Source organism: Engystomops pustulosus, chromosome 10, assembly GCF_040894005.1.
Source record: "Engystomops pustulosus chromosome 10, aEngPut4.maternal, whole genome shotgun sequence".
In the NCBI taxonomy this organism is placed as follows: domain Eukaryota; kingdom Metazoa; phylum Chordata; class Amphibia; order Anura; family Leptodactylidae; genus Engystomops; species Engystomops pustulosus.
Window position 1 is genome coordinate 5,693,318 of NC_092420.1, and position 144,179 is coordinate 5,837,496.

At 46.0% G+C, this 144,179-nt stretch overlaps 3 protein-coding genes across 3 annotated transcripts; 2 read left to right on the forward strand and 1 right to left on the reverse strand.

Annotated features, from left to right (window-relative positions):
* The first annotated feature begins 36,864 nt into the window (after positions 1–36,864).
* On the forward strand, positions 36,865–59,979 carry LOC140104702 (protein SSUH2 homolog). The gene is made up of 11 exons (XM_072128346.1): positions 36,865–37,003; positions 38,201–38,243; positions 46,184–46,313; positions 49,441–49,501; positions 54,431–54,555; positions 55,502–55,564; positions 57,465–57,544; positions 58,109–58,201; positions 58,497–58,605; positions 58,882–58,986; positions 59,541–59,979. Exons 1-11 carry the CDS (start codon positions 36,865–36,867, stop codon positions 59,679–59,681), a joined length of 1,089 nt encoding a protein of 362 aa, XP_071984447.1. The 3' UTR covers positions 59,682–59,979.
* Positions 59,980–90,702: 30,723 nt separating this feature from the next.
* Positions 90,703–94,968, forward strand: CAV3 (caveolin 3). Its single transcript, XM_072127316.1, has 2 exons — positions 90,703–90,921; positions 94,142–94,968. Exons 1-2 carry the CDS (start codon positions 90,811–90,813, stop codon positions 94,481–94,483), a joined length of 453 nt encoding a protein of 150 aa, XP_071983417.1. The 5' UTR covers positions 90,703–90,810; the 3' UTR covers positions 94,484–94,968.
* Positions 94,969–103,062: 8,094 nt separating this feature from the next.
* On the reverse strand, positions 103,063–140,070 carry OXTR (oxytocin receptor). The gene is made up of 2 exons (XM_072128081.1): positions 138,585–140,070; positions 103,063–105,832 (listed from the first exon to the last, which is right to left on the reverse strand). The coding sequence occupies exons 1-2, from the start codon at positions 139,501–139,503 to the stop codon at positions 105,582–105,584; spliced, it is 1,170 nt and encodes a 389-aa protein (XP_071984182.1). The 5' UTR covers positions 139,504–140,070; the 3' UTR covers positions 103,063–105,581.
* Between the last annotated feature and the right edge of the window lie 4,109 nt (positions 140,071–144,179).

Sequence of the window (144,179 nt, forward strand, 5' to 3'; positions counted from 1 at the left end):
TGAGAGTCAGGAACACTAATGGTGAGCACAGGCTCCACTGCTGTCTATGAGAGTCAGAAATACTAATGGTGAGCACAGGCTTCACTGCTGTCTATGAGAGTCAGAAACACTAATGGTGAGCACAGGCTCCGCTGCTGTCTATGAGAGTCAGAAACACTAATGGCGAGCACAAGCTCCGCTGCTGTCTATGAGAGTCAGGAACACTGATGGTGAGCACAGGCTCCGCTGCTGTCTATGAGAGTCAGGAACACTAATGGTGAGCACAGGCTCCGCTGCTGTCTATGAGAGTCAGGAACACTGATGGTGAGCACAGGCTCCACTGCTGTCTATGAGAGTCAGAAACACTGATGGTGAGAACAGGCTCCACTGCTGTCTATGAGAGTCAGAAACACTAATGGTGAGAACAGGCTCCACTGCTGTCTATGAGAGTCAGAAACACTAATGGTGAGCACAGGCTCCGCTACTGCCTATGAGAGTCAGGAGCAGTAATGGTGAGCACAAGCTCCGCTGCTGTCTATGAGAGTCAGAAACACTGATGGTGAGCACAGGCTCCACTGCTGTCTATGAGAGTCAGGAACAGTAATGGTGAGCACAGGCTCCGCTGCTGTCTATGAGAGTCAGGAACACTAATGGTGAGCACAGGCTCCACTGCTGTCTATGAGAGTCAGGAACACTGATGGTGAGCACAGGCTCCGCTGCTGTCTATGAGAGTCAGGAACACTAATGGTGAGCACAGGCTCCGCTGCTGTCTATGAGAGTCAGAAACACTAATGGTGAGCACAGGCTCCACTGCTGTCTATGAGAGTCAGGAACACTAATGGTGAGCACAGGCTCCGCTGCTGTCTATGAGAGTCAGAAACACTAATGGTGAGCACAGGCTCCGCTGCTGTCTATGAGTGTCAGGAACACTAATGGTGAGCACAGGCTCCACTGCTGTCTATGAGAGTCAGGAACACTAATGGTGAGCACAGGCTCCACTGCTGTCTATGAGAGTCAGGAACACTGATGGTGAGCACAGGCTTCGCTGCTGTCTATGAGAGTCAGGAACACTAATGGTGAGCACAGGCTCCGCTGCTGTCTATGAGAATCAGGAACACTAATGGTGAGCACAGGCTCCGCTGCTGTCTATGAGAGTCAGAAACACTAATGGTGAGCACAGGCTCCACTGCTGTCTATGAGAGTCAGAAACACTAATGGTGAGCACAGGCTCCGCTGCTGTCTATGAGAGTCAGAAACACTAATGGTGAGCACAGGCTCCGCTGCTTTCTATGAGTGTTAGGAACACTAATGGTGAACACAGGCTCCACTGCTGTCTATGAGAGTCAGGAACACTGATGGTGAGCACAGGCTCCACTGCTGTCTATGAGAGTCAGGAACACTGATGGTGAGCACAGGCTCCGCTGCTGTCTATGAGAGTCAGGAACACTAATGGTGAGCACAGGCTCCGCTGCTGTCTATGAGAGTTAGAAACACTAATGGTGAGCACAGGCTCCACTGCTGTCTATGAGAGTCAGAAACACTAATGGTGAGCACAGGCTCCGCTGCTGTCTATGAGAGTCAGAAACACTAATGGTGAGCACAGGCTCCGCTGCTGTCTATGAGTGTCAGGAACACTAATGGTGAGCACAGGCTCCACTGCTGTCTATGAGAGTCAGAAACACTAATAGTGAGCACAGGCTCCGCTGCTGTCTATGAATGTCAGGAACACTAATGGTGAGCACAGGCTCCACTGCTGTCTATGAGAGTCAGAAATACTAATGGTGAGCACAGGCTCCACTGCTGTCTATGAGAGTCAGAAACACTAATGGTGAGCACAGGCTCCACTGCTGTCTATGAGAGTCAGAAACACTAATGGTGAGCACAGGCTCCGCTGCTGTCTATGAATGTCAGGAACACTAATGGTGAGCACAGGCTCCACTGCTGTCTATGAGAGTCAGAAATACTAATGGTGAGCACAGGCTCCACTGCTGTCTATGAGAGTCAGAAACACTAATAATGAGCACAGGCTTCACTGCTGTCTATGAGAGTCAGAAACACTAATGTGAGCACAGGCTTCGCTGCTGTCTATGAGAGTCAGAAACAGTAATGGTGAGCAAAGGCTCCGCTGCTGTCTATGAGTGTCAGGAACACTAATGGTGAGCACAGGCTCCACTGCTGTCTATGAGAGTCAGGAACACTAATGGTGAGCACAGGCTCCACTGCTGTCTATGAGAGTCAGGAACACTGATGGTGAGCACAGGCTCCGCTGCTGTCTATGAGAGTCAGAAACACTAATGGTGAGCACAGGCTTCACTGCTGTCTATGAGAGTCAGAAACTCTAATGGTGAGCACAGGCTCCGCTGCTGTCTATGAGAGTCAGAAACACTAATGGTGAGCACAGGCTCCGCTGCTGTCTATGAGAGTCAGGAACACTGATGGTGAGCACAGGCTCCGCTGCTGTCTATGAGAGTCAGGAACACTAATGGTGAGCACAGGCTCCGCTGCTGTCTATGAGAGTCAGGAACACTGATGGTGAGCACAGGCTCCACTGCTGTCTATGAGAGTCAGAAACTCTAATGGTGAGCACAGGCTTCACTGCTGTCTATGAGAGTCAGGAACACTGATGGTGAGCACAGGCTCCACTGCTGTCTATGAGAGTCAGGAACACTAATGGTGAGCACAGGCTCCGCTGCTGTCTATGAGAGTCAGGAACACTGATGGTGAGCACAGGCTCCACTGCTGTCTATGAGAGTCAGAAACTCTAATGGTGAGCACAGGCTCCACTGCTGTCTATGAGAGTCAGAAACTCTAATGGTGAGCATAGGCTCCACTGCTGTCTATGAGAGTCAGAAACTCTAATGGTGAGCACAGGCTCCGCTGCTGTCTATGAGTGTTAGGAACACTAATGGTGAGCACAGGCTCCACTGCTGTCTATGAGAGTCAGGAACACTGATGGTGAGCACAGGCTCCACTGCTGTCTATGAGAGTCAGAAACTCTAATGGTGAGCACAGGCTCCGCTGCTGTCTATAAGAGTCAGGAACACTAATGGTGAGCACAGGCTCCGCTGCTGTCTATGAGAGTCAGGAACACTGATGGTGAGCACAGGCTCCACTGCTGTCTATGAGAGTCAGAAACTCTAATGGTGAGCACAGGCTCCACTGCTGTCTATGAGAGTCAGAAACTCTAATGGTGAGCACAGGCTCCGCTGCTGTCTATGAGTGTTAGGAACACTAATGGTGAGCACAGGCTCCACTGCTGTCTATGAGAGTCAGGAACACTGATGGTGAGCACAGGCTCCACTGCTGTCTATGAGAGTCAGGAACACTGATGGTGAGCACAGGCTCCGCTGCTGTCTATGAGAGTCAGGAACACTAATGGTGAACACAGGCTCCGCTGCTGTCTATGAGAGTCAGAAACACTAATGGTGAGCACAGGCTCCACTGCTGTCTATGAGAGTCAGAAACACTAATGGTGAGCACAGGCTCCGCTGCTGTCTATGAGAGTCAGAAACACTAATGGTGAGCACAGGCTCCGCTGCTGTCTATGAGTGTCAGGAACACTAATGGTGAGCACAGGCTCCACTGCTGTCTATGAGAGTCAGAAACACTAATGGTGAGCACAGACTCCGCTGCTGTCTATGAATGTCAGGAACACTAATGGTGAGCACAGGCTCCACTGCTGTCTATGAGAGTCAGAAATACTAATGGTGAGCACAGGCTCCACTGCTGTCTACGAGAGTCAGGAACACTAATGGTGAGCACAGGCTCCACTGCTGTCTATGAGAGTCAGGAACACTAATGGTGAGCACAGGCTCCGCTGCTGTCTATGAGAGTCAGAAACACTAATGGTGAGCACAGGCTTCACTGCTGTCTATGAGAGTCAGAAACACTAATGGTGAGCACAGGCTCCGCTGCTGTCTATGAGAGTCAGAAACACTAATGGTGAGCACAGGCTCTGCTGCTGTCTATGAGAGTCAGGAACACTGATGGTGAGCACAGGCTCCGCTGCTGTCTATGAGAGTCAGGAACACTAATGGTGAGCACAGGCTCCGCTGCTGTCTATGAGAGTCAGGAACACTGATGGTGAGCACAGGCTCCACTGCTGTCTATGAGAGTCAGAAACTCTAATGGTGAGCACAGGCTCCGCTGCTGTCTATGAGAGTCAGGAACACTAATGGTGAGCACAGGCTCCTCTGCTGTCTATGAGAGTCAGGAACACTAATGGTGAGCACAGGCTCCGCTGCTGTCTATAAGAGTCAGGAACACTGATGGTGAGCACAGGCTCCACTGCTGTCTATGAGAGTCAGAAACTCTAATGGTGAGCACAGGCTCCGCTGCTGTCTATGAGAGTCAGGAACACTAATGGTGAGCACAGGCTCCGCTGCTGTCTATGAGAGTCAGGAACACTAATGGTAAGCACAGGCTCCGCTGCTGTCTATGAGAGTCAGAAACTCTAATGGTGAGCACAGGCTCCGCTGCTGTCTATGAGAGTCAGGAACACTAATGGTGAGCACAGGCTCCGCTGCTGTCTATGAGAGTCAGGAACACTGATGGTGAGCACAGGCTCCACTGCTGTCTATGAGAGTCAGAAACTCTAATGGTGAGCACAGGCTCCACTGCTGTCTATGAGAGTCAGAAACTCTAATGGTGAGCACAGGCTCCGCTGCTGTCTATGAGTGTTAGGAACACTAATGGTGAGCACAGGCTCCACTGCTGTCTATGAGAGTCAGGAACACTGATGGTGAGCACAGGCTCCACTGCTGTCTATGAGAGTCAGGAACACTGATGGTGAGCACAGGCTCCGCTGCTGTCTATGAGAGTCAGGAACACTAATGGTGAACACAGGCTCCGCTGCTGTCTATGAGAGTCAGAAACACTAATGGTGAGCACAGGCTCCACTGCTGTCTATGAGAGTCAGAAACACTAATGGTGAGCACAGGCTCCGCTGCTGTCTATGAGAGTCAGAAACACTAATGGTGAGCATAGGCTCCGCTGCTGTCTATGAGTGTCAGGAACACTAATGGTGAGCACAGGCTCCACTGCTGTCTATGAGAGTCAGAAACACTAATGGTGAGCACAGACTCCGCTGCTGTCTATGAATGTCAGGAACACTAATGGTGAGCACAGGCTCCACTGCTGTCTATGAGAGTCAGAAATACTAATGGTGAGCACAGGCTCCACTGCTGTCTATGAGAGTCAGGAACACTAATGGTGAGCACAGGCTCCACTGCTGTCTATGAGAGTCAGGAACACTAATGGTGAGCACAGGCTCCGCTGCTGTCTATGAGAGTCAGAAACACTAATGGTGAGCACAGGCTTCACTGCTGTCTATGAGAGTCAGAAACACTAATGGTGAGCACAGGCTCCGCTGCTGTCTATGAGAGTCAGAAACACTAATGGTGAGCACAGGCTCTGCTGCTGTCTATGAGAGTCAGGAACACTGATGGTGAGCACAGGCTCCGCTGCTGTCTATGAGAGTCAGGAACACTAATGGTGAGCACAGGCTCCGCTGCTGTCTATGAGAGTCAGGAACACTGATGGTGAGCACAGGCTCCACTGCTGTCTATGAGAGTCAGAAACTCTAATGGTGAGCACAGGCTCCGCTGCTGTCTATGAGAGTCAGGAACACTAATGGTGAGCACAGGCTCCTCTGCTGTCTATGAGAGTCAGGAACACTAATGGTGAGCACAGGCTCCGCTGCTGTCTATGAGAGTCAGGAACACTGATGGTGAGCACAGGCTCCACTGCTGTCTATGAGAGTCAGAAACTCTAATGGTGAGCACAGGCTCCGCTGCTGTCTATGAGAGTCAGAAATACTAATGGTGAGCACAGGCTCCACTGCTGTCTATGAGAGTCAGGAACACTAATGGTGAGCACAGGCTCCACTGCTGTCTATGAGAGTCAGGAACACTGATGGTGAGCACAGGCTCCACTGCTGTCTATGAGAGTCAGGAACACTGATGGTGAGCACAGGCTCCACTGCTGTCTATGAGAGTCAGGAACACTAATGGTGAGCACAGGCTCCACTGCTGTCTATGAGAGTCAGAAACACTAATGGTGAGCACAGGCTCCACTGCTGTCTATGAGAGTCAGAAACACTGATGGTGAGCACAGGCTCCACTGCTGTCTATGAGAGTCAGGAACACTAATGGTGAGCACAGGCTCCACTGCTGTCTATGAGAGTCATAAACTCTAATGGTGAGCACAGGCTCCGCTGCTGTCTATGAGAGTCAGGAACACTAATGGTGAGCACAGGCTTCGCTGCTGTCTATGAGAGTCAGGAACACTAATGGTGAGCACAGGCTCCGCTGCTGTCTATGAGAGTCAGGAACACTAATGGTGAGCACAGGCTCCACTGCTGTCTATGAGAGTCAGAAACACTAATGGTGAGCACAGGCTCCACTGCTGTCTATGAGAGTCAGGAACACTGATGGTGAGCACAGGCTCCACTGCATCACGGTGGATGCATGCCTGCCCGGCTGTAGCCATGCGTGCTTACATCAGTGTAAATGCAGCCTAAGTATGCACCATCTTTATCATCCGGCATCAGTCACTGTGATACATCTGCAGACAGGGCTTAATTATAGGGGTGGGGGGTGTCGAGGGTGCACGCCCCAGGACCCCCACCACTTTCCCTTTAAAGGGGCCCTCACCAAATGTGGGTGATTCAGGCGCATGACCTGCCGAAAAGCCCACAGGACATATAGAGTATTCGCGCAGAGTGTGACGTCACTGTGCCGCCAGAATACCTCCAGATACTACATCCACATTTATTACTGACTGCATCACATTTATTACTGACTGCACCACATTTATTACTGACTGCATCACATTTATTACTGACTGCACCACATTTATTACTGACTACATCACATTTATTACTGACTGCACCACATTTATTACTGACTGCATCACATTTATTACTGACTGCACCACATTTATCACTGACTGCATCACATTTATTACTGACTGCATCACATTTATTACTGACTACATCACATTTATTACTGACTGCACCACATTTATTACTGACTGCACCACATTTATTACTGACTACATCACATTTATTACTGACTGCATCACATTTATTACTGACTGCACCACATTTATTACTGACTGCATCACATTTATTACTGACTGTATCACATTTATTACTGACTGCATCACATTTATTACTGACTGCACCACATTTATCACTGACTGCATCACATTTATTACTGACTACTCCACATTTATTACTGACTGCATCACATTTATTACTGACTGCATCACATTTATTACTGACTACATCACATTTATTACTGACTGCACCACATTTATTACTGACTGCACCACATTTATTACTGACTGCATCACATTTATTACTGACTGTATCACATTTATTACTGACTGCACCACATTTATTACTGACTGCATCACATTTATTACTGACTGCATCACATTTATTACTGACTGCACCACATTTATTACTGACTGCATCACATTTATTACTGACTGCATCACATTTATTACTGACTGCACCACATTTATTACTGACTGCACCACATTTATTACTGACTACATCACATTTATTACTGACTGCACCACATTTATTACTGACTGTATCACATTTATTACTGACTGCTCCACATTTATTACTGACTGCTCCACATTTATTACTGACTGCATCACATTTATTACTGACTGCATCACATTTATTACTGACTGCTCCACATTTATTACTGACTGCTCCACATTTATTACTGACTGCATCACATTTATTACTGACTGCACCACATTTATTACTGACTACATCACATTTATTACTGACTGCTCCACATTTATTACTGACTGTATCACATTTATTACTGACTGCATCACATTTATCACTGACTGCATCACATTTATTACTGACTGCTCCACATTTATTACTGACTGCATCACATTTATTACTGACTGCACCACATTTATTACCGACTGTATCACATTTATAACTGACTGCACCACATTTATTACTGACTGCATCACATTTATTACTGACTGCACCACATTTATTAACGACTGTATCACATTTATTACTGACTGCACCACATTTATTACTGACTGCTCCACATTTATTACTGACTGCATCACATTTATTACTGACTGCACCACATTTATTAACGACTGTATCACATTTATTACTGACTGCATCACATTTATTACTGACTGCTCCACATTTATTACTGACTGCTCCACATTTATTACTGACTGTATCACATTTATTACTGACTGCATCACATTTATTACTGACTGCTCCACATTTATCACTGACTGTATCACATTTATTACTGACTGTATCACATTTATTACTGACTGCACCACATTTATTACTCACTGCATCACATTTATTACTGACTGTATCGCATTTATTACTGACTACATCACATTTATTACTGACTGTATCACATTTATTACTGACTACATCACATTTATTACTGACTGTATCACATTTATTACTGACTGCATCACATTTATTACTGACTGTATCACATTTATTACTGACCGCATTACATTTATTACTGACTGCACCACATTTATTACTGACTGTATCACATTTATTACTGACTGTATCACATTTATTACTGACTGCTCCACATTTATTACTGACTACATCACATTTATTACTGACTGCTCCACATTTATTACTGACTGCTCCACATTTATTACTGACTACATCACATTTATTACTGACTGCATCACATTTATTACTGACTGCTCCACATTTATTACTGACTACATCACATTTAATACTGACTGCATCACATTTATCACTGACTGCATCACATTTATTACTGACTGCACCACATTTATTACTGACTGCATCACATTTATCACTGACTGCATCACATTTATTACTGACTGCTCCACATTTATTACTGACTGCATCACATTTATTACTGACTGCTCCACATTTATTACTGACTGCTCCACATTTATTACTGACTGCTCCACATTTATTACTGACTGCTCCACATTTATTACTGATTGCATCACATTTATTACTGACTGCACCACATTTATTACTGACCGCTCCACATTTATTACTGACTGCACCACATTTATTACTGACTGCACCACATTTATTACTGACTGCATCACATTTATTACTGACTGCATCACATTTATTACTGACTGCACCACATTTATTACTGACTGTATCACATTTATTACTGACTGCACCACATTTATTACTGACTGCATCACATTTATTACTGACTGCTCCACATTTATTACTGACTGCTCCACATTTATTACTGACTGTATCACATTTATTACTGACTACATAACATTTATTACTGACTGCACCACATTTATTACTGACTGCACCACATTTATTACTGACTGCATCACATTTATTACTGACTGCTCCACATTTATTACTGACTGCACCACATTTATTACTGACTGCATCACATTTATTACTGACTGCACCACATTTATTACTGACTGCTCCACATTTATTACTGACTGCATCACATTTATTACTGACTGCTCCACATTTATTACTGACTACATCACATTTATTACTGACTGTATCACATTTATTACTGACTGCATCACATTTATTACTGACTGTACCACATTTATTACTGACTACATCACATTTATTACTGACTGTATCACATTTATTACTGACTGCACCACATTTATTACTGACTGCAACATTTATTACTGACTGCTCCACATTTATTACTGACTGCACCACATTTATTACTGACTGCATCACATTTATCACTGACTGCTCCACATTTATTACTGACTGCATCACATTTATTACTGACTACATCACATTTTTTACTGACTGCACCACATTTATTACTGACTGCTCCACATTTATAACTGATTGCTCTACATTTATTACTGACTACATCACATTTATTACTGACTGTACCACATTTATTACTGACTGCATCACATTTATTACTGACTGCTCCACATTTATTACTGACTGCTCCACATTTATTACTGACTGCTCCACATTTATTACTGACTACATCACATTTATTACTGACTGTATCACATTTATTACTGACTGCATCACATTTATTACTGACTACATCACATTTATTACTGACTACATCACATTTATTACTGACTGTATCACATTTATTACTGACTGCTCCACATTTATTACTGACTACATCACATTTATTACTGACTGCACCATATTTATTACTGACTGTATCACATTTATTACTGACTGCATCACATTTATTACTGACTACATCACATTTAATACTGACTGCTCCACATTTATTACTGACTGCATCACATTTATTACTGACTGCACCACATTTATTACTGACTGCATCACATTTATCACTGACTGCATCACATTTATTACTGACTGCTCCACATTTATTACTGACTGCATCACATTTATTACTGACTGCATCACATTTATTACTGACTGCATCACATTTATTACTGACTGCACCACATTTATTACTGACTGCACCACATTTATTACCGACTGTATCACATTTATTACTGACTGCACCACATTTATTACTGACTGCACCACATTTATTACTGACTGTATCACATTTATTACTGACTGCATCACATTTATTACTGACTGCATCACATTTATTACTGACTGCATCACATTTATTACTGACTGCACCACATTTATTACTGACTGCATCACATTTATTACTGACTGCATCACATTTATTACTGACTGCATCACATTTATTACTGACTGCATCACATTTATTACTGACTGCACCACATTTATTACTGACTGCATCACATTTATTACTGACTGCATCACATTTATTACTGACTGCACCACATTTATTACTGACTGCTCCACATTTATTACTGACTGCATCACATTTATTACTGACTGCACCACATTTATTACTGACTGCACCACATTTATTACTGACTGCATCACATTTATTACTGACTGCACCACATTTATTACTGACTGCACCACATTTATTACTGACTGTATCACATTTATTACTGACTGCTCCACATTTATTACTGACTGCTCCACATTTATTACTGACTGCATCACATTTATTACTGACTGCATCACATTTATTACTGACTGCACCACATTTATTACCGACTGTATCACATTTATTACTGACTGCATCACATTTATTACTGACTGCTCCACATTTATTACTGACTGCTCCACATTTATTACTGACTGCTCCACATTTATTACTGACTGCTCCACATTTATTACTGACTGCTCCACATTTATCACTGACTGTATCACATTTATTACTGACTGCTCCACATTTATCACTGACTGTATCACATTTATTACTGACTGCTCCACATTTATTACTGACTGCTCCACATTTATTACTGACTGTACCACATTTATCACTGACCGCATCACATTTATTACTGACTGCTCCACATTTATCACTGACTGTATCACATTTATTACTGACTGCTCCACATTTATTACTGACTGCATCACATTTATTACTGACTGCTCCACATTTATAACTGACTGTTTCACATTTATTACTGACTGCTCCACATTTATAACTGACTGTTTCACATTTATTACTGACTGCTCCACATTTATTACTGACTGCATCACATTTATTACTGACTGCTCCACATTTATTACTGACTACATCACATTTATTACTGACTACATCACATTTATTACTGACTGCACCACATTTATTACTGACTGCATCACATTTATTACTGACTGCATCACATTTATTACTGACTGCACCACATTTATTACTGACTGCATCACATTTATTACTGACTGCATCACATTTATTACTGACTGTACCACATTTATTACTGACTGTATCATATTTATCACTGACTGCACCACATTTATTACTGACTGCATCACATTTATCACTGACTGCATCACATTTATTACTGACTGCTCCACATTTATTACTGACTGTATCACATTTATTACTGACTGCTCCACATTTATTACTGACTGCATCACATTTATTACTGACTGCTCCACATTTATTACTGACTGCTCCACATTTATTACTGACTGCACCACATTTATTACTGACTGCATCACATTTATCACTGACTGCATCACATTTATTACTGACTGCTCCACATTTATTACTGACTGCATCACATTTATTACTGACTGCTCCACATTTATTACTGACTGCTCCACATTTATTACTGACTGCATCACATTTATTACTGACTGCATCACATTTATTACTGACTGCACCACATTTATTACCGACTGTATCACATTTATTACTGACTGCACCACATTTATTACTGACTGCATCACATTTATTACTGACTGCTCCACATTTATTACTGACTGCTCCACATTTATTACTGACTGTATCACATTTATTACTGACTACATCACATTTATTACTGACTGCACCACATTTATTACTGACTGCACCACATTTATTACTGACTGCATCACATTTATTACTGACTGTATCGCATTTATTACTGACTGCATCACATTTATTACTGACTGCTCCACATTTATTACTGACTGCATCACATTTATTACTGACTGTATCACATTTATTACTGACTGCACCACATTTATTACTGACTGCATCACATTTATTACTGACTGCTCCACATTTATTACTGACTGCACCACATTTATTACTGACTGCTCCACATTTATTACTGACTGCTCCACATTTATTACTGACTGCATCACATTTATTACTGACTGCTCCACATTTATTACTGACTGTATCACATTTATTACTGACCTCATCACATTTATTACTGACTACATCACATTTATTACTGACTGCTCCACATTTATTACTGACTGTATCACATTTATTACTGACTGTATCACATTTATTACTGACTGCTCCACATTTATCTCTGACTGCACCACATTTATTACTGACTGCACCACATTTATTACTGACTGTATCACATTTATTACTGACTGCTCCACATTTATCTCTGACTACATCACATTTATTACTGACTGCACCACATTTATTACTGACTGCACCACATTTATTACTGACTGCTCCACATTTATTACTGACTACATCACATGTATTACTGACTGTATCACATTTATTACTGACTGTATCACATTTATTACTGACTGCTCCACATTTATTACTGACTGCACCACATTTATTACTGACTGCACCACATTTATTACTGACTGTATCACATTTATTACTGACTGCATCACATTTATTACTGACTACATCACATTTATTACTGACTGCATCACATTTATTACTGACTGCACCACATTTATTACTAACTGCACCACATTTATTACTGACTGCTCCACATTTATTACTGACTGCATCACATTTATTACTGACTGCATCACATTTATTACTGACTGCTCCACATTTATTACTGACTGCATCACATTTATTACTGATTGTATCACATTTATTACTGACTGTATCACATTTATTACTGACTACATCACATTTATTACTGACTGCACCACATTTATTACTGACTGCATCACATTTATTACTGACTGCACCACATTTATTACTGACTGCATCACATTTATTACTGACTACATCACATTTATTACTGACTGCATCACATTTATTACTGACTGCACTACATTTATTACTGACTACATCACATTTATTACTGACTGCTCCACATTTATTACTGACTGTATCACATTTATTACTGACTGCACCACATTTATTACTGACTGCACCACATTTATTACTGACTGCATCACATTTATTACTGACTGCATCACATTTATTACTGACTGTATCACATTTATTACTGACTACATCACATTTATTACTGACTGCACCACATTTATTACTGACTGTATCACATTTATTACTGACTGCTCCACATTTATTACTGACTGCTCCACATTTATTACTGACTACATCACATTTATTACTGACTGTATCACATTTATTACTGACTGCTCCACATTTATTACTGACTGCATCACATTTATTACTGACTGCATCACATTTATTACTGACTGCACCACATTTATTACTGACTGCATCACATTTATTACTGACTGTATCACATTTATTACTGACTGCTCCACATTTATTACTGACTGCATCACATTTATTACTGACTGCATCACATTTATTACTGACTGCATCACATTTATTACTATCTGCATCACATTTATTACTGACTACATCACATTTATTACTGACTGCACCACATTTATTACTGACTGCTCCACATTTATTACTGACTACATCACATTTTTTACTGACTGCACCACATTTATTACTGACTGCACCACATTTATTACTGACTGCATCACATTTATTACTGACTGCATCACATTTATTACTGACTGCTCCACATTTATTACTGACTACATCACATTTATTACTGACTGCACCACATTTATTACTGACTGTACCACATTTATTACTGACTGCATCACATTTATTACTGACTGCTCCACATTTATTACTGACTGCTCCACATTTATTACTGACTACATCACATTTATTACTGACTGCTCCACATTTATTACTGACTGCATCACATTTATTACTGACTGCATCACATTTATTACTGACTGCACCACATTTATTACTGACTGCATCACATTTATTACTGACTGCATCACATTTATTACTGACTGCACCACATTTATTACTGACTACATCACATTTATTACTGACTGTATCACATTTATTACTGACTACATCACATTTATTACTGACTGTATCACATTTATTACTGACTGCACCACATTTATTACTGACTACATCACATTTATTACTGACTGTATCACATTTATTACTGACTACATCACATTTATTACTGACTGTATCACATTTATTACTGACTGTATCACATTTATTACTGACTGTATCACATTTATTACTGACTGCTCCACATTTATTACTGACTGTATCACATTTATTACTGACTACATCACATTTATTACTGACTACTCCACATTTATTACTGACTGCTCCACATTTATTACTGACTGCTCCACATTTATTACTGACTGCACCACATTTATTACTGACTGCATCACATTTATTACTGACTGCATCACATTTATTACTGACTGCACCACATTTATTACTGACTGTATCACATTTATTACTGACTACATCACATTTATTACTGACTGTATCACATTTATTACTGACTGTATCACATTTATTACTGACTGCTCCACATTTATTACTGACTGTATCACATTTATTACTGACTACATCACATTTATTACTGACTACTCCACATTTATTACTGACTGCTCCACATTTATTACTGACTGCTCCACATTTATTACTGACTGCTCCACATTTATTACTGACTGCACCACATTTATTACTGACTGCATCACATTTATTACTGACTGCTCCACATTTATTACTGACTGTATCACATTTATTACTGACTACATCACATTTATTACTGACTGCTCCACATTTATTACTGACTGCTCCACATTTATTACTGACTGCATCACATTTATTACTGACTGTATCACATTTATTACTGACTGCATCACATTTATTACTGACTACATCACATTTATTACTGACTGTATCACATTTATTACTGACTACACCACATTTATTACTGACTGCATCACATTTATTACTGACTGCATCACATTTATTACTGACTGTATCACATTTATTACTGACTGCTCCACATTTATTACTGACTGCTCCACATTTATTACTGACTGCATCACATTTATTACTGACTGCATCACATTTATTACTGACTGCATCACATTTATTACTGACTGTATCACATTTATTACTGACTGTATCACATTTATTACTGACTACATCACATTTATTACTGACTGCTCCACATTTATTACTGACTGCTCCACATTTATTACTGACTGCATCACATTTATTACTGACTGTATCACATTTATTACTGACTGCATCACATTTATTACTGACTGCTCCACATTTATTACTGACTGCATCACATTTATTACTGACTGCATCACATTTATTACTGACTGCTCCACATTTATTACTGACTACATCACATTTATTACTGACTGCTCCACATTTATTACTGACTGCATCACATTTATTACTGACTGTATCACATTTATTACTGACTGCATCACATTTATTACTGACTGCATCACATTTATTACTGACTGCATCACATTTATTACTGGCTGTATCACATTTATTACTGACTGCTCCACATTTATTACTGACTGTATCACATTTATTACTGACTGCATCACATTTATTACTGACTGCTCCACATTTATTACTGACTGCACCACATTTATTACTGACTGCATCACATTTATTACTGACTGCATCACATTTATTACTGACTGCACCACATTTATTACTGACTGCACCACATTTATTACTGACTACATCACATTTATTACTGACTGCACCACATTTATTACTGACTGTATCACATTTATTACTGACTGCTCCACATTTATTACTGACTGCTCCACATTTATTACTGACTGCATCACATTTATTACTGACTGCATCACATTTATTACTGACTGCTCCACATTTATTACTGACTGCTCCACATTTATTACTGACTGCATCACATTTATTACTGACTGCACCACATTTATTACTGACTACATCACATTTATTACTGACTGCTCCACATTTATTACTGACTGTATCACATTTATTACTGACTGCATCACATTTATCACTGACTGCATCACATTTATTACTGACTGCTCCACATTTATTACTGACTGCATCACATTTATTACTGACTGCACCACATTTATTACCGACTGTATCACATTTATAACTGACTGCACCACATTTATTACTGACTGCATCACATTTATTACTGACTGCACCACATTTATTAACGACTGTATCACATTTATTACTGACTGCACCACATTTATTACTGACTGCTCCACATTTATTACTGACTGCATCACATTTATTACTGACTGCACCACATTTATTAACGACTGTATCACATTTATTACTGACTGCATCACATTTATTACTGACTGCTCCACATTTATTACTGACTGCTCCACATTTATTACTGACTGTATCACATTTATTACTGACTGCATCACATTTATTACTGACTGCTCCACATTTATCACTGACTGCACCACATTTATTACTGACTGCTCCACATTTATTACTGACTGCTCCACATTTATTACTGACTGCATCACATTTATTACTGACTGTATCACATTTATTACTGACTGTATCACATTTATTACTGACTGCACCACATTTATTACTGACTGCACCACATTTATTACTCACTGCATCACATTTATTACTGACTGTATCGCATTTATTACTGACTACATCACATTTATTACTGACTGTATCACATTTATTACTGACTACATCACATTTATTACTGACTGTATCACATTTATTACTGACTGCATCACATTTATTACTGACTGTATCACATTTATTACTGACCGCATTACATTTATTACTGACTGCACCACATTTATTACTGACTGTATCACATTTATTACTGACTGTATCACATTTATTACTGACTGCTCCACATTTATTACTGACTACATCACATTTATTACTGACTGCTCCACATTTATTACTGACTGCTCCACATTTATTACTGACTACATCACATTTATTACTGACTGCATCACATTTATTACTGACTGCTCCACATTTATTACTGACTACATCACATTTAATACTGACTGCATCACATTTATCACTGACTGCATCACATTTATTACTGACTGCACCACATTTATTACTGACTGCATCACATTTATCACTGACTGCATCACATTTATTACTGACTGCTCCACATTTATTACTGACTGCATCACATTTATTACTGACTGCTCCACATTTATTACTGACTGCTCCACATTTATTACTGACTGCTCCACGTTTATTACTGATTGCATCACATTTATTACTGACTGCACCACATTTATTACTGACCGCTCCACATTTATTACTGACTGCACCACATTTATTACTGACTGCACCACATTTATTACTGACTGCATCACATTTATTACTGACTGCATCACATTTATTACTGACTGCACCACATTTATTACTGACTGTATCACATTTATTACTGACTGCACCACATTTATTACTGACTGCATCACATTTATTACTGACTGCTCCACATTTATTACTGACTGCTCCACATTTATTACTGACTGTATCACATTTATTACTGACTACATAACATTTATTACTGACTGCACCACATTTATTACTGACTGCACCACATTTATTACTGACTGCATCACATTTATTACTGACTGCTCCACATTTATTACTGACTGCACCACATTTATTACTGACTGCATCACATTTATTACTGACTGCACCACATTTATTACTGACTGCTCCACATTTATTACTGACTGCATCACATTTATTACTGACTGCTCCACATTTATTACTGACTACATCACATTTATTACTGACTGTATCACATTTATTACTGACTGCATCACATTTATTACTGACTGTACCACATTTATTACTGACTACATCACATTTATTACTGACTGTATCACATTTATTACTGACTGCACCACATTTATTACTGACTGCAACATTTATTACTGACTGCTCCACATTTATTACTGACTGCACCACATTTATTACTGACTGCATCACATTTATCACTGACTGCTCCACATTTATTACTGACTGCATCACATTTATTACTGACTACATCACATTTTTTACTGACTGCACCACATTTATTACTGACTGCTCCACATTTATAACTGATTGCTCCACATTTATTACTGACTACATCACATTTATTACTGACTGTACCACATTTATTACTGACTGCATCACATTTATTACTGACTGCTCCACATTTATTACTGACTGCTCCACATTTATTACTGACTGCTCCACATTTATTACTGACTACATCACATTTATTACTGACTGTATCACATTTATTACTGACTGCATCACATTTATTACTGACTACATCACATTTATTACTGACTACATCACATTTATTACTGACTGTATCACATTTATTACTGACTGCTCCACATTTATTACTGACTACATCACATTTATTACTGACTGCACCATATTTATTACTGACTGTATCACATTTATTACTGACTGCATCACATTTATTACTGACTACATCACATTTAATACTGACTGCTCCACATTTATTACTGACTGCATCACATTTATTACTGACTGCACCACATTTATTACTGACTGCATCACATTTATCACTGACTGCATCACATTTATTACTGACTGCTCCACATTTATTACTGACTGCATCACATTTATTACTGACTGCATCACATTTATTACTGACTGCACCACATTTATTACTGACTGCACCACATTTATTACCGACTGTATCACATTTATTACTGACTGCACCACATTTATTACTGACTGCACCACATTTATTACTGACTGCATCACATTTATTACTGACTGTATCACATTTATTACTGACTGCATCACATTTATTACTGACTGCATCACATTTATTACTGACTGCATCACATTTATTACTGACTGCACCACATTTATTACTGACTGCATCACATTTATTACTGACTGCATCACATTTATTACTGACTGCATCACATTTATTACTGACTGCATCACATTTATTACTGACTGCACCACATTTATTACTGACTGCATCACATTTATTACTGACTGCATCACATTTATTACTGACTGCACCACATTTATTACTGACTGCTCCACATTTATTACTGACTGCATCACATTTATTACTGACTGCACCACATTTATTACTGACTGCATCACATTTATTACTGACTGCATCACATTTATTACTGACTGCACCACATTTATTACCGACTGTATCACATTTATTACTGACTGCATCACATTTATTACTGACTGCTCCACATTTATTACTGACTGCTCCACATTTATTACTGACTGTATCACATTTATTACTGACTGCATCACATTTATTACTGACTGCTCCACATTTATCACTGACTGTATCACATTTATTACTGACTGCTCCACATTTATCACTGACTGTATCACATTTATTACTGACTGCTCCACATTTATTACTGACTGCTCCACATTTATTACTGACTGTACCACATTTATCACTGACCGCATCACATTTATTACTGACTGCATCACATTTATTACTGACTGCTCCACATTTATTACTGACTGCTCCACATTTATTACTGACTGTACCACATTTATCACTGACCGCATCACATTTATTACTGACTGCATCACATTTATTACTGACTGCTCCACATTTATCACTGACTGTATCACATTTATTACTGACTGCTCCACATTTATCACTGACTGTATCACATTTATTACTGACTGCATCACATTTATTACTGACTGCTCCACATTTATAACTGACTGTTTCACATTTATTACTGACTGCTCCACATTTATAACTGACTGTTTCACATTTATTACTGACTGCTCCACATTTATTACTGACTGCATCACATTTATTACTGACTGCTCCACATTTATTACTGACTACATCACATTTATTACTGACTACATCACATTTATTACTGACTGCACCACATTTATTACTGACTGCATCACATTTATTACTGACTGCATCACATTTATTACTGACTGCACCACATTTATTACTGACTGCATCACATTTATTACTGACTGCATCACATTTATTACTGACTGTACCACATTTATTACTGACTGTATCATATTTATCACTGACTGCACCACATTTATTACTGACTGCATCACATTTATCACTGACTGCATCACATTTATTACTGACTGCTCCACATTTATTACTGACTGCTCCACATTTATTACTGACTGCACCACATTTATTACTGACTGCATCACATTTATCACTGACTGCATCACATTTATTACTGACTGCTCCACATTTATTACTGACTGCATCACATTTATTACTGACTGCTCCACATTTATTACTGACTGCTCCACATTTATTACTGACTGCATCACATTTATTACTGACTGCATCACATTTATTACTGACTGCACCACATTTATTACCGACTGTATCACATTTATTACTGACTGCACCACATTTATTACTGACTGCATCACATTTATTACTGACTGCTCCACATTTATTACTGACTGCTCCACATTTATTACTGACTGTATCACATTTATTACTGACTACATCACATTTATTACTGACTGCACCACATTTATTACTGACTGCACCACATTTATTACTGACTGCATCACATTTATTACTGACTGTATCGCATTTATTACTGACTGCATCACATTTATTACTGACTGCTCCACATTTATTACTGACTGCATCACATTTATTACTGACTGTATCACATTTATTACTGACTGCACCACATTTATTACTGACTGCATCACATTTATTACTGACTGCTCCACATTTATTACTGACTGCACCACATTTATTACTGACTGCTCCACATTTATTACTGACTGCTCCACATTTATTACTGACTGCATCACATTTATTACTGACTGCTCCACATTTATTACTGACTGTATCACATTTATTACTGACCTCATCACATTTATTACTGACTACATCACATTTATTACTGACTGCTCCACATTTATTACTGACTGTATCACATTTATTACTGACTGTATCACATTTATTACTGACTGCTCCACATTTATCTCTGACTGCACCACATTTATTACTGACTGCACCACATTTATTACTGACTGTATCACATTTATTACTGACTGCTCCACATTTATCTCTGACTACATCACATTTATTACTGACTGCACCACATTTATTACTGACTGCACCACATTTATTACTGACTGCTCCACATTTATTACTGACTACATCACATTTATTACTGACTGTATCACATTTATTACTGACTGTATCACATTTATTACTGACTGCTCCACATTTATTACTGACTGCACCACATTTATTACTGACTGCACCACATTTATTACTGACTGTATCACATTTATTACTGACTGCATCACATTTATTACTGACTACATCACATTTATTACTGACTGCATCACATTTATTACTGACTGCACCACATTTATTACTAACTGCACCACATTTATTACTGACTGCTCCACATTTATTACTGACTGCATCACATTTATTACTGACTGCATCACATTTATTACTGACTGCTCCACATTTATTACTGACTGCATCACATTTATTACTGATTGTATCACATTTATTACTGACTGTATCACATTTATTACTGACTACATCACATTTATTACTGACTGCACCACATTTATTACTGACTGCATCACATTTATTACTGACTGCACCACATTTATTACTGACTGCATCACATTTATTACTGACTACATCACATTTATTACTGACTGCATCACATTTATTACTGACTGCACTACATTTATTACTGACTACATCACATTTATTACTGACTGCTCCACATTTATTACTGACTGCATCACATTTATTACTGACTGCTCCACATTTATTACTGACTGTATCACATTTATTACTGACTACATCACATTTATTACTGACTGTATCACATTTATTACTGACTGCACCACATTTATTACTGACTGCACCACATTTATTACTGACTGCATCACATTTATTACTGACTGCATCACATTTATTACTGACTGTATCACATTTATTACTGACTACATCACATTTATTACTGACTGCACCACATTTATTACTGACTGTATCACATTTATTACTGACTGCATCACATTTATTACTGACTGTATCACATTTATTACTGACTGCTCCACATTTATTACTGACTGCATCACATTTATTACTGACTGCATCACATTTATTACTGACTGCACCACATTTATTACTGACTGCATCACATTTATTACTGACTGTATCACATTTATTACTGACTGCTCCACATTTATTACTGACTGCATCACATTTATTACTGACTGCATCACATTTATTACTGACTGCATCACATTTATTACTATCTGCATCACATTTATTACTGACTACATCACATTTATTACTGACTGCACTACATTTATTACTGACTGCTCCACATTTATTACTGACTACATCACATTTATTACTGACTGCACCACATTTATTACTGACTGCTCCACATTTATTACTGACTACATCACATTTTTTACTGACTGCACCACATTTATTACTGACTGCACCACATTTATTACTGACTGCATCACATTTATTACTGACTGCATCACATTTATTACTGACTGCTCCACATTTATTACTGACTACATCACATTTATTACTGACTGCACCACATTTATTACTGACTGTATCACATTTATTACTGACTGTATCACATTTATTACCGACTACATCACATTTATTACTGACTGTACCACATTTATTACTGACTGCATCACATTTATTACTGACTGCTCCACATTTATTACTGACTGCTCCACATTTATTACTGACTACATCACATTTATTACTGACTGCTCCACATTTATTACTGACTGCATCACATTTATTACTGACTGCATCACATTTATTACTGACTGCACCACATTTATTACTGACTGCATCACATTTATTACTGACTGCATCACATTTATTACTGACTGCACCACATTTATTACTGACTGTATCACATTTATTACTGACTACATCACATTTATTACTGACTGTATCACATTTATTACTGACTGTATCACATTTATTACTGACTGTATCACATTTATTACTGACTGCTCCACATTTATTACTGACTGTATCACATTTATTACTGACTACATCACATTTATTACTGACTACTCCACATTTATTACTGACTGCTCCACATTTATTACTGACTGCTCCACATTTATTACTGACTGCACCACATTTATTACTGACTGCATCACATTTATTACTGACTGCATCACATTTATTACTGACTGCACCACATTTATTACTGACTGTATCACATTTATTACTGACTACATCACATTTATTACTGACTGTATCACATTTATTACTGACTGTATCACATTTATTACTGACTGTATCACATTTATTACTGACTGCTCCACATTTATTACTGACTGTATCACATTTATTACTGACTACATCACATTTATTACTGACTACTCCACATTTATTACTGACTGCTCCACATTTATTACTGACTGCTCCACATTTATTACTGACTGCTCCACATTTATTACTGACTGCACCACATTTATTACTGACTGCATCACATTTATTACTGACTGCTCCACATTTATTACTGACTGTATCACATTTATTACTGACTACATCACATTTATTACTGACTGCTCCACATTTATTACTGACTGCTCCACATTTATTACTGACTGCATCACATTTATTACTGACTGTATCACATTTATTACTGACTGCATCACATTTATTACTGACTACATCACATTTATTACTGACTGTATCACATTTATTACTGACTACACCACATTTATTACTGACTGCATCACATTTATTACTGACTGCATCACATTTATTACTGACTGTATCACATTTATTACTGACTGCTCCACATTTATTACTGACTGCTCCACATTTATTACTGACTGCATCACATTTATTACTGACTGCATCACATTTATTACTGACTGCACCACATTTATTACTGACTGCATCACATTTATTACTGACTGTATCACATTTATTACTGACTGTATCACATTTATTACTGACTACATCACATTTATTACTGACTGCTCCACATTTATTACTGACTGCTCCACATTTATTACTGACTGCATCACATTTATTACTGACTGTATCACATTTATTACTGACTGCATCACATTTATTACTGACTGCTCCACATTTATTACTGACTGCATCACATTTATTACTGACTGCATCACATTTATTACTGACTGCTCCACATTTATTACTGACTACATCACATTTATTACTGACTGCTCCACATTTATTACTGACTGCATCACATTTATTACTGACTGTATCACATTTATTACTGACTGCATCACATTTATTACTGACTGCATCACATTTATTACTGACTGTATCACATTTATTACTGACTGCATCACATTTATTACTGACTGTATCACATTTATTACTGACTGCATCACATTTATTACTGACTGCACCACATTTATTACTGACTGCATCACATTTATTACTGACTGCACCACATTTATTACTGACTGCATCACATTTATTACTGACTGCATCACATTTATTACTGATTGTATCACATTTATTACTGACTGCATCACATTTATTACTGACTGCACCACATTTATTACTGACTGCATCACATTTATTACTGACTGCATCACATTTATTACTGATTGTATCACATTTATTACTGACTGCACCACATTTATTACTGACTGCACCACATTTATTACTGACTACATCACATTTATTACTGACTGTATCACATTTATTACTGACTGCATCACATTTATTACTGACTGCACCACATTTATTACTGACTACATCACATTTATTACTGACTGCATCACATTTATTACTGACTGCTCCACATTTATTACTGACTGCATCACATTTATTACTGACTGCACCACATTTATTACTGACTGCACCACATTTATTACTGACTGCATCACATTGATTACTGACTGCTCCACATTGATTACTGACTGCTCCACATTTATTACTGACTGTATCACATTTATTACTGACTGCTCCACATTGATTACTGACTGCTCCACATTGATTACTGACTGCTCCACATTGATTACTGACTGCACCACATTTATTACTGACGGCATCACATTTATTACTGACTGCTCCACATTTATTACTGACGGCATCACATTTATTACTGACTGCTCCACATTTATTACTGACTGCATCACATTTATTACTGACTGCACCACATTTATTACTGACTACATCACATTTATTACTGACTGCATGACATTTATTACTGACTGCACCACATTTATTACTGACTGTATCACATTTATTACTGACTGCATCACATTTATTACTGACTGCACCACATTTATTACTGACTACATCACATTTATTACTGACTGCATCACATTTATTACTGACTGCTCCACATTTATTACTGACTGCATCACATTTATTACTGACTGCACCACATTTATTACTGACTGCACCACATTTATTACTGACTGCATCACATTTATTACTGACTGTATCATATTTATTACTGACTGCATCACATTTATTACTGACTGCTCCACATTTATTACTGACTGCTCCACATTTATTACTGACTGCTCCACATTTATTACTGACTGCTCTACATTTATTACTGACTGTATCACATTTATTACTGACTGCACCACATTTATTACTGACTGCTCCACATTTATTACTGACTGCTCCACATTTATTACTGACTGCTCCACATTTATTACTGACTGCTCTACATTTATTACTGACTATATCACATTTATTACTGACTACATCACATTTATTACTGACTGCTCCACATTGATTACTGACTGCTCCACATTTATTACTGACTGTATCACATTTATTACTGACTGCTCCACATTGATTACTGACTGCTCCACATTGATTACTGACTGCTCCACATTGATTACTGACTGCTCCACATTGATTACTGACTGCACCACATTTATTACTGACGGCATCACATTTATTACTGACTGCTCCACATTTATTACTGACGGCATCACATTTATTACTGACTGCTCCACATTTATTACTGACTGCATCACATTTATTACTGACTGCATCACATTTATTACTGACTGCATCACATTTATTACTGACTACATCACATTTATTACTGACTGCACCACATTTATTACTGACTACATCACATCTATTACTGACTGTATCACATTTATTACTGACTGCTCCACATTTATTACTGACTGCATCACATTTATTACTGACTGCACCACATTTATTACTGACTACATCACATTTATTACTGACTGCACCACATTTATTACTGACTACATCACATTTATTACTGACTGCACCACATTTATTACTGACTACATCACATTTATTACTGACTGCATGACATTTATTACTGACTGCATGACATTTATTACTGACTGCACCACATTTATTACTGACTGCACCACATTTATTACTGACTGCATCACATTTATTACTGACTGCATCACATTTATTACTGACTGCATCACATTTATTACTGACTGTATCACATTTATTACTGACTGCACCACATTTATTACTGACTGCTCCACATTTATTACTGACTGCTCCACATTTATTACTGACTGCATCACATTTATTACTGACTGCTCCACATTTATTACTGACTGCACCACATTTATTACTGACTGCATCACATTTATTACTGACTGTATCACATTTATTACTGACTACATCACATTTATTACTGACTGCATCACATTTATTACTGACTGTACCACATTTATTACTGACTGCATCACATTTATTACTGACTGTATCACATTTATTACTGACTACATCACATTTATTACTGACTGCATGACATTTATTACTGACTGCACCACATTTATTACTGACTGTATCACATTTATTACTGACTGCATCACATTTATTACTGACTGCACCACATTTATTACTGACTACATCACATTTATTACTGACTGCATCACATTTATTACTGACTGCTCCACATTTATTACTGACTGCATCACATTTATTACTGACTGCACCACATTTATTACTGACTGCACCACATTTATTACTGACTGCATCACATTTATTACTGACTGCTCCACATTTATTACTGACTGCTCCACATTTATTACTGACTGCTCCACATTTATTACTGACTGCTCTACATTTATTACTGACTGTATCACATTTATTACTGACTGCACCACATTTATTACTGACTGCTCCACATTTATTACTGACTGCTCCACATTTATTACTGACTGCTCCACATTTATTACTGACTGCTCTACATTTATTACTGACTATATCACATTTATTACTGACTACATCACATTTATTACTGACTGCTCCACATTGATTACTGACTGCTCCACATTTATTACTGACTGTATCACATTTATTACTGACTGCTCCACATTGATTACTGACTGCTCCACATTGATTACTGACTGCTCCACATTGATTACTGACTGCTCCACATTGATTACTGACTGCACCACATTTATTACTGACGGCATCACATTTATTACTGACTGCTCCACATTTATTACTGACGGCATCACATTTATTACTGACTGCTCCACATTTATTACTGACTGCATCACATTTATTACTGACTGCATCACATTTATTACTGACTGCATCACATTTATTACTGACTACATCACATTTATTACTGACTGCACCACATTTATTACTGACTACATCACATCTATTACTGACTGTATCACATTTATTACTGACTGCTCCACATTTATTACTGACTGCATCACATTTATTACTGACTGCATCACATTTATTACTGACTGCTCCACATTTATTACTGACTGCTCCACATTTATTACTGACTGCTCCACATTTATTACTGACTGCATCACATTTATTACTGACTGCATCACATTTATTACTGACTGTATCACATTTATTACTGACTGCACCACATTTATTACTGACTACATCACATTTATTACTGACTGCATGACATTTATTACTGACTGCATGACATTTATTACTGACTGCACCACATTTATTACTGACTGCACCACATTTATTACTGACTGCATCACATTTATTACTGACTGCATCACATTTATTACTGACTGCATCACATTTATTACTGACTGTATCACATTTATTACTGACTGCACCACATTTATTACTGACTGCACCACATTTATTACTGACTGCTCCACATTTATTACTGACTGCTCCACATTTATTACTGACTGCATCACATTTATTACTGACTGCACCACATTTATTACTGACTGTATCACATTTATTACTGACTGCACCACATTTATTACTGACTGCACCACATTTATTACTGACTGCTCCACATTTATTACTGACTGCTCCACATTTATTACTGACTGCATCACATTTATTACTGACTGCACCACATTTATTACTGACTGCATCACATTTATTACTGACTGTATCACATTTATTACTGACTGCATCACATTTATTACTGACTACATCACATTTATTACTGACTGCACCACATTTATTACTGACTGCTCCACAGTTAATACATTGTAGTCGTTAGTGTGTGCAGTGTACTGTGGAGTCTGCAGGGGGCGGCAGATTCATCCAAACTTGCGCCCAGTCTTCATGAATCTGGCGCCCCCTGTGCAGCTTCGGAAGTTGGTGACATTTTTTTCGGTGCACTTTGTTTGTGCTGCAGTATTGTGGTGCACACATTTTTACTGTCTTGTTGGACACAGAGCTGCTGCGAAACTGGCGAAGACACTTTGTAAATATATGTAAAAGAAGTTTCCACGTTCTTTTCAGTACAAATTCAGAAAACGGGTGCAAACACTTTAATAAATGTGGCCAATCGGTTAGTAAATGCATCCTATGTCTATAAGGGCAGCTCGGTGGCTGAGTGGGTAGCACTTCTGCCTTGCAGTGCTGGAGTCCTGCCCACCGAGGTTAACATCTACAAAGAGTTTTATGTTCTCTCCATGTTTGCATGGGTTTCCTCTGGTTCCTCAAGTTTCCTCCCACACTCCAAAACATACTGGTAGGTTGACTAGACTGTGAGCCCCATGGGGACAGGGACCAATTCGGCAAAAGTCTGTGCAGCGCTGCGTAATCTGTGTCCGCTATATAAATAAAGAATTATTATAAGCATAAGCTGTGTCTCCCCCTTGTGGCTGAACACCATAATAACAACCAGGAACATCTGTGACAGCAGTGACTGTGTGACAAGGCAATATCTGGTGATGCAGCCAGTGTAACTGTGTGTCCTCCATACTGAGCGCATGGAGATGATAGATGATGGATGAGGGGTCCACTGGAACAATATTGGCCATATAAGTTTGCATCTGGCCCAAAACACAACAGTACCAGGTCCCCAGTTCTGTCTGTAAAAGCAGCTGAAATTCTCCTTCCAAGCAAGAGAAGAGAGTAATGTATATGTTACATAATCTTTTACATATAGTAAATGTTTATTTGGGAAGGAATTGTTTTATCTTGTGACCAGAAAAGTAGAGAAGTTGTTGTTAAATTCTTGTTCCTTCCACGGCCGTCCACGAGCCACAATCTGCGCCCACATACGATCCGGCAGTGAAATCAATACTAGGAGTGTACAGACTATGATGAGCAATGTGTGAGGTTTTATAATACTTGTGAGCCAGGAGGGGGCGCTCCATGATCTGGTGCAGGTGCTGCTGCGGGTCCATTGTGTGCAGTCGCTGCGGAGGATGAGCTTAGTTTTATTACTTTTCCAGCTTCTGTACAGGAAAAACTGCTGAATATAAACCGAAGTGATGGTAATAGATGTGCAAAGACTGAGAGACGCTGACACCAGATAGCACCCGGGACACTACAGCCAGATAGCACCCAGGACTCTGCGACCAGATAGCACACGGGACACTGCAGCCAGATAGCACCCGGGACACTGCAGCCAGATAGCACCCGGGACACTGCAGCCAGATAGCACCCAGGACTCTGCGACCAGATAGCACCCGGGACACTAAGACCAGATAGCACCCAGGACACTGCGACCAGATAGCACCCGGGATACTGCGACCAGATAGCACCCGGGACACTGCGACCAGATAGCACCCGGGACACTGCGACCACATAGCACCCGGGACACTGCGACCACATAGCACCCGGGACACTGCGACCACATAGCACCCGGGACTCTGCGACCAGATAGCACCCAGGACTCTGCGACCAGATAGCACCCAGGACTCTGCGACCAGATAGCACCCAGGACACTGCGACCAGATAGCACCCGGGACACTGCAACCAGATAGCACTCGGGACGCTGTGACCAGATAGCACCCAGGACACTGCGACCAGCTAGCAGCGGGGACACTCCGACCAGATAACACCCGGGACACTGCGACCAGATAGCACCCGGGACGCTGCGACCAGATAGCACCCGGGACGCTGCGACCAGATAGCACCCAGGACACAGCGACCAGCTAGCACCCAGGACACTGCAACCAGATAGCACCCAGGACACTACGACCAGATAGCATCCGTGACACTGCGACCAGATAGCACCCGGGACACTGCAAGCAGATAGCACCCGGGACCCTGCACTGGCACCACTGAGCTCGTCATCTGACAACCTACAGATATCTGGGACTTACCTCTACCATGGAGCAGTCGGGCAGCCAGGAGGATGTATCCGACCAGTGTAACTATCAGATACTTATCTATAATCTCTACAACCTGCATAATAATCATCTGCTCCAGATCCTTCTCTGCTGATCTGCTAAACTTTCTAAATAATTTTCTAATGAAGATTAAATATATATATATATATTCATACTAATATTTATACAAATATATATTGTATATATATTATAACCCTGGAAATGATAGATTGTTTCAGTCTCATATAAATGAATCCAGTTACATTATTTCTATTTATCTCTTTCTATATTTCCGCCCATTTGCATCAAACTCTTTGCTAATGGTGTGAATATAGTTATATGGGATTGTGGGGGGAGGAGGGAGGGGGGAGAAGTGATAGGGATGAAAGAAGAGGACATTGGGGGGGATTTACTAATTCTGGCGCAAGCACCACTGTCGGCATGGGAGATCAGTCTTTGCAATGCACAGCTGTATTAAAGTGGCGCCCGGCTGTAAGTAATTAATGGGTAGATGGAAATAATCAGTCATGCTCCATAAATATGCCGACATCAATGAGATGTGCACCAAAATCTTACATGGACTGCGGCCAGTCATGCTTGCGCCAGAATTGGTAAATCCCCCCCCCCCCATTATGTTACCAAATAACCAAAAAATGTCCGGTGATTGGCTTCTTCTGGTTTGATACACACGTTTTTAGGCGCCTTGCTCAGATCTCTACTGTTTCTTGTAGTTTCCCGCATCCAAATCAATTATAAGGGGTGAGGAATTGGGTACAGGGGTGCAGGGAGTTATAGGTTTCCATGGTATCACATGTCTCTCAGTATACGGCAGGCATTGACATATTGGGGGGGATTTACTAATTGTGCCGCAAGGACAACTGTCGGCATCGGAGATCAGTCTCCGGAAAGCACAGCCCGATGTATTAAAGTGGTGCATGGCTGTAAGTGAATAATGGGTAGACCAGTTGTGCGCCAGAAAAATGCTTTACATGGACTGCGCCTTAATTTTGCTCTCAGACCAATTTTTTCCTGGTCTATTGTGCGCCTAAATTTGCGCCTAAAAATGCCGGCAAAATACACATAAATGTGACAGATAGACGGAAACATCTGTTCTTTCTGGCACAAACTCATTATAAATGATTCACAACAATTCTGTGCCCAAAAAAACTTAAAATCCCGGCAATAATACATGTGCCCCATTGTGCAGCTATGGCCACTGTGGTCTCCTCTTCCCCAGGGTTGGCGATAGGGCAATGTAAAGTGGGCAATTGTCAGGGCCCCCCCCCCATTCTAAATGGGCTAAATGTCATTTGTGTGGTGGGGGACTCGGGCACCCGTGTGGACACCTACCACTGGCAAGTCCTGGCAGTATGGGCAGAGGCATGTTTATGTGATCCGGCCATGCACACACTATGATTTTTCCACATTATCCGTCACATTTATGTGTATTTTGTCGGCATTTTTACCGTCTACCCGCCGTGCTCCATTTTAAAACATCAGGTTGTGCTTTCCGGAGACTGATCTCCGATGCCGGCAGTCGTGCTTGCACCAGAATTAGTAAATCCCCCCCCCCAGTGAGCGGCTGCTATACAGATGTTTGCGCCTAAAAAGATGCAAAAAAGGCGCAAAAATGCATCTACTCCAAGCAGCTGCACTGGAAAAAAAACTTCACTTTCCATTACTAAACACGAAGGTTTTCGTTTGCCAAATGAAAAATTCCCCCTGTGCAACATGAAAAATCCTTCAGCGCAGTTTTAAAATGTAAAATTTCTCAAGTAACAACTTCATCATTGTCTATGGCAGTGGTGGCGAACCTATGGCACGGGTACCTTTTCTGTGGGCACTCAGACCATCACCCCAGGACAGAGTTCACCAAATAGGACCAAATCCACCAAATCTTTTTTGCAGTCCCAGGCAACTTAAGAGACACTGCGCTCAGCGATGTTTTAAAGCAACATTTCATTGGCTGTTTGGAACTGCAGGAAAGTAAGAAGGTGTTGTCAAAAGTTGCCATTTTGGCACTTCATGGTAAATAAGTGGATTTTGGATGTAGTTTGGGCACTCGGTCTCCAAAAGGTTCGCCATCACTGGTCTATGGGATCATCTCTGGGAGTGATTATTGTCTTATTGTACAGATCTGAGAATATTATCAGACTCCATTCCCTGTACATTATAATAAAAAAGGCAAAGACTCAAGAATTTTTTAGTTGTTTTTTTCGACATCTCTGTAACTTTTAGTCCCTGCAGTTACATCACAATGATAGTTTTTGTGCAGAGATAAAGCCCTGAACGTTCTGTCACATTTTCTCAGTCTCTTTTCATTATTAGTCACAAATGAGATCTAACAATTTGAAACAAATTTGGAGCAAATGAATGGGACATGAGACAATTCCAAAACACATTTACTAAGGCAGAACTAGATCCATCATAGATCAGGAGCAAAAAGAAGAACAAACCAGGCGCAAAAATAGGCGAACCTGAGACCCCCCATGATTAATGTCCCCCATAATGTTGTGTTATCCATAGACCTTTCTATAACTTATGTGATGTCTGAAGACATAATTGATTTTCCTTATATACGGATAATTTCCTGCATTTACATCACTTTACTTCTCCTAGATAACGGCCAAAATAACCCTGGATACGAGGAAGAGTCACCTGAGGGAGATGGAAATGAATATAATGGTAGGAAATATCTATCTCCTATCTATCTCCTATCTATCTATCTATCTATCTCCTATCTATCTCCTATCTATCTATCTATCTATCTCCTATCTATCTCCTATCTATCTATCTATCTATCTCCTATCTATCTCCTATCTATCTATCTATCTATCTCCTATCTATCTCCTATCTATCTATCTATCTATCTATCTATCTCCTATCCATCTATCTATCTATCTATCTCCTATCCATCTATCTATCTATCTATCCATCTCCTATCTATCTATCTATCTATCGATCTCCTATATATCTATCTATCTCCTATCCATCTATCTATCTATCTATCTATCTATCGATCTCTTATCTATCTAACATTTTGCACTAACCCTTCAGAAATGTTCAGTACATCATGGGCCACATGTATCACTTTTGTGCACCTAAGTGTAGTTGCGCCAGAACTATCACAAGCTACAACCATCTGTGATAAGGTAATTATCTGCCTCTTATTAATCACTTTACTTTAACACAGTTTCGGCGCAATGTTAGATTCAGGCACTTACATGTCATCCTGCTACAAGCTCCTCTCAGCTTCTCTCCCGCACCCCAGCATGAGAATGACCCCCATAGCAGCACCCAGGTGTGTGACACCCTGCACCCAGTGACCTCCTCAGCAGGGGCTTCTCCCTGAGGGAATCCCCCAATGCTGGTCTCCTGCTGCACCCCTGTAATCCTGCGCAGTATCCTCCTCAGACACCAGTGGGATCATCCTGCTACACGGGGGACACTTGTCTGTACTATCTGCAAAATTCTGCAGGATTCTGCAGAATGTTTTGTAAATAGAGGGTGATGAACTGTAAATAGAGTCTGCAGCTCCTGTCTGTAATGTATGTAGTGTCTGTAGTAGCTGTACTAGTGTCTGCAGTGTATGTAGTGTCTGTACTAGTGTCTGCAGTGTATGTAATGTCTGTACTAGTGTATGCAGTGTATGTAATGTCGGTACTAGTGTCTGCAGTGTATGTAGTGTCTGTACTAGTGTCTGCAGTGTATGTAATGTCTGTACTAGTGTCTGCAGTGTATGTAATGTCTGTACTAGTGTCTGCAGTGTATGTAGTGTCTGTACTAGTGTCTGGCTGAGCTCTGCTGCTGGGGATGAGCTACTCTGCACAGTGTCTGTAGTGTCTGCAGTGTCTGTATAATCTGTACTAGTGTCTGCAGTGTATGTAGTGTCTGTACCAGTGTCTGGCTGAGCTCTGCTGCTGGGGATGAGCTGCTCTGCACAGTGTCTGTAGTTTCTGCAGTGTATGTAGTGTCTGTACTAGTGTCTGGCTGAGCTCTGCTGCTGGGGATGAGCTGCTCTGCACAGTGTCTGTAGTGTCTGCAGTGTCTGTATGATCTGTACTAGTGTCTGCAGTGTATGTAGTGTCTGTACTAGTGTCTAGCTGAGCTCTGCTGCTGGGGATGAGCTGCTCTGCACAGTGTCTGTAGTGTCTGCAGTGTCTGTATAATCTGTACTAGTGTCTGCAGTGTATGTAGTGTCTGTACTAGTGTCTGGCTGAGCTCTGCTGCTGGGGACGAGCTGCTCTGCACAGTGTCTGCAGTGTCTGTATGATCTGTACTAGTGTCTGCAGTGTATGTAGTGTCTGTACTAGTGTCTAGCTGAGCTCTGCTGCTGGGGATGAGCTGCTCTGCACAGTGTCTGTAGTGTCTGCAGTGTCTGTATAATCTGTACTAGTGTCTGCAGTGTATGTAGTGTCTGTACTAGTGTCTGGCTGAGCTCTGCTGCTGGGGACGAGCTGCTCTGCACAGTGTCTGCAGTGTCTGTATGATCTGTACTAGTGTCTGCAGTGTATGTAGTGTCTGTACTAGTGTCTGGCTGAGCTCTGCTGTTGGGGATGAGCTGCTCTGCACAGTGTCTGTAGTTTCTGCAGTGTATGTAGTGTCTGTACTAGTGTCTGGCTGAGCTCTGCTGCTGGGGATGAGCTGCTCTGCACAGTGTCTGTAGTGTCTGCAGTGTCTGTATAATCTGTACTAGTGTCTGCAGTGTATGTAGTGTCTGTACTAGTGTCTGGCTGAGCTCTGCTGCTGGGGACGAGCTGCTCTGCACAGTGTCTGCAGTGTCTGTATGATCTGTACTAGTGTCTGCAGTGTATGTAGTGTCTGTACTAGTGTCTAGCTGAGCTCTGCTGCTGGGGATGAGCTGCTCTGCACAGTGTCTGTAGTGTCTGCAGTGTCTGTATAATCTGTACTAGTGTCTGCAGTGTATGTAGTGTCTGTACTAGTGTCTGGCTGAGCTCTGCTGCTGGGGACGAGCTGCTCTGCACAGTGTCTGCAGTGTCTGTATGATCTGTACTAGTGTCTGCAGTGTATGTAGTGTCTGTACTAGTGTCTGGCTGAGCTCTGCTGTTGGGGATGAGCTGCTCTGCACAGTGTCTGTAGTTTCTGCAGTGTATGTAGTGTCTGTACTAGTGTCTGGCTGAGCTCTGCTGCTGGGGATGAGCTGCTCTGCACAGTGTCTGTAGTGTCTGCAGTGTCTGTATGATCTGTACTAGTGTCTGCAGTGTATGTAGTGTCTGTACTAGTGTCTAGCTGAGCTCTGCTGCTGGGGATGAGCTGCTCTGCACAGTGTCTGTAGTGTCTGCAGTGTCTGTATAATCTGTACTAGTGTCTGCAGTGTATGTAGTGTCTGTACTAGTGTCTGGCTGAGCTCTGCTGCTGGGGATGCTCTGCTCTGCACAGGGGCTCAGTGCTTACTTCTCAGTTAACGCCACCTTCGGGCTGGAGTGTTTTTGCTGAATGGCTGAATGAAAACTCGCAAGGGATGAATATCATTAGGCGCAACAAAACATCTGGATTGGTAAAATAGATGAGGGAAAGCTGCTTATTTTTGCTTCACAAAAATTGTGCAAAAACAACAGAAAAAAACTAGTGATACATGTGGCCCAATGTTGTGTTATCCATAGACCTTTCTATATCTTATGTAATGTCTGAAGACATAATTGATTGTCCTTATATACGGATAATTTCCTGCATTTACATCACTTTACTTCTCCTAGATAACGGCCAAAATAACCCTGGATACGAGGAAGAGTCACCTGAGGGAGATGGAAATGAATATACTGGTAGGAAATATCTATCTATCTATCTCCTATCTATCTCCTATCTATCTATCTCCTATCTATCTATCTATCTATCTCCTATCTATCTATCTCCTATCTATCTATCTCCTATCTATCCATCTCCTATCTATCTATCTCCTATCTATCTATCTCCTATCTATCTCCTATCTATCTCTCTCCTATCTATCTATCTATCTATCTATCTATCTATCTATCTATCTATCTCCTATCTATCATCTATCTATCTATCTATCTATCTATCTATCTCCTATCTATCTATCTCCTATCTATCTATCTATCTATCTATCTATCTATCTATCTCCTATCTATCTATCTCCTATGTATCTATCTATCTCCTATCTATCTATCTATCTATCTCCTATCTATAGGAAGGAGATTCAAGGCAGCACAACCTCTGTAGCCGGGTGCAAGATCCGCAATCCGTGGCAAAGGATTCTTAATATATTAAAGCAAAAGCAGCAGCACTCCGGTGATGAATTAAAGCTGGGTGATCTTTATTTCAAGGGTGCAACGTTTCGGTGTGTCCACCTTTTTCAAGCATGCTTGAAAAAGGTGGACACACCGAAACGTTGCACCCTTGAAATAAAGATCACCCAGCTTTAATTCATCACCGGAGTGCTGCTGCTTTTGCTTTAATATCTATCTATCTCCTATCTGTCTCCTATCTATCTATCTATCTCCTATCTATCTATCTATCTATCTCCTATCTATCTATCTATCTCCTATCTATCTATCTATCTCCTATCTCATATCTATCTATCTATCTATCTATCTCCTATCCATCTATCTATCTCCTATCTATCTATCTATCTCCTATCCATCTATCTATCTCCTATCTATCTATCTATCTATCTATCTCCTATCTATCTCCTATCTATCTATCTATCTCCTATCTATCTATCTATCTCCTATCTATCTCCTATCTATCTATCTATCTATCACCTATCTATCTCCTATCTATCTATCTATCTATCTATCTATCTATCTATCTATCTATCTATCTATCTATCTATCTATCTATCTCCTATCTATCTATCTATCTATCTCCTATCTATCTATCTCCTATCTATCTCCTATCTATCTATCTATCTATCTATCTATCTATCTATCTATCTATCTATCTATCTATCTATCACCTATCTATCTTTTTACCTGGACTATATTTCCATTTTATCGCAGGTGAAACTTTTGAGTCTCCCACTGAAGAAGACAATACTATTGGGTAAGTTCTTCTCTTTCCGTGCCAGAAGTATTTCCTATCTTCTCTCCTTATCAATGATTAATTATGAAATAAACCGTTACACTGAATATTAACCGGATTTCTTAGTTACAAGAAAATAATATTTCAACTATTTCCTGATTCCATTCCTGAGGGTTTCCCTGTGACAATTACAGCAAGGTCATAGTTTATATAAAGCCAAGTACTCTGTGACACCACAGTATCACCCAGGATTAGATACACAGCTCAGCAAACAGTATCACCCAGGATTAGATACACAGCTCAGCAGACAGTATCACCAAGGATTAGATACACAGCTCAGCAGAATGTATCACCCAGGATTAGATACACAGCTCAGCAGAATGTATCACCCAGGATTAGATACACAGCTCAGCAAACAGTATCACCCAGGATTAGATACACAGCTCAGCAGACAGTATCACACATGATGGGATTAGATACACAGCTCAGCAGAATGTATCACCCAGGATTAGATACACAGCTCAGCAGACAGTATCACCCAGGATTAGATACACAGCTCAGCAGACAGTATCACACAGGATTAGATACACAGCTCAGCAGACAGTATCACCCAGGATTAGATACACAGCTCAGCAGACAGTATCACCCAGGATTAGATACACAGCTCAGCAGACAGTATCACCCAAGATTAGATACACTGCTCAGCAGACTGTATCACACAGGAGAGGATTAGATACACAGCTCAGTAGTCAGTATCACACAGGGTAGGATTAAATACACGGCTCAGCAGACTGTATCACACAGGATAGGATTAGATACACAGCTCAGCAGACAGTATCACCCAGGGTAGGATTAGATACACAGCTCAGCAGACAGTATCACACATGATAGGATTAGATACACAGCTCAGCAGCCAGTATCACACAGGATAGGATTAGATACACAGCTCAGCAGACAGTATCACACATGATAGGATTAGATACACAGCTCAGCAGACTGCATCACACAGGATAGGATTAGATACACAGCTCAGCAGACAGTATCACACAGGATGGGATTAGATACACAGCTCAGCAGACAGTATCACACAGGATGGGATTAGATACACAGCTCAGCAGACAGTATCACACAGGATGGGATTAGATACACAGCTCAGGTGACTTTATCACACATGATAGGATTAGATACACAGCTCAGCAGACAGTATCACACATGATGGGATTAGATACACAGCTCAGCAGACAGTATCACACAGGATGGGATTAGATACACAGCTCAGCAGACAGTATCACACCTGGTGGGATTAGATACACAGCTCAGCAGACTATCACACAGGATAGGATTAGATACACAGCTCAGCAGGCAGTATCACACATGATAGGATTAGATACACAGCTCAGCAGACAGTATCACACAGGATAGGATTAGATACACAGCTCAACAGACAGCACACAGGATAGGATTAGAAACACAGCTCAGCAGGCAGTATCACACAGGATAGGATTAGATACACAGCTCAGCAGACTGTATCACACAGGATAGGATTAGATACACAGCTCAGCAGACTGTATCACACGTGATGGGATTAGATACACAGCTCAGCAGACAGTATCACACAGGATAGGATTAGATACACAGCTCAGCAGACTGTATCACACGTGATGGGATTAGATACACAGCTCAGCAGTCAGTATCACACAGGATAGGATTAGATACACAGCTCAGCAGTCAGTATCACACATGATAGGATTAGATACACAGCTCAGCAGACAGTATCACACATGATAGGATTAGATACACAGCTCAGCAGACAGTATCACACAGGATGGGATTAGATACACAGCTCAGACAGTATCACACATTATAGGATTAGATACACAGCTCAGCAGACAGTATCACACAGGATAGGATTAGATACACAGCTCAGCAGTCAGTATCACACATGATGGGATTAGATACACAGCTCAGCAGACAGTATCACACATGATAGGATTAGATACACAGCTCAGCAGGCAGTATCACACAGAATAAGATTAGATACACAGCTCAGCAGACAGTATCACACAGGATAGGATTAGATACACAACTCAGCAGACAGTATCACACAGGATAGGATTAGATACACTGCTCAGCAGCCAGTATCACACATGATAGGATTAGATACACAGCTCAGCAGCCAGTATCACACAGGATAGGATTAGATACACAGCTCAGCAGACAGTATCACACATGATAGGATTAGATACACAGCTCAGCAGACTGCATCACACAGGATAGGATTAGATACACAGCTCAGCAGACAGTATCACACAGGATGGGATTAGATACACAGCTCAGCAGACAGTATCACACAGGATGGGATTAGATACACAGCTCAGCAGACAGTATCACACAGGATGGGATTAGATACACAGCTCAGCAGACAGTATCACACCTGGTGGGATTAGATACACAGCTCAGCAGACAGTATCACACATGATGGGATTAGATACACAGCTCAGCAGACAGTATCACACAGGATAGGATTAGATACACAGCTCAGCAGGCAGTATCACACATGATAGGATTAGATACACAGCTCAACAGACAGCACACAGGATAGGATTAGATACACAGCTCAGCAGACAGTATCACACTAGATAGGATTAGAAACACAGCTCAGCAGGCAGTATCACACAGGATAGGATTAGATACACAGCTCAGCAGACTGTATCACACGTGATGGGATTAGATACACAGCTCAGCAGACAGTATCACACAGGATAGGATTAGATACACAGCTCAGCAGACAGTATCACACATGATAGGATTAGATACACAGCTCAGCAGGCAGTATCACACAGAATAAGATTAGATACACAGCTCAGCAGACAGTATCACACAGGATAGGATTAGATACACAACTCAGCAGACAGTATCACACAGGATAGGATTAGATACACTGCTCAGCAGACAGTATCACACATGATAGGATTAGATACACAGCTCAGCAGCCAGTATCACACAGGATAGGATTAGATACACAGCTCAGCAGACAGTATCACACATGATAGGATTAGATACACAGCTCAGCAGACTATCACACAGGATAGGATTAGATACACAGCTCAGCAGGCAGTATCACACATGATAGGATTAGATACACAGCTCAGCAGGCAGTATCACACATGATAGGATTAGATACACAGCTCAACAGACAGTATCACACAGGATGGGATTAGATGCACAGCTCAGCAGGCTGTATCACACAGGAGAGGATTAGATACACAGCTCAGCAGGCTGTATCACACAGGATAGGATTAGAAACACAGCTCAGCAGGCAGTATCACACAGGATAGGATTAGATACACAGCTCAGCAGACTGTATCACACAGGATAGGATTAGATACACAGCTCAGCAGACTGTATCACACGTGATGGGATTAGATACACAGCTCAGCAGACAGTATCACACAGGATAGGATTAGATACACAGCTCAGCAGACTGTATCACACGTGATGGGATTAGATACACAGCTCAGCAGTCAGTATCACACAGGATAGGATTAGATACACAGCTCAGCAGTCAGTATCACACATGATAGGATTAGATACACAGCTCAGCAGACAGTATCACACATGATAGGATTAGATACACAGCTCAGCAGACAGTATCACACAGGATGGGATTAGATACACAGCTCAGACAGTATCACACATTATAGGATTAGATACACAGCTCAGCAGACAGTATCACACAGGATAGGATTAGATACACAGCTCAGCAGTCAGTATCACACATGATGGGATTAGATACACAGCTCAGCAGTCAGTATCACACAGGATAGGATTAGATACACAGCTCAGCAGACAGTATCACACAGGATAGGATTAGATACACAGCTCAGCAGGCAGTATCACACAGGATAGGATTAGATACACAGCTCTGCAGACAGTATCACACATGATAGGATTAGATACACAGCTCAGCAGGCAGTATCACACAGAATAAGATTAGATACACAGCTCAGCAGACAGTATCACACAGGATAGGATTAGATACACAACTCAGCAGACAGTATCACACAGGATAGGATTAGATACACTGCTCAGCAGCCAGTATCACACATGATAGGATTAGATACACAGCTCAGCAGCCAGTATCACACAGGATAGGATTAGATACACAGCTCAGCAGACAGTATCACACATGATAGGATTAGATACACAGCTCAGCAGACTGCATCACACAGGATAGGATTAGATACACAGCTCAGCAGACAGTATCACACAGGATGGGATTAGATACACAGCTCAGCAGACAGTATCACACAGGATGGGATTAGATACACAGCTCAGCAGACAGTATCACACAGGATGGGATTAGATACACAGCTCAGCAGACAGTATCACACCTGGTGGGATTAGATACACAGCTCAGCAGACAGTATCACACATGATGGGATTAGATACACAGCTCAGCAGACAGTATCACACTAGATAGGATTAGAAACACAGCTCAGCAGACTGTATCACACGTGATGGGATTAGATACACAGCTCAGCAGACAGTATCACACAGGATAGGATTAGATACACAGCTCAGCAGACAGTATCACACATGATAGGATTAGATACACAGCTCAGCAGGCAGTATCACACAGAATAAGATTAGATACACAGCTCAGCAGACAGTATCACACAGGATAGGATTAGATACACAACTCAGCAGACAGTATCACACAGGATAGGATTAGATACACTGCTCAGCAGACAGTATCACACATGATAGGATTAGATACACAGCTCAGCAGCCAGTATCACACAGGATAGGATTAGATACACAGCTCAGCAGACAGTATCACACATGATAGGATTAGATACACAGCTCAGCAGACTGCATCACACAGGATAGGATTAGATACACAGCTCAGCAGACAGTATCACACAGGATGGGATTAGATACACAGCTCAGCAGACAGTATCACACAGGATGGGATTAGATACACAGCTCAGCAGACAGTATCACACAGGATGGGATTAGATACACAGCTCAGGTGACTTTATCACACATGATAGGATTAGATACACAGCTCAGCAGACAGTATCACACATGATGGGATTAGATACACAGCTCAGCAGACAGTATCACACAGGATGGGATTAGATACACAGCTCAGCAGACAGTATCACACCTGGTGGGATTAGATACACAGCTCAGCAGACTATCACACAGGATAGGATTAGATACACAGCTCAGCAGGCAGTATCACACATGATAGGATTAGATACACAGCTCAGCAGGCAGTATCACACATGATAGGATTAGATACACAGCTCAACAGACAGCACACCGGATAGGATTAGATACACAGCTCAGCAGACAGTATCACACTAGATAGGATTAGAAACACAGCTCAGCAGGCAGTATCACACAGGATAGGATTAGATACACAGCTCAGCAGACTGTATCACACGTGATGGGATTAGATACACAGCTCAGCAGACAGTATCACACAGGATAGGATTAGATACACAGCTCAGCAGACTGTATCACACGTGATGGGATTAGATACACAGCTCAGCAGTCAGTATCACACAGGATAGGATTAGATACACAGCTCAGCAGTCAGTATCACACATGATAGGATTAGATACACAGCTCAGCAGACAGTATCACACAGGATGGGATTAGATACACAGCTCAGACAGTATCACACATTATAGGATTAGATACACAGCTCAGCAGACAGTATCACACAGGATAGGATTAGATACACAGCTCAGCAGGCAGTATCACACATGATGGGATTAGATACACAGCTCAGCAGACAGTATCACACAGGATAGGATTAGATACACAGCTCAGCAGACAGTATCACACATGATAGGATTAGATACACAGCTCAGCAGGCAGTATCACACAGAATAAGATTAGATACACAGCTCAGCAGACAGTATCACACAGGATAGGATTAGATACACAACTCAGCAGGCAGTATCACACATGATAGGATTAGATACACAGCTCAACAGACAGCACACAGGATAGGATTAGATACACAGCTCAGCAGTCAGTATCACACATGATGGGATTAGATACACAGCTCAGCAGACAGTATCACACAGGATAGGATTAGATACACAGCTCAGACAGTATCACACATTATAGGATTAGATACACAGCTCAGCAGACAGTATCACACAGGATAGGATTAGATACACAGCTCAGCAGTCAGTATCACACATGATGGGATTAGATACACAGCTCAGCAGACAGTATCACACAGGATAGGATTAGATACACAGCTCAGCAGACAGTATCACACAGGATAGGATTAGATACACAGCTCAGCAGACTGTATCACACGTGATGGGATTAGATACACAGCTCAGCAGTCAGTATCACACAGGATAGGATTAGATACACAGCTCAGCAGTCAGTATCACACATGATAGGATTAGATACACAGCTCAGCAGACAGTATCACACATGATAGGATTAGATACACAGCTCAGCAGACAGTATCACACAGGATGGGATTAGATACACAGCTCAGACAGTATCACACATTATAGGATTAGATACACAGCTCAGCAGACAGTATCACACAGGATAGGATTAGATACACAGCTCAGCAGGCAGTATCACACATGATGGGATTAGATACACAGCTCAGCAGACAGTATCACACAGGATAGGATTAGATACACAGCTCAGCAGACAGTATCACACATGATAGGATTAGATACACAGCTCAGCAGGCAGTATCACACAGAATAAGATTAGATACACAGCTCAGCAGACAGTATCACACAGGATAGGATTAGATACACAACTCAGCAGGCAGTATCACACATGATAGGATTAGATACACAGCTCAACAGACAGCACACAGGATAGGATTAGATACACAGCTCAGCAGACAGTATCACACTAGATAGGATTAGATACACAGCTCAGCAGACAGTATCACACAGGATAGGATTAGATACACAGCTCAGCAGACTGTATCACACGTGATGGGATTAGATACACAGCTCAGCAGACAGTATCACACAGGATAGGATTAGATACACAGCTCAGCAGACAGTATCACACATGATAGGATTAGATACACAGCTCAGCAGACTGTATCACACGTGATGGGATTAGATACACAGCTCAGCAGTCAGTATCACACATGATAGGATTAGATACACAGCTTAGCAGACAGTATCACACATGATAGGATTAGATACACAGCTCAGCAGACAGTATCACACAGGATGGGATTAGATACACAGCTCAGCAGACAGTATCACACAGGATGGGATTAGATACACAGCTCAGACAGTATCACACATTATAGGATTAGATACACAGCTCAGCAGACAGTATCACACAGGATAGGATTAGATACACAGCTCAGCAGTCAGTATCACACATGATGGGATTAGATACACAGCTCAGCAGACAGTATCACACAGGATAGGATTAGATACACAGCTCAGCAGACAGTATCACACATGATAGGATTAGATACACAGCTCAGCAGGCAGTATCACACAGAATAAGATTAGATACACAGCTCAGCAGACAGTATCACACAGGATAGGATTTGATACACAACTCAGCAGACAGTATCACACAGGATAGGATTAGATACACAGCTCAGCAGACAGTATCACACAGGATAGGATTAGATACACAGCTCAGCAGACAGTATCACACAGGATAGGATTAGATACACAGCTCAGCAGACAGTATCACACAGGATAGGATTAGATACACAGCTCAGCAGACAGTATCACACTAGATATGATTAGATACACAGCTCAGCAGGCAGTATCACACATGATAGGATTAGATACACAGCTCAGCAGTCAGTATCACACATGATGGGATTAGATACACAGCTCAGCAGGCAGTATCACACATGATGGGATTAGATACACAGCTGATGGTGATACATGCAGTAATATCTGTCTCTCTGGGTGCAGGTCTCCGCACCTCTCGGTGGATGAGGCCAGACAATCCTTCCTGGAATACGCGGAGAAGCATTGCTGTTACAGCTCATCCCCTGCAGAAGAAATGACGATCGATAACATTGAGCCTCTGGATTCCTACCGGGTACGACCCGTCCCCAATTACACGCAGCGCAGCGTCTCCTAACACCAGGTCCCCATCCCCAGGGTATACAAGGAGGTGCACGGTGGCCAGTGGGGGGCAGTATACTGTGTGAGGGGCCTGGGGGTGTTTATTGAGAGGGGGCTTTTCTGGGGGGGCACATTATACCATGTAAGGTAAGGGGTAGCAAGGCATAAGTAAGTATGGGGGCATAAGATGGGAGGGGCCAGGGAGGGCTAGATGGGAGGGGCCTGGGGAGGAGTAGATGGGAGGGGCTGCCAATCAGGACACGCCCCCACCTAATGCCAGGTAATAGAAGATAAAAGGTTTTAGTGAATAGATCTCTATAGGAACCTGTCACTGCCTGTATATGTGCAAATGTGCTGACAGGTTCCCTTTAACCCCTACGGGACTCAGCATCTTTTGGCCTAAAGGACGCGGCCCCATTTTTCAAATCTGGCCTGTGTCACTATAAGTGGTTATAGCTTTGGAACGCTGTGAGATATCCAGGGGATTTTGAGATTGTTTTCTCGTGACACATTGTACTTCAAATTAGTTTAAAAATTTGGATGAAATCTTTTGCGTTTAGTTATGAAAAAAAACAAAATTTGGCAAAAATGTTGAAAAATTCTTTATTTTCAACGTTCTAAATTCTCTACTTTTGATGCAGATAGTCATAGCACCCAAATAAATTCATAACTTACATTTCCCAAATGTCTGCTTTATGTTGGCATGGTTTTTTCAGATTCCACATATTTTACTAGAATGTTATGAGGCTCAGAATTTGGGAGCCATTTTTCACATTTTTTGTAAAATCACCAAAACCTGTATTTAGATGGACCTGCACAGTTTCTAATTGACACTGAGAGGCCTAAATAATAGCGAGACTCGTAAATTACCCCGTTGTGGAAACTACACCCCTCAACGTATGAAAAACCACTTTTAAGAAGTTTGTTAACCCTTTACGTGTTTTATAGGGGTTAAAACAAAATGGAGGTGGAGTCTGCAAATTGTAATATTTTTTCACAATACACTCATTTTGGGTGGAAAATTAAACATTTGTAATGGATAAAATGAAAAAAGGCTCCACAAAGTTTGATACGCAATTTCTCCCGAGTACACCGATACCCTATATGTGGTGGTAACCTGCTGTATGGGCGCACGGCCGGGCATAGAAGGGAAGGAGGCGCCATCCGGAGCAGATTTGCTGTCACATTGTACAGGCTATAATTTTTTTCTTTTTTTTAATGTGGACCTATAGGGGCTTATTTCTTTTGCCACATGAGATGCACTTTTCTAATACATAATTTTGGGGCATCTATAGCTAATTGGTGAGATTTAATTAACTCTTTGTTGGTGGAGGAAATGAAAATCATCAATTTTTAGGAAAATTTTTATGTGTTTTTTTTTTTGGCCGTTAACCATACCATGAAAATAGTATATTATTTTTATTCTTTGGGTCGCCACGTTTATGAAAATACTTCATTTATATATATTTTTTTATTTTTTCCCATTTTTACTGAATAAAAAGTAATTTGGCAAAATTGTTGTTAATTTTAGCATCACCGACTTACATATGCATAACTTTTTTATTTTTCACCTCAAAAATCTGTTTAAGGGCTTATTTTTTGCAAGAATGATAGCTCTTTTTAGTGGTCTTATTTTAGATTGCGTAACTTTTTAAAATCACTTTTTTAGAGCATTTTTAAAGGGCATTAATAAAAAATCATCTTTATCAGAGAGAGTTTTTTTAGGTTGTTTTTTACGGGGTTCACTTTGCGGATCTAATAACGATTCTGTTTTATTATACAGATTGTTACGGACGCAGGGATACCAAATATGTGGGGGTTTTGTGTATTTTATTCAATTGTACTGAATAAAAACTAATTTGGAGAAAATCTTATTCATTTTAGCATCACCATCTTTTTATATGCATAACTTTTTTATTTTTTGGCAGATAAATCTTGTTAGGGGCTTATTTTTTGCGAGAACAGTTGTTCTTTTTAGTGGGCTTATTTTGGAGTGCATAACATTTTTTAAATCACTTTTTAGAGCATTTTTTATAGGGTATTAATTAAAAATTATCTTTTTTCGGAACGTTTTTTGCGTTTTTTTCCTCCGGCGTTTACCGTGCGGGTCCAGTAATGATTCTGTTTTATTATGCAGATTGTTACGGACGCGGCAATACCAAACATGCGGGGGTTTTTTGTGTTTTTATGTTTTTTATACTTTATTAAGTGTTTTTATGGGAAAGTGACATTTTAGGGGCTTATATTTTTATGTATTTATTTTTTATTTATTATAATGTGTAGTGTTAACTGTTTTTGCATAATTTTACTTCTACATACTTGAACTTAAACCAGTGATGCTCTGATTCTCTGATGCTCTGATTCTCTGATGCTCTGATCACTGGTTTAAGTTCAATACACTGCTCTACAATACTATTTTATTGTAGAGCAGTGTAAACTGTCTGAGCAAGCTTGCGCATGCTCAGACAGTTTACAGTCAGACCCGGAAGGGGTCTGGCTGCCATGGAGACCGGGCAGCTCCGGGGCACATGCCAGTCCTCGGAGCTGCCCGGCAGAGGATCGGATCCCCCGGTAAGCGGCACGGGGGATCCGATCCACAGCGCTTACACCCTTACACGCCGCGGTCATGTTTGACCGCGGCGTGTAAGGGGTTAACACCCGCGATCGGAGCCGGCTCCGATCGCGGGTGTTAGCGCAGGCTGTCAGCTGTACTAGACAGCTGACAGCCGCTGCTTCTGGTACCGGCTCCGTTCGTGAGCCGGTGCCAGAAGCAGGACGTTATAGAACGTCCCCGTGCGCTAAGTATCTAGCCCCGGGGACGTACTATAACGTCCTGGTGCGCCTAGGGGTTAATACATCTAATGTTACCCTCTGTCAAGTTTTGGGTACAACTTTTTGGCACAGACCCCCAGGGATTTAACTCAACGTCAATGGGGGAAAGTCCTCTTAGCTTGTCGGCAGATCTTTCAGTTCCAAGCAACTGCTATAAGATTCCAGAGAGCACAGAGCACAGCAGTGTGAGGACACAGCACTCCATAAATCACAGTGCAGCCCAGTGTAATATGTGTCATCCGTGAGCTGATTTGTTATTTATATTACAGTATTGCTTAGCGACGTTCATTGAGGAGCGGACACTGAAACCCAAATCCAGACCTTATAAAGGTAAGAGACGCCTCGTTATTTAATAAGAATAATCACGCTTTATTATGCAGCACTTACACAGAGCCAGAGATCGTCCGGCAAGAATAAGGAGTCATGGAAAAGGGCTTTGTTGTGTTAGGGGTAAGTCCTCACCCTGCTGTGCTCTAATCCCTCTGCACTGAGCTGCTCCTCCAACTGTTACAGGTTTCACTCAGGGCAGAAGGGAGTGGCTTAAATTCACAGCAGTGTGAGGACACGCCCCCAGTGCACTTGGAGAAGCTACAATCCTGAAATCTAAAACCATATATCACAGTCCTGCTGCTACTAACACCATACACAATGGTCTGATTACACATCTCTGCAGGGACAATACATAACACTGGCTGCAGAGAGCATAGAGCACAGCAGTATGAGGACACACCCACAGTGCACTTGGAGATGATACAATCCTGGAATATAAATCTATATATCACAGTCCTGCTTCTACTATCAACATACACAAAGGTCTGATTACACATCTCTCCAGGGATAATACATAACACTGGCTGCAGAGAGCACAGAGCACAGCAGTGTGAGGTCTGATTACACATCTCTCCAGGAACAATACATAGCACTGGCTGCAGAGAGCACAGAGCACAGCAGTGTGAGGTCTGATTACACATCTCTCCATGGACAATACATAACACTGGCTGCAGGGAGCACAGAGCACAGCAGTGTGAGGTCTGATCACACATCTCTCCAGGGACAATACATAACACTGGCTGCAGAGAGCACAGAGCACAGCAGTGTGAGGTCTGATTAAACATCTCTCCAGGGACAATACATAACACTGGCAGCAGAGAGCATAGAGCACAGCAGTGTGAGGTCTGATTACACATCTCTCCAGGGACAATACATAACACTGGCTGCAGAGAGCACAGAGCACAGCATTGTGAGGTCTGATTACACATCTCTCCAGGAACAATACATAACACTGGCTGCAGAGAGCACAGAGCACAGCAGTGTGAGGTCTGATTACACATCTCTCCAGGGACAATACATAACACGGGCTGCAGAGAGCACAGAGCACAGCAGTGTGAGGTCTGATTACACATCTCTCCAGGGACAATACATAACACGGGCTGCAGAGAGCACAGAGCACAGCAGTGTGAGGTCTGACTACACATCTCTCCAGGGACAATACATAACACTGGCTGCAGGGAGCACAGAGCACAGCAGTGTGAGGTCTGATTACACATCTCTCCAGGGACACTACATAACACTGGCTGCAGAGAGCACAGAGCACAGCAGTGTGAGGTCTGATTACACATCTCTCCAGGGACAATACATAACACTGGCTGCAGAGAGCACAGAGCACAGCAGTGTGAGGTCTGATCACACATCCCCCCAGGGACAATACATAACACTGGCTGCAGAGAGCACAGAGCACAGCAGTGTGAGGTCTGATTACACATCTCTCCAGGGACAATACATAACACTGGCTGCAGAGAGCACAGAGCACAGCAGTGTGAGGTCTGATCACACATCTCTCCAGGGCCAATACATAACGCTGTCTGCAGAGAGCACAGAGCACAGTAGTGTAAGGTATGATTACACATCTCTCCAGGGCCAATACATAGCACTGGCTGCAGAGAGCACAGAACACAGCAGTGTGAGGTCTGATTACACATCTCTCCAGGGACAATACATAACACTGGCTGCAGAGAGCACAGAGCACAGCAGTGTGAGGTCTGATCACACATCTCTCCAGGGACAATACATAACACTGGCTGCAGAGAGCACAGAGCACAGCAGTGTGAGGACACATCCCTGTTTCAATCCTGGAATATAAATCCATATATCACAGTCCTGCTGCCACTAACAACATACACAAAGGTCTGATTACACATCTCTCCAGGGATAATACATATCACTGGCTGCAGAGAGTACAGCGCAAAGCAGTGTGAGGACACATCCCTGTTCCAATCCTGGAATATAAATCCATATATCACAGTCCTGCTGCTACTACCAACATACACAGAGGTCTGATTACACATTTCTCCAGGGACAATACATAACACTGGCTGCAGAGAGCACAGAGCACAGCAGTGTGAGGTCTGATTACACATCTCTCCAGGGACAATACATAGCATTGGCTGCAGAGAGCACAGAGCACAGCAGTGTGAGGTCTGATTACACATCTCTCCAGCGACAATACATAACACTGGCTGCAGAGAGCACAGAGCACAGCAGTGTGAGGTCTGATTACACATCTCTCCAGGGACAGTACATAACACTGGCTGCAGAGAGCACAGAGCACAGCAGTGTGAGGTCTGATTACACATCTCCCCAGAGACAATACATAACACTGGCTGCTGAGAGCACAGAAGACAGCAGTGTGAGGTCTGATTACACATCTCTCCAGGGACAGTGCATAACACTGGCTGCAGAGAGCACAGAGCACAGCAGTGTGAGGTCTGATTACACATCTCTCCAGGGACAATACATAACACTGGCTGCAAAGAGCACAGAGCACAGCAGTGTGAGGTCTGATTACACATCTCTCCAGGGACAGTACATAACACTGGCTGCAGAGAGCACAGAGCACAGCAGTGTGAGGTCTGATTACACATCTCCCCAGAGACAATACATAACACTGGCTGCTGAGAGCACAGAAGACAGCAGTGTGAGGTCTGATTACACATCTCTCCAGGGACAGTGCATAACACTGGCTGCAGAGAGCACAGAGCACAGCAGTGTGAGGTCTGATTACACATCTCTCCAGGGACAATACATAACACTGGCTGCAAAGAGCACAGAGCACAGCAGTGTGAGGTCTGATTACACATCTCTCCAGGGACAGTGCATAACACTGGCTGCAGAGAGCACAGAGCACAGCAGTGTGAGGTCTGATTACACATCTCTCCAGGGACAATACATAACACTGGCTGCAGAGAGCACAGAGCACAGCAGTGTGAGGTCTGATTACACATCTCTCCAGGAGCAGTACATAACACTGGCTGCAGAGAGCACAGAGAACAGCAGTGTGAGGTCTGATTACACATCTCTCCAGGGACAGTACATAACACTGGCTGCAGAGAGCACAGAGCACAGCAGTGTGAGGTATAATTACACATCTCTCCAGGGACAATACATAGCATTGGCTGCAGAGAGCACAGAGCACAGTAGTGTGAGGTCTGATTACACATCTCTCCAGGGACAATACATACCACTGGCTTCAGAGAGTACAGAGCACAGCAGTGTGAGGTCTGATTACACATCTCTCCAGGGACAATACATAACACTGGCTGCAGAGAGCACAGAGCACAGCAGTGTGAGGTCTGATTACACATCTCCAGGGACAATACATAACACTGGCTGCAGAGAGCACAGAGCACAGCAGTGTGAGGTCTGATTACACATCTCTCCAGGGACAGTGCATAACACTGGCTGCAGAGAGCACAGAGCACAGCAGTGTGAGGTCTGATTACACATCTCTCCAGGGACAATACATAACACTGGCTGCAGAGAGCACAGAGCACAGCAGTGTGAGGTCTGATTACACATCTCTCCAGGGACAATACATAACACTGGCTGCAGAGAGCACAGAGGACAGCAGTGTGAGGTCTGATTACACATCTCTCCAGGGACAGTGCATAACACTGGCTGCAGAGAGCACAGAGCACAGCAGTGTGAGGTCTGATTAAACATCTCTCCAGGGACAATACATAACACTGGCTGCAGAGAGCACAGAGCACAGCAGTGTGAAGTCTGATTACACATCTCTCCAGGGACAGTGCATAACACTGGCTGCAGAGAGCACAGAGCACAGCAGTGTGAGGTCTGATTACACATCTCTCCAGGGACAATACATAACACTGGCTGCAGAGAGCACAGAGCACAGCAGTGTGAGGTCTGATTACACATCTCTCCTGGAGCAGTACATAACACTGGCTGCAGAGAGCACAGAGAACAGCAGTGTGAGGTCTGATTACACATCTCTCCAGGGACAGTACATAACACTGGCTGCAGAGAGCACAGAGCACAGCAGTGTGAGGTCTGATTACACATCTCTCCAGGGACAATACATAGCATTGGCTGCAGAGAGCACAGAGCACAGTAGTGTGAGGTCTGATTACACATCTCTCCAGGGACAATACATACCACTGGCTTCAGAGAGTACAGAGCACAGCAGTGTGAGGTCTGATTACACATCTCCATGGACAATACATAACACTGGCTGCAGAGAGCACAGAGCACAGCAGTGTGAGGTCTGATTACACATCTCTCCAGGGGGAATACATAACACTGGCTGCAGAGAGCACAGAGCACAGCAGTGTGAGCACACATCCCTGTTCCAATCCTGGAATAATGTATAAATCCATAAATCACAGTCCTGCTGCTACTAACAACATACACAAAACCTTTTCTTTTGTGCACCAAATCATTAACCCTCTACACCACAAGCTTACATCTCACTAAAAATTATAGCACGGTTCCTGCTCCACCCTGTGTCCAAATCGCTGAATGTCTGAGGAGGTAGTTTCAAGGATAATGTAGAAGGGTTTTACATGTCGTTAGTTTCAATCTTGATACGACGATGGTCCCTGCACACGACCTGTTGTTCCATCACACGGATGTTCATTGAGTTTGTAAATTTATAACAGGTTTATAAAAGCAAATAGCAGGAATCAGGATTAGAATTTAACAGAATGAGTTACACAGATTAACAGCCTATAATCCCACAATGTGAGAATTGCACCTGGAGTAGTCGCAGAGACCATTCACTAAAGGAATTTATGAGGATTCTCCGCTTTCTGCACTGTCGAGGTTCAATCAATGGAGCCATGAAGTTCACTCTTGTAAAAAGCTAATGGAATCCTAAGAGTTTATCAGGTGTATATAGTGGTATATGAGGTATAATACACAGAGAGAGGTCCTGCCCTTATCCACCCTTATATCTGCTCCCAGGTGAAGAATTGGATGGTCCCTCCAATGGTCCTGCTCCTAGAAAATGGGACGTGAAGGTGAACTGTCCTGAGTGGTTTGTGGACAATAAGGTCAAAGTCATCGTCCCTCGCACATCAGAGGTGGAGGTGAGAACATGTCATCATAAAGAAACAAAGCATCATATGTCCCCTGCTACAATGGGGTCAGGTGGTCACGGGGCCGGTCATAGATACTTACCTGGCAGAGCGGGGCCCGCAGCAGCCGCTGACTGCATGTGCAGTGATGCCTCCCTGCTCCGCCACCATGCACAGCACCAAGCGCTAGCAGCACCATGACTTCACTGCGCTTTACTGCAGTAGAGAAGATCGGGGAGAGCAGACCACGGGGAAGGGGAGCATTGTCTTATCTTTTCTTGTTTTACTTAAACTGCCATAAGAAGAATGGAATCGGGGGAAAATGAGATGTGGCACTATACATGGGGCCATAATGAGAGGGGGCACTATGAATGAGGGCGTAATAAGGGGGCATTATGAAGGAGGGTAATAAGAGGGGGCATTATGAAGGGGGGTAATAAGAGGGGGCATTATGAAGGGGGGTAATAATGGGGCATTATGAAGGGGGGTAATAAGAGGGGGCATTATGAAGGGGGGTAATAAGAGGGGGCATTATGAAGGGGGGTAATAATGGGGCATTATGAAGGGGGGTAATAAGGGGGCATTATGAAGGAGGGTAATAATGGGGCATTATGAAAGGGAGTTATACGAGGGGGCATTAGGTATTGACTAGAACTGAGCTAAGTATATTTGTCCCACCCTCTAATACCATTTCAATGGGAAAATTCACTGCCCACCCCTGTACTAGATATAATTTATACTGGAATATAAATCTATATATCACAGTCCTGCTGCTACTAACAACAATCCTATGGGAAAATTCACTGCCCGCCCCTGTACTAGATGCATGTACACACGGAGCCGATGTGTTATTCTGCCCCTGGTCTTAAGTCTCTCTGGCGCCTCCAGCACCGGGGGCATCTTATCCCCTATTCTCCTCCATGACCTGGTCAACTTACCCAGATTCTGTTTTCTGCAGAGGTGCCCGAAATGCGGGGGATCCGGACGGGTACGCTGTGTACTGTGTGATGGAAACGGAACGGTAAGTGGCAGATAATGAAGGGGCGAAACGTGATGTAATCACTAATAATTATATGAACATGTTAGTATCATGTGACACTGCGCTTTACACAACCAATCACTACCAGGGCATTATATCCTCATTAGAGATGAGCAGGTTGGTGGAAATTCAGCTTCATCCGAATTTCACTAAAATATTTCATTCAGGACCCGGACTTTGGGCCGAACTTTAACCCCAAAATGAAATCCTTTGAGGTCAATGGGGACCCAGATTTTAACACCCAAAATGTCAATTGGAGGTATAAGGGCTTGAGGGCTGAGAAATGGTGGAATAAAAGTGCAGTCGCTCTGCCCAAACGTCCCAAGGAAAATACCTAAAAAAACAAAAACTTTAAAGAAAAGCTGCCAGACACCCTTCCTCTCAATAGGGGGGATGTTTTGCGCCTAAAACACAGTGGGGCACATTTACTAAGGGTCCGAACACCGTATTTTCGTCGGGTTCCCCGACTTTTTTCCCTTTTGCCCTGAATTGCACAGGGGTTTTTGGCGCACGCAAACAGATTGTGGTGCATCGGCGCCAGCTTGCATGCAACACAAATCGGGAGGGTGGACGTAGGACAACCCGACTGATTCAGACAAACCGCGGAATTTAAAAAAACAAATTGTGTCGCAAGATCAGCAGTCACATGCACCGGGAAGAAGAAGGTGAACTCGGACTTGAGCGGGGAAGCGACACATGCAGAAAATTGGACGTGAATCACAGCAGCTCCGAATCCTCGTTGGACATTCCGCATCGGCGGCGTCAACGGGATGGGTTAGTAAATGTGCCCCAGTGTGAAAAGCCTTACACCACATTTATCAAGGCTTTTGAGACCTGTTTTTAGACATTTTCCGACATATCCGACTGAGGGGGCGTGGCCTTTGGGAAAGGGGCGTAGCTTGGTCTAGAAGGGGCGAGGCCTATTTGAATGATTCGTGGCACAGAGTTTAGACCACTTTAAAGTAGGTTTAAACTGGAAATGGACAGTTTTATCCTGCACCAAATTAATTAACACAGTGATAAATCTGGCACAGAAAATGACTAGGGTTTTCCTCCACTAAACTGACGGAACCTGGGACACATTGATAAATCCCCCCCAATGTGTTTCAAATTTTGGATTGTCAAAAATTCAAGTTCAGGGAATACAGAAAGTCACAATTTCAAGTAAAAGATTCAGGAATGCGTAATTCAAAAATTGCAAGTTGAAGTTCCTGGATTAGTGCACACTATTCACTGACAGAAGCACCTTTACAATCCAGATATTAGTGCATTGTATTCACTGACAGGAGCGCCTTTACAATCCAGGTATTAGTGCATTCTATTTACTGACAGGAGCACCTTTACAATCCAGATATTAGTGCATTCTATTTACTGACAGGAGCACCTTTACGATCCAGGTATTAGTGCATGCTACTCACTGACAGGAGCACCTTTACAATCCAGGTATTAGTGCATGCTATTCACTGACAGGAGCACCTTTACAATCCAGGTATTAGTGCATCCTATTCACTGACAGGAGCACCTTTACAATCCAGGTATTAGTGCATGCTACTCACTGACAGGAGCACCTTTACAATCCAGGTATTAGTGCATGCTACTCACTGAAAGAAGCACCTTATGGAGCTGAGAATTATACAGAGACAGGATCTTCAAGATCTTTAAGAAGGAAGCAGTAAATTCCAATATTCCTCTCTGGACTTTCCAAGTATTGCTGCATAATCATCTACAATCAGTAAGAACATCCCTGCACTGCAGCAGTATAAGGCCTCATGCACAGGACCCTGTGGTTTTTTCTGTTCTGTATATACGTCTGTATTCTGGCGGGATGTATTGCAGACTTACGTTTTCTGCTGAAACTTTCTGTTTTCTGCTTTGTCTCCAGAAAGATTGTCAACTTTGCTTCGGAACTGGTGAAAACTTTCAGGGCTTCTGTCATACTTGTAATGGAGAAGGAACCACAAAGTAAGTGTTTCTCCGCAGTCACATCCCTAATAACCAAGTAGCAATCATATTTCCCTTGAGCCCCTGCACAGAAAATAGTTCAACCCGTGGAAAGGGGGTCCATGTGCTGTTCTGATGCCGAGCACAGTGCAGGGGATGGGAGTCCTTGCATGATACATTAATATGATGCAAGGACTCCCTGTCTGACAACCGAACCGCAGCGCCGGCACCATGACACCTGGTACATCATTTGTTAATCAAGACATTAACATATCAGCTCTCTGCAACCTTACATTGCAGCACTGTAGCATTATAGAATTGTAGTTGCAGCTTTGGTTGTGCCTTGAGCAGAAGACGCAAAGAATTAACTTTACCAAATTCATGTAAGTGTATAAAACATGTTTAATTCCCTATTGGCTGTTACTTCTCGCCCTCCTGCCTGGTCATAGGCTCAGGCTTTGGTTGTGTCTTTCCCCTGTGCTTTACACTGCAGGTCAGACCACCTTCCTATATATTACCCCCTATACCTCGCTACATGATGTGCACTTGTAAAATAGACCTGACCCCATATCTCTCCTCCTGCAGCTGCTATGCCTGCCACAGCACTGGGAAAATCATGTGTACAACCTGCATCGGGCAGGGGAAGATCGTTACCTACCAACAACTGAAAGTAATATGGTAAGAACACGAGCTCCAATGCATCAGGGCATCAGCCGTATCAGTGTCCGTATGCCACCTATATGCCATCAGGTCCAGTCCTTGGAGAAGTAGATACCGTAGATACTTTGGATAAGAAATTCTTGAGAATGTGGACAAGCATTAAGGGTAAATCTGCACGTATTTAGCTGATATGGATGATCCTGAGTCCATAGAAGAAATGCTGCACATTTCACCTCCTTCATCACAAAGGGCAAGAGCCACAGGGGGCGCAGGAAGAAGGCACAAAAAACACTGAGGTTTTTATTTTCCACAGGAGAAACCTGGAGCAGTATGTGCAGTTATTCCATGATGAATCAGAATTTCCTTATGATCGTTTTCAGAAAGTTTCGGGGCAAACCCTCTTCTCGGATGAGGATACAGAGGTGAGTGCGGCTCCATCCTGTAGCTTCCCATATCCTTTACATATCACAGGGGAAGCACTGGGAAAGAAATAGGATCAAAGATCTAGTAGGGGGCACGACGCAGATTAGACTGGACATCTGAGTCCAACAGAGTCACGGAAGAAAATCCCGGGAAGAACATGGGGCATGTACCCCCCCACGATGCAGTACAAATCCTCCTTAGCTGATACATTGTTCCGCTTGTGGGTAAACGCCCCAATTCCTTGGATTTTTATTAACACGTGTCCCTGCTCGTAGGTGCAGCCGATCACCTCCATCTGTGATGGCTTCTTTGAAGAGACGTCTCAGGAGGCCATCAATCAGCACGCCGCGCTGTCCAATAATTCTCGCATCGTGAGACAGGTAACCAATCAGAATATTGTCATCCTGATGTGTGATCTTATTGATATGTTACCAGTATTTTCTAGAAGTGACCCCCTCGGGTGTATCCTAAGTGTCTACAGTCATTTTTTGTCCCTCAATGTCACCTTCTCTTGTGTTTTCGCTTCCTGCATATGTACATGAGCTCTTCTCGGGGAGTGAAAAAAACGTTTTTTGTACGTTTTGTGCATCATCAATGTGTAGTATACAATGGGGCTCATTTACTAAGGGCTTTGCAACAGTTATATGACCGACTTTGCACGTTCTTTTAGGTGTAAACTTCTGGCACGGGTATAAGAAGTGTCTGCACCACAAATGTGTCACACGCGGCCATCTTGTGGCGCAGCGGCACTAGTCTCCATGCGACACAAATTAGGGGACGTTGCGATTCACAGTCTGGATGGGCGCCTGATTTAACATGCAAAGTCTGTTGCACGCCCTATGTTAAAGGTGCACCACAAAAAAGTTGGTAAACTCTGTGCGGGGAAGTTCTCTATAATAATTGTTCATTCATTCAATCCTTCTTTCTCTTGTAGAGTCACACAGTGGAGAGTCTGCTGCTCCACAAGGTGCATTACACCTGGGGAGGGAACCAGGGCCACTATTATGTCTACGGATTGGAGAACAAAGCTTATTGTGGCGATTACCCTAAACAGTGCTGCTGCGTCATCCTGTAACCACTGCCCAAAGACACCCGGAGTCCTGACCTGATGTCACTGGATTGGGGGTCACTCACCCGAATGATGATTATATCACATCAGAGTCTTCCCTCCACCCCAAACTGGGAATCTCACATTAGAGGATACAATGTAATTTCTTCCTTGCTCCAGGTCCAGCCCTGATCTGCTGATCCTGTCATAGTATAATATAAGAGTCCCCTGTAATAGCGTCCAACCCACACAAATTACACAATTCTACAAATTGTTACATGTTATTCAATGTAAATGAGATAATAATACAAATCATCCGCTGACCCCTCCACCTGTACAATGTGTGACCTCTGTATCTTATACTGATCACATCTTTCCGTTTGCATCAGTTTTTATAACCTCAAACCAACATAACCGGAGGAAAAACTATTGCAAGGGTAAAAATACTGATGGCAACTGAAATATGTCAATGGATCCTAAAAGGGAAATATTATCAATAATTTTTTTCTGTGCATTACACTGCTACTCTGCTTTAATATCCAACCAGAAGCCTCGTGGAGCTTTTATCCAGTGCAGAGGGAAGAAGTTAGTATGTAACACGATAAAGGGAGCACAGAGCACAGCAGTGTGAGGACACGCCCCCAGTGCACTTAAAGATGTTAGAATCCTGGAATATAAATTCATATATCACAGTTCTGCAGTCACATATCTCCAGGGACAATAGGGACAGAGTACAGAGCACAGCATTGTGAAGACACGGTTGTCATGGGCCAAAGAGGTAAGTACTAATAAATGGCAAATTAGAGGGGTGAGTTATATAACAATGGTGTAGTTATGGTTTCATACACCCCATCCCTTACAGAGACATCACAGCTCAAACTTGTGATAGATTCCTTTTATTTTTTGGGTAACCAGATTGCTTCTAGAGGCTGCAATAAATTCACTCCTCCACTAGGTGGCAGTGCAGGCCAATAGTTCCTGCGATTTTCATCACTACATCGTGTGAATATGAAGAAAATGATTTACCTAAAGCACAAAGGGGGGTGTATCAGGACTTGTGCACCTGAAATGTGGGATACGGCCAGGAATTACACATATTTACCCTATAAAGCCCATTCCATACTAAGATATGTGGTGTGATGGAGCGAGGTGAGCATAGAACGTCCCTGCCCCGCGCCTGCGCACATCTATTACCTGCGCCCGTTGAGACTCAGGTTTTGGTGCAATGTTTTACGCCAGGACACCAGAACTATCTGTCAGGGCTGCGCAGCCCACAGGGATTTATCAGGAAGCCACAGTATATGGAGGACAGGAGGTCAGAGGAGGGCATTATGGGGCACATTTACTTACCTGGTCCTGTCGCAATTCCCGAGGTGCGTTGTCAGATGAGGATGAAGTCCGGAGTGATTCACTAAGATCCTGCGCCCGATATCCTGCATGTGTCGCTTCCCTGCTCAGGTCCCCGGAGTTCACCTTCTTCTTGCTGGTGCATGTAAGTGCATTGTCCGTGTATAATGCGCTGTGCGGGGAGTCACTAAGATCGTGCGCCCGATATCCTGCATGTGTCGCTTCCCCGCTCAGGTCCCCGGAGTTCACCTTCTTCCTGGTCCATGTAAGTGCATTGTCCGTGTATAATGTGCTGTGCAGGGAGTCACTAAGATCCTGCGCCCGATATCCTGCATGTGACGCTTCCCTGCTCAGGTCCCCGGAGTTCACCTTCTTCTTCCTGGTGCATGTAAGTGCATTGTCCGTGTATAATGCGCTGTGCGGGGAGTCACTAAGATCGTGCCCCGATATCCTGCATGTGTCACTTCCCCCCTCAGGTCCCCGGAGTTCACCTTCTTCTTCCCGGTGCATGTAAGTGCATTGTCCGTGTATAATGCGCTGTGCGGGGAGTCACTAAGATCCTGCGCCCGATATCCTGCATGTGTCGCTTCCCCGCTCAGGTCCCCGGAGTTCACCTTCTTCCTGGTGCATGTAAGTGCATTGTCCGTGTATAATACGCTGTGCAGGGAGTCACTAAGATCGTGCCCCGATATCCTGCATGTGTCACTTCCCCCCTCAGGTCCCCGGAGTTCCCCTTCTTCTTCCTGGTGAATGTAAGTGCATTGTCCGTGTATAATGCGCTGTGCGGGGAGTCACTAAGATCCTGCGCCCGATATCCTGCATGTGTCACTTCCCCGCTCAGGTCCCTGGAGTTCACCTTCTTCTTCCTGGTGAATGTAAGTGCATTGTCCGTGTATAATGCGCTGTGCGGGGAGTCACTAAGATCCTGCACCCGATATCCTGCATGTGTCGCTTCCCCGCTCAGGTCCCTGGAGTTCACCTTCTTCTTCCCGGTGCATGTAAGTGCATTGTCCATGTATAATGTGCTGTGCGGGGAGTCACTAAGATCGTGCGCCCGATTTCCTGCATGTGTCACTTCCCCGCTCAGGTCCCCGGAGTTCACCTTCTTCTTCCCGGTGCATGTAAGTGCATTGTCCGTGTATAATGCGCTGTGCGGGGAGTCACTAAGATCCTGCGCCCGATTTCCTGCATGTGTCGCTTCCCCACTCAGGTCCCTGGAGTTCACCTTCTTCTTCCTGGTGCATGTAAGTGCATTGTCCGTGTATAATGCGCTGTGCGGGGAGTCACTAAGATCCTGCGCCCGATATCCTGCATGTGTCACTTCCCCGCTCAGGTCCCCGGAGTTCCCCTTCTTCTTCCTGGTGCATGTAAGTGCATTGTCCGTGTATAATGCGCTGTGCGGGGAGTCATTAAGATTGTGCGCCCGATATCCTTCATGTGTCGCTTCCCCGCTCAGGTCCCCGGAGTTCACCTTCTTCTTCCTGGTGCATGTAAGTGCATTGTCCGTGTATAATGCGCTGTGCGGGGAGTCACTAAGATCGTGCTCCCAATATCCTGCATGTGTCGCTTCCCCGCTCAGGTCCCCGGAGTTCACCTTCTTCTTCCTGGTGCATGTAAGTGCATTGTCCGTGTATAATGCGCTGTGCGGGGAGTCATTAAGATTGTGCGCCCGATATCCTTCACGTGTCGCTTCCCCGCTCAGGTCCCCGGAGTTCACCTTCTTCTTCCTGGTGCATGTAAGTGCATTGTCCGTGTATAATGCGCTGTGCGGGGAGTCACTGAGATCCTGCGCCCGATATCCTTCATGTGTCGCTTCCCCGCTCAGGTCCCCGGAGTTCACCTTCTTCTTCCTGGTGCATGTAAGTGCATTGTCGGTGTATAATGCGCTGTGCGGGGAGTCACTGAGATCCTGCGCCCGATATCCTGCATGTGTCGCTTCCCTGCTCAGGTCCCCGGAGTTCACCTTCTTCTTCCTGGTGCATGTAAGTGCATTGTCCGTGTATAATGCTCTGTACAGGGAGTCCCTAAGATCCTGTGCCCGATATCCTGCATGTGTCGCTTCCCCGCTCAGGTCCCCGGAGTTCACCTCCTTCTTCCTGGTGCATGTAAGTGCATTGTCCGTGTATAATGCGCTGTGCGGGGAGTCACTAAGATCCTGCACCTGATATCCTGCATGTGTCGCTTCCCTGCTCAGGTCCCCGGAGTTCACCTTCTTCTTCCTGGTGCATGTAAGTGCATTGTCCGTGTATAATGCGCTGTGCAGGGAGTCACCAAGATCCTGCCCCGATATCCTGCATGTGTCGCTTCCCCGCTCAGGTCCCAGGAGTTCACCCTCTTCTTCCTGGTGCATGTAAGTGCATTGTCCGTGTATAATGCGCTGTGTGGGGAGTCATTAAGATTGTGCGCCCGATATCCTGCATGTGTCGCTTCCCCGCTCAGGTCCCTGGAGTTCACCTTCTTCTTCCTGGTGCATGTAAGTGCATTGTCCGTGTATAATGCGCTGTGCGGGGAGTCACTAAGATCCTGTGCCCGATATCCTGCATGTGTCGCTTCCCCGCTCAGGTCCCTGGAGTTCACCTGCTTCTTCCTGGTGCATGTAAGTGCATTGTCCGTGTATAATGCGCTGTGCGGGGAGTCATTAAGATTGTGCGCCCGATATCCTGCATGTGTCGCTTCCCCGCTCAGGTCCCTGGAGTTCACCTGCTTCTTCCTGGTGCATGTAAGTGCATTGTATGTGACACAATTTGAATTTTAAATCCCGAGCTTAGTCCGAATCAGTCGGGTTGTGTGACAGCACGCCCCCCGATTTGTGTTACATGAAAATCAATTGCGTGCACCAAAAACCCCTGTTAAGTGCAGCGCAAATCAGAAATAGTGTAGGACTAAATATAAAGGGAGGACAAACTTATAGAGGGGACATTATATGTTCCCGAGTTGCATTATGGGGTATTATATGGGTTCATAGGGGGGTGGCCATAGGAAGGGGCTTTATACTGTGTGGGGGTCATTATTCTTCGCTTGTGGGTGGAGCAATGGGCGCGGTTTAGTAAAAATGGAGAGAGAATTTCTTTTGGGAGGTTTGTTGAGATTCTCTGTTGTGGAGCACAAGCGCCATGAAGCTGTGATCTCATCCCCAGTGCATTGTCTAGACTGGATGCCAATGTAGCAGATTCTCAGCTGTGAGAAGTAATTGCTAGCACATACATTACAGTGTATGGTGAATTCCCAGATTTCCATGTAATGCAGAGCAGATGTATCGCAGTGTTGCGTCTGGACCCCTGACCTGGCACAGAACCAGAATCCGCCACCATGTTGGTGAATCCAGAGGCCGCCCCTCCCCAAATCCAGACTGAAAAACCTTCTGCTTTGGATTTGGTCCAGATTGAATTTTTTTATTACAAATATCACGAATCCTTCTGCCACATCCGAACTCTGTCTACGTCTGCAGCTCCTCCGCACAACACCCCGCGGGCGCTGCCTGACACGATCCAAGATTTCCTGCTATTTCCCAGGAATTCTGTCATTTAAAGGGACATGGCCCAAAAAGGAAAGCCTTTATCCATTCCTGGAAAAGCTGAGTGACACCAAAGCTACAGCTCCCACAGTGGTCATCACCCAGAATTCTGACTAGTCTTGGAGTGATATATTTGCAAATCAGGAGCTTGGGAAAGCTGGGTCACCACCTACATAGATACTGTTAGGTAACTCCACACCGCACTCCACCCCATCATCCAAGCTGCTGAAATGATTGTATGTAAGATCCGCACTAACTCCACCTCTATAATGTATAAGCCCCGCCTCTTGCCCTTTGCCTAGTATGATAACTGTATAGTACCAGGTAGGAGGGTAGACCAGGAATACATTGCCATTCTGGAGTCAGGGAAAGCTGGGTGATACTTCTCTTACCTACGGATGGGGGGTATGACTCATTACTAGCGCACACCTTTCTCTTTTTGAACACCGTCCTACTTCCCCTTTAAGGAGAATTGATTGATAGTTGTTGCCCCTCCCCCGCACCATCCACCTGAGGGGAATAGCGCTGAGCGCTCGCTGATTTTGTAATTAACCTTATCAAGGATTCACAGGCGACGATTCGGATACATCGTAATTATCTCTCAGAATCGGATACATCAACAGTCTGCGGCTCTGCAGCTGGGAAACTACAACTCCCAGCATGTCCAGGTTCAGGAGAGGCAGCTATAGGGGTACAGACGTGACCACAGGGGGGCAGCTATAGGGGTACAGACGTGACCACAGGGGGGCAGCTATAGGGGGGTACAGACGTGACCACAGGGGGCAGCTATAGGGGGGTACAGACGTGACCACAGGGGGCAGCTACAGGGGGGTACAGACGTGAACACAAGGGGGAATTATAGGGGTACAGAGGAGACCACCGGGGACAGCTATATGGGTACAAAGGGGAACACAGGAGGCAGCTATAGGGGTACAGCGGAGACCACAGGGGCAGCTATAGGGGTACAGAGGAGACCACAGGGGACAGCTATTGGGGTACAGAGGAGACCACAGGGGACAGCTATAGGGGTACAGACGTGACCACAGGGGGCAGCTACAGGGGGGTACAGACGTGAACACAAGGGGGAATTATAGGGGTACAGAGGAGACCACCGGGGACAGCTATATGGGTACAAAGGGGAACACAGGAGGCAGCTATAGGGGTACAGCGGAGACCACAGAGGCAGCTATAGGGGTACAGAGGAGACCACAGGGGACAGCTATATGGGTACAAAGGGGAACACAGGAGGCAGCTATAGGGGTACAGCGGAGACCACAGGGGCAGCTATAGGGGTATAGAGGAGACCACAGGGGCAGCTATAGGGGTACAGAGGAGACCACCGGGGACAGCTATAGGGGTACAGCAGAGACCACAGGGGCAGCTATAGGGGTACAACGGAGACCACAGGGGCAGCTATAGGGGTATAGAGGAGACCACAGGGGCAGCTATAGGGGTACAGAGGAGACCACCGGGGACAGCTATAGGGGTACAGAGGAGACCACAGGGGACAGCTATAGGGGTACAGAGGAGACCACAGGGGACAGCTATAGGGGTACAGAGGAGACCACCGGGGACAGCTATATGGGTACAAAGGGGAACACAGGAGGCAGCTATAGGGGTACAGCGGAGACCACAGGGGCAGCTATAGGGGTACAGAGGAGACCACCGGGGACAGCTATATGGGTACAAAGGGGAACATAGGAGGCAGCTATAGGGGTACAGCGGAGACCACAGGGGCAGCTATAGGGGTATAGAGGAGACCACAGGGGCAGCTATAGGGGTACAGAGGAGACCACCGGGGACAGCTATATGGGTTCAAAAGGGAACACAGGAGGCAGCTATAGGGGTACAGCGGAGACCACAGGGGCAGCTATAGGGGTATAGAGGAGACCACAGGGGCAGCTATAGGGGTACAGAGGAGACCACCGGGGACAGCTATATGGGTACAAAAGGGAACACAGGAGGCAGCTATAGGGATACAGAGGTGATCACACAGGGGGCAGCTATAGGGGTACAGCGGAGACTACAGGGGCAGCTATAGGGGTACAGAGGAGACCACAGGGGCAGCTATAGGGGTACAGAGGAGACCACAGGGGCAGCTATAGGGATACAGAGGTGACCACAGGGGACAGCTATAGGGATACAGAGGTGATCACACAGGGGGCAGCTATAGGGGTACAGCGGAGACTACAGGGGCAGCTATAGGGGTACAGAGGAGACCACAGGGGCAGCTATAGGGGTACAGAGGAGACCACAGGGGACAGCTATAGGGGTACAGAGGAGACCACAGGGGACAGCTATAGGGGTACAGAGGAGACCACAGGGGACAGCTATAGGGGTGCAAAGGGAAACACAGGAGGCAGCTATAGGGGTACAAAGGGGAACACAGGAGGCAGATATAGGGGTACAAAGGGAAACACATGAGGCAGCTATAGGGGTACAGAGGTGACCACAGGGAGCAGCTATAGGGGTACAGAGATGACTACAAGGAGCAGCTATAGGGGTAAAGAGGTGATACCTGGGGCATTATGTACGGGTACAGGGTTGACCATAGGGGGCAGCTAAGGGGGTGCAGAGGTGACCACCTGTGGACAGCCATAGGCGTATAGGTGCCACTCAGGGGTGCTATACGGGTGCAAATTTTGCAGCTGGTATTGTGGGTGTATCTATTATCAACCTTGAATTGTCAGCCAGGGGGTGCAGGGATGGTGCCCAGGTGTGAAGCTATAGAGCAGTGGTGGCAAACCTATGGCACAGGTGCCAGAGGCGGCACTCAGAGCCCTTTCAGTGGGCACTCAGGCCATTGCCCCAGCACACCAGACTGGATTCAAAGGATCTTTCTGCAGTTCCAAGTAACTTAAAAGATGCTGCTTTCAGTCATATATTAAAGTTATTACTTCACTGCTTGGGACTGTAGGAAGAGGGAGAATGAGTAGACAGGGCCGAATTATCTTTGAAGGACCTCTGTGTGCAGAGGGACACTGGACTTCTTGTCCTCAGGAGGCCAATATGATCGAAAGTTGTTGAAGAACAGGGAGCAATAAGTTACTGCTTTAATTTTTCTTGGCACCTCGCGATAAATAAGGGGGGTTTTGGGTTGCAGTTTGGGTACTCGGCCGCCAAAAGCTTCGCCATCACTGCTATTGAGGATGTAGCCTGGTAGCAGCTATAAGGGTCAGAGCTGGCAGTCAGTTGTGTAGCTATAGGGGGTCAGAGGACATCCAGAGGATACAGCTATAGAGGGTACAGAAGTCATAGCCTAGGATGCACTAGGGGGTCAGTAGAAGGGAACAGCTAGAATATAGAGGAGGAGGAGGTAGGGGTACAGCTAGAATATAGAGGAGGAGGAGGTAGGGGTACAGCTAGAATATAGAGGAGGAGGAGGTAGGGGTACAGCTAGAATATAGAGGAGGAGGAGGTAGGGGTACAGCTAGAATATAGAGGAGGAGGAGGTAGGGGTACAGCTAGAATATAGAGGAGGAGGAGGTAGGGGTACAGCTAGAATATAGAGGAGGAGGAGGTAGGGGTACAGCTAGAAAATAGAGGAGGAGGTAGGGGTACAGCTAGAATATAGAGGAGGAGGTAGGGGTACAGCTAGAATATAGAGGAGGTGGTATGGGGTACAGCTAGAATATAGAGGAGGAGGTAGGGGTACAGCTAGAATATAGAGGAGGAGGTATGGGGTACAGCTAGAATATAGAGGAGGAGGTAGGGGTACAGCTAGAATATAGAGGAGGAGGTAGGTGTACAGCTAGAATATAGAGGAGGAGGCAGGGGTACAGCTAGAATATAGAGGAGGAGGTAGGGGTACAGCTAGAATATAGAGGAGGAGGTAGGGGTACAGCTAGAATATAGAGGAGGAGGCAGGGGTACAGCTAGAATATAGAGGAGGAGGTAGGGGTACAGCTAGAATATAGAGGAGGAGGTAGGGGTACAGCTAGAATATAGAGGAGGAGGCAGGGGTACAGCTAGAATATAGAGGAGGAGGTAGGGGTACAGCTAGAATATAGAGGAGGAGGTAGGGGTACAGCTAGAATATAGAGGAGGAGGAGGTAGGGGTACAGCTAGAATATAGAGGAGGAGGTAGGGGTACAGCTAGAATATAGAGGAGGAGGTAGGGGTATAGCTAGAATATAGAGGAGGAGGTAGGGGTACAGCTAGAATATAGAGGAGGAGGTGGGGGTACAGCTAGAATATAGAGGAGGAGGTAGGGGTACAGCTAGAATATAGAGGAGGGGGTAGAGGTACAGCTAGAATATAGTGGAGGAGGAGGTAGGGGTACAGCTAGAATATAGAGGAGGAGGAGGTAGGGGTACAGCTAGAATATAGAGGAGGGGGTAGGGGTACAGCTAGAATATAGAGGAGGAGGTAGAGGTACAGCTAGAATATAGAGGAGGAGGTAGGGGTACAGCTAGAATATAGAGGGAGGAGGTAGGGGTACAGCTAGAATATAGAGGGAGGAGGTAGGGGTACAGCTAGAATATAGAGGAGGAGGTAGGGGTACAGCTAGAATATAGTGGAGGAGGAGGTAGGGGTACAGCTAGAATATAGTGGAGGAGGAGGTAGGGGTACAGCTAGAATATAGAGGAGGAGGAGGTAGGGGTACAGCTAGAATATAGAGGAGGGGGTAGGGGTACAGCTAGAATATAGAGGAGGAGGTAGAGGTACAGCTAGAATATAGAGGAGGAGGTAGGGGTACAGCTAGAATATAGAGGAGGAGGTAGGGGTACAGCAAGAATATAGAGGAGGAGGAGGTAGGGGTACAGCTAGAATATAGAGGAGGAGGTAGGGGTACAGCTAGAATATAGAGGAGGAGGTAGGGGTACAGCAAGAATATAGAGGAGGAGGAGGTAGGGGTACAGCTAGAATATAGAGGAGGAGGTATGGGGTACAGCTAGAATATAGAGGAGGAGGTAGGGGTACAGCTAGAATATAGAGGAGGAGGTAGAGGTACAGCTAGAATATAGAGGAGGAGGTAGGGGTACAGCTAGAATATAGAGGAGGAGGTAGGGGTACTGCTAGAATATAGAGGGAGGAGGTAGGGGTACAGCTAGAATATAGAGGAGGAGGTAGGGGTACAGCTAGAATATAGAGGAGGAGGTAGGGGTACAGCTAGAATATAGAGGAGGAGGTAGGGGTACAGCTAGAATATAGAGGAGGAGGTAGGGGTACAGCTAGAATATAGAGGAGGAGGTAGGGGTACAGCTAGAATATAGAGGAGGAGGTAGGGGTACAGCTAGAATATAGAGGAGGAGGCAGGGGTACAGCTAGAATATAGAGGGAGGAGGTAGGGGTACAGCTAGAATATAGAGGGAGGAGGTATGGGTTCAGCTAGAATATAGAGGAGGAGGTAGGGGTACAGCTAGAATATAGAGGAGGAGGTAGGGGTACAGCTAGAATATAGAGGAGGAGGTAGGGGTACAGCTAGAATATAGAGGGAGGAGGTAGGGGTACAGCTAGAATATAGAGGGAGGAGGTAGGGGTACAGCTAGAATATAGAGGAGGAGGTAGAGGTACAGCTAGAATATGGAGGAGGAGGTATGGGGTACAGCTAGAATATAGAGGAGGAGGTAGGGGTACAGCTAGAATATAGAGGAGGAGGAGGTAGGGGTACAGCTAGAATATAGAGGAGGAGGTAGGGGTACAGCTAGAATATAGAGGAGGAGGTAGGGGTACAGCTAGAATATAGAGGAGGAGGTAGGGGTACAGCTAGAATATAGAGGGAGGAGGTAGGGGTACAGCTAGAATATAGAGGGAGGAGGTAGGGGTACAGCTAGAATATAGAGGAGGAGGTAGAGGTACAGCTAGAATATGGAGGAGGAGGTATGGGGTACAGCTAGAATATAGAGGAGGAGGTAGGGGTACAGCAAGAATATAGAGGAGGAGGAGGTAGGGGTACAGCTAGAATATAGAGGAGGGGGTAGGGGTACAGCTAGAATATAGAGGAGGAGGTAGAGGTACAGCTAGAATATAGAGGAGGAGGTAGGGGTACAGCTAGAATATAGAGGAGGAGGTAGGGGTACTGCTAGAATATAGAGGGAGGAGGTAGGGGTACAGCTAGAATATAGAGGAGGAGGTAGGGGTACAGCTAGAATATAGAGGAGGAGGTAGGGGTACAGCTAGAATATAGAGGAGGAGGTAGGGGTACAGCTAGAATATAGAGGAGGAGGCAGGGGTACAGCTAGAATATAGAGGGAGGAGGTAGGGGTACAGCTAGAATATAGAGGGAGGAGGTAGGGGTACAGCTAGAATATAGAGGAGGAGGTAGGGGTACAGCTAGAATATAGAGGAGGAGGAGGTAGGGGTACAGCTAGAATATAGAGGAGGAGGTAGGGGTACAGCTAGAATATAGAGGAGGAGGTAGGGGTACAGCTAGAATATAGAGGAGGAGGTAGGGGTACAGCTAGAATATAGAGGGAGGAGGTAGGGGTACAGCTAGAATATAGAGGAGGAGGTAGAGGTACAGCTAGAATATGGAGGAGGAGGTAGGGGTACAGCTAGAATATAGAGGAGGAGGCAGGGGTACAGCTAGAATATAGAGGAGGAGGTAGGGGTACAGCTAGAATATAGAGGAGGAGGCAGGGGTACAGCTAGAATATAGAGGAGGAGGTAGGGGTACAGCTAGAATATAGAGGAGGAGGCAGGGGTACAGCTAGAATATAGAGGAGGAGGTAGGGGTACAGCTAGAATATAGAGGAGGAGGTAGGGGTACAGCTAGAATATAGAGGAGGAGGTAGGGGTACAGCTAGAATATAGAGGGAGGAGGTAGGGGTACAGCTAGAATATAGAGGGAGGAGGTAGGGGTACAGCTAGAATATAGAGGAGGAGGTAGGGGTACAGCTAGAATATAGTGGAGGAGGAGGTAGGGGTACAGCTAGAATATAGTGGAGGAGGAGGTAGGGGTACAGCTAGAATATAGAGGAGGAGGAGGTAGGGGTACAGCTAGAATATAGAGGAGGGGGTAGGGGTACAGCTAGAATATAGAGGAGGAGGTAGAGGTACAGCTAGAATATAGAGGAGGAGGTAGGGGTACAGCTAGAATATAGAGGAGGAGGTAGGGGTACAGCAAGAATATAGAGGAGGAGGAGGTAGGGGTACAGCTAGAATATAGAGGAGGGGGTAGGGGTACAGCTAGAATATAGAGGAGGAGGTAGAGGTACAGCTAGAATATAGAGGAGGAGGTAGGGGTACAGCTAGAATATAGAGGAGGAGGTAGGGGTACTGCTAGAATATAGAGGGAGGAGGTAGGGGTACAGCTAGAATATAGAGGAGGAGGTAGGGGTACAGCTAGAATATAGAGGAGGAGGTAGGGGTACAGCTAGAATATAGAGGAGGAGGTAGGGGTACAGCTAGAATATAGAGGAGGAGGTAGGGGTACAGCTAGAATATAGAGGAGGAGGTAGGGGTACAGCTAGAATATAGAGGAGGAGGCAGGGGTACAGCTAGAATATAGAGGGAGGAGGTAGGGGTACAGCTAGAATATAGAGGGAGGAGGTAGGGGTACAGCTAGAATATAGAGGAGGAGGTAGGGGTACAGCTAGAATATAGAGGAGGAGGTAGGGGTACAGCTAGAATATAGAGGAGGAGGTAGGGGTACAGCTAGAATATAGAGGGAGGAGGTAGGGGTACAGCTAGAATATAGAGGGAGGAGGTAGGGGTACAGCTAGAATATAGAGGAGGAGGTAGAGGTACAGCTAGAATATGGAGGAGGAGGTATGGGGTACAGCTAGAATATAGAGGAGGAGGTAGGGGTACAGCTAGAATATAGAGGAGGAGGAGGTAGGGGTACAGCTAGAATATAGAGGAGGAGGTAGGGGTACAGCTAGAATATAGAGGAGGAGGTAGGGGTACAGCTAGAATATAGAGGAGGAGGTAGGGGTACAGCTAGAATATAGAGGGAGGAGGTAGGGGTACAGCTAGAATATAGAGGAGGAGGTAGGGGTACAGCTAGAATATAGAGGAGGAGGTAGGGGTACAGCTAGAATATAGAGGAGGAGGTAGGGGTACTGCTAGAATATAGAGGGAGGAGGTAGGGGTACAGCTAGAATATAGAGGAGGAGGTAGGGGTACAGCTAGAATATAGAGGAGGAGGTAGGGGTACAGCTAGAATATAGAGGAGGAGGTAGGGGTACAGCTAGAATATAGAGGAGGAGGCAGGGGTACAGCTAGAATATAGAGGGAGGAGGTAGGGGTACAGCTAGAATATAGAGGGAGGAGGTAGGGGTACAGCTAGAATATAGAGGAGGAGGTAGGGGTACAGCTAGAATATAGAGGAGGAGGAGGTAGGGGTACAGCTAGAATATAGAGGAGGAGGTAGGGGTACAGCTAGAATATAGAGGAGGAGGTAGGGGTACAGCTAGAATATAGAGGAGGAGGTAGGGGTACAGCTAGAATATAGAGGGAGGAGGTAGGGGTACAGCTAGAATATAGAGGGAGGAGGTAGGGGTACAGCTAGAATATAGAGGAGGAGGTAGAGGTACAGCTAGAATATGGAGGAGGAGGTATGGGGTACAGCTAGAATATAGAGGAGGGGGTATGGGGTACAGCTAGAATATAGAGGAGGAGGTAGGGGTACAGCTAGAATATAGAGGAGGAGGTAGGGGTACAGCTAGAATATAGAGGAGGAGGTAGGGGTACTGCTAGAATATAGAGGGAGGAGGTAGGGGTACAGCTAGAATATAGAGGAGGAGGTAGGGGTACAGCTAGAATATAGAGGAGGAGGTAGGGGTACAGCTAGAATATAGAGGAGGAAGTATGGGGTACAGCTAGAATATAGAGGAGGAGGCAGGGGTACAGCTAGAATATAGAGGGAGGAGGTAGGGGTACAGCTAGAATATAGAGGGAGGAGGTAGGGGTACAGCTAGAATATAGAGGAGGAGGTAGGGGTACAGCTAGAATATAGAGGAGGAGGAGGTAGGGGTACAGCTAGAATATAGAGGAGGAGGTAGGGGTACAGCTAGAATATAGAGGAGGAGGTAGGGGTACAGCTAGAATATAGAGGAGGAGGTAGGGGTACAGCTAGAATATAGAGGGAGGAGGTAGGGGTACAGCTAGAATATAGAGGGAGGAGGTAGGGGTACAGCTAGAATATAGAGGAGGAGGTAGGGGTACAGCTAGAATATAGAGGAGGAGGTAGGGGTACAGCTAGAATATAGAGGAGGAGGAGGTAGGGGTACAGCTAGAATATAGAGGAGGAGGTAGAGGTACAGCTAGAATATGGAGGAGGAGGTATGGAGTACAGCTAGAATATAGAGGAGGAGGTAGGGGTACAGCTAGAATATAGAGGAGGAGGCAGGGGTACAGCTAGAATATAGAGGAGGAGGTAGGGGTACAGCTAGAATATAGAGGAGGAGGTAGGGGTACAGCTAGAATATAGAGGAGGAGGCAGGGGTACAGCTAGAATATAGAGGAGGAGGCAGGGGTACAGCTAGAATATAGAGGAGGAGGTAGGGGTACAGCTAGAATAAGAGGAGGAGGTAGGGGTACAGCTAGAATATAGAGGGAGGAGGTAGGGGTACAGCTAGAATATAGAGGAGGGGGTATGGGGTACAGCTAGAATATAGAGGAGGGGGTATGGGGTACAGCTAGAATATAGAGGAGGAGGAGGTAGTGGTACAGCTAGAATATAGAGGAGGAGGAGGTAGGGGTACAGCTAGAATATAGAGAGAGGAGGTAGGGGTACAGCTAGAATATAGAGGAGGAGGTAGGGGTACAGCTAGAATATAGAGGAGGAGGAGGTAGGGGTACAGCTAGAATATAGAGGAGGAGGTAGGGGTACAGCTAGAATATAGAGGGAGGAGGTAGGGGTACAGCTAGAATATAGAGGAGGAGGTAGGGGTACAGCTAGAATATAGAGGAGGAGGTAGGGGTACAGCTAGAATATAGAGGAGGAGGTAGGGGTACAGCTAGAATATAGAGGAGGAGGTAGGGGTACAGCTAGAATATAGAGGAGGAAGTATGGGGTACAGCTAGAATATAGAGGAGGAAGTAGGGGTACAGCTAGAATATAGAGGAGGAGGTAGGGGTACAGCTAGAATATAGAGGAGGAAGTATGGGGTACAGCTAGAATATAGAGGAGGAAGTATGGGGTACAGCTAGAATATAGAGGAGGAAGTAGGGGTACAGCTAGAATATAGAGGAGGAGGTAGAGGTACAGCTAGAATATGGAGGAGGAGGTAGGGGTACAGCTAGAATATAGAGGAGGAGGTATGGGGTACAGATAGAATATAGAGGAGGAGGTAGGGGTACAGCTAGAATATAGAGGAGGAGGTAGGGGTACAGCTAGAATATAGAGGAGGAGGTAGGGGTACAGCTAGAATATAGAGGAGGAGGCAGGGGTACAGCTAGAATATAGAGGAGGAGGTAGGGGTACAGCTAGAATATAGAGGAGGAGGTAGGGGTACAGCTAGAATATAGAGGAGGAGGTAGGGGTACAGCTAGAATATAGAGGAGGAGGTAGGGGTACAGCTAGAATATAGAGGAGGAGGCAGGGGTACAGCTAGAATATAGAGGAGGAGGTAGGGGTACAGCTAGAATATAGAGGAGGAGGCAGGGGTACAGCTAGAATATAGAGGAGGAGGAGGTAGGGGTACAGCTAGAATATAGAGGGGGAGGTAGGGGTACAGCTAGAATATAGAGGAGGAGGAGGTAGGGGTACAGCTAGAATATAGAGGAGGAGGTAGGGGTACAGCTAGAATATAGAGGAGGAGGTAGGGGTACAGCTAGAATATAGAGGAGGAGGTAGGGGTACAGCTAGAATATAGAGGAGGAGGTAGGGGTACAGCTAGAATATAGAGGAGGAAGTATGGGGTACAGCTAGAATATAGAGGAGGAAGTATGGGGTACAGCTAGAATATAGAGGAGGAAGTAGGGGTACAGCTAGAATATAGAGGAGGAGGTAGAGGTACAGCTAGAATATGGAGGAGGAGGTAGGGGTACAGCTAGAATATAGAGGAGGAGGTATGGGGTACAGATAGAATATAGAGGAGGAGGTAGGGGTACAGCTAGAATATAGAGGAGGAGGTAGGGGTACAGCTAGAATATAGAGGAGGAGGCAGGGGTACAGCTAGAATATAGAGGAGGAGGTAGGGGTACAGCTAGAATATAGAGGAGGAGGTAGGGGTACAGCTAGAATATAGAGGAGGAGGCAGGGGTACAGCTAGAATATAGAGGAGGAGGTAGGGGTACAGCTAGAATATAGAGGAGGAGGTATGGGGTACAGCTAGAATATAGAGGAGGAGGCAGGGGTACAGCTAGAATATAGAGGAGGAGGTAGGGGTACAGCTAGAATATAGAGGAGGAGGCAGGGGTACAGCTAGAATATAGAGGAGGAGGAGGTAGGGGTACAGCTAGAATATAGAGGGGGAGGTAGGGGTACAGCTAGAATATAGAGGAGGAGGAGGTAGGGGTACAGCTAGAATATAGAGGAGGAGGTAGGGGTACAGCTAGAATATAGAGGAGGAGGTAGGGGTACAGCTAGAATATAGAGGAGGGGGTAGGGGTACAGCTAGAATATAGAGGAGGAGGAGGTAGGGGTACAGCTAGAATATAGAGGAGGAGGCAGGGGTACAGCTAGAATATAGAGGGGGAGGTAGGGGTACAGCTAGAATATAGAGGAGGAGGCAGGGGTACAGCTAGAATATAGAGGGGGAGGTAGGGGTACAGTCCCTACCCCCTCCCTCTCGGCCCGAGCGCACAACCCCCTCCCCCCGCCCGAACAACCAACAGCTCCAACCCCCCCCCCCCCTCCTGCCCGAACAACTACCGGAACACCCGCCTGACGCCACGGCCGGGTGGTTACCCAAACAGCCCCCAAGCATCCTAAAAGGTAAGTATATATTCATATGTATTTATCTGTGTGTATATACTGTGTATATATTGTGTATATACTGTTTTTATATGTATATATTGTGTATATTGTGTATGTACTGTGTATATTGTGTATATATTGGGGGTCATTTATTAAGGGCCCGATTCGCGTTTTCCCGACGTGTTACCCGAATATTTCCGTTCTGCGCCGCTTGTACTTAAATTGCCCCGGGATTTTGGCGCACGCGATCGGATTGTGGCGCATCGGCGCTGGCATGCGCGCGACGGAAATCGGGGGGCGTGGCCGAACGAAAACCCGACGTATTCGGAAAAACCGCCGCATTTAAAACCCGAAAATGTGTCGCATAAGGACCGCTTACCTTCACCTGGTCCAGCTCGGTGCATTCCGGCGCGATGAGTTTACTTTCAGCGCAGCAGCGCCACCTGGTGGACGGCGGAAGAACTACCTTATTAAATCCCGGCCGGACCCGAATCCAGAGCGGAGAAGCCGCCGCTGGAACGCGAATGGACCGGGTAAGTAAATTTGCCCCATTGTGTATATTTATATACTGTGTATATAGCATATATATGCATATACTGTGTGTATATATGAATATACTGTGTATATATGCATAGATGCAAATGCTGTATTTATTGTGTATATATATATGTGTGTGTGTGTGTGTGTGTGTGTGTGTGTGTGTGTGTGTGTGTGTGTGTGTGTGTGTGTATGTATGTGTTTTTGTATATGCTGTGCATATAGTATGTATGTATATGCTGTATATACTGAATGTGTGTATTTGCTGTATGTGTGTATATTCTTTATGTATATGCAGTATGTGTGTATATGGTCTTTTTATACTTCATGTATGTGTATATATGGTCAGTGTATACTGTATGTGTGTATATACTGTATAAGGCTACATTCACACTGCCGTGAGCCCGCCGCACCGTAGCACGGCGGGCTCACGGCAGCGCGGCGAGAGGAGGAGGTGAGCGCTGCTCACACCCGCCCCTCTCCATAGGAAGTTATGGCGCACGGCGCCGTATTACGGGGAAAGATAGGACAGGTCCTATCTTTTCCCGGGGTACGGTGCCGCACGTGTGCTGCACCGTACCGCTCCCGTAGGGCGCCGTGAGCCCATATAATTGTATGGGGAACGTATATCGGCCGCATATACGTCCCCCATACATGTGTGTGAATGTAGCCTGAGTTTGTATACACTCTGTATTAGTGTATAAATGTATATGAGTGCATAAATGTGTGTGTATACTTGTATGTATATGGGTGCGACAATACATGTGTAGAACTTTATGTGTATATAAGTATATAAAGGTGTGTATGTATCAGTGTATAAATGTGTGTAATTGTATAAATATGTCCGTGTAGGGGTGCATTCACAAGAACATATGGGGGATGTATATCTGGCTGCAAATTCGCTGACAGATATACTTCCCTCATAGGCATCTATAGTGCCTGGGCTCGGTACAGTGAGCAAAACAAGTACTTACTGTTCCTAGCCATGGCCGCAACAGAGATAGAGCGTCCTCTATCTATGGCCATAAGAACGACCATGCGGCTCTATTCTCTATGGAGAGGGGAGGGGTGAGCCGTGATCACCTCTCCAGCACGCCCGATGTGTGCCTGCCTGGCTATAGCCGGGCGGACACACGTTTATGTGAATGCAGCCTACGTATGTATATTTTTTTTAAGGGGAAGGGGGGCCCCATGCAGAAATCTGCTATGGGGCCCAGTCTCTCCTAGTTACGCCACTGGTACAGCTAGAATATAGAGGAGGAGGCAGGGGTACAGCTAGAATATAGAGGAGGAGGCAGGGGTACAGCTAGAATATAGAGGAGGAGGTAGGGGTACAGCTAGAATATAGAGGAGGAGGAGGTAGGGGTACAGCTAGAATATAGAGGAGGAGGTAGGGGTACAGCTAGAATATAGAGGAGGAGGTAGGGGTACAGCTAGAATATAGAGGAGGAGGTAGGGGTACAGCTAGAATATAGAGGAGGAGGTAGGGGTACAGCTAGAATATAGAGGAGGAGGTAGGGGTACAGCTAGAATAAGAGGAGGAGGTAGGGGTACAGCTAGAATATAGAGGAGGAGGCAGGGGTACAGCTAGAATATAGAGGAGGAGGCAGGGGTACAGCTAGAATATAGAGGAGGAGGTATGGGGTACAGCTAGAATATAGATGAGGAGGTAGGGGTACAGCTAGAATATAGAGGAGGAGGTAGGGGTACAGCTAGAATATAGAGGAGGAGGTAGGGGTACAGCTAGAATATAGAGGAGGAGGTAGGGGTACAGCTAGAATATAGAGGAGGAGGTATGGGGTACAGCTAGAATATAGAGGAGGGGGTATGGGGTACAGCTAGAATATAGAGGAGGAGGTAGGGGTACAGCTAGAATATAGAGGAGGAGGTAGAGGTACAGCTAGAATATAGATGAGGAGGTAGGGGTACAGCTAGAATATAGAGGAGGAGGTAGGGGTACAGCTAGAATATAGAGGAGGAGGTAGGGGTACAGCTAGAATATAGATGAGGAGGTAGGGGTACAGCTAGAATATAGAGGAGGAGGTAGGGGTACAGCTAGAATATAGAGGAGGAGGCAGGGGTACAGCTAGAATATAGAGGAGGAGGTATGGGGTACAGCTAGAATATAGAGGAGGAGGTAGGGGTACAGCTAGAATATAGAGGAGGAGGTATGGGGTACAGCTAGAATATAGAGGAGGAGGCAGGGGTACAGCTAGAATATAGAGGAGGAGGTAGGGGTACAGCTAGAATATAGAGGAGGAGGTAGGGGTACAGCTAGAATATAGAGGAGGAGGCAGGGGTACAGCTAGAATATAGAGGAGGAGGCAGGGGTACAGCTAGAATATAGAGGAGGAGGTATGGGGTACAGCTAGAATATAGAGGAGGAGGTAGGGGTACAGCTAGAATATAGATGAGGAGGTAGGGGTACAGCTAGAATATAGAGGAGGAGGTAGGGGTACAGCTAGAATATAGAGGAGGAGGTAGGGGTACAGCTAGAATATAGAGGAGGAGGTGGGGGTACAGCTAGAATATAGAGGAGGAGGTATGGGGTACAGCTAGAATATAAAGGAGGAGGCAGGGGTACAGCTAGAATATAGAGGAGGAGGAGGTAGGGGTACAGCTAGAATATAGAGGAGGAGGAGGTAGGGGTACAGCTAGAATATAGAGGAGGAGGTAGGGGTACAGCTAGAATATAGAGGAGGAGGTAGGGGTACAGCTAGAATATAGAGGAGGAGGTAGGGGTATAGCTAGAATATAGAGGAGGAGGTAGGGGTACAGCTAGAATATAGAGGAGGAGGTAGGGGTACAGCTAGAATATAGAGGAGGAGGCAGGGGTACAGCTAGAATATAGAGGAGGGGGTATGGGGTACAGCTAGAATATAGAGGAGGAGGTAGGGGTACAGCAAGAATATAGAGGAGGAGGTAGGGGTACAGCTAGAATATAGAGGAGGAGGCAGGGGTACAGCTAGAATATAGAGGAGGAGGTAGGGGTACAGCTAGAATATAGAGGAGGAGGTAGGGGTACAGCTAGAATATAGAGGAGGAGGTAGGGGTACAGCTAGAATATAGAGGAGGAGGTAGGGGTACAGCTAGAATATAGAGGAGGAGGTAGGGGTACAGCTAGAATATAGAGGAGGAGGTAGGGGTACAGCTAGAATATAGAGGAGGAGGCAGGGGTACTGTATACAGGGCAGGGGTACATATGGATTTAATGAAATTGTATTTCAAAACATCATACTCCCAGGACACTGCAAACTGATGATAAAGTCTGTAGTAATACCGGTTATGACCAGCAGGCGGTGCGGTGATATCGGAGTTTGTTACAATGTAACATTGAGATAAATATTTACATAACACGTTTATCACTATGTAACATAAGATGCTGCAAGATACATCAGATTTTTCACCAAGTTCCACAATTCTGCTTGCTGTCAGTGGAAGAGAAATTGCATTGTGGGAACATTTACTAAGAGCAGTGCAGTGTGTACTATGTGCAGTGTGTACTATGTGCAGCGTGTACTATGTGCAGCGTGTACTATGTGCAGCGTGTACTATGTGCAGAGTGTACTATATGCAGTGTGTACTATGTGCAGTGTGTACTATGTGCGGTATGTACTATGTGCGGTATGTACTATGTGCAGTGTCCTGTGTACTATGTGCAGTGTCCTGTGTACTATGTGCAGTGTGTACTATGTGCAGTGTCCTGTGTACTATGTGCAGTGTGTACTACATGCAGTTTGCCTGTGTGGTGTGCAGGGGGCGCCAGATTCAGGATTTCTGGCTTTGGTTTCTCATGAATCTGGCGCCCCCTGCACTGCCCGGACAGAGGGCTTCCCTTTTTTTTGCACTTTTAACATGGAGCGTGCGACACAATTCTGTCAGACTTTGCATGATAAATGTGGCGCATGGTCCGACTGAGCACCGGACGCCCCTTTCGGTGCAGAAACTTGTGTCACATGAAGACAAGTGCGGCATGAGGCAGACGTGTGTCTGAAAAGAATGTGCAATATCCGCCAGAAAACTGGCGCATTGCCCTTAGTAAATGAGCCCCAATGGGGCAAATTTACTAAGGGTCCGAATCACGTTTTTCCGCCGGGTTTCCCGAATATTTCCGATTTTCCGATGTTTCCGCCAGCTTTCACACGACAGAAATCCGGGGGTGTGTCTGACGGAAAACCCGACGGATTCAGAAAAAAAGCGGAATTTAAAAAAAAAATTGTGTCGCAAAAATAGCACTCACATACATCGAGACGGAGGTGCTCTCCGGCGGACTTCAGCGCAGCAGCGACACCTAGTGGACATAAAGTGCACGACCTTAGTGAATGTCGGCAGAACCCCAATCAGCGTCGGAGAACGTACCGCTGGATTGCGACTGGACCAGGTAAGTAAATCTGCCCCATTGCCCAAAGCTTCTCACAGCTGAGGGTTTGTCTCAGTAACATCCAGCTTATTAGATGCCATGTTTCCCCCATGATCATGGTATTTTGGGGTTGTATTTGGGAGAGGTACCCCTGTTCTTGTGAACCACTAATGATGTTATCAGAGCTTTTATTATCTGGATGATGGCAATGGTGACTACTTGTGCCCATAGAGACACATCACACAGTACTGGAGCTGTGTACTCAAAACGGTGTGAGATTCTTTTACTAAATCGACTTACAAAATTGCTTCTTTTAGTATTGTGAATGTAACAAAGTTCTTGCAGGAGTCTACACACCCTCTAAATCTGCGCTACAGATGCCAAGTGTGCTGCCATTCAGGAAAAATGTGGGGTATGTAGTATATGGGGTCATGCGGGGGGCTCATAATACCCTCTAATATTAGCATCGGCCTTGGCACGTTCTCCCTCAGGATCCTCTTACAGTTTATCTTGGGTTTGTACATTACATACCAAGCGCAGGAGGGTCCGGCTCACTGTATCCACCATATATCATCATTGTATATCACTCACATCTGGCTCAAAAATCCACGGAAAATACCCCAAATTATATATATATTGTGTAAAAAATGGAATTTTTTATTAGTAAATATGGATCTTTTAAATATCATTTCATCAAATTATATAAATATATAGAAACTTCTTTATCAAAGTTAAAATGTAAAAATAATAATTTCCCCCTTTCTCCCGCACTCGCGCCTCTTCCTAGAAATTCCGGCAGCAGAACCTTCCCTTTCATCAGGGTCACATTCGCCATTCGCCGCCGCAGTCTGTCATGTGATACGTAAACATTACAGAAGTCTCATGGTCACACACCAAGGCCGGGTGGGTCGGTCGGCGGCTGGCGGGGGCCACAGCTGAGGTTCTGTCACTTTGTGATACAATCTACATCTATGGGAAGAAATTATAATTATCATCAATTAGAGTTTAATCCTGAGAAAAATCTAGAAACTAAACAGAATCTATGGAAACAAGAACCAAAGCCAAACATTGCGGGACGGGAGGACGTGATGTGGGAGATGTGTATGGAATATACACTCAGCGGCCACTTTATTAGGTGCACCATGCTAGTAACGGGTTGGACCCCTTTTGCCTTCAGAACTGCCTCAATTCTTCGTGGCATAGATACAACAAGGTGCTGGAAGCTCCTCAGAGATTTTGCTCCATAGTGACATGATGGCATCACACAGTTGCCGCAGATTTGTCGGCTGCACATCCATGATGCGAATCTCCCGTTCCACCACATCCCAAAGATGCTCTATTGGATTGAGATCTGGTGACTGTGGAGGCCATTTGTGTCCAGTGACCTCATTGTCATGTTCAAGAAACCAGTCTGAGATGATTCCAGCTTTATGACATGGCGCATTATCCTGCTGAAAGTAGCCATCAGATGTTACAGGGTACATTGTGCTCATAAAGGGATGGACATGGGCAGCAACAATACTCAGGTAGGCTGTGGCGTTGTACCAAGGGGCCCAAAGACACCATGACACCACCACCACCAGCCTGAGCCGCTGATACAAGGCAGGATGGATCCATGACACCAGCACCACCAGCCTGAGCCGCTGATACAAGGCAGGATGGATCCATGACACCAGCACCAGCCTGACCCGCTGATACAAGGCAGGATGGATCCATGACACCACCACCACCAGCCTGACCCGCTGATACAAGGCAGGATGGATCCATGACACCACCACCACCAGCCTGACCCGCTGATACAAGGCAGGATGGATCCATGACACCACCACCACTAGCATGAGCCGCTGATACAAGGCAGGATGGATCCGCGCTTTCATGTTGTTGACGCCAAATTCTGACCCTACCATCCGAATGTCGCAGCAGAAATCGAGACTCATCAGACCAGGCAACGTTTTTCCAATCTTCTACTGTCCAATTTCGATGAGCTTGTGCAAATTGTAGCCTCAGTTTCCTGTTCTTAGCTGAAAGGAGTGGCACCCGGTGTGGTCTTCTGCTGCTGTAGCCCATCTGCCTCAGAGTTGGACGTACTGTGCGTTCAGTGATGCTCTTCTGCCTACCTTGGGTGTAACGGGTGGCGATTTGAGTCACTGTTGCCTTTCTATCAGCTCGAACCAGTCTGCCCATTCTCCTCTGACCTCTGGCATCAACAAGGCATTTCCGCCCACAGAACTGCCGCTCACTGGAGGTTTTTTCTTTTTCGGACCATTCTCTGTAAACCCTAGAGATGGTTGTGCGTGAAAATCCCAGTAGATCAGCAGTTTCTGAAATACTCAGACCAGCCCTTCTGGCACCAACAACCATGCCACGTTCAAAGGCCACAAATCACCTTTCTTCCCCATACTGATGCTCGGGAGAACTGCAGGAGATTGTCTTGACCATGTCTACATGCCTGAATGCACTGCCGCCATGTGATTGGCTGATTAGAAATTAAGTGTTAATGAGCAATTGGACAGGTGTACCTAATAAAGTGGCCGGTGAGTGTATATATGTAGTATATACTGAAAGAACATTAACCAGTCCTACAAAAAACTGCCCCCCAGGCCCCTCCCCCCACAATAGAATCTCCCCGTCACATGTAGACAAAAGACCAACCAACACCATGATATGTCACCTCCAAGTAGCTGCAGGTTCCCTAGTAACTTCAGGTGTGACCATACAGACTGCAGCCACTGTTATGTATTGTCCTTGTACACCTCACACTGCTGTTCCCTGTGCCCTCTGCAGCCAGTGATATGTGCTGCCCCTGGAGAGATGTGTGTTGTTAGTAGCAGCAGGACTGTGATATATGGATTTGTATTCCAGGATTGTAGATTTCCCCAAGTTCATTAGAGGTCTTGTCCTCACACTGCTGTTTTCTGTGTTCTTTTCAACCAGTGTTATGTACTGCACCTAGAGAGATGTGTAATTAGACCTTTGTGTATGTTGTAAGTAGCAGCAGAACTGTGATATATGGATTTATAGTCCAGGATTGTAGAGTCCGCAAGTTCACTAGAGGCATGTCCTCACACTGCTGTGCTCTGTGCTCTCTGCAGCCAGTGTTATGTACTGCTCCTGGAGAGATGTGTAATCAGATCTTTGTGTATGTTCTTAGTAGAAGCAGGACTGTGATTTATATGGATTTATATTCCAGGATTGTAGCTTCTCCTCACACTGCTGTGCCCTGTGCATCAAACTACATCATGCCTTCCCTCTCTGAATAAAAGCTTTAGTGCCCCTGGTAGTGTAGTAGTTCAAAGCACAGAGCCAAAAGCACAGCAGTGTGAGGACACTTGGAGAAGATACAATCCTAGAAAATAATCCAGTAAATTCAGTAAATAATCTATTATTATTATTTTATGGAAATGTTTAAATATTGTGAAAAGCAAAAGACAAAAATCGTTTAACTGTTAATTAATAAGAAATTCCATGATCATATGCGCCATCAGGAAGGGACATGAAGTGCATAAATAATACCGCAATGCACATATTATAACACTACTGAGCTACCGAGAGGCCAAATAAAGCCCTGACCTACTACCAGCCCCAATACTACAGTGTATAAATAATATACCGCCATACGGTACACAGTACGGCCATACAGCATCCTATGCCTATGCTGAGATCATCTCCTCTCCTATAATGTAGCTGGTATGGCCCAAAGCGCGTGGTGCAGCTGTCATTGCACTGATTGTCATACAGGGGGCGCCACAACATGTCAATGTGAAGGTTATTATAAAAATCTATAAAGAAATTAACTTCCCTCTGTCGTCTCTTCTACCAACGCGTTTCGCTTCAATGTTAATGAGAGTAAATTACGGTGCAGCCGGCGGCGCGTTGTATCCAGCTGTGATCTGAGTGAACTGGCAGAGAAAAGGGAACTTCTGCTGCGGTGGATGAGCGCCACCCACTACCTGCCAGCAGCATCGGGCGTACCGCGTCTGGCAACGACCCGCAATGAGTCAGCGGCTGGGGCGTACGGATCACGGTGACCCTGAGAGTAATGAGCTGGTATTGGGGGTCATCTGCTCCACAATGCGCCAAAATTCCATGTGCCAATGTAACTAATCAAGAAGTGATTAGAAGCTGGCGTCAGTTTATAGGGGGCACCTCTACTTGCTGCCCCCCACCCTGTTGTTTACTGTCTGACATCCACTCATGTAAGTCAGCGGGCACGACAGAGGAGAGATGAGCGCAGTAAACCATTCTCTGCCCGCACGCCTGCTGCATATTGATCACACGCCATTGTCACCACATCGAGTTGTGAATAATTAGAAGCGGGACGTGCGCTGGGACACTGTAACAGCACCGCATCCAAAAATATACATCCCCAACTTCTGAACTGAGGATAAATGGTATCAGGAGTTTGGAAGAAACAGTGGTGGAAGATGCTCCTAAAAAGTGGTGCCCCTGGTGCCCCTAGAAAGTGGTGATTTTGTATTCCGACTCTTCTCACCTCTGTCCCCTAAAGGTCACCTAATCCTCTTCAGTGCCAAATCAGCACCAGTTCCCCAAAAATAATGTATCATCTACAGACCTGTTCTGTTAGATATTGGGGCTCATTTACTTACCCGTCCTTTGTGCAATCCCCGCTGTGCGTTGTCTGACGATCATGGACTGCAGCGCGAATCATTAAGATTGTGGTCCCGATTTCCTGCATGTGTCGCTTCCCCGCTCAGGTCCCCGGAGTTCACCTTCTTCTTCCTGGTGCATGTAAGTGCATTGTCCGTGTATAATGCGCTGTGCGGGGAGTCACTAAGATCCTGTGCCCGATATCCTGCATGTGTCGCTTCCCCGCTCAGGTCCCCGGAGTTCACCTTCTTCTTCCTGGTGCATGTAAGTGCATTGTCCGTGTATAATGCGCTGTGCGGGGAGTCACTAAGATCCTGCGCCCGATATCCTGCATGTGTCGCTTCCCCGCTCAGGTCCCTGGTGTTCACCTTCTTCCTGGTGCATGTAAGTGCATTGTCCGTGTATAATGCGCTGTGTGGGGAGTCACTAAGATCCTGCGCCTGATATCCTGCATGTGTCGCTTCCCCGCTCAGGTCCCCGGAGTTCACCTTCTTCTTCCTGGTGCATGTAAGTGCATTGTCCATGTATAATGTGCTGTGTGGGGAGTCACTAAGATCCTGCGCCCGATATCCTGCATGTGTCGCTTCCCCGCTCAGGTCCCTGGAGTTCACCTTCTTCTTCCTGGTGCATGTAAGTGCATTGCCCGTGTATAATGCGCTGTGCGGGGAGTCACTAAGATCGTGCGCCCGATATCCTGCATGTGTCGCTTCCCCACTCAGGTTCACCTTCTTCTTCCTGGTGCATGTAAGTGCATTGTTTTGCGACACAAATTAAAATGTTAAATCCAGCGCTCAGTCCGAATCTGTTGGATTGGCCGACGGCCCAACCCCGGATTTGTGTTGCATGAAAGACGCCATTGTTGCGCCAAAATCTAATCGTGTGTGAAAAATCCCCTTTTAAATGCAACGCAAAATAGTAATCGTCAAAATATCCGACGTTTGTGCAGTCCGTGGACCCTTAGTAAATGAGCCCCGCTGTGTCTATTCACACCCAAAGCTACACTGACAGCTCCCCACTTATAACAGACGGTGCCCACACTTTCATCTTGTGAGAAGTTCTTGATTTGATCTGATACTTTCATCAATTCTACTGTAGATGACAATGTCCAGGAGAACTTATTGTCCCGTTCGGTATCTTCTAAGATTTCAGGACACTCCCAACCAGTAAAACATGGGGAAAGAGCAAACACATTTGGAGGAAAATATAACCAAATTAAAAGCAGGTGCAGGTGCTGGAGTAGAGGCAGGAGAAGGGCCAGGTGCTGGAGTAGAGGCAGGTGCTGGAGCAGAGGCAGGAGAAGGGCCAGGTGCTGGAGTAGAGGCAGGTGCAGGTGCTGGAGCAGAGGCAGGAGAAGGGCCAGGTGCTGGAGTAGAGGCAGGTGCTGGAGCAGAGGCAGGAGAAGGGCCAGGTGCTGGAGTAGAGGCAGGTGCTGGAGCAGAGGCAGGAGAAGGGCCAGGCGCTGGAGTAGAGGCAGGTGCTGGAGCAGAGGCAGGTGCAGGTGCTGGAGTAGAGGCAGGAGAAGGGCCAGGTGCTGGAGTAGAGGCAGGAGAAGGGCCAGGTGCTGGAGCAGAGGCAGGAGAAGGGCCAGGTGCTGGAGCAGAGGCAGGAGAAGGGCCAGGTTCTGGAGCAGAGGCAGGAGAAGGGCCAGGTGCTGGAGCAGAGGGATGTGCAGGTGCTGGAGCAGAGGGAGGTGCAGGTGTTAGGGTAGAGGCAGAGAAGGGCCAGGTGCTGGAGCAGAGGCAGGAGAAGGGCCAGGTGCTGGAGCAGAGGGAGGTGCAGGTGCTGGAGCAGAGGGAGGTGCAGGTGCTGGAGCAGAGGCAGGTGCAGGTGCTGGAGCAGAGGCAGGTGCAGGTGCTAGGGCAGAGGCAGAGAAGGGCCAGGTGCTGGAGCAGAGGCAGGTGCAGGTGTTAGGGCAGAGGCAGGAGAAGGGCCAGGTGCTGGAGCAGAGGCAGGTGCAGGTGCTGGAGCAGAGGCAGGAGAAGTGCCAGGTACTGGAGCAGAGGCAGGAGAAGGGCCAGGTGCTGGAGCAGAGGGAGATGCAGGTGCTGGAGCAGAGGCAGGAGAAGTGCCAGGTACTGGAGCAGAGGCAGGAGAAGGGCCAGGTGCTGGAGCAGAGGGAGGTGCAGGTGCTGGAGCAGGTGCAGGTGTTAGGGCAGAGGCAGAGAAGGGCCAGGTGCTGGCGCAGAGGCAGGTGCAGGTGTTGGGACAGAGGCAGAGAAGGGCTTGAAGCAGAAGCAGGGGCTGGAGCAGAGGAAGAAAAGGGGCTGGAGCAGTGGCAGGAATAGGTGCTGAAGCAGAGGAAGGGGCAAGTTCTGGAGCAAAGCCAGTGGCAGATGCTGGAGCCGAGGGGTCTCATTTTAAGCAAGGCAAGAAATGAAATAGTTAATTACTTCTGGGGTAGGAACATCTCAGTTTGGGGCAGAAATCTGCAACAGCTCCGTATAATCTGGCCAGGTGGTGGAGGACCTTCAGATGTAAAAGTTTGTCCTTCAGACCCAACCATCGGAGCACCCTGCAAGACCTCAGATGGGGAGCAGAGACACGTCCATTGTGCCTTCTGTTACACTGTGTCAGCAGACTCACTATCAGTAACCACCAGTGGGTGGCGCTCAGGAGCTGACTGCATACTGTGATCTCATTATGGTCAGTGTATACAGTGTACGCAGAGATCTCTATTACTAACCCCAAACCCTGCAGAAACAACAACCAAGAAAATAGATTCTCCCTGTAACCAACTAATAACACGATAGATCTCTCTGTTATCTGCAGCAACAGAATCCACTGCATGACCCGAGCTGAGAGGCTCCCGAGAAGTGCATTGTGTTGTCTCCATGGGAAACCTCTGTTATCTGTTGTCTGTCTGTGGAGCAAATGCAGGCTACTTATAGCTACACAATCCGTCTGGTGCCTCAAATAGTCCCCAACGCCCCCACACGTGCCAACTACACCAGCTCAGCTGCATGACCTTGTGCAGACCAGGAGCATAAACTATTCCAATAAATAGCCCACAGTGATGTCACAGTACAGGGATAATACACACAGTGATGTCACAGTACAGGGATAATACACACAGTGATGTCACAGTACAGAGATAATACACACAGTGATGTCACAGTACAGAGATAATACACACAGTGATGTCACAGTACAGGGATAATACACACAGTGATGTCACAGTACAGAGATAATACACACAGTGATGTCACAGTACAAGATAATACACACAGTGATGTCACAGTACAGGGATAATACACACAGTGATGTCACAGTACAGGGATAATACACACATTGATGTCACAGTACAGGATAATACACACAGTGATGTCACAGTGCAGGGATAATACACACAGTGATGTCACAGTGCAGGGATAATACACAAAGTGATGTCACAGTGCAGGGATAATACACACAGTGATGTCACAGTACAGGGATAATACACACAGTGATGTCACAGTACAGGGATAATACACACAGTGATGTCACAGTACAGAGATAATACACACAGTGATGTCACAGTACAAGATAATACACACAGTGATGTCACAGTACAGGGATAATACACACAGTGATGTCACAGTACAGGGATAATACACACATTGATGTCACAGTACAGGATAATACACACAGTGATGTCACAGTACAGGGATAATACACACAGTGATGTCACAGTACAGAGATAATACATACAGTGATGTCACAGTGCAGGGATAATACACACAGCGATGTCACAGTACAGGGATAATACACACAGCGATGTCACAGTACAGGGATAATACACACAGCGATGTCACAGTACAGAGATAATACACACAGTGATGTCACAGTACAGGGATAATACACACAGCGATGCCACAGTACAGGGATAATACACACAGAGATGTCACAGTACAGAGATAATACACACAGTGATGTCACAGTACAGGGATAATACACACAGCGATGCCACAGTACAGGGATAATACACACAGCGATGTCACAGTACAGGGGATAATACACACAGCGATGTCACAGTACAGGGATAATACACACAGCGATGCCACAGTACAGGGATAATACACACAGTGATGTCACAGTACAGGGATAATACGCACAGTGATGTCACAGTACAGGGATAATACACACAGTGATGTCACAGTACAGGGATAATACTCACAGTGATGTCACAGTACAGGGATAATACACACAGCGATGTCACAGTACAGGGATAAAACACACAGTGATGTCACAGTACAGGGATAATACACACAGTGATGTCACAGTACAGGGATAATACACACAGTGATGTCACAGTACAGGGATAATACACACAGTGATGTCACAGTACAGGGATAATACGCACAGTGATGTCACAGTACAGGGATAATACACACAGTGATGTCACAGTACAGGGATAATACTCACAGTGATGTCACAGTACAGGGATAATACACACAGCGATGTCACAGTACAGGGATAATACACACAGTGATGTCACAGTACAGGGGATAATACACACAGTGATGTCACAGTACAGGGATAATACACACAGTGATGTCACAGTACAGAGATAATACACACAGTGATGTCACAGTACAGGGATAATACACACAGTGATGTCACAGTACAGAGATAATACACACAGTGATGTCACAGTGCAGGGATAATACACACAGTGATGTCACAGTACAGGGATAATACACACAGTGATGTCACAGTACAGGGATAATACACACAGTGATGTCACAGTACATGGAGGGGGGTGTGATGTATATGATGTATATGTTTGGCTTTCTATCTATGGACCCCCAGTCTATTATCTGGTGAGGGGGCCGCATGTCCTAAAGTGATCCATGATTACTGTGACGAGTCGCATGTGTGCAGATAGGACAGGAGCCCCCGCTATGTCAGCAGCTGTTCTCACATGTCAGCAGCCCCGGCTCACACTCAGTCTGCAGAACTGCACCCAAGGAAGAGGCAGCGGCCATAGAGGGACCCGGGGATCATGGCAGAGGAACAACTGTACTATGAAGACAAGATCTCCAAAGACATTCTCACCAAGGAGATCGACCTGGTGGACAGAGACCCCAAGAAGATAAACGACGATGTGGTCAAGGTGTGGTTTAGTAATATCTAATCTATTTACAGGCAGCATGTTATAGAACAGGAGGAGCAGAATAGAGCTTATATAGTGTCCTATCTGCAGGCAGCATGTTATAGAACAGGAGGAGCAGAATAGAGCTTATATAGTGTCCTATCTGCAGGCAGCATGTTATAGAACAGGAGGAGCAGAATAGAGCTTATATAGTGTCCTATCTGCAGGCAGCATGTTATCTGCAGGCAGCATGTTATAGAGCAGGAGGAGCTGAGCAGATTGTACATAGTGTCCTATCTGCAGGCCGCATGATATAGAGCAGGAGGAGCTGAGCAGATTGTACATAGTGTCATATCTGCAGGCAGTATGTTATAGAGCAGGAGGATCTGAGCTGATTGTACATAATGTCCTATATGCAGGCAGCATGTTATAGAGCAGGAGGAGCTGAGCAGATTGTACATAGTGTCCTATCTGCAGGCAGCATGTTATAGAGCAGGAGGAGCTGAGCAGATTGTACATAGTGTCCTATATGCAGGCAGCATGTTATAGAGCAGGAGGAGCTGAGCAGATTGTACATAGTGTCCTATATGCAGGCAGCATGTTATAGAGCAGGAGGAGCTGAGCAGATTGTACATAGTGTCCTATATGCAGGCAGCATGTTATGGACCATCTGATGGTTACGGAGCTTGTTACAATGGGGGTCATTTACTAAGGGCCCGATTCGCGTTTTCCCGACGTGTTACCCGAATATTTCCGATTTGCGCCGATTCTCCCTGAATTGCCCCGGGATTTTGGCGCACGCGATCGGATTGTGGCGCGCTGGCATGCACACGACGGAAATCGGGGGGCGTGGCAGAACGAAAACCCGACTGATTCGGAAAAACTGCCGCATTTTTTTTTAAAAATCTGTCGCAGAGCTTGCACTTACCTTCACTCAGCCCGGCTCGGTGTATTCCAGTGCGTTCCGATGCTTTTCAGCGCAGCAGCGCCACCTGGTGGACGGCGGAGGAACTACATCAATAAATCCCGGCCGGACCCGAATTCATTGCAGAGAACGCGCCGCTGGATCGCAAATGGACCGGGTAAGTAAATCTGCCCCAATGTTTGTATATTCACAGATGTGAGCTAAGCCTATTTACTATGAAGGGGCAACACTGCGCCTCTGTTGTGTCTAAAGGGAACTTGTCAGCTGGTGTGATCATGCAGACTGCAGCCAGTGTTAGGTATTGTCCCTGGAGAGCTGTGGCAGATGTAGTAGGGTCATGCACAGCAGTGTGAGGACACCCCCAGTACAATCCAGGAATATAAATCCATATATCACAGTCCTGCTGCTACTAACATGCACACATCTCTCTCCTGTGCTGTAGTATCTTATAGAGGAGGCAGAAGTATTAATCCCTTCAGTCTAGAGGGGTCCAGCAGCAGTAGAATACATGATACTGGGGAGGTGGGACCAGGCTGACGGCTCTTATCTCTGCTGATACATTGTAACAAACCCACTTATGGATTCTTCCGATCACCGCTGCTTCTGTTAATATCATTATCTGAAGTGAGACGATTGTTTCCTTCCTGGATCTCTTGGGTTCAAAGTCGGAGTGGTGAGAGGTGCCCGCGGGCGAGGTGCCAGACTCTGAACCCTGACTACATGGCAGCCTCTGCCCAGGGAATCGGGGGAGGGCATTGCAGACCCTCCAGGCAACATGGGGTTAACTCATTACCTGGAAGCGGCTCTTCATTCTCCTATGTAAGGAAGAAACACCATGAACCCCCCCAATCAAAGGTATTAGGCGTAATGTAATCACAGGGAGGTGGAGGAGGAGGAGGACAGAGGAGTCTGGAGGAGGAGGAGGAGGACAGAGGAGTCTGGAGGAGGAGAAGGAGGACAGAGGAGTCTGGAGGAGGACAGAGGAGTCTGGAGGAGGAAGAGGACAGAGGAGCCTGGAGGAGGAAGAGGACAGAGGAGCCTGGAGGAGGAAGAGGACAGAGGAGTCTGGAGGAGGAAGAGGACAGAGGAGTCTGGAGGAGGAAGAGGACAGAGGAGTCTGGAGGAGGAAGAGGACAGAGGAGTCTGGAGAAGGAAGAGGAAGAGGAGTCTGGAGGAGGAAGAGGACAGAGGAGTCTGGAGGAGGAAGAGGACAGAGGAGTCTGGAGGAGGAAGAGGACAGAGGAGTCTGGAGGAGGAAGAGGACAGAGGAGTCTGGAGGAGGAAGAGGACAGAGGAGTCTGGAGGAGGAAGAGGACAGAGGAGTCTGGAGAAGGAAGAGGAAGAGGAGTCTGGAGGAGGACAGAGGAGTCTGGAGGAGGAGGAGGACAGAGGAGTCTGGAGGAGGAGGACAGAGGAGTCTGGAGGAGGAGGACAGAGGAGTCTGGAGGAGGAAGAGGACAGAGGAGTCTGGAGGAGGAAGAGGACAGAGGAGTCTGGAGGAGGAAGAGGACAGAGGAGTCTGGAGAAGGAAGAGGAAGAGGAGTCTGGAGAAGGAAAAGGAAGAGGACAGAGGAGTCTGGAGGAGGAAGAGGACAGGGGAGTCTGGAGGAGGAGGAGGACAGGGGAGTCTGGAGGAGGAGGAGGACAGGGGAGTCTGGAGGAGGAGAAAGACAGGGGAGTCTGGAGGAGGAGGAGGACAGGGGAGTCTGGAGGAGGAGGAGGACAGGGGAGTCTGGAGGAGGAGAAAGACAGGGGAGTCTGGAGGAGGAGGAGGACAGGGGAGTCTGGAGGAGGAGGAGGACAGGGGAGTCTGGAGGAGGAGGAGGACAGGGGAGTCTGGAGGAGGAGGAGGACAGGGGAGTCTGGAGGAGGAGGAGGACAGGGGAGTCTGGAGGAGGACAGGGGAGTCTGGAGGAGGACAGGGGAGTCTGGAGGAGGACAGGGGAGTCTGGAGGAGGACAGGGGAGTCTGGAGCAGGACAGGGGAGTCTGGAGCAGGACAGGGGAGTCTGGAGCAGGACAGGGGAGTCTGGAGCAGGACAGGGGAGTCTGGAGCAGGACAGGGGAGTCTGGAGGAGGACAGGGGAGTCTGGAGGAGAAGGAGGACAGAGGAGTCTGGAGGACAGAGGGGGTTATGCCTCCTGGGGGGGGGGGGGTCGGCACCATTACTGGATATTATTATAATTTCGGGTCCTGGTGACTGGGGATCTTTGTGGGGATCCTGGGGGTCACTCTTGGTCCCAGTAGTGAGTGACAGGTCTGTCCATGTGGTCGGGGGCTTCCTATAATTGACCCTTTCATGTCTGTCTCCCTGCAGCTGGACTTTGAGGATGTGATCGCGGAGCCATATGGGACTCACAGCTTCGATGGCGTCTGGAAAGCCAGTTACACCACCTTCACCATCACCAAGTACTGGTGCTACCGGCTGCTCTCCGCCCTGGTGGGCATACCCCTCTCCATCATCTGGGGGGTCCTCTTTGCCCTCATCTCCTTCTGTCACATCTGGGCCGTGGTACCGTGTGTGAAGAGCTACATGATAGAGATCCAGTGCGTGGGGCGGACGTTCTCCCTCTGCGTCCGCACCTTCTGTGATCCGTTATTTGAGGCAATTGGTAAAGTCTTCAGTGCGGTCAAAGTAACACTGCAAAAACAGGGGTGAGGAGCCCCCCGAATGTCAGGAACTGTACATCTGACCCCAACACACTGCAACGAACCCTCAGCATCACATTGAACATTCTCATTTTATATCATTTCCATTTTTTTCATTATTGTCAACTGTTTCTTCTTGTTTACATCCGGTTATAAAGTAACAATGTGCAGCATTACCGCCCCCTGCACCTCTGCCCCCTGCACCACCGCCCCCTGTCACCACCGCCCTTTGCCACCACCGCCCTCTGCACCACCGCCCCCTGTCACCACCGCCCCCTGTCACCACCGCCCCCTGTCACCACTGCCCCAGCATCACCACCCCAGCATCACCACCCCCCCTCTCACCACCTCCCCCTGCACCTCTGCCCCCTGCACCACCGCCACCTGTCACCACTGCCCCCACCGCCCCCTGCACCACTGCCCCCTGTCACCACTGCCCCCTGCACCACCGCCCTCTGCCACCACCGCCCCCTGCACCACCGCCCCAGCATCACCACCCCCCTGCACCACTGCCCCCTCTCACCACCGCCCCCTGCACCTCTGCCCCCTGCCACCACTGCCCCCTGCCACCACCGCCCGCTGCACCACTGCCCCAGCATCACCACCCCCCTGCACCACCGCCCCCTCTCACCACCGCCCCCTGCACCTCTGCCCCCTGTCACCAACGCCCCCTGCCACCACTGCCCCCTGTCACCACTGCCCCCTGTCACCACTGCCCCCTTGCACCACCGCCCCCTCTCACCACCGTCCCCTGTCACCACCGCCCCCTGCCACCAGTCACCACTGCCCCCTGTCACCACTGCCCCCTGTCATCAATGCCCCCCTGCACCACCGCCCCCTCTCACCACCGCCCTCTGTCACCACCGCCCCCTGCCACCACTGCCCCCTGCCACCACTGCCCCCTGTCACCACTGCCCCCTGTCATCAATGCCCCCTGCATCAATGCCCCCTGCACCACCGCCCCCTGTCACCACCGCCCACCGGAACCACTGCCCCCTGTCACCACTGCCACCACTGCCCCCTGCACCACCGCCCCCTGCACCACCGCCCCCTGTCACCACCGCCCACCGGAACCACTGCCCCCTGTCACCACTGCCACCACTGCCCCCTGCACCACCGCCCCCTGCACCACTGCCCCCTGTCACCACCGCCCACCGGAACCACTGCCCCCTGTCACCACCGCCACCACTGCCCCCTGCACCACCGCCCCCTGTCACCACTGCATCACCACCCCCCCTGCACCACCGCCCCCTGCACCTCTGTATCACTGCCCCCTGTACCACCTGTCACCTTTGCCTCATCGCCCCCTGTCACCTCTGACCCCCTCTCACCTCTGACCCCCTGTCACCTCTGCACTACTTCCATCTCTGCCCTAGTCATGTGTCACCTCTGTACATTTCAGTTATGAAGGGAATCTTCAGTTTTATATAAATGAAGAATCTTTTGTATCTCTCAAAAAGATTTTGTGTTTCAGTTCTTCGCCATTTTCAGTATCTCTGATGTCAATCAATAAGAACTCATTTACATTGTCACCCAAAATCCTCATTAATTTATTACAAATATTTCCAATCTAATCAACAGAATGTGAACCTTTTCTCCAGCGACAGAGGATAGTAACTCCGAGACTCCAAGCCCAATTCTGACGAGAAGCGGAAGGAACTAATTAGATTTTGGTCACTTTGTTTTGAGGAGTGTTATCAGACACGAGAGGATTAGATACACAGCTCAGCAGACAGTATCACACAGGATAGGATTAGATACACAGCTCGGCAGACAGTATCACACATGATGGGATTAGATACACAGCTCAGCAGACAGTATCACACAGGGGAGGATTAGATACACAGCTCGGCAGACAGTATCACACAGGATAGGATTAGATACATGCAACATCCCCCACCGGGGCCTAGCTTTTTCTTGGGGCCTGAGTGGCTGGCGGTTGCGGCCTAGGCATGCTGATGTCACGGTGCTTGGTATGGGGACCGGAGGGCTGTCCTACAGCCTGGCAGCTCTCCAGCAGGTGGTGTGTGCAAGAAATATGGAGGGAGAGGCTGATGTACTGGATCTCCATGGGGCAACCCCTGAGTTTCTGTAATATATGTCCCTGGGTAATGAATGGGGAGCCCGTGGTGGTTACAGCCGTATCTAGGAATCAGACAGAGGCAACATTGTGCAAATCAACTCACGGTTCTTTACTGAACAACAGCCGGCAATGGCCAAAAATGATGAAACAGCAGACTCTTTGTTGCTGGGGTGGTCATGGAGAGCTGGTCCACGGGAAAGGTCCATGCAGCCTGATAGCAGATGCAGGCCGGGCTGGTTTACACGGAACCGAGTCCAAGTGGTGGAAGCTGCAGCTCTGGTCTTGAGTCTCCAGACTAGCCCTGGGTGCCAGGCAGTAGGCCTGAGGCACTAGTAGTTCCTGGGAGGAATGGATGTGGCAGCACTGAAGGCACTGTGACCTGAGCAGACCATGTGCCCTCACCCAGCAGGGGTTTTATACTCACCCAGGTCAGGTGGTAGCACCTCTCCAATCACCTTCCAGCTGACATCACAGGCCCATCATTGGATAATTGCATACACCAGTTAACTGTTGCTTTGCCAGTCATTATCTACAGCTGCAATTACACTATATTCCCAGTTCTAGTAACATCCTAGAGGGTTTATGACTCCCCCTAACAGCTCCCGACCTGGAGAGGGCTCTATTCGCAACTGCTTAAAAACGGCCAAAAACGGGTTCAAAATGCCACGTGTGGCATCACCCTTAGACTACCGACTATTAAAGGGACAGGACACTGCGCAGAATAGGAGGCAGCAGTGTATAATAATATCTGTGCACTATAGGAAGTTACATGTAGTCATAAGTCTTATACATCACTACTGCACATATCACCGTATAACACATACACAGGGATCATTGTAATTCACTATAAAACTGTATATATCTAATATATAAAGCTGAGTGTGTGTGTATGTATGTATATGTATATGTGTGTATATTTGTGTTTATGTATGTATATGTGTGTGTATGTATGTATGTGTATGTATGTATATGTGTGTGTATTTGTGTGTATTTTTTGTTAACACATTATATTTTGTTATAGCTAAGAGCAGTTATTTACTATCCTGGGCAGTGCCGGGTGCTAGAGCTTGTGTTATTCTATACATCACTACAGGACTGTATATAGAACTATAGGGGCTCCATAGAATAGCCGCTCTCTCTATATATTACAGTCCACCACTTACCTGTAGGGGCCTCATCTCTCCATCCAGACTGTTACATTGTATATGAGAACATCAATATTGTGATTTCAATGTAACAATTTCCTGTAAACATTCCATTACTTCTATCGCTCTCATTTTATGTATAAAACATTCTTAACTTTTTTCAAAAATTTTGTAATGTTCCAGGGGATGGCTGAAGAGATCTCCCCCAGATGTCTCACATATTGTCCAGATCTCCCCTAGATGTCTCACTTATTGTCCAGATCTTCCCTAGATGTCTCACTTATTGTCCAGATCTCCCCTAGATGTCTCACTTATTGTCCAGATCTCCCCTAGATGTCTCACTTATTGTCCGGATCTCCCCTAGATGTCTCGCTTACTGTCCAGATCTCGCCTAGATGTCTTCCTTATTGTCCCGATCTCCCCTAGATGTCTCGCTTATTGCCCAGATCTCCCCTAGATGTCTCTCTTCTTGTCCAGATCTTCCCTAGATGTCTCGCATATTGTCCAGATCTCTCCCAGATGTCTCCCTTATTGTCCAGATCTCCCCTAGATGTCTCGCTTATTGTCCCGATCTCCCCTAGATGTCTCTCTTCTTGTCCAGATCTTCCCTAGATGTCTCGCTTATTGTCCAGATCTCCCCTAGATGTCTCGCTTACTGTCCAGATCTCCCCTAGATGTCTCCCTTATTGTCCAGATCTCCCCTAGATGTCTCGCTTACTGTCCAGATCTCGCCTAGATGTCTTCCTTATTGTCCCGATCTCCCCTAGATGTCTCGCTTATTGCCCAGATCTCCCCTAGATGTCTCTCTTCTTGTCCAGATCTTCCCTAGATGTCTCGCATATTGTCCAGATCTCTCCCAGATGTCTCCCTTATTGTCCAGATCTCCCCTAGATGTCTCGCTTATTGTCCCGATCTCCCCTAGATGTCTCTCTTCTTGTCCAGATCTTCCCTAGATGTCTCGCTTATTGTCCAGATCTCCCCTAGATGTCTCGCTTATTGTCCCGATCTCCCCTAGATGTCTCTCTTCTTGTCCAGATCTTCCCTAGATGTCTCGCTTATTGTCCAGATCTCCCCTAGATGTCTCGCAAATTGTCCAGATCTCTCCTAGATGTCTCGCTTATTGTCCAGATCTCCCCTAGATGTCTCGCAAATTGTCCAGATCTTTCCTAGATGTCTCACTTATTGTCCAGATCTCCCCTAGATGTCTTGCTTGTTGTCCAGATCTCCCCTAGATGTCTCGCTTATTGTCCAGATCTCCCCTAGATGTCTCGCTTATTGTCCAGATCTCCCCTAGATGTCTCTCAAATTGTCCAGATCTCTCCTAGATGTCTCACTTATTGTCCAGATCTCCCCTAGATGTCTCGCTTATTGTCCAGATCTCCCCTAGATGTCTCGCAAATTGTCCAGATCTCTCCTAGATTTCTCGCTTATTGTCCAGATCTCCCATAGATGTCTCTCTTCTTGTCCAGATCTTTCCTAGATGTCTCGCTTATTGTCCAGATCTCCCCTAGATGTCTCGCAAATTGTCCAGATCTCTCCTAGATGTCTCGCTTATTGTCCAGATCTCCCCTAGATGTCTCGCAAATTGTCCAGATCTTTCCTAGATGTCTCACTTATTGTCCAGATCTCCCCTAGATGTCTCGCTTATTGTCCAGATCTCTCCTAGATTTCTCGCTTATTGTCCAGATCTCCCCTAGATGTCTCTCTTCTTGTCCAGATCTTCCCTAGATGTCTCGCTTATTGTCCAGATCTCCCCTAGATGTCTCGCAAATTGTCCAGATCTCTCCTAGATGTCTCGCTTATTGTCCAGATCTCCCCTAGATGTCTCGCAAATTGTCCAGATCTTTCCTAGATGTCTCACTTATTGTCCAGATCTCCCCTAGATGTCTTGCTTGTTGTCCAGATCTCCCCTAGATGTCTCGCTTATTGTCCAGATCTCCCCTAGATGTCTCGCTTACTGTCCAGATCTCCCCTAGATGTCTCACTTACTGTCCAGATCTCCCCTAGATGTCTTGCTTGTTGTCCAGATCTCCCCTAGATGTCTCGCTTATTGTCCAGATCTCCCCTAGATGTCTCGCTTATTGTCCAGATCTCCCCTAGATGTCTCTCAAATTGTCCAGATCTCTCCTAGATGTCTCACTTATTGTCCAGATCTCCCCTAGATGTCTCCCTTATTGTCCAGATCTCTCCTAGATGTCTCACTTATTGTCCAGATCTCCCCTAGATGTCTCGCTTATTGTCCAGATCTCCCCTAGATGTCTCGCAAATTGTCCAGATCTCTCCTAGATTTCTCGCTTATTGCCCAGATCTCCCCTAGATGTCTGGTTTATTGTCCAGATCTCCCCTAGATGTCTCGCATATTGTCCCGATCTCCCCTAGATGTCTCCCTTATTGTCCAGATCTCCCCTAGATGTCTCGCTTATTGTCCAGATCTCTCCTAGATGTCTTGCTTATTGTCCCGATCTCCCCTAGATGTCTCGCTTATTGTCCAGATCTCCCCTAGATGTCTCGCTTATTGTCCAGATCTCTCCTAGATGTCTCGCTTACTGTCCAGATCTCCCCTAGATGTCTCGCTTACTTTCCTGATCTCCCCTAGATGTCTCGCTTATTGTCCAGATCTCCCCTAGATGTCTCGCTTACTGTCCAGATCTCCCCTAGATGTCTCGCTTACTTTCCTGATCTCCCCTAGATGTCTCGCTTACTGTCCAGGTCTCCCCTAGATGTCTTGCTTAACGTCCATGTGTATGGATGTGTCAGTTATGGTCAGCGGCGGTCCTCACTCAGACACGGGGGGCTTCTGGCTGATGTTGGGGAGGTGGTTGTGTCATAAGAGATCACATAATCCATCCATACGCACCGCACATGAGGGATTTACTCAGAGGCTCCATTGACGTCAGATGTTGCGCTGTCAGCACCGCGTCCTCCATAGTCTCCCCCCTGGATTATCCTCATATAAATCATCTGTTCTTCAGTATTATTCATCTTTCCATATGTGCCCCCTCTTCCTGTAGCCCCTGCCCCAATACATACTGTAGATTTTGGTACCTCTAGTCGCATAGTAACTACTTAGCTCCTTTGTGGGTGACACCACTGCACCCTGGAAACAATCAACAAGTTGCCATTATTAATAGGACTTTCTAGTGTTATCCCCTTAGGTGAAAAATTCACTAATCACTTAAAGGGGTTGTCCTGGATGGCAATATTCTTTTTTTTTTAGAAATAGTGCCACCCCTGTCCATAGGTTGTGTCTGGTATTGCCACTGGTTGGGAGTGCCCGGTTAATGCTGGGCATAGGAGATCATATAATCCAGCAGCATTGCTCTAATCCTGCAGCAGCCCTTTAATTTGGGGGTGTTTTTGGAGTTTTTGCAGGTTTTTTGAGCCAAAGTCAGGCCTGGATCCCACAGGAGGGACTTTTTTTTATATTTTCCATTTATTTTTGACCCAAAATAGGTTTTGACTCAATACTCCAAACTAAGAGTCTGTTCACACTTCTCCGAGATAGAACAGGTCAGTGGAGTTGGAGCTGCCAGATGCATGTGACACAAGATAATCCACAAAACTGCAAAATAAAAGGGATAATCCACTATAATCCTTTGTCAGCAGCGGAAGTAGAAGCTGCTTAGCGACAATTGAAAAATAGGAAATGTTTAATCTGGCGACCTGCTTGTTGTCAGTTTCCCGGCAGCGAATGATGTCTCTGGATTCAATAGATCCTAATGTTCTACTCTCATCTTCTGCTACAATGGAACAAAGAATCTGGGTTTTAAGTGATACAATTGTCTGGCGGTGATCACCGACCCTCAGTGCTGGAGTCTGGAGATATTGAGACGATGAGGTTGTGGCTTCCGGAGACGACTGTTTGCACCTCCATATCAAGACACAAGGGAAAAACTGCAAGAGCTGAACCTCAAAAGTGACGACGCCTTGAAGAATATTGCAACTGGGTACATGGTTGGGGGTCCGAGGGCCTGGGGCAGTGCTTTACTGCAGAGTATTTCAGTGGGTCTTTGGGGCTGGAAGCTACATGAGGTGATGCCCCTCTGTAGCACTCTGTATTCCCCGACTGATGTATACTGTCCAGGGGCGTAACTACAGCGGTAGCAGCCATAGCAGCCGCTATGGGGCCCACAGTGTCAGGGGGCCCCATCATCTGACCTGACACAATAAATAATGGAGGATGTGCACCATTATATCTATATTGTACTGCACATTGTCCAGCATAATATGTATATAACATATAGTGTGATGTATATATGCAGTATCTGTGATGTCTGTATACACTGTATGCGAGTATGTTGCATGAGGCTATATGTGTATATGCACATGATTGTATTTATATGTGATTGTGATTCGCATGTGTGAGTATACTAATATGTATATTCATATGTAAGTGGGAAGGGGGGGCCCATGCAGTAGCCTGCTAGGGGGCCCTGTTTCTCCTCGTTGCACCACTTATACTGTCCTTGTGGCACACAGTGCTAGCTCTATAGCACTACAGCAGCACAGAGTATTTCAGGTGGGAATGTTCTGATAGGTGTCACAGAGAGATACATGGAGGAAAGAACAACAGCACAGAGTATTTCCAGTGTGTGATAATCTGTTACACAGTCACAGGGGCCTCCCAGTACAGAATATTTAAAGGAAATCTACCACCAGAATCCATCCTGATAAACCAGGGACATTACTCATAGATCCAGGCACCGGGACTGCGGTATCTTCTTATATTTGTTATCCATGATCTCCTTCCCCCTAAAATCAGCTTTTAGAAGTATGCTAATGAGCCCAGAGGGGGTGTCACCAGAGCCCCTCCATACTGTAGCTTCACAGGCTGTTATGCTGTCTCCCACACAGTGGGGGAAGGGTGCTCCTGCACAGTGCAACAGCCTTAAAAGCTGCAGCCCAGAGGGGCTCTGGTAACGTCCACAGTCATTAGCATAATTATAAATGTTGATTTTATAAGGAAGGAGGTCATGGATAACAAATATAAGAAGATACCACAGTCTATGTGTTAGTGTCTCGGGTTTATCAGGATGGTAGATTTCCTGGTGATGTTGTAGACCATCAGTTATGTAGCAGAGTGGGATCCCAAAGCAGCACAGAGTATTTTTTAGAGAGATTTGTCTGACTTATTGGGGGTCACAGTGCGAGAGTTTCTTAGTGGAAGGATCAGGGCTTCCTGCAGCACAGAGTGTTTAAGATCAGAAATGTACTGATGACCAATGACCAAGAATCAGTCAGTTCTGTACAATTGTCAGGATCTCGTTACAGTGTATCAGTGCATACAGTTATACCCCCCCCCCCCCCACAATGGTGTAGTGTTAACCCCCTCCTCCCCATGACTCAAATAAAGATGGCGTCTGGCGATAAAGAAGACGTTTTATTAAAGGTAGATACAATATCTCATCTTTTATGTACAAGACAGAAAATAAACCTCTCAGAATAAATCAGTGATCTGTAAAATGACGGACAAAAGTGTTTTCCTCTATAAAAATACGATATGACAAGGTGCGCGGCCCCTCTCTGCCTGCGTCGCTTTGGTCGCTCTGTACATTCTGGGGTCTCGCTGGTGGGCTCTATGGCAGCGGCCGTGGTGAGTGCTAAATACGGAGGCGAAGACGGATCACACATTTACAAGCAGCGCTGTCGTTGGCGAAAGCCTTACACGGAAAACTGGTTCAAAATGGCCGCCCCCAGCGAGCGCACGTTTACATTCAAGGTTCACAGCAGCAGCGCCTCCCTCCCTCCTCTATAGACCTTTCATCAGATTTCCCCGGCACTGGAGGGGTTAACATTATCCCGATATCCCAACGCCCGGATCCTAGAACGCCATTCCGACAAAATATGCAGATAGGGATTGTATATACACACACAGATTTACAGAGAGAAGGATATCAGCCTTTGCGTGTTTGTGTTGGTGAAATCCGTACGGCGCCGCCATGACGCCTGCGGGCGATAAAACCAAGCAGAGGCTCCAGTCCAATCAGATTACAGCTTACAACCATGAAGGGTTGGAAAATGTTATCTGTGTTCTGACTGGTTCTCTGAGAGCCTATCAGATCTCATGTTTTGTAGCAGCCAATTAGATTTCAGCTGTTTCAGTTTAATGGTTGGAATGTGAAAGCAGAAACCTGATTGGCTGCTACTGACCTCTAGGCCTGTGACATTCTTAGTGTTACCCATAGCAACCAATCAGATTTCATCTCTCATTTTTTGTTACTGCAGGTTAGAAAATCAAAGCAGATATCTGATTGGCTGCTCCTATGGGCAGCCCCAATGAAAGCAGAGATCTGATTGGTTGCACCCGCGCTTATCATATACAAGGATTACGGACATTTGGCGTTGCCTTTATACAAAATGATGATCGTTCACATTTTATACTCAGTGATTGATGACAAAAAGCACAGAACTGACCCACGTCCTGCCCCCAGTCAGGGCGCCCCCATTATAGGGACGCTACAGGTCATGTGATGCCAAACTTAGGCCCATTTACCCACAAATCTCTGGTGATTTAAAGGGAATCTCCACCTCTGCTTGTATTGTGCACAGAAATGATGAGGATTGTCAGGTCTCAGGTCCATAAAGCTTCTTCTATTATACTAGGACTTTGTGTTTCCCTTGCTGATTTTCCATTTTCAAGATCTCTGCCGGCTGTCAGTGACTGGAAACATTTTGCCAAGCCAGACTCACTCGCTGCTGCATTTCCTTTTTGTGTCAGCAAGCGGAGATCTCCAATATGTTGAAAATGGAAAAGAGTGTAGAAAAAGATGACTCAATGATTAAGGAGGAACCTGTCAGACTGCAGCCAGTGCTATGTATTGTCCCTGGAGAGATGTGTAATCAGAGCACAGCAGTGTGAGGACATGCCCCCAGTGCACGTGGAGAAGATAAAATTGTGGAATATAAATCCATATATCACAGTCCTGCTGCTACTAACATACACAAAGGCCTGATTACACATCTCTCCATGGATAATACATGACACTGGCTGCAGAGAGCACAGAGCACAGCAGTGTGAGGTCTGATTACAGATCTCTCCAGGGACAGTACATAACACTGGCTGCAGAGAGCACAGAGCACAGCAGTGTGAGGTCCGATTACACATCTCTCCAGGGACAATACATAGCACTGGCTGCAGAGAGCACAGAGCACAGCAGTGTGAGGTCTGATTACACATCTCTCCAGGGACAATACATAACACTGGCTGCAGAGAGCACAGAGCACAGCAGTGTGAGGTCTGATTACACATCTCTCCAGGGACAATACATAACACTGGCTGCAGAGAGCACAGAGCACAGCAGTGTGAGGTCCGATTACACATCTCTCCAGGGACAATACATAGCACTGGCTGCAGAGAGCACAGAGCACAGCAGTGTGAGGTCTGATTACACATCTCTCCAGGGACAATACATAACACTGGCTGCAGAGAGCATAGAGCACAGCAGTGTGAGGTCTGACCACACATCTCTCCAGGGACAATACATAACACTGGCTGCAGAGAGCACAGAGCACAGCAGTGTGAGGTCTGATTACACATCTCTCCAGGGACAATACATAACACTGGCTGCAGAGAGCACAGAGCACAGCAGTGTGAGGTCTGATTACACATCTCTCCAGGGACAATACATAACACTGGCTGCAGTCTTATGGTCACACCTGCTGATGGTTACTGATGGGCTGAGTAGTTGGGATGGGGATGGAGCATATTTCGGCAGTGCTGGGGGTAGTATGCGGGGCAGTGTCTGCCTCTTGTCCCTCTCCCCTCAGTTCAGGACATGGAGGGGATGACACCCGGTACATGTGACTCCTTCCTACTCGCTCTAGTTTTAGGATCTGGGTCCTTCCCTGATTGTCCCCCGCTCTCTCAGTTTTGGGGGTGTTCACGCTGTAGACGGCTGTGTGATGCTCTTCTGGCTTGAACTCTTGCGGCTCAGCACGAAGGTGGAGGAGTTGCTCTTGCGGCTGGCGCTCAGGTCGCTCCCCTGCTGCCGCGACTTCAGGTATCGGGCGGAGCAGCACAGGAAGCTCTGCAGGAGGTCGTGGAAGAGGTGACCCGTGAACAGCATGTAGATCCAGGGGTTACAGCAGCTGTTCAGGCTCCCCAGGAGCATGGCGATGATGAAGAGCGAGGCTGCGGAGACACAAAGAGGAACATGTCAGAAGGACGTCACTCAGAGACCCCCAGAATCACTGCAGGGGGTCCCATACAGAATCACTACCATATGTGGACACACACCTTATGGGACCCCTAGACCTCTCCTTCAGCACCCCTCAAACTACGCCCCTGCAGACCCCAATGTCTATGACCCAGGAGGGTCTCCACGTATTTCTGCACCCCCTATAGTTACACACAGACACCGGATGATAAAGATACAGATGTAGCAGAGCCAGGATTGTATTCACTGCATTACACTGTGTATTTTACATCACACCATGGATGGGACATGATCACAGGAGACACATCAATCCCACATCTTGTGTCATCCGAGATGATGGCATTACCAGTCCTGGCCAACTCTGCATCTCCATGGTGACTACATGCCACCACAGCAGCCTGGCACTGCCATGTAAAAGGCTGTATATAGCTGTGTGTACCCGGTGTAGTATGGCAGGTAGGGGCTGTATATAGCTGTGTGTACCCGGTGTAGTATGGCAGGTAGGGGCTGTATATAGCTGTGTGTACCCGGTGCAGTATGGCAGGTAGGGGCTGTATATAGCTGTATGTACCCAGTGTAGTATGGCAGGTAGGGGCTGGGTGGGCACATGAGGGGCTGTATACAGCTGTGTGTACCTGGGGTAGGGGCTGGGTGGGCACATGAGGGGCTGTATATAGCTGTGTGTACCCGGTGTAGTATGGCAGATAGGGGCTGGGTGGGCACATGAGGGGCTGTATATAGCTGTGTGTACCTGGTGCAGTATGGCAGGTAGGGGCTGTATATAGCTGTGTGTACCTGGTGCAGTATGGCAGGTAGGGGCTGTATATAGCTGTGTGTACCTGGTGTAGTATGGCAGGTAGGGGCTGTATATAGCTGTGTGTACCCGGTGCAGTATGGCAGGTAGGGGCTGTATATAGCTGTGTGTACCCGGTGCAGTATGGCAGGTAGGGGCTGTATATAGCTGTGTGTACTCGGTGCAGTATGGCAGGTAGGGGCTGTATATAGCTGTGTGTACCCGGTGCAGTATGGCAGGTAGGGGCTGTATATAGCTGTGTGTGCCCGGTGCAGTATGGCAGATAGGGGCTGTATATAGCTGTGTGTACCCGGTGCAGTATGGCAGGTAGGGGCTGTATATAGCTGTGTGTACCCGGTGTAGTATGGCAGGTAGGGGCTGTATATAGCTGTGTGTACCCGGTGTAGTATGGCAGGTAGGGGCTGTATATAGCTGTGTGTACCCGGTGCAGTATGGCAGGTAGGGGCTGTATATAGCTGTGTGTGCCCGGTGCAGTATGGCAGGTAGGGGCTGGGTGGGCACATGAGGGGCTGTATATAGCTGTGTGTACCTGGTGCAGTATGGCAGGTAGGGGCTGTATATAGCTGTGTGTACCTGGTGCAGTATGGCAGGTAGGGGCTGTATATAGCTGTGTGTACCTGGTGTAGTATGGCAGGTAGGGGCTGTATATAGCTGTGTGTACCTGGTGTAGTATGGCAGGTAGGGGCTGTATATAGCTGTGTGTACCCGGTGCAGTATGGCAGGTAGGGGCTGTATATAGCTGTGTGTACCCGGTGCAGTATGGCAGGTAGGGGCTGTATATAGCTGTGTGTACTCGGTGCAGTATGGCAGGTAGGGGCTGTATATAGCTGTGTGTACCCGGTGCAGTATGGCAGGTAGGGGCTGTATATAGCTGTGTGTGCCCGGTGCAGTATGGCAGATAGGGGCTGTATATAGCTGTGTGTACCCGGTGCAGTATGGCAGGTAGGGGCTGTATATAGCTGTGTGTACCCGGTGTAGTATGGCAGGTAGGGGCTGTATATAGCTGTGTGTACCCGGTGTAGTATGGCAGGTAGGGGCTGTATATAGCTGTGTGTACCCGGTGCAGTATGGCAGGTAGGGGCTGTATATAGCTGTGTGTGCCCGGTGCAGTATGGCAGGTAGGGGCTGGGTGGGCACATGAGGGGCTGTATATAGCTGTGTGTACCCAGTGCAGTATGGCAGGTAGGGGCTGTATATAGCTGTGTGTACCCGGTGCAGTATGGCAGGTAGGGGCTGTATATAGCTGTGTGTACCCGGTGTAGTATGGCAGGTAGGGGCTGTATATAGCTGTGTGTACCCGGTGTAGTATGGCAGGTAGGGGCTGTATATAGCTGTGTGTACCCGGTGCAGTATGGCAGGTAGGGGCTGTATATAGCTGTGTGTGCCCGGTGCAGTATGGCAGGTAGGGGCTGGGTGGGCACATGAGGGGCTGTATATAGCTGTGTGTACCCAGTGCAGTATGGCAGATAGGGGCTGGGTGGGCACATGAGGGGCTGTATATAGCTGTGTGTACCCGGGGTAGTATGGCAAGTAGGGGCTGGGTGGGCACATGAGGGGCTGTATATAGCTGTGTGTACCCAGTGCAGTATGGCAGGTAGGGGCTGTATATAGCTGTGTGTACCCGGTGTAGTATGGCAGGTAGGGGCTGGGTGGGCACATGAGGGGCTGTATATAGCTGTGTGTACCCAGTGCAGTATGGCAGGTAGGGGCTGTATATAGCTGTGTGTACCTGGTGTAGTATGGCAGGTAGGGGCTGTATATAGCTGTGTGTACCCGGTGCAGTATGGCAGGTAGGGGCTGTATATAGCTGTGTGTACCCGGTGTAGTATGGCAGGTAGGGGCTGTATATAGCTGTGTGTACCCGGTGTAGTATGGCAGGTAGGGGCTGTATATAGCTGTGTGTACCCGGTGCAGTATGGCAGGTAGGGGCTGTATATAGCTGTGTGTACTCGGTGCAGTATGGCAGGTAGGGGCTGTATATAGCTGTGTGTACCCGGTGTAGTATGGCAGGTAGGGGCTGGGTGGGCACATGAGGGGCTGTATATAGCTGTGTGTACCAAGTGCAGTATGGCAGGTAGGGGCTGTATATAGCTGTGTGTACCTGGTGTAGTATGGCAGGTAGGGGCTGTATATAGCTGTGTGTACCCGGGGTAGTATGGCAAGTAGGGGCTGGGTGGGCACATGAGGGGCTGTATATAGCTGTGTGTACCCAGTGCAGTATGGCAGGTAGGGGCTGTATATAGCTGTGTGTACCCGGGGTAGTATGGCAAGTAGGGGCTGGGTGGGCACATGAGGGGCTGTATATAGCTGTGTGTACCCAGTACAGTATGGCAGGTAGGGGCTGTATATAGCTGTGTGTACCCGGTGCAGTATGGCAGGTAGGGGCTGTATATAGCTGTGTGTACCCGGTGCAGTATGGCAGGTAGGGGCTGTATATAGCTGTGTGTACCTGGTGTAGTATGGCAGGTAGGGGCTGTATATAGCTGTGTGTACCCGGTGTAGTATGGCAGGTAGGGGCTGTATATAGCTGTGTGTACCTGGTGTAGTATGGCAGGTAGGGGCTGTATATAGCTGTGTGTACCTGGTGTAGTATGGCAGGTAGGGGCTGTATATAGCTGTGTGTACCCGGGGTAGTATGGCAAGTAGGGGCTGGGTGGGAACATGAGGGGCTGTATATAGCTGTGTGTACCCAGTGCAGTATGGCAGGTAGGGGCTGTATATAGCTGTGTGTACCCGGGGTAGTATGGCAAGTAGGGGCTGGGTGGGCACATGAGGGGCTGTATATAGCTGTGTGTACCCAGTACAGTATGGCAGGTAGGGGCTGTATATAGCTGTGTGTACCTGGTGTAGTATGGCAGGTAGGGGCTGTATATAGCTGTGTGTACCCGGTGTAGTATGGCAGGTAGGGGCTGTATATAGCTGTGTGTACCCGGTGTAGTATGGCAGGTAGGGGCTGGGTGGGCACATGAGGGGCTGTATATAGCTGTGTGTACCCGGTGTAGTATGGCAGGTAGGGGCTGGGTGGGCACATGAGGGGCTGTATACAGCTGTGTGTACCTGGGGTAGGGGCTGGGTGGGCACATGAGGGGCTGTATATAGCTGTGTGTACCCGGTGTAGTATGGCAGGTAGGGGCTGTATATAGCTGTGTGTACCTGGTGTAGTATGGCAGGTAGGGGCTGTATATAGCTGTGTGTACCCGGTGTAGTATGGCAGGTAGGGGCTGTATATAGCTGTGTGTACCCGGTGTAGTATGGCAGGTAGGGGCTGGGTGGGCACATGAGGGGCTGTATATAGCTGTGTGTACCCGGTGTAGTATGGCAGGTAGGGGCTGGGTGGGCACATGAGGGGCTGTATACAGCTGTGTGTACCTGGGGTAGGGGCTGGGTGGGCACATGAGGGGCTGTATATAGCTGTGTGTACCCGGTGTAGTATGGCAGGTAGGGGCTGTATATAGCTGTGTGTACCCGGTGTAGTATGGCAGGTAGGGGCTGGGTGGGCACATGAGGGGATGTATATAGCTGTGTGTACCCGGTGCAGTATGGCAGGTAGGGGCTGTATATAGCTATGTGTACCTGGTGTAGTATGGCAGGTAGGGGCTGTATATAGCTGTGTGTACCCGGTGTAGTATGGCAGGTAGGGGCTGTATATAGCTGTGTGTACCTGGTGCAGTATGGCAGGTAGGGGCTGTATATAGCTGTGTGTACCCGGTGTAGTATGGCAGGTAGGGGCTGTATATAGCTGTGTGTACCCGGTGTAGTATGGCAGGTAGGGGCTGTATATAGCTGTGTGTACCCGGTGTAGTATGGCAGGTAGGGGCTGTATATAGCTGTGTGTACCCGGTGTAGTATGGCAGGTAGGGGCTGTATATAGCTGTGTATACCCGGTGCAGTATGGCAGGTAGGGGCTGTATATAGCTGTGTGTACCCGGTGTAGTATGGCAGGTAGGGGCTGTATATAGCTGTGTGTACCTGGTGTAGTATGGCAGGTAGGGGCTGTATATAGCTGTGTGTACCTGGTGTAGTATGGCAGGTAGGGGCTGTATATAGCTGTGTGTACCCGGTGTAGTATGGCAGGTAGGGGCTGGGTGGGCACATGAGGGGCTGTATATAGCTGTGTGTACCCAGTGCAGTATGGCAGGTAGGGGCTGTATATAGCTGTGTGTACCTGGTGTAGTATGGCAGGTAGAGGCTGTATATAGCTGTGTGTACCTGGGGTAGTATGGCAAGTAGGGGCTGGGTGGGCACATGAGGGGCTGTATATAGCTGTGTGTACCCAGTGCAGTATGGCAGGTAGGGGCTGTATATAGCTGTGTGTACCTGGTGTAGTATGGCAGGTAGGGGCTGTATATAGCTGTGTGTACCCGGTGTAGTATGGCAGGTAGGGGCTGTATATAGCTGTGTGTACCCGGGGTAGTATGGCAAGTAGGGGCTGGGTGGGCACATGAGGGGCTGTATATAGCTGTGTGTACCCAGTGCAGTATGGCAGGTAGGGGCTGTATATAGCTGTGTGTACCCGGTGTAGTATGGCAGGTAGGGGCTGGGTGGGCACATGAGGGGCTGTATATAGCTGTGTGTACCCAGTGCAGTATGGCAGGTAGGGGCTGTATATAGCTGTGTGTACCTGGTGTAGTATGGCAGGTAGGGGCTGTATATAGCTGTGTGTACCCGGTGCAGTATGGCAGGTAGGGGCTGTATATAGCTGTGTGTACCCGGTGTAGTATGGCAGGTAGGGGCTGTATATAGCTGTGTGTACCCGGTGTAGTATGGCAGGTAGGGGCTGTATATAGCTGTGTGTACCCGGTGTAGTATGGCAGGTAGGTGCTGTATATAGCTGTGTGTACCCGGTGCAGTATGGCAGGTAGGGGCTGTATATAGCTGTGTGTACTCGGTGCAGTATGGCAGGTAGGGGCTGTATATAGCTGTGTGTACTCGGTGCAGTATGGCAGGTAGGGGCTGTATATAGCTGTGTGTACCCGGTGCAGTATGGCAGATAGGGGCTGTATATAGCTGTGTGTACCCGGTGTAGTATGGCAGGTAGGGGCTGGGTGGGCACATGAGGAGCTGTATATAGCTGTGTGTACCCAGTGCAGTATGGCAGGTAGGGGCTGTATATAGCTGTGTGTACCTGGTGTAGTATGGCAGGTAGGGGCTGTATATAGCTGTGTGTACCCGGGGTAGTATGGCAAGTAGGGGCTGGGTGGGCACATGAGGGGCTGTATATAGCTGTGTGTACCCAGTGCAGTATGGCAGGTAGGGGCTGTAAATAGCTGTGTGTACCTGGTGTAGTATGGCAGGTAGGGGCTGAATATAGCTGTGTGTACCCGGGGTAGTATGGCAAGTAGGGGCTGGGTGGGAACATGAGGGGCTGTATATAGCTGTGTGTACCCAGTACAGTATGGCAGGTAGGGGCTGTATATAGCTGTGTGTACCTGGTGTAGTATGGCAGGTAGGGGCTGTATATAGCTGTGTGTACCCGGTGTAGTATGGCAGGTAGGGGCTGTATATAGCTGTGTGTACCCGGTGTAGTATGGCAGGTAGGGGCTGGGTGGGCACATGAGGGGCTGTATACAGCTGTGTGTACCTGGGGTAGGGGCTGGGTGGGCACATGAGGGGCTGCATATAGCTGTGTGTACCCAGTGCAGTATGGCAGGTAGGGGCTGTATATAGCTGTGTGTACCCGGTGTAGTATGGCAGGTAGGGGCTGGGTGGGCACATGAGGGGATGTATATAGCTGTGTGTACCCGGTGCAGTATGGCAGGTAGGGGCTGTATATAGCTGTGTGTACCCAGTGCAGTATGGCAGGTAGGGGCTGTATATAGCTGTGTGTACCTGGTGTAGTATGGCAGGTAGGGGCTGTATATAGCTGTGTGTACCCGGTGTAGTATGGCAGGTAGGGGCTGTATATAGCTGTGTGTACCTGGTGTAGTATGGCAGGTAGGGGCTGTATATAGCTGTGTGTACCCGGTGTAGTATGGCAGGTAGGGGCTGTATATAGCTGTGTGTACCCTGTGTAGTATGGCAGGTAGGGGCTGTATATAGCTGTGTGTACCCGGTGTAGTATGGCAGGTAGGGGCTGTATATAGCTGTGTGTACCCGGTGCAGTATGGCAGGTAGGGGCTGTATATAGCTATGTGTACTCGGTGCAGTATGGCAGGTAGGGGCTGTATATAGCTGTGTGTACCCGGTGTAGTATGGCAGGTAGGGGCTGGGTGGGCACATGAGGGGCTGTATATAGCTGTGTGTACCCAGTGCAGTATGGCAGGTAGGGGCTGTATATAGCTGTGTGTACCTGGTGTAGTATGGCAGGTAGGGGCTGTATATAGCTGTGTGTACCTGGTGTAGTATGGCAGGTAGGGGCTGTATATAGCTGTGTGTACCCGGTGTAGTATGGCAGGTAGGGGCTGGGTGGGCACATGAGGGGCTGTATATAGCTGTGTGTACCCAGTGCAGTATGGCAGGTAGGGGCTGTATATAGCTGTGTGTACCTGGTGTAGTATGGCAGGTAGGGGCTGTATATAGCTGTGTGTACCTGGTGTAGTATGGCAGGTAGGGGCTGTATATAGCTGTGTGTACCCGGTGTAGTATGGCAGGTAGGGGCTGTATATAGCTGTATGTACCCGGTGTAGTATGGCAGGTAGGGGCTGGGTGGGCACATGAGGGGCTGTATACAGCTGTGTGTACCTGGGGTAGGGGCTGGGTGGGCACATGAGGGGCTGTATACAGCTGTGTGTACCCGGTGTAGTATGGCAGGTAGGTGCTGGGTGGGCACATGAGGGGATGTATATAGCTGTGTGTACCCGGTGCAGTATGGCAGGTAGGGGCTGTATATAGCTGTGTGTACCCGGTGCAGTATGGCAGGTAGGGGCTGTATATAGCTGTGTGTACCCGGTGTAGTATGGCAGGTAGGGGCTGTATATAGCTGTGTGTACCCGGTGCAGTATGGCAGGTAGGGGCTGTATATAGCTGTGTGTACCTGGTGCAGTATGGCAGGTAGGGGCTGTATATAGCTGTATGTACCCGGTGTAGTATGGCAGGTAGGGGCTGGGTGGGCACATGAGGGGATGTATATAGCTGTGTGTACCCGGTGTAGTATGGCAGGTAGGGGCTGGGTGGGCACATGAGGGGATGTATATAGCTGTGTGTACCCGGTGCAGTATGGCAGGTAGGGGCTGTATATAGCTGTGTGTACCCGGTGCAGTATGGCAGGTAGGGGCTGTATATAGCTGTGTGTACCCGGTGTAGTATGGCAGGTAGGGGCTGTATATAGCTGTGTGTACCCGGTGCAGTATGGCAGGTAGGGGCTGTATATAGCTGTATGTACCCGGTGTAGTATGGCAGGTAGGGGCTGGGTGGGCACATGAGGGGATGTATATAGCTGTGTGTACCCGGTGCAGTATGGCAGGTAGGGGCTGTATATAGCTGTATGTACCCGGTGTAGTATGGCAGGTAGGGGCTGGGTGGGCACATGAGGGGATGTATATAGCTGTGTGTACCCGGTGTAGTATGGCAGGTAGGGGCTGGGTGGGCACATGAGGGGATGTATATAGCTGTGTGTACCCAGTGCAGTATGGCAGGTAGGGGCTGTATATAGCTGTGTGTACCCGGTGCAGTATGGCAGGTAGGGGCTGTATATAGCTGTGTGTACCCGGTGCAGTATGGCAGGTAGGGGCTGTATATAGCTGTGTGTACCCGGTGCAGTATGGCAGGTAGGGGCTGGTAGGGGGGATGTGTAGGGGGCACTCCCAGATTTCGGGAAAGGTACAATACAGACATCACCAGTTTTACTCATTTGTGCCAGAAGAGGGCAGCACTGATCCTCACTGCTGGAGCACAGATATAAGGAAGGGATGAAGCTCAGTATGGATGATGGATGTGCTCTCTGACCTGCAGTAGCTGTGGTGACCTGTAGGTGGCAGTATTACACATGACTATCTTGGGGTATATAGGAAATAATCAGCGTGATAATGTTATTTATTGTCATAAATATATAGTCTAAATTGAATAGGGGGGCACTGCCCACATTTTATGCTGGAGTCATGTCCTCACACTGTTGTGCTCTTAGCTCTCTGCATGGAACTGATGCACAGCCCTTCCCTCTACTCTGAGTGAATGCTGAAGTACAGAAACAGATGACAATTACAGCTCATACTGAAAGTAACGGAGAGAGTCTATTGAGTAACTCTATGCAGAGAGCACAGAGCAAAGCAGTGTGAGGACAAGTTGTAATCATGAGAGAGACCTCCAATGCACAAGGAGAACCCACAATTCTTAAATATAAATCCATATATCACAGTCCTGCTGCTACTTACAACATACACGGAAGTATGAATACACATGTCTCCAGGGGCAATACATTACACTGTCTGCAGAGAGCACAGCAGTGTGAGGTCTGATTACACATCTCTCCAGGGACCATACATAACACTGGCTGCAGAGAGCACAGAGCACAGCAGTGTGAGGTCTGATTACACATCTCTCCAGGGGCAATACATTACACTGTCTGCAGAGAGCACAGAGCACAGCAGTGTGAGGTCTGATTACACATCTCTCCAGGGACAGTACATAACAGTGGCTGCAGACAGCACAGATCACAGCAGTGTGAGGTCTGATTACACATCTCTCCAGGGACAATACATAACACTGGCTGCAGAGAGCACAGAGCACAGCAGTGTGAGGTCTGATCACACATCTCTCCAGGGACAATACATAACACTGACTGCAGAGAGCACAGAGCACAGCAGTATGAGGTCTGATTACACATCTCTCCAGGGACAATACATGACACTGGCTGCAGAGAGCACAGAGCACAGCAGTGTGAGGTGTGATTACACATCTCTCCAGGGACAATACATAACACTGGCTGCAGAGAGCACAGAGCACAGCAGTGTGAGGACATGCAGTGCACTTGGAAAAGCTACAATCCTGATGATACATAGTTTCCAGGGGGCTCATTCTATTTCTTATATAATACATTGGCCCTGTGACCTGCGTCATCCAGGGGCCAGAGAACTAAAAATACCCGGGGCCGATAACGAACACAATACCTGGCGATGCCAGGTGATAAGACGTGGCTCCGGAGAGGTGGGCACATGCCCCTGTATCCTGTCCTTATACTATCAGTATCTGTGCGGAGCAGGGAGTATCCTAGATAAGCGGCAGTGATAAGCGGCACAGCAGATGCCATGTAGCCATCACACAATGCACTATTGTCAGTACTATAGGGCGGCATTATGGGTACTATAGGGCGGCATTGTGCAGGAAACGGATTAAAGAGACATTCACCCCTCTTATAGCGGAGGAACAAACTGCACCTTGTATTGGGATAAGAGCCAAAAACTAAGTGCAAGAACAATGAAAAGTCTCTACTCATCGAGTTTACAGAAGAAATCCTGTAACATTAAAGGGAACCTGTCACTGCTGTGCTCTGTGCTCTCTGCAGTCAGTGTTATGTACTGTCCCTGGAGAGATGTGTAATCAGACCTCACACTGCTGTGCTCTGTGCTCTCTGCAGCCAGTGTTGTGTATTGTCCCTGGAGAGATGTGTAATCAGACCTCACACTGCTGTGCTCTGTACTCTCTGCAGCCAGTGTTGTGTATTGTCCCTGGGGAGATGTGTAATCAGACCTCACACTGCTGTGCTCAGTGCTCTCTGCAGCCAGTGTTATGTATTGTTCCTGGAGAGATGTGTAATCAGACCTCACACTGCTGTGCTCTGTGCTCTCTGCAGCCAGTGTTATGTATTGTCCCTGGAGAGATGTGTAATCAGACCTCACACTGCTGTGCTCTGTGCTCTCTGCAGCCAGTGTTATGTATTGTCCCTGGAGAGATGTGTAATCAGACCTCACACTGCTGTGCTCAGTGCTCTCTGCAGCCAGTGTTATGTATTATACCTGGAGAGATGTGTAATCAGACCTCACACTGCTGTGCACTGTGCTCTCTGCAGCCAGTGTTATGTATTGTCCCTGGAGAGATGTGTAATCAGACCTCACACTGCTGTGCTATGTGCTCTCTGCAGCCAGTGTTATGTATTATACCTGGAGAGATGTGTAATCAGACCTCACACTGCTGTGTTCTGTGCAGCCAGTGTTATGTATTGTCCCTGGAGAGATGTGTAATCAGACCTCACACTGCTGTACTCTGTGCTCTCTGCAGCCAGTGTTATGTATTGTCCCTGGAGAGATGTGTAATCAGACCTCACACTGCTGTGCTCTGTGCTCTCTGCAGCCAGTGTTATGTATTGTCCCTGGAGAGATGTGTAATCAGACCTCACACTGCTGTACTCTGTGCTCTCTGCAGCCAGTGTTATGTATTGTCCCTGGAGAGATGTGTAATCAGACCTCACACTGCTGTGCTCTGTGCTCTCTGCAGTCAGTGTTATGTATAGTCCCTGGAGAGATGTGTAATCAGACCTTTGTGTATGTTAGTAGCAGCAAGACTGTGAAATATGGATTTATATTCCAGGATTGTAGCTTCTCCAAGTGCACTGGGGTTGTGTCCTCACACTGCTTTCTTCTGTTTTCTCTGTAGCCAGTAGGTATTCTCCCTTTGGAGATGTGTAATCAGATCTTTGTGTATTGTGTTATTAGCAGCAGGACTGTGATATATGGATTTATATTGCAGGATTCAGCCAGGGGTTCTCCTAACACTGCTTTGCTCTCTTTCTATTCAGTGTGATGTAATGTCCCTGGAGAGATGTGTAATCAGACCTTTGCGCATGTTATTAGTAGCAGCAGGATTGTTATATATGGATCGTAGTTTCTCCAAGTGCACTTGGGGAGTGTCCTCACACTGCTGTGCACTGAGCTGGCTCCCCTCTGTTCTGATTGACTAATGTACTATTCAACTGAACCACCTTAAAGCTTTCACTCATAGAAGAGGGAATGTGGAGAAACTGAATTTATTTAGCTAAGAGCACAGCAGTGTGAGAGCAAACTGTTATGTTTGTTCATTTTCATAATTCACAGTCCTGCTGCTACAACATAAACAAAGGTATGAATACAGATCTCTCCAGGGAAAATACCTAACACTGAACACATATCAGAGCACAGCAGTCTGAGGACATTCCCCAAGTGAACTTGGAGAAGCTACAATCCATAAAGAACTGTCCTGCTGCTACTAACAACATACACAAAGGACTGAGTGTACACACCTCTGAAGGGACATTACCCAACACTGGCTTCACAGAGCACAGAGCAAAGCAGTGTGAGGTCTGATTACACATCTCTCCAGGGACAATACATAACACTGACTGCAGAGAGCACAGAGCACAGCAGTGTGAGGTCTGATTACACATCTCTCCAGGGACAATACAGAACACTGGCTGCAGAGAGCACAGAGCACAGCAGTGTGAGGTCTGATTACACATCTCTCCAGGGACAATACATAACACTGGCTGCAGAGAGCACAGAGCACAGCAGTGTGAGGTCTGATTACACATCTCTCCAGGGACAATACATAACACTGGCTGCAGAGAGCACAGAGTACAGCAGTGTGAGGTCGGATTACACATCTCTCCAGGGACAATACATAACACTGGCTGCAGAGAGCACAGAGCACAGCAGTGTGAGGTCTGATTACACATCTCTCCAGGGACAGTACATAACACTGGCTGCAGAAAGCACAGAGCACAGCAGTGTGAGGTCTGATTACACATCTCTCCAGGGACAGTACATAACTCTGGCTGCAGAGAGCACAGAGCACAACAGTGTGAGCTCTGATTACACATCTCTCCAGGGACAATACATAACACTGGCTGCAGAGAGCACAGAGCACAGCAGTGTGAGGTCTGATTACACATCTCTCCAGGGACAATACATAACACTGGCTGCAGAGAGCACAGAGCACAGCAGTGTGAGGACAACCCCCAGTGCACTGGGAGGAGCTACAATCCTGGAATATAAATCCAGTTTCCCTTTCATGTGGGATATCTGTGTGCTTTGGGGGCAGCTGAGCTGTAGTTGTACATGAAATGATGGGAGGTCTGACGTGATGGGGAGTCCAATGTTCTCATACTCAGATGTTGGGGTCTCACATTAAGATGTTGGAGTCTCACACTGAGATGTTGGGGTCATCGGTTCCAGCTGCTGAATTCCTCATCTTCTCATCCCAAGACTTTACCGGCAGCCTCCTGACACTGAGTGATGGATGGCTTCATAGCTAATCCCCCCTCGGAGGGTCCGGGCATCCATCATTCAGGTGACATATAGATCAGCAGACAAAGGATGCTCCCTGTAACCCCTGCAGCCCAGGAGGGGCCCCCAGAAACTACTAATGGAAAATCTATAATAGGGCCCCTCCCCCATCATAGCGTCTATCATATCGCCCTATGTGCTGCTGCCACTACATAGGATACAACAGGATATAATCATTATGTATTAGACTCCAGTCACATCCAAAGCTGCACTTGATAACGCTCTTCTAAACAGCATTGTACAGGATAAAGAGCTCTCTGCACTGGGCAGTGTGAGAGCTGAGAGCACAGCAGTGTGAGGACACAATTCCAGTACAATCCTGTAATATCAGTCCATATACCACAGTCCTGCTGCTACTAATAACATACACACAGGTCTGAATACACATCTCTCCAGGGACAATACCTAACAATGACTGGAGAGAGTACAGAGCACAGCAGTGTGAGGACACGCCCCCAGTACAATCCTGGAATATAAATCAATATATCACAGTCCTGCTGCTACTAATAATATACACAAAGGTTTGATTACACATCTCTACAGGGACAATAACTAACATTGACTGCAGAGAGCACAGAGCACAGCAGTGTGAGGACACACCCCCTGTGTACTTGGAGAAGATACATACCTGGAAAAGAAAACTTGCAGTTCAATGCAGAGCAGAGAGCACAGCAGTGTGAGTACACAACCCTAGTACAGTCCTGGAATATAAGTCCATATATCACAGTTCTATTGCTACTCACAACCTTTACAAAGGTCTGATTACACATCTCTCCAGGGACAATATATAGCACTGGCTGCAGAGAGCACAGAGCACAGCAGTGTGAGGTCTGATTGCATAGCACTGGCTGCAGAGTGCACAGAGCACAGCAGTGTGAGGTCTGATTACACATCTCTCCAGGGACAATATATAGCACTGGCTGCAGAGAGCACAGAGCACAGCAGTGTGAGGTCTGATTGCATAGCACTGGCTGCAGAGAGCAGAGAGCACAGCAGTGTGAGGTCTGATTACACATCTCTCCAGGGACAATATATAGCACTGGCTGCAGAGAGCACAGAGCACAGCAGTGTGAGGTCTGATTGCATAGCACTGGCTGCAGAGTGCACAGAGCACAGCAGTGTGAGGTCTGATTACACATCTCTCCAGGGACAATATATAGCACTGGCTGCAGAGAGCACAGAGCACAGCAGTGTGAGGTCTGATTACATAGCACTGGCTGCAGAGAGCACAGAGCACAGCAGTGTGAGGTCTGATTACATAGCACTGGCTGCAGAGAGCACAGAGCACAGCAGATTGTTGCTTGTAACCTCCTCCTCCAGCAATGTGACGATTATTTACAAGCATCTGTCAGTGGAATTTTGAGGCAGCTTTAGAGGTAATTGGAGCAGAACACATGTAGCGACTAATGAGTACAAGTTACTTTAGTAACAGAATGTAACAATCCAGAAGATGGAGGGATTTGGCTGGATTCCTCCTGATCCTCAGGTGATGAGTGACCTCCTGTCATGTCCCCCGGAGCCCGGACTGTCAGAGAAATCATCGATGTGTGGAATGAGGAGAAGTGTAAAGCAATTATTAGTCGCCGCGGTGATGTGCGAAAAGCCAAAACGTATCAGCTCCGCCCAGGAACCCGGAAAATTGGGAAAAGTCTGATGGACAGAGGATTCCAGGACGTCCAGCCTCAGTCATTGCTTCTCCTGTGTACAAGACTCTCTGCCCTGAAAGGGATTGGCCATCTTTAAAGGGAATGTCCACCATCCCAAACACAACTGTTCATAGTTTCAGTTCATATTAATAGAGAAAATAAAGCAACTTTGTAACAAGTTTTAATTCCAAAATTCCAATGACCTCCTGTTATACCGTAGACTCTGCGGGGGGTGAGAGATGTGACCTCCACGGGTCATTACCGACACCCTCTCAGTATTGGGAGATGTTCAGTATAAAGTGTTTCCAGACCCGGATGATTAGCGCAGCTGTCAGTAATAGCGCCCCCTGTGGAGCCCGTCCTCATTACCGCTGACCTCGTTACCTGCCCTTCACGGACATCGATCTGGCCCCCAACTTACATCCCTGACCAGGTTTCAAAACTAGAACATTCCTCTAATTATCACATAAAGTTCTGGATTATCGAACCGTCCAATGAGGCTGCAGAAAGATAACGAACGGACATCCAGGCTGAAACATGTGAATAACCTACAAGCAGAGACCCTGCAGGAAGATTCAGAGCCCTAAATATGAGGGGATGAGTGAAAAAAGTGATCAGGATATCACTGGACAGAGATTACTCCAAGAGGTAGTGACCTGGGGGTCCCCCGCAACCCCCTACAGGGCTTAACCAGGGGGCCACTTACACAGCCTCCCATCCTGACCATGTGCCCCCCAGTGGTAACCGGTGCACAATACACACCCTTTCATGTCTGGCCTTATTCGCCATTTCATCAAATTCACAGCCCCCTAGATGAAAGGCAGCGGAGGAGCCAGGACCGAAGCTCGTGGAGAGAAATCTAGCTGAAGCCTAATTCTCCCAGGGGCTTGTTATAACGGGGGCTCCGACCTCTCTGGCGGCTCTTTCATGTATTTTTAGATGAAGGTGGGAGCGTCCGCCCAGATGGGTGGAAATGGCAGCGCTCAGAATATTATACCATCTGCTATCCCCGTGCCAGGAAAGTGGGGGCCCACAGTATGCCCCCCAGAGATGGCATCGGCAGACCAGCAGTAACACTAAATGGCAGAAATGTCAACTAAACCAGAACCCCTAATTACATGAGCCCCATATGCAACTGCTTGGGGCCCCAGATACCAGGGGGGGCCCAGACTGACAATGCAGTATAAAGCAATGGTAGAGGAGGAAGCAATGGACTCCCTGCACCACCATTCAGAGGGTGCCCTGTATTAGGGGCCCCCAAATAAAACTTTACTTGGGGTCCCAGAAATAGAGCGCCCAGAGTAAGAGCCCTCGAAGGAATGGACGTCCCTGATCTCAGATCTGCATCTAATCTCTGACCGTAATCTCAAAATTATAATATTTTATTTTTCTACAGTAAAACCGCAGCCGCCTCATTATTCCCCCTCCCCCCGCGCTGAGGCTTTAATGAGACTCTTCTGAGTCATTGCACTATGTATCAATATAATTAACAAAAACTGACGGCCAATTATACGTATCAGACCACATTATAGGGTGAAAAACAAAACCGCGCTCAGATACAGACACAAACACGTAATACGAATACCGAACAACGGATCCGAGCTGAAAAGGTCAAAGCCATAAATTAATGGAACTTTTCAAAAGCAAATGTCTTGTAAAACAGCATTACACTCCATGAGAGAAAAGCAGGAAAACAAGAAACATCCAAAACTCTCGTTATATGCGCGGAGTATGAAAAAATACTGCATTCACAGTCACACAACAGACGTATCCAAGAGAGACAGACAATTATATACATCTACTATCATACCGTATATATAACTACTATAATACTGCCCCTATGTACAAGAATATAACTACTATAATACTGCTCCCTATGTACAAGAATATAACTACTATAATACTCCCCCCTATGTACAAGAATATAACTACTATAATACTGCCCCCTATGTACAGGAATATAACTACTATAATACTGCCCCCTATGTACAGGAATATAACTACTATAATACTGCCCCATATGTACAGGAATATAACTACTATAATACTGCCCCCTATGTACAGGAATATAACTACTATAATACCGCCCCCTATGTACAGGAATATAACTACTATAATACTGCCCCCTATGTACAGGAATATAACTACTATAATACTGCCCCCTATGTACAGGAATATAACTACTATAATACTGCCCCCTATGTACAAGAATATAACTACTATAATACTGCCCCCTATGTACAAGAATATAACTACTATAATACTGCCCCCTATGTACAAGAATATAACTACTATAATACTGCCCCCTATGTACAGGAATATAACTACTATAATACTGCCTCCTATGTACAGGAATATAACTACTATAATACTGCCCCCTATGTACAAGAATATAACTACTATAATACTTCCCCATATGTACAGGAATATAAGTACTATAATACCGCTCCCTATGTACAGGAATATAACTACTATAATACTGCCCCCTATGTACAGGAATATAACTACTATAATACTGCCCCCTATGTACAGGAATATAACTACTATAATACTGCCCCCTATATACAGGAATATAACTACTATAATACTGCCCCCTATGTACAGGAATATAACTACTATAATACTGCCCCCTATGTACAGGAATATAACTACTATAATACTGCCCCCTATGTACAGGAATATAACTACTATAATACTGCCCCCTATGTACAAGAATATAACTACTATAATACTGCCCCCTATGTACAAGAATATAACTACTATAATACTGCCCCCTATGTACAAGAATAAAACTACTATAATACTGCCCCCTATGTACAGGAATATACCTACTATAATACTGCCTCCTATGTACAGGAATATAACACTGCCCCCTATGTACAGGAATATACCTACTATAATACTGCCCCCTATGTACAGGAATATAACTACTATAATACTGCCCCATATGTACAGGAATATAACTACTATAATACTGCCCCCTATGTACAAGAATATAACTACTATAATACTGTCCCCTATGTACAGGAATATAACTGCTATAATACTGCCCCCTATGTACAGGTATATAACTACTATAATACTGCCCCCTATGTACAAGAATATAACTACTATAATACTGTCCCCTATGTACAGGAATATAACTACTATAATACTGCCCCCTATGTACAAGAATATAACTACTATAATACTGTCCCCTATGTACAGGAATATAACTACTATAATACTGCCCCCTATGTACAAGAATATAACTACTATAATACTGTCCCCTATGTACAGGAATATAACTACTATAATACTGCCCCCTATGTACAAGAATATAACTACTATAATACTGCCCCCTATGTACAAGAATATAACTACTATAATACTGTCCCCTATGTACAGGAATATAACTACTATAATACTGCCCCCTATGTACAGGAATATAACTACTATAATACTGCCCCATATGTACAGGAATATAACTACTATAATACTGCCCCCTATGTACAAGAATATAACTACTATAATACTGCCCCCTATGTACAAGAATATAACTACTATAATACTGCCCCCTATGTACAGGAATATAACTACTATAATACTGCCCCCTATGTACAAGAATATAACTACTATAATACTGTCCCCTATGTACAAGAATATAACTACTATAATACTGCCCCCTATGTACAAGAATATAACTGCTACATATCCAGAAAATAGAACGTTTGGAAGACCTCACCCTATTTGTTACAATGTATCAGTGCAGCAGACTTCCTATATTCCAAAGATAATTCCAATCTGCCCTGGCACACTGTAACAGGCTCAGCAGCTGTGTGATTATAGTAGTCACTGAGCTCCCGGTTCGTGAAGACTTTTGTGCTTCTGCCTCAGGTTTGAGAGGAACATTCTCCAGGTCTTGGATAGATTTGGGGGAGATGAATGAGGGGACGTGTATGGGGTCTGTATACAACCAGTGACATGGAGACTGTTATATTGAGAACAGGGGCGGCTTATAATGATGTGACATGTGTTGGCCCATCGGGTCATGGGTCCTGTAATTAGAGAGTCAATAGGAAAGGTCGGGGGTCTCCAGAGTCGTGTGCGGGCGCAGATTATAAATAGAAAACTCTTTCTGTAACTTTAAGACCCTACAGAACAGAGACCCCCAGTGTGACTCCAGCAATGACCAATCCGTGCCAAGACAAGGCGCCCCACCCAATGACATCACTACAGCCCCCATAGAGTCAGGACAGATTTACAGTTACTGCAGGTAGCTATTCATTAAAAGCAAGCAGAGATTGTCTAAGATTAAACTTCATTATACAGGACCATGGAAACTGCAGCCAGTGCTATGTATTGTCCCTGGAGGTGTGTGATAAGACCTCACACTGCTGTGCTCTGTGCTCTCTGCAGCCAGTGTTATGTATTGTCCCTGGAGAGATGTGTAATCATACCTCACACTGCTGTGCTCTGTGCTCTCTGCAGCTAGTGTTATGTATTGTCCCTGGAGAGATGTGTAATCAGAGCTCACACTGCTGTGCTCTGTGCTCTCTGCAGCCAGTGTTATGTATTGTCCCTGGAGAGTTGTGTAATCATACCTCACACTGCTGTGCTCTGTGCTCTCTGCAGCTAGTGTCATGTATTGTCCCTGGAGAGATGTGTAATCAGAGCTCACACTGCTGTGCTCTGTGCTCTCTGCAGCCAGTGTTATGTATTGTCCCTGGAGAGATGTGTAATCAGACCTCACACTGCTGTGCTCTGTGCTCTCTGCAGCCAGTGTTATGTATTGTCCCTGGAGAGATGTGTAATCAGACCTTTGTGTATGGTGTTAGTAGCAGCAGGACTGTGATATATGGAATTATATTCCAGGATTGTATCTTCTCCAAGTGCACTGGGGTTGTGTCCTCACACTGCTGTGCTCTGTGCTCTGTGCTCTCTGCAGACACTGTTATGTATTGTCTCTGGGGAGATGTGTAATCAGACCTTTGTGTATCATGTTAGTAGCAGCAGGACTGTGATATATTGATTTATATTTCCGGATTGTATCTTCTCCAAGTGCACTGGGGGGGGGGGGGTGTCCTCACACTGCTGTGCTATGAATGTCTGCACAGCCATTGCTTTTTGCTAGAACCTTATAAAGAAGATTTGTTACAATGTTTGGAGATTTGCAACATTGTATCGATAACGTGCAGCGTCCAATACTGTAATGCGGGTCCAATCCCGCAGCGCCGGTCCAGCACCTTGTTGTCGGGCAGAACAGCGACGCATGAATGGGCATCAACTTCCCCGGATTAAACCTTTGTTCTCCGGGTCAGGAGCGAAGCTTAATGAAGAGCGAGGAGGGGGGGGGGATCATTGATAGAAAAGTCAATTAGTTGTCTCCGCGACTGAAGGAGCACGCGGTGTTAATGCTCTAAGGGCAGAGATGCCAAGCGGCTGCCACTCTGCGGATTATACCATCACAGCGAGAACAGCCGAGTCACCGACAACAGGGGGAGGGGCTCAAAATTAAAGGAAAGTCCAAAGTTTTTCATTTGCAAAAGTTTTTTATAACTGGTTTTAACTAGAAAAGCTTCGTACATTCTCCGACCCCCGCGTCCTCCTGCTCTTGGTACGTGCCCCGGGTGACAGGATCATGCGGGTCCCTGATGGAAGAAGAATGTTTTCTAATATCGATGATTCTTTGTTTTTAGTCAACATCTGGGGAGTGGAATAAATGCCAGGAATGTGCAGAATGTGCCTTTCATTTGTATCCGAAGTGTCACATTCACAAGGACCAGAAAGACATCGCGCCCGCATCCTCCACCAGGTCACCGGAAAGGAGGCGTAACAGCTCCCAAATTATCCCACAGCACAAGAGGATTCATGTTCCCAGCAATCTGGATGAAAAATTAACTAGAGAGCAGCGGTGCCATCCCTGAGAATACAGCCTATCCATCACTAGAGAGCAGCGGTGTCATCACTGAGAATACAGCCTATCCATCACTAGAGAGCAGCGGTGCCATCACTGAGAATACAGCCTATCCATCACTAGAGAGCAGCGGTGTCATCACTGAGAATACAGCCTATCCATCACTAGAGAGCAGCGGTGCCATCACTGAGAATACAGCCTATCCATCACTAGAGAGCAGCGGTGTCATCACTGAGAATACAGCCTATCCATCACTAGAGAGCAGCGGTGCCATCACTGAGAATACAGCCTATCCATCACTAGAGAGCAGCGGTGTCATCACTGAGAATACAGCCTATCCATCACTAGAGAGCAGCGGTGCCATCACTGAGAATACAGCCTATCCATCACTAGAGAGCAGCGGTGTCATCACTGAGAATACAGCCTATCCATCACTAGAGAGCAGCGGCGCCATCACTGAGAATACAGCCTATCCATCACTAGAGAGCAGCGGTGTCATCACTGAGAATACAGCCTATCCATCACTAGAGAGCAGCGGTGTCATCACTGAGAATACAGCCTATCCATCACTAGAGAGCAGCGCTGCCATCACTGAGAATACAACCTATCCATCACTAGAGAGCAGCGGGGCCATCACTGAGAATACAGCCTATCCGTCACTAGAGAGCAGCGGTGCCATCACTGAGAATACAGCCTATCCATCACTAGAGAGCAGCGGTGCCATCACTGAGAATACAGCCTATCCATCACTAGAGAGCAGCGGGGCCATCACTGAGAATACAGCCTATCCGTCACTAGAGAGCAGCGGTGCCATCACTGAGAATACAGCCTATCCATCACTAGAGAGCAGCGGTGCCATCACTGAGAATACAGCCTATCCATCACTAGAGAGCAGCGGTGCCATCACTGAGAATACAGCCTATCCATCACTAGAGAGCAGCAGTGCCATCACTGATAGTACAGCCTATCCATCACTAGAGAGCAGCGGTGCCATCACTGAGAATACAGCCTATCCATCACTAGAGAGCAGCGGTGCCATCACTGAGAATACAGCCTATCCATCACTAGAGAGCAGCGGTGCCATCACTGAGAATACAGCCTATCCATCACTAGAGAGCAGCGGTACCATCACTGAGAATACAGCCTATCCATCACTAGAGAGCAGCGGTGTCATCACTGAGAATACAGCCTATCCATCACTAGAGAGCAGCGGTGACATCACTGAGAATACAGCCTATCCATCACTAGAGAGCAGCAGTGACATCACTGAGAATACAGCCTATCCATCACTAGAGAGTAGCGGTGCCATCACTGAGAATACAGCCTATCCATCACTAGAGAGCAGCGGTGCCATCACTGAGAATACAGCCTATCCATCACTAGAGAGCAGCGGTGTCATCACTGAGAATACAGCCTATCCATCACTAGAGAGCAGCAGTGCCATCACTAGAGAGCAGCGGTGCCATCACTGAGAATACAGCCTATCCATCACTAGAGAGCAGCGGTGCCATCACTGAGAATACAGCCTATCCATCACTAGAGAGCAGCGGTGCCATCAATGAGAATACAGCCTATCCATCACTAGAGAGCAGCGGTGCCATCACTGAGAATACAGCCTATCCCTCACTAGAGAGCAGCGGTGTCATCACTGAGAATACAGCCTATCCATCACTAGAGAGCAGCGGTGTCATCACTGAGAATACAGCCTATCCATCACTAGAGAGCAGCGGTGTCATCACTGAGAATACAGCCTATCCCTCACTAGAGAGCAGCGGTGCCATCACTGAGAATACAGCCTATCCATCACTAGAGAGCAGCGGTGCCATCACTAGAGAGCAGCAGTGCCATCACTAGAGAGCAGCGGTGCCATCACTGAGAATACAGCCTATCCATCACTAGAGAGCAGCGGTGCCATCACTGAGAATACAGCCTATCCATCACTAGAGAGCAGCGGTGCCATCACTGAGAATACAGCCTATCCATCACTAGAGAGCAGCGGTGCCATCACTGAGTGTAGCCTGGTCGGAGTTCCCCTTTAATTTTCAAATTCATTTTAAGAGTTTGCAGAATTATAACTTTCTGATAGATTTCTGATATCCGCGTCTCCCGGTGGCGTCGGGCAGGATGATTGATGGGATTGCCGGGAGGACGCTGTGTAATTATGGGGTAGGAGATCGCCCTCGCTGCAACGTTTTATCTTATTTTTATATTAAACACTTGGATGAGATTCAGAGAATAGTTTTCCTGTAAGAACAGAGTCCTAGACGTGTCCTGATTGTGTAATGGAGTCCCGGGGGGATTCACAGGAGGCGCCCAGACCCCCAATACACAGCAGTCACATGCTCCACGTAAGGGGGACACTGTATGGGGACTTAATGCACCGATTAAGGGGTCAGTATCAACCTGACAGGTGCAGCTCCAGAGTCGGAGTGGTTGAGCGGGTTTTATATTCTGCCCCAAGGCTGCGAGTCATTTCTCTAAGTCACTTATATGCAAATTAAATGTTTATGCAGGATTTCCGTCATGTGACCAACCGAGCGCCGCAACCCTGACATAGGGGAAATTGTATCCCCCCTGTACAGTCTCCTCTCCCCGGGGTGTAATGGCTGATAACAGAGAGTAATAGATTGTATCCCCCCCTGTACAGTCTCCTCTCCCCGGGATGTAATGGCTGATAACAGAGAGTAATAGATTGTATCCCCCCTGTACAGTCTCCTCTCCCCGGGATGTAATGGCTGATAACAGAGAGTAATAGATTGTATCCCCCCTGTACAGTCTCCTCTCCCCGGGGTGTAATGGCTGATAACAGAGAGTAATAGATTGTATCCCCCCTGTACAGTCTCCTCTCCCCGGGATGTAATGGCTGATAACAGAGAGTAATAGATTGTATCCCCCTGTACAGTCTCCTCTCCCCGGGATGTAATGGCTGATAACAGAGAGTAATAGATTGTATCCCCCCTGTACAGTCTCCTCTCCCCGGGGTGTAATGGCTGATAACAGAGAGTAATAGATTGTATCCCCCCTGTACAGTCTCCTCTCCACGGGATGTAATGGCTGATAACAGAGAGTAATAGATTGTATCCCCCCTGTACAGTCTCCTCTCCCCGGGGTGTAATGGCTGATAACAGAGAGTAATAGATTGTACCCCCCTGTACAGTCTCCTCTCCCCGGGGTGTAATGGCTGATAACAGAGAGTAATAGATTGTATCCCCCCTGTACAGTCTCCTCTCCACGGGATGTAATGGCTGATAACAGAGAGTAATAGATTGTATCCCCCCTGTACAGTCTCCTCTCCCCGGGGTGTAATGGCTGATAACAGAGAGTAATAGATTGTATCCCCCCCTGTACAGTCTCCTCTCCCCGGGATGTAATGGCTGATAACAGAGAGTAATAGATTGTACCCCCCCCCTGTACAGTCTCCTCTCCCCGGGATGTAATGGCTGATAACAGAGAGTAATAGATTGTATCCCCCCTGTACAGTCTCCTCTCCCCGGGGTGTAATGGCTGATAACAGAGAGTAATAGATTGTACCCCCCTGTACAGTCTCCTCTCCCCGGGGTGTAATGGCTGATAACAGAGAGTAATAGATTGTATCCTCCCTGTACAGTCTCCTCTCCACGGGATGTAATGGCTGATAACAGAGAGTAATAGATTGTATCCCCCCTGTACAGTCTCCTCTCCCCGGGATGTATTGGCTGATAACAGAGAGTAATAGATTGTATCCCCCCCTGTACAGTCTCCTCTCCCCGGGATGTAATGGCTGATAACAGAGAGTAATAGATTGTACCCCCCCCCCCTGTACAGTCTCCTCTCCCCGGGATGTAATGGCTGATAACAGAGAGTAATAGATTGTATCCACCCTGTACAGTCTCCTCTCCCCGGGGTGTAATGGCTGATAACAGAGAGTAATAGATTGTATCCCCCCTGTACAGTCTCCTCTCCACGGGATGTAATGGCTGATAACAGAGAGTAATAGATTGTATCCACCCTGTACAGTCTCCTCTCCCCGGGGTGTAATGGCTGATAACAGAGAGTAATAGATTGTATCCCCCCTGTACAGTCTCCTCTCCCCGGGATGTAATGGCTGATAACAGAGAGTAATAGATTGTATCCCCCTGTACAGTCTCCTCTCCCCGGGATGTAATGGCTGATAACAGAGAGTAATAGATTGTATCCCCCCCTGTACAGTCTCCTCTCCCCGGGATGTAATGGCTGATAACAGAGAGTAATAGATTGTATCCCCCCCTGTACAGTCTCCTCTCCCCGGGATGTAATGGCTGATAACAGAGAGTAATAGATTGTATCCCCCCTGTACAGTCTCCTCTCCCCGGGGTGTAATGGCTGATAACAGAGAGTAATAGATTGTATCCCCCCTGTACAGTCTCCTCTCCCCGGGATGTAATGGCTGATAACAGAGAGTAATAGATTGTATCCCCCCTGTACAGTCTCCTCTCCACGGGATGTAATGGCTGATAACAGAGAGTAATAGATTGTATCCCCCCCTGTACAGTCTCCTCTCCCCGGGATGTAATGGCTGATAACAGAGAGTAATAGATTGTATCCCCCTGTACAGTCTCCTCTCCCCGGGATGTAATGGTTGATAACAGAGAGTAATAGATTGTATCCCCCCCTGTACAGTCTCCTCTCCCCGGGGTGTAATGGCTGATAACAGAGAGTAATAGATTGTATCCCCCCCTGTACAGTCTCTTCTCCCCGGGATGTAATGGCTGATAACAGAGAGTAATAGATTGTATCCCCCCTGTACAGTCTCCTCTCCCCGGGATGTAATGGCTGATAACAGAGAGTAATAGATTGTATCCCCCCCCCCCCCCTGTACAGTCTCCTCTCCCCGGGATGTAATGGCTGATAACAGAGAGTAATAGATTGTATCCCCCCCCTGTACAGTCTCCTCTCCCCGGGATGTAATGGCTGATAACAGAGAGTAATAGATTGTATCCCCGCTGTACAGTCTCCTCCCCCCGGGATGTAATGGCTGATAACAGAGAGTAATAGATTGTATCCCCCTGTACAGTCTCCTCTCCCCGGGATGTAATGGCTGATAACAGAGAGTAATAGATTGTATCCCTCCTGTACAGTCTCCTCTCCCCGGGATGTAATGGCTGATAACAGAGAGTAATAGATTGTATCCCCCCCCCCCTGTACAGTCTCCTCTCCCCGGGATGTAATGGCTGATAACAGAGAGTAATAGATTGTATCCCCCCCTGTACAGTCTCTTCTCCCCGGGATGTAATGGCTGATAACAGAGAGTAATAGATTGTATCCCCTTGTACAGTGTCCTCCCCCCGGGGTGTAATGGCTGATAACAGAGAATAATAGATTGCATCCCCCCTGTACAGTCTCCTCCCCCCGGGATGTAATGGCTGATAACAGAGAGTAATAGATTGTATCCCCCCCTGTACACTCTCCTCTCCCCGGGGTGTAATGGCTGATAACAGAGAGTAATAGATTGTATCCCCCCTGTACAGTCTCCTCTCCCCGGGATGTAATGGCTGATAACAGAGAGTAATAGATTGTATCCCCCCTGTACAGTCTCCTCTCCCCGGGATGTAATGGCTGATAACAGAGAGTAATAGATTGTATCCCCTTGTACAGTCTCCTCTCCCCGGGGTGTAATGGCTGATAACAGAAAGTAATAGATTGTATCCACCCTGTACAGTCTCCTCTCCCCGGGATGTAATGGCTGATAACAGAGAGTAATAGATTGTATCCCCCCCTGTAGTCTCCTCTCCCCGGGATGTAATGGCTGATAACAGAGAGTAATAGATTGTATCCCCCCTGTACAGTCTCCTCTCCCCGGGATGTAATGGCTGATAACAGAGAGTAATAGATTGTATCCCCCCCTGTACAGTCTCCTCTCCCCGGGGTGTAATGGCTGATAACAGAGAGTAATAGATTGTATCCCCCCTGTACAGTCTCCTCTCCCCGGGATGTAATGGCTGATAACAGAGAGTAATAGATTGTATCCCCCCCCCCTGTACAGTCTCCTCTCCCCGGGATGTAATGGCTGATAACAGAGAGTAATAGATTGTATCCCCCCTGTACAGTCTCCTCTCCCCGGGGTGTAATGGCTGATAACAGAGAGTAATAGATTGTATCCCCCCTGTACAGTCTCCTCTCCCCGGGATGTAATGGCTGATAACAGAGAGTAATAGATTGTATCCCCCCCTGTACAGTCTCCTCTCACCGGGATGTAATGGCTGATAACAGAGAGTAATAGATTGTATCCCCCTGTACAGTCTCCTCTCCCCAGGATGTAATGGCTGATAACAGAGAGTAATAGATTGTATCCCCCTGTACAGTCTCCTCTCCCCGGGGTGTAATGGCTGATAACAGAGAGTAATAGATTGTATCCCCCATGTGCAGTCTCCTCCCCCCCTGGGTGTAATGGCTGATAACAGAGAGTAATAGATTGTATCCCCCCCCTGTACAGTCTCCTCTCCCTGGGATGTAATGGCTGATAACAGAGAGTAATAGATTGTATCCCCCCCTGTACAGTCTCCTCTCCCCGGGGTGTAATGGCTGATAACAGAGAGTAATAGATTGTATCCCCCTGTACAGTCTCCTCTCCCTGGGATGAAATGGCTGATAACAGAGAGTAATAGATTGTATCCCCCCTGTACAGTCTCCTCCCCCCAGGATGTAATGGCTGATAACAGAGAGTAATAGATTGTACCCCCCTGTACAGTCTCCTCTCCCCGGGATGTAATGGCTGATAACAGAGAGTAATAGATTGTATCCCCCCCTGTACAGTCTCCTCTCCCCGGGATGTAATGGCTGATAACAGAGAGTAATAGATTGTATCCCCCCTGTACAGTCTCCTCCCCCCAGGATGTAATGGCTGATAACAGAGAGTAATAGATTGTATCCCCCCTGTACAGTCTCCTCTCCCCGGGATGTAATGGCTGATAACAGAGAGTAATAGATTGTATCCCCCCCTGTACAGTCTCCTCTCCCCGGGATGTAATGGCTGATAACAGAGAGTAATAGATTGTATCCCCCCATGTGCAGTCTCCTCCCCCCCTGGGTGTAATGGCTGATAACAGAGAGTAATAGATTGTATCCCCCTGTACAGTCTCCTCTCCCCGGGATGTAATGGCTGATAACAGAGAGTAATAGATTGTATCCCCCCTGTACAGTCTCCTCCCCCCAGGATGTAATGGCTGATAACAGAGAGTAATAGATTGTATCCCCCCTGTACAGTCTCCTCTCCCCGGGGTGTAATGGCTGATAACAGAGAGTAATAGATTGTACCCCCCCTGTACAGTCTCCTCTCCCCGGGATGTAATGGCTGATAACAGAGAGTAATAGATTGTATCCCCCCTGTACAGTCTCCTCTCCCCGGGGTGTAATGGCTGATAACAGAGAGTAATAGATTGTATCCCCCTGTACAGTCTCCTCTCCCCGGGGTGTAATGGCTGATAACAGAGAGTAATAGATTGTATCCCCCCATGTGCAGTCTCCTCCCCCCCTGGGTGTAATGGCTGATAACAGAGAGTAATAGATTGTATCCCCCTGTACAGTCTCCTCTCCCCGGGGTGTAATGGCTGATAACAGAGAGTAATAGATTGTATCCCCCTGTACAGTCTCCTCTCCCCGGGATGTAATGGCTGATAACAGAGAGTAATAGATTGTATCCCCCCTGTACAGTCTCCTCTCCCCGGGATGTAATGGCTGATAACAGAGAGTAATAGATTGTATCCCCCTGTACAGTCTCCTCTCCCCGGGATGTAATGGCTGATAACAGAGAGTAATAGATTGTATCCCCCCTGTACAGTCTCCTCCCCCCAGGATGTAATGGCTGATAACAGAGAGTAATAGATTGTATCCCCCCTGTACAGTCTCCTCTCCCCGGGGTGTAATGGCTGATAACAGAGAGTAATAGATTGTACCCCCCCTGTACAGTCTCCTCTCCCCAGGATGTAATGGCTGATAACAGAGAGTAATAGATTGTATCCACCCTGTACAGTCTCCTCTCCCCGGGATGTAATGGCTGATAACAGAGAGTAATAGATTGTATCCCCCTGTACAGTCTCCTCTCCCCGGGATGTAATGGCTGATAACAGAGAGTAATAGATTGTATCCCCCTGTACAGTCTCCTCTCCCCGGGATGTAATGGCTGATAACAGAGAGTAATAGATTGTATCCCCCCTGTACAGTCTCCTCTCCCCGGGGTGTAATGGCTGATAACAGAGAGTAATAGATTGGATACAAGAGTATCTTGGCGCGGATCTTGGCGCATCACTGTTGCCCGGTTACGGTTTGTGCGCCATATTCTCTGCGGAGGTGGCGATGATGTCACACGTTCTCCATCATTACCAGCCGTCTCCCCTCATCCATCTGAACCCCCACAAATTATTCTGGGGGTGGTCTCCGCGCTGCTCCCATCATGTGCACTGGGGGCGGGGCACCACTTTATTTATCCAGGATGATACAGTAACGATTACTATGGCGACACAGAATCTGGAAGGATTCTGGAGGCTGATTTCTACTTCATACAATCCAATAACTGTCCAATAACTGGGTGCAGAGGGCACAGAGCACAGCAGTGTGAGGACACGTCACCAGTGCACTTGGAGAAGCTATGAACCTGGAATATATATCCATATATATAACAGTCCTGCTGCTACTAACAACATACATAAAGTTATGATTACACATCTGAATACAGAACACTGGCTGCTGTCTGTATGGTCCCACTTGCTGACAGGTTCCCTTTATCTACATTGTAACAGTTGGAATAACCGGCTCATTCGTTAATTGTTGCGTTTTGTAAACACAAATGTTAACAGCAATCTAATTATGCAAATCTCTCTTCAGCTGTTGCATTGCGCTTTGATTAACTCCCCGTGTGCCACCCCCCTTAGAGTGGAGGACTCCCAGCCTGGTGGCAGGACAGCGCTGCACTGTAACCGCTGTATTGCTCCGTACAATCCCTTTAAGCAGGACAATGACATCATTCAATGGGGAACTTTGGAGTAACTGAGGAAACCACCAGTAAGTAGGAGCAGCTGCTGACGATCTTTTTCTGGATTTCTCTTTATTCTAATTAATGAATAACTCAGTAGCGCAGGAACAAAAAGTCCTAAGACCCCCCCCCCCCTCCATTAGACATAAAAGCGCAGAACACGTGTACGGCACAGATGTGGCCAAGTATAAAGCCAAACGCGCGTCGTGCGGAGACACGACCTGACATGATGTATCCAATATGGCGGCAGCTCCACTTTCAGGGATCAGAGAGAAAGGTCCAAGATGGTGTTTAAGAGATGGGGGTGGGGGCTCTTATCTGCCACTGATTGCTGAGGCCTCCTGGATGGGTCACAAGTCTTTGAGCTGCGCCTCCTGCCGCCCGGGCCACGCAGGGTTAAACCTCCAGATGTTTCTCCTATGTGAAGTTTACATCCTGCACTCAATGTTCTGCAATTACAGAAATGAAGGAGCCGCCATCATGAGATCACAAGACCCAAAATATGCCAACAGACTCCAGGGCTGCCGAGGTCACAGCATGCTGGGGGTTGTAGTCTAGAAAGTGCCAACAGGTTAGAGATCACCGCTCCCTGTCACTCCCTGCAGACCCCAGGGGACAAGACCACCAAAAAGCGGCAACTTCTAATGTGCATTCAGACTGCAGTGAATGGAAACATTCTAGAATGTAAATCTCATTCTGCTACCCATCCGCACCTTTGACTATTCACAGCTGAGGGTTTGTTATACTGGAATCTATTCCAAGCGATTCTCTGTAAAATAAATATTATACTTGCCCTGATACATTGTAGCAAACTATAAGCATATGAGAGAGATTTGTACTGCTGATGTGTCTAGGAGGAGGGGGAGACACACCAAACCTCTAGGGGGCGCTCTACCTGCTCTTCTGCCTTACTAATCACAGGCACAGTGATGGTCATCGTTTATCTTTGTAGGTAGGGGGTACGTGGATTATTTACATTGGTCTAGAGTAGGATATATAAGATTATAACAAACCCTCAGCTGTGAAATATACAAGGCAGCTCCTGAATGTTTCTATTCACTGACTGCAAGCAGAATACTATAGAATTGTCATGTAATGACACTTTCATATTATCTGCCCTTTTCATATATGACATTTATTCTGGGATATGTGATTAAAGCCTAATGATGGTTATAGGATCCGCCATTAAATCTGACATATAGAGATAAATATAGAGCATGGGGGGCGGTGAATGGAAAGAGCTGTCACATGTGTATACGGCTCACAGAACTATGGAAGTGTCTCAAGTATAAACATATGTGAGGAGCAGAGGAGGAAGGGGGGGCATGAGTTATGGAGCAACCTGTGTATTAGGGCAAGATGTAAAATCTGGGCAACATCTGAAACACAAAGGGCAGGACTTGCAGATGTTCTAGGCTGCTCACCACAACCTCATCCAGATATGTTCCCAGGAACAAGAACACAGAACTGGGCTGATATATGAACACACAGCAAAGCTGCAAACATCAAATACACAACAATCACACATACAACATGATACAATCATCACTGATCAACAAGAGAGATGACAGGAGGAAGAGGACGCATCTGTGGAGCACATAGGACAAGCTGCAGATGTTACACGTCTTCATACAACATCCTCCAGTTACATTGTATTCAACTTTGTTTGCTTTCTAGCAAAAACTTCACTACAATAAATCTGCAACAAATACAGAACCATAATAATGTAACAATCACAATCACCACTCATCAACTGGATGCAATAAGATAAACCTGGGCAACAAATGGGAGATGCTACAGATGTTACAAGGTGGAACCTAAACCAATACAGAACTATAATAAAGTAACAATCACAATCACCACTCATCAACCAGGAGAAGCAACAAGGAGCAAGAACTGGATGCAATAAGATAAACCTGTGCAACAAATGGGAGATGCTACAGATGTTATAAGCTGGAACCTAAACCAATACAGGACTATAATAAAGTAACAATCACAATCACCACTCATCAACCAGGAGAAGCAACAAGGAGCAAGAACTGGATGCAATAACATAAACCTGTGCAACAAATGGGAGATGCTACAGATGTTACAAGGTGGAACCTAAACCAATACAGGACTATAATAAAGTAACAATCACAATCACCACTCATCAACCAGGAGAAGCAACAAGGGGCAAGAACTGGATGTAATAAGATAAACCTGGGCAACAAATACAGAACTATAACAATGTAACAATCACAATCACCACTCATCAACTGGATGCAATAACATAAACCTGTGCAACAAATGGGAGATGCTACAGATGTTATAAGCTGGAACCTAAAACAAATACCCAAGGTGTGAACAGAGGTAAAACTGTGTTAATGTGATGTTCAAACATAGCAGCAAAGCTACAAAGATGAGCATCCACTTAGTCACTGACATACAAAAATCATCCATCACCCAGGAGAAGAAAGAACACAAGAAGATGCAATCTGTAAAATCTGTGCTACATCTGCAACACACGGAACCTACTACAGATCTACACAATCCTTCCTACACCCCAATCTAGTTACATTGTATCCAGATCTGTTTAATGTATTGCAAAAAGTTCACACCTAGAATTCTGCCACAAATAAAATAAATAAATAAAAAATAAAGAAATGTAAAAATGATTTGGTAAAATAAAAAGCTGCAAACATAAAACTTATACAGAAACATCGCACATACATGAAGAACACAACCTCTCAACTAGGGGTAAAACAGGAGAGGCTGAAGTCAACAATAGGACAAATCTGTGCAACATCTGGACACCATGGGACATGCTACAGATGTTACAAGCTCCCTATAACCTCCTCCAGTTACATTGTATCCAGATCTCTTTACCTTTTGCTGCAACAATTTCCAAAGAATTCAACAAATACGAGAAGTGTGAACAAAGGCATAAAAACAGGCTGCAAAATCCTCATCACCCAGGGGCAGAGATATAAGAGGCTCAAGTCAAACAGGGTAAGATACAACTTTTAGAAGACAAAGACACAAGTATCAAGTAAGAGAAAAGATGATGAGTCATGTGTAACTATAAGAAGCACAAAGGTGCAACACAATATCCTCAGAGGGAGGTTTGTAAAAAGTGCACAACACATTGTAACAGATTGTAGCTCCAAGGATCCCTCCAAGTCTCAGCCAGGAGCTATTATGGGGCTTCTTACCTTCTTTAGGAGGGTTGGGGTCCCACACTGACCACATCTGGACGAAGAAGAAGGGTGTCCAGCACACAATGTAAGCCAGGACTATGATGAAGGTCATCTTGACAGTCCTGATTTTGGCCTTGGAGATGAGGCGGACACTGCTGACCCTGGACAGGGTGGCTCTCCTGCTGCTGCTCAGCCTCAGGTTGCTCTCACACACAGTCTTCAGGCGAATGTTCTGCCAGATCTTGTAGCTGATGAGCCCATAGCAGACACTGAGGATCATGACTGGGATGATGTACACTGCCAGGGTGATCCAGGTGATATAAGCTTTGGGTCCCCAGGGTTGAATGAAGTCTGCCCTGCAGTCATAGACCCCATTGCCCACCTCAGTGAGGGAGAAGATGACTGTCTGGGGGGCACTGAGAAGAAAGCTGAGGATCCAGGTGAAGAGGACATAGACACAGTCTGATCTCCTGTGCAGAGACCTCAGGGGCTGACAGATGGCCAAGCACCGGTCCAGGGACATCAGCAGGAGCATGTAGGTAGAAGCAAACATCCCCACCACCTGCAGGTAAGTGACCAACCTGCACACGAAGTCCGGAGCATAGAACCTGAAGGTGATGTCCCAGATGAGTTGGGGGAGCACCTGGAAGACTGCGACCACCAGATCTGCAATGCTCAGGTGCTTCATGAAGAAGTACATGCGGGAGTGCTTGTGCCTGTTGATGTAGATGCCCAGGAGGACACAGATGTTACCAGCCAGGGCCAGGAACAGGATGAGGGCCAGCACAGTCACCTCCACCTTGGCCACCTCCTCGTTCCTCTTTAGGGGGTCCCTGGTGCTGTTGGAGCTCTGGTTCCTGTTCTCCAGGCTGGAGTTCACCCATGAGGTGTTGAGCAGCTCAGAACAGTCCATATTCAGGCACAATCCCTCCATGTCCAGGTCTAGAGCTCCTCACATCCACACAATCATCCTAAACTTGGAGGAGGACATCCCCCCTGGCTCCCCTAGGACCCCCCAGCACAGGGTCTCTTCGGCCAGGTGACTGCTCCTCTGCTTGTGATCTTCTGGAAGCTTTTCTCAAGCTTCACTCCCTTGAAGATGAAGAGGTGGTCTCTGGCAGCCCCTCCTTCCCCCCAGGACAGTTATCAGAAAGCAGTCGTGCAGTCTCCTGATAGAGGAGGATAACTCCCAGCAGATCACATCCACGGGGTAACTCACAGCAGATGCAGACACACCAGCTCCTTGTATGTGTTAAAGCAAAATGCCCAAAATGTTGCAGCTATGCCCTAAACTGAGCAGGACTACCCCCTCTGTGCAAAGTCCTGGCAGCACGGGTCTCCAGCACTTGGGGCTCCAGGAGCCCCTCAGTTTGTGCTGAGGTCCCTCGTCTCTGTGAGTTAAGTCTGTCCACCCTCCCTCTAGCACAGGTTGGGTGCTGCTCAGGAGCCTCCTCTCTATTAACCCTTCATTTCCCGACCGCAGTCTCAGCTCATCGGAAGAAATGACAACTGGGGCTGCGCTGCTCTGAGGCGGCCGCTAGATGGCGCCGCAGGACACGGATCCTCCTATAGGAGAAGCTAGGAGATTATTCACACATTGCAAGATGCCAACACGTCCGACCTTCCTCCTGTGGCTGGGATTATCACTCCCAGGAGAAGGAAGGAAGGAGTGAGGGGGTTACAGGACAGATCAGGCTGCAGGATGGATGGGAGTTGTAGTTTCACAATGGACATCCCAAGGTCTGTGGTGTCTAAGTATACAAATGTCAGCATCAGCAGGATCCTATAGGACATTATAGAGAAGTACTGGCCTGGTCTGATGGGAATAAAGCACATGGGGTGAGATAGAATTTTCCTCTTATATGCAGCAGCCTCTATGCGTATTTTTATATCACTCAGCATCTGGGGGTCATAAAAGCACCTGAGGTGAAATAGCAGCTAATATTATATCCATATAGGACATTATAGAGAAATACTGACCTGTACTGATAAAGCAATCGGGGCGAGATAGAAACTTCCTATTATCGCCAGCAGCCTCCGTCTGTATCTATGTCTCTCCTCCATCACTCAGAAGCGTCAGCAGGATCATATAGGACATTATAAAGTAGTGACCTGTGCTAATGGGGATAAAGCACTTGGGGTGAGATAGAAACTTCCTGTTATCTCCAGTAGCCTCTGCCTGGGTCTCTCCTCTATCCCTCAGAAGCATCAACAGGGTCATATAGGACATTATAGAGAAGTACTGACCTGCACTGATGGGAATAAAGCACCTGGGGTGAGATAGCAGCTTACTATTATCCCCAGGAGCATCTGTCTGTACCTCTGTCTCTCCTCTATCACTCCGTAGCTTCAGCAGGATCATATGGGACATTATAGAGAAGTACTGACCTCTACTGAGGGGAATAAAGCACCTGGGGTGAGATAGAAACTTCCTATTATCTCCAGCAGCCCCTGTCTATACCTATGTCTCTCCTCTATCACTCCGAAGCATCAGCAAGATCATATGGGACACGATAGAGAAGTACTGATCTGTACTGATGGGGATAAAGCACTTGGGGTGAAATAGAACCTTCCTATCTCTTCAATCTGTAGTGAAGGGGAAGCCAAGGAAGGTGCTTAGTGCTTATGTTTACCCTGGCACAGCTTCAGGAATCACATGACCTCGGATGAGTGTTCTCGCAGCAGGGATTGCGTGACAGTCTCAGATTTAGTTGAGCAGGAGCCAGAGTCTCATGTATACATTGTGCACTCTCCTCGCTGCGATGTCTTCCCTGATTACCGCAGGACAGGAGACGAGCCCCATCCACGTAGCCTGGAGCCCAGCACAGACACCCACCTGCAGAGTCATCCCCGGCCACAGGTGGGGGGAGGGCGCTGCCGAGCCAAGTATCAGGAGATATACAGGGTCTGTGCAATCTCAGGAGGGAGATCATCTCTGCAGAACATCGCGCCAGGTACAACCAGAGAGCAAGAGCCAAAGGAGGAGAGATCAGCACATCCAATACATCTCCCATAGGGGGCAGTATCACCCGGGCTACAGCTGTACTGATACATGATGAAAAGTTCTGCAACTTATACAATATAAACTCTGTTTGCTGTCAGTGAATCAAATAAGACACAAAAAAACCCCCCGAATTCCAAAAGCTTTTCCCACAGGAATAGCAAATGCACGTGGGGTGTCTCCAGGGACAATACATAACACTGGCTGCAGAGAGCACAGAGCACAGCAGTGTGAGGTCTGATTACACATCTCTCCAGGGACAATACCCAACACTGGCTGCAGAGAGCACAGAGCACAGCAGTGTGAGGTCTGATTACACATCTCTACAGGGACAATACATAACACTGGCTGCAGAGAGCACAGAGCACAGCAGTGTGAGGTCTGATTACACCTCTCTCCAGGGACAATACATAACACTGGCTGCAGAGAGCACAGAGCACAGCAGTGTGAGGTCTGATTACACATCTCTCCAGGGACAATACATAACACTGGCTGCAGAGAGCACAGAGCACAGCAGTGTGAGGGATAATTACACATCTCTCCAGGGACAATACATAACACTGGCTGCAGAGAGCACAGAGCACAGCAGTGTGAGGTCTGATTACACATCTCTCCAGGGACAATACATAACACTGGCTGCAGAGAGCACAGAGCACAGCAGTGTGAGGTCTGATTACACATCTCTCCAGGGACAGTACATAACACTGGCTGCAGAGAGCACAGAGCACAGCAGTGTGAGGCCTGATTACACATCTCTCCAGGGACAGTACATAACACTGGCTGCAGAGAGCACAGAGCACAGCAGTGTGAGGTCTGATTACACATCTCTCCAGGGACAATACATAACACTGGCTGCAGAGAGCACAGAGCACAGCAGTGTGAGGTCTGATTACACATCTCTCCAGGGACAATACATAACACTGGCTGCAGAGAGCACAGAGCACAGCAGTGTGAGGTCTGATTACACATCTCTCCAGGGACAATACATAACACTGGCTGCAGAGAGCACAGATCACAGCAGTGTGAGGTCTGATTACACATCTCCCCAGGGACAATACATAACACTGGCTGCAGAGAGCACAGAGCACAGCAGTGTGAGGTCTGATTACACATCACTCCTGGGACAATACATAACACTGGCTGCAGAGAGCACAGAGCACAGCAGTGTGAGGTCTGATTACACATCTCTCCAGGGACAATACATAACACTGGCTGCAGAGAGCACAGAGTACAGCTGTGTGAGGTCTGATTACACATCTCTCCAGGGACAATACATAACACTGGCTGCAGAGAGCACAGAGCACAGCAGTGTGAGGTCTGATTACACATCTCTCCAGGGACAATACATAACACTGGCTGCAGAGAGCACAGAGCACAGCAGTGTGAGGTATGATTACACATATTTCCAGGGACAATACATAACACTGGCTGCAGAGAGCACAGAGCACAGCAGTGTGAGGTATGATTACACATATTTCCAGGGACAATACATAACACTGGCTGCAGAGAGCACAGAGCACAGCAGTGTGAGGTCTGATTACACATCACTCCTGGGACAATACATAACACTGGCTGCAGAGAGCACAGAGCACAGCAGTGTGAGGTCTGATTACACATCTCTCCAGGGACAATACATAACACTGGCTGCAGAGAGCACAGAGCACAGCAGTGTGAGGTCTGATTACACATCTCTCCAGGGACAATACATAACACTGGCTGCAGAGAGCACAGAGCACAGCAGTGTGAGGGATAATTACACATCTCTCCAGGGACAATACATAACACTGGCTGCAGAGAGCACAGAGCACAGCAGTGTGAGGTCTGATTACACATCTCTCCAGGGACAATACATAACACTGGCTGCAGAGAGCACAGAGCACAGCAGTGTGAGGTCTGATTACACATCTCTCCAGGGACAGTACATAACACTGGCTGCAGAGAGCACAGAGCACAGCAGTGTGAGGCCTGATTACACATCTCTCCAGGGACAGTACATAACACTGGCTGCAGAGAGCACAGAGCACAGCAGTGTGAGGTCTGATTACACATCTCTCCAGGGACAATACATAACACTGGCTGCAGAGAGCACAGAGCACAGCAGTGTGAGGTCTGATTACACATCTCTCCAGGGACAATACATAACACTGGCTGCAGAGAGCACAGAGCACAGCAGTGTGAGGTCTGATTACACATCTCTCCAGGGACAATACATAACACTGGCTGCAGAGAGCACAGATCACAGCAGTGTGAGGTCTGATTACACATCTCCCCAGGGACAATACATAACACTGGCTGCAGAGAGCACAGAGCACAGCAGTGTGAGGTCTGATTACACATCACTCCTGGGACAATACATAACACTGGCTGCAGAGAGCACAGAGCACAGCAGTGTGAGGTCTGATTACACATCTCTCCAGGGACAATACATAACACTGGCTGCAGAGAGCACAGAGTACAGCTGTGTGAGGTCTGATTACACATCTCTCCAGGGACAATACATAACACTGGCTGCAGAGAGCACAGAGCACAGCAGTGTGAGGTCTGATTACACATCTCTCCAGGGACAATACATAACACTGGCTGCAGAGAGCACAGAGCACAGCAGTGTG

Bases quoted from the DNA above. Each gene is read 5' to 3' on its own strand.
- LOC140104702 (XM_072128346.1), top strand. From the start codon at position 36,865: ATGTCTGAAGACATAATTGATTGTCCTTATATACGGATAATTTCCTGC. The intron at 38,244-46,183 runs GTAAGTTCTTCT...CTCTGGGTGCAG, and splicing joins GAAGAAGACAATACTATTGG to GTCTCCGCACCTCTCGGTGG. The intron at 58,987-59,540 runs GTAACCAATCAG...TTTCTCTTGTAG, and splicing joins ATTCTCGCATCGTGAGACAG to AGTCACACAGTGGAGAGTCT.
- CAV3 (XM_072127316.1), top strand. From the start codon at position 90,811: ATGGCAGAGGAACAACTGTACTATGAAGACAAGATCTCCAAAGACATT. The intron at 90,922-94,141 runs GTGTGGTTTAGT...GTCTCCCTGCAG, and splicing joins TAAACGACGATGTGGTCAAG to CTGGACTTTGAGGATGTGAT.
- OXTR (XM_072128081.1), bottom strand. From the start codon at position 139,503: ATGGAGGGATTGTGCCTGAATATGGACTGTTCTGAGCTGCTCAACACC. The intron at 105,833-138,584 runs GTAAGAAGCCCC...GTGTCTCCGCAG, and splicing joins CCCCAACCCTCCTAAAGAAG to CCTCGCTCTTCATCATCGCC.